This window comes from Lichenostomus cassidix, chromosome 1, assembly GCF_008360975.1.
Source record: "Lichenostomus cassidix isolate B80296 chromosome 1, HeHo_3.0, whole genome shotgun sequence".
In the NCBI taxonomy this organism is placed as follows: Eukaryota; Metazoa; Chordata; class Aves; order Passeriformes; family Meliphagidae; genus Lichenostomus; species Lichenostomus cassidix.
Genome location: NC_139479.1, coordinates 3,033,847 through 3,170,163, shown reverse-complemented (window position 1 = coordinate 3,170,163; position 136,317 = coordinate 3,033,847). Strand labels below are relative to the sequence as shown.

Here is a 136,317-nt window from a genome sequence, read left to right as displayed (position 1 = left end):
ACCAGGCACTTTAGCACAGCCTGTTCTGTCCCACTGAGTTAAATCTCTCCTTTTAGCAATGGTTAGTTTGCTGAGAGGAGTGTGAGGCATGGAAAGGAAAGGAGACATAAAGTATGCTAGAGAAAGAAATGATCCTGTTCAGCATCTAAAGACCTAAGATGATGAATAGGCGCAGCTAATTTGGCTGAATCTTTTTTAATGATAGTCTTTGTAATTTTTTATGTTAAAAATGATAAAATGGAGGCGGAAATAAAAGCAACTCCCTGCCGACTGATGGAAAAGGATGACCCCTCACTTTTAACAGGAATAAATGCCTAGCTCCCTTTCCTTCATCTTTCTTCTACAATGTCTGTGTTACCAATAATAACACCTCATTTAGCTATTTCCTATGGGCTTGTGGTGACATTTCAGTTTAATAGTTGATGACTTTTCTGAGGCCCTTGCCCACCTTCTATCCTTGCTAGAAAGCACTCTCTCTGAGGCAGTCTCTTTATTTGAGGTATTATTAAGAGAAGGTTCTTGCAAAGGTCAGCATAACTCTAAAATAGATTCACGAGCACAAAAGAGAAGTGGTTCTCTGTCCTGGCTCACTGTGGTGCCATTTTATTCAGAGTTTTCCATGGTGGTACTTGCAAAGCACCATCAGAAGGTGAGCCTGGAAGGTCTGGGCTCTCAGGGATCTCTCTGCAGACCATGAAAGGACAAGTTTCCCCTGAGGTAATTTTAGGATATTACTGACCATCCTGATTTGTGCCTTGCCAGAGCATCTCCCACTCCCTCCCCCTCCCTCTCCTTTAACTTTCTGCTCAGGTGAGTGGAAGAAAAGAACCCAAAGCTATTTTGTGGTCCTTGTGGATACACCCCTGAGGACTGACACAGAAACCTTTCTCCTAAGAGATTAAAGTCTTCTATGGATGGCACTGGAGGAGGGTGAGAACAAGACCAAGCTGTGGGATCCCCCAACTCCAACCTCAGAGGCTTCATGTCTGGTACTGTGCTGCTTCTACAGCTTTTTTCTACTTATGTTACCTCTTTAAAATGCAAGTGAGGTCACATGGAGCTTGTTTAACACTTGCTGCTGCACAGAAATTAAAAATTTCGTGTTACCTGGGACTAGGGAAAGAGCAGAGTTTGGTTTAATGCATTCTTGGGTAGTGGGTTTGTCCCTGTGCAACTCTAGTGCCCTGAAGCATAAGGGGGTCCAACATTTTTGCTGGTACACCAGGATTTGGCCAGAACAAATCAGTGCTCCCTCAAATGAGCAGAAAGAAAATAATTTTGAGTCAATTAGGAGGAGTTCAGGCCCTCCAGTGGCCTTGGCAGCATGATGGAGCACTGGCTATGGACTTAATGGACAAATTAGCTCTGATCTGCTGTAAAAAGCAGGAGTAGTTCTGGATTTACATTTTTTTTCATGCATTTTATTTGTGTGAATAATAAGTAGGTTCATTTATATAAATTACTCGAAGGAGTTTGTGAAGGTCAGAGGAATCTAATCCCAGGTTCTCTTAAATATTTAGTTTATCATCTCTTTGTATTTAAAGTTGCAGAAGCTGAAACTTTAATGATGTTATGCAACTGTAAACAGATGAGTTCACCTGATATTGAGGAAGGAAAGGGTGTTAAATAACATAGCTCTTACCCAGGAAAGTCCAACAACTTGCTGGCTTATTTTACAGAGTGCATAGCCATTTTTCTGAGCAGTTATCTACCTCGTTTCGTGTTTCAATGGAATTCAAAACAATTCATAGAAGCAAAGAACAGTTTAAGTAAAAAAAGGATTTCTGGAGGTCATCAGGTTCCCCAGCGCAGTGGAACAGCAATGAAATACTGAATACAGAACAGGAAACATCATTCAACTGTTTAACATAAATTTCTGGACACCAAATACAAGGGACTCCGACCTAAAGCCTGGAATTTTTTTGTTTGTGTTGTGTATTAGTTTTGTCAATAACACATTGTCAGATCGCCAGGTGAAATTAGGTATGTGACTATCTTTTTATACAAATTTCAGGGGAGCAAAGAGGGTTTTTGTGTGAACTCAGTCCAGTTCCAATCTGTAGCAGAATTTCTGTATTTGCAGGAGTTTCAGCAGCCCTAACACACACTCTCAGGGTTTCTGCTGCCATCTGATCAGGAGTTGTTCCTTGGTTGGAGAATCAACCTATGGAGTTACTTTGAAGTACACCCAAATTTTTGGGAGGCAGAAAACCTTTGAATCCAGGGCCTGAGGGCAAGGGCTGCTAAATGCTGGACCTGTCTTACCCTGGTGCAGGAGGAAAACTTGCCAGTCCTGCCCTAGCCTGTATGGGTGCCTCAGGATCCTTAATGACATCTGAAGCTTTACTTCCTAATGGGATTTGCTGTTGTTGTTTGTTCTGGAGAGCTCAGTGTGATGAGCACTGATCAGGGCAAAGACTGAGAAGTAGGTGAAGGCCTACTGTATACACATCCTCACTAATACCTCATTAAGCAGGATGGTTAATTACTCTCAGTGCTGCATCTATGAAGAGTTTGCTACTTATCAGCTTAGACCACATTTAAATCTGGGATGAAAAAGCAGTGATAAATACTGTGACTAACCTTTGCAATATGTGGTGTTCAGAGGGAAAAGGCTCATGATTAGTGCAAAACTGGGTGATTTGACTCTCAGGAGAGCTGCTGGCACAACAGGCCAGTATTTAGTCTCAGTCTTCTTCAACGTAGTGTCTTTCAAGAAAACAGTTTCAAATGAATGAGGTTTGGTTTACAACAAGAGAGCTGATATGTCAGCCAGCTTCTTGCTGCTGCTGCTGAAATGTGTCCTTCCCTCCTGTCCACATTCTCCTTCCTCCCTCACTGCTGCAAAATTCTGGACTATGACGAAGAGCATTGTCAGAATATGTTTCTTGCAATTTTCTATTAATGTCAAGCAAAGAAATGTGCAAGTACATAAACACCCCAACAAAAGTCCATTTCCATATTAGATGTTAATTCCCCCTGTTCCATTGCACACGTTTCTAATTTAAAGGAGGACATGACTGATGCCTGGAGAACAAAGTAACCACTGTGTCCTTTGGAGGCTTTGTGTTATAATTTATCTTAGCCATAAGGTAAATTAAAATTGTACTGTTCCAGTACCTGAAGGGAGCTTACAAGAAATATGGAGAGAGATTATTTACAAGGTCCTGGAGTGACAAGAATGGCTTCAAACTGACAGAGAGCAGGTTTAGATTGGATATTAGGAAAAAGATCTTTATTGTGAGGGTGGTGAGGCCCTAGCACAGGTTTCCCAGAGAAGCTGTGGCTACCCCACCCCTGGAAGTGTCCAAGGCCAGGTTGAACAGGGCTTGGAGCAACCTGGGGTAGAGGAAGGTGTCCCTGCCCATGGAAGGGGTTGACACTGGATGATCTTTAAGGTTCCTTCCAACCCAAACCATTCTGTGATTCTCTGATCCTACTGAGAATCGTCATGCCCTGCACACTGAAATGCCACTTCTTACCCAGGGGATGGATGCATTAATTGGTTAATGAAATTGAAAGCATGATAAGGGATTTATTACTTAAATTGCTGATTATGCCAATTGACCTTTTACTTAGATCTTTAGGCCTTCATAAAATCTTCTTGCTCCCTGACAGGGGAAAAAAGCAACAACCCTGTGCTAGCAATTCTGTTCATCTGACAACTGTGGCTGAGAAGCAGAAAACACAGCAAATGGAGCAAACTGAGTTCAGTGAACTCTTACCTATGGAGTCTCCAACATAGCATCAACTCAGGCAGTGTGAGCTGAGCACTTGGCACTCTGCACCTGCGGCAGCAAAAGCAGCCACAGCCTGGCACTTCCATGGGAATTGTTGCAATTAAAGGCTGTTTTGCTGACGTTTTGAATTGCCTAGGTCACTGCCCCACAAGGGTGGCCCTGGAAGGTAAACACACAGAGCATGGGAGGTGCTGTCCCCTGTCACTCACTCACCCACGGTGAACTTCCATTGTTAAGCAGCTCCAGAGGGCACAAAGGACACAGGTGCTGCTTGGCAAATCTTGCTCAGTGGCAAAATTAACAAACACAAGCCAAGGAGTGATTTAAGTGTTGTAATGTGGGTAACCATAGCTTGTGGCTCTTCTTACAGTTTCCATTTCAAAGCACCATCAGTGCCTTCCTAATCCTCTGACATTAATTGTATCCACCTCTGCCCTACCAAAAGGGATTAGCAGTTGGAATCAAGGAAACCAAGGCTTTGTAACTTATTAGCTGTAAGCTGCTGAGTGTAGCAGTATAGCAAAAGAAAGAAAAGCTCCCTGTTTTGGTGGATGATCCTCCCAATATGCATTAGAAAGTCTTCATTAATTATTTCTGATTGGGTTCATTGAAATAATTGAATCCCATCTGCAATGCAGGGCAAAATTTGTCAGCAGCCTGGCCAGTGAGGGAAAAGGGATATAGATTTCTTTCCTTATTTCTTCTGCAGTGCCATGTGGCTGCTCACAGAGCTTGACAGCCAGCTGAGGAGTCAAGGCACCTGCTCTGAGGCATTTGGGTTCCTGATTAAACAAGTAAAGCTCTGAAAGTCGACAACAAATTGAGGGCAGAGGGGGAGAAAAGAAGCATCTGCAAAGAAGGGTGAGAAAGAAAACTTTTCTGGAGGGAAATAAAACATTATTGGCAGTAGTGCTGCACAGTTCAGCAGTGGCTTTGTCGCAGCAGGAAAGGTGTTGCAGTGAAAAGGTTTCTGAACACTGAAGCAATTTTTTTTGGGCATCTGCTTGGGGGCAGCACTGCAGGGTGACAGAGCTGAGTGGCCTCTGCATTGACACACTCAGGTCACTCAGTGAAAACACACTGATGAAGACAAAAGGCTCATTTCCCTCTTCCCTGTACGACCCCTGGGTTCACTGTTATGTGGCAAAGGGAGCTTTGTCCCCTGAAAAAGCCAGCCCAGCCTGTCCCTCTGGGTAAAGGATGCTCCCACCTGTGCCTTGGGAGTGATGCTGTGGTTGTTTCAGAAGGAGCCCCTGGGGCAGGGACACCAAGGACCACAAACAGAATCACAGAGCATCATTTGGGTTGGAAAAGCCTCTCAGATCACTGAGTGCAGCTTTTGCCTGAACATCATCATCTCAACCAGACCACAGCACTGAGTGCCATGTCCAGTCATTTCTAGAACACCTCCAGAGATGGTGATTCCCCTTCCCTGAGCAGCCCATTCTGATGCTTGACCACCTTTCCATGAAGAAATTCTTCCTGATGTCCAGCCTGAACCTCCCCTGGCACAGCTTGAGGTCATTTCATGTTTTCCAATTGCCTGGGAGAAGGGAGCAACCCCCACCTTGCTACAACCTCCTGTCAGGGCGTTGTAGAGAGTGCTGCTGTGCCTCACTGCCTGGTGGAAGGGTTGCACTTAAATCTGGAAGTAACTCTGTCCCAGAATGGATGGGGGTTACTCATCATAATGTGCATCCAGGGGAAGCTACAGAAAGTGCATTAACCACCAGGTTTTTGTTGTCTGTAAAAACAACTTTAAAAATCTATCTCCAAAACAATCGTTCTTACAACCTGAGGAATCCCTACAGCTCTTTTCCAGGAAACAGAGCTTCTCAGCAGCTGAGAAGGGTCTGGCAGCAGCACATGGTGTTCAGATCCCACCAGGCAGGCACCACAAGCCCAGATGACCACACAGGTCCAGAGGGGACAGCAGGTTCAAGGTTCAGCCAACCCAGAATGTGCCAGGGCTGGGCAGGGGCTGGAAACCCAAGATCCCTGCCAGGGACTGAGCAGAAGCCTTGGCTGAGGATTCTCACTGCTCCTTCTCCCAGCTCAGCTGCTCTCACAGCAGTGTGAGAGATTGTTACACAGCATCACCTCACACACCAGAGCAAACCTTTGGATGTGCAGGGTGGAATTCCCTGCAGAGGAGGATTCCAGGGAAAGGTGGCTGCAGAGGCTGCTGGCATTCCCAGGGCCCTGAGAAGCTGCTGCTGAATGCTCCCAAAATTGCGTATACAGCAGCTAAGGCATTTCATTAGGTCCCTGAAGATCTCAGCTCTCAGGTATCAGCTCAGAGCAGTGGAAATATGTGTGTCCCACAGCCACCTCCTCCCTTAGCTTGTACTTTCCAGCCCTTGCACCTCCCAGCCTTCCATCCTCTTTAGTACCTGATGCTTGTAAACACTTTTAGTACACTCAGCTAACCTTTAAACGTTAGGGAAAAAAAGTAAAATACGAAAGCCTTGGAAAGAATGCATTTATTTGTAACTCTGGATGGTCCTATTGCATAAGAGAGGTATTTTAGTTTTAAAATAGACTCAACCCCACTGAGAGCAGCAAAGGTTTTGCATGAGCAAAGGGAACAGAATTTTGACTTGTCATTTAATACAAAGTTATAAAATGTCTTCAACTTCGATTGCACAACAGAATATAGAATGTCACAGTTCTCTTCAGGATCTCAAGGGAAAGGTAATCATGGAATCACAGAACAGTTTGGAAGGCACTGTAAAGATCACGTCTTTCCACCCCCCTGCCATGGCAGGGACACCTTCCACTATCCCAGGTTACTCCAAACCCCATCCAGCCTGGCCTTGGACACTGCCAGGGATCCAGGGGCAGCCACAGCTTCTCTGGGCAACCTGTGCCAGGGCCTCTCCACCCTCACAGGGAGGGGTAACTAATCAATAATTAGTATGAGTAGCAAGCAACACAACAGAATCCATGATGTAACCATCATAGATAATTTTAGGGGGAAATGTTTAATTATTTTCTTTTAAACTGTGCAGCAGTTTCAGTTGTTCTTCCAAGTCCTTTGCTCCCTTCCCCCCAGCACAGCAGTGTGAGCACTCCTGGTGAGCAGCAATCCCATCCCAGGCACTGTGTTTGTCCCTTGCTCTGGCAATGGATAAAAGGAGGAGGGGAAAGTAACTTCCTCTGCCAGCTCAGATGCCTCTCCAAGGAATTGTGATGGCTCGGCACAGACACTGCGTCCCTTTTTGCTACCTTTTAGTTTTCATTTTGCAAATGGAGATGATGAAACAGTGATCAAATTTAAAGTGTTTTCTAAACTCAGGCAGCCTCAGAGGGTTTGGCTGATAACCTTAGATCTTCATGGGGATGTTTTTAGAGGATCAGGGAACAGACTTGCAAATTTCCAAGATGAAGAAATCCACAAAAGTTGCAGCTAAATTTGCTGGCATTTTAACAGAATAGCCTCTGTTTTAGAAACATAGGATCACAAAATGGTTTGGGTTGGAAGAGACCTTAAAGATCATCCAGTGCCACCTCCTGCCATGAGCAGGGACACTTCCCACTGTCCCAGGCTGCTCCAAGCCGCAATGTCCAACCTGGCCTTGGACACTGCCAGGGATCCAGGGGCAGCCACAGCTTCTCTGGGCACCTTGTGCCAGGGTTTTGCATAGTTTGAGTGTGTCTAACTCCTTTATACTGAAAAATAGCACAACGTAATGCTGATTTTCAAGTAGGAATTGATTTCCCAAAACAACTCAGTTTGGTTCAGCAATCAGGAAGATCAGGTTTCTGCCTAGGTGATGCCACAATGCAAGAGAAGCACTGAGGCAAACCTAAGGGGAGCAGTTCCTCAAGGGCGTGTCTGTCAGTCGGGTGACACCCAAATGAAACCCTGTGGCATGGGAGAGTCTCAGCATGTGGCAGATTGCAGCTCCATGTGGATCCCTGCTCTGCCAGGAAAGGAAAACCCAGCTTGGCAGCCTCTCTGGAGGAGTGTCAGCTGTGGGGCAGCAGGGCTGAGCCACAAATCTCCTTCATCCTTCCACAGGAGGTGTGAAATTGGTGCTGTTTGCAGGGGAGAGACCCAGGGGGCAAGAAAACATGGCCCAAGTGAGAGCTGAGCCCACAGCATCAGTGTCTGCTAGGAAGGTCACTGGGATTAAGGGAATCAATAGCACAGATGAGCTGATCCAAGGTCACAGCAATCCCTGGGCCCTCTTGATGGGAAGCTGATGAGTGGGAGGCGGGGCTGAGATGGATCTGGTTGACTTCTCTAATAAAAACCTCTCAGTGTTGTTTTCCCTCAATTTTGGCATTCTTCCCCCAAAACAAAACCAAACAGAGTGTTTTGCTGGAAGATGATTTTTTTTTTTAAAAAAGCACTTTGTGTAAACCTCATTTGAGGGAGTGATCATAGCACAGGAGAAAATAAACAATATAAATAACATCTGTGTGACACGAGCTCTGCTATCAGAGCTAATGCCAAATGATGCTGGGAGCTCCCAAACATTGATTCTCTGAGCTGGAAAGGAGTAGCCTATTGCAATATTCCTCTGAGCCTACAAATATGCATCATTTAAATAACTACTTGTGCTAATCTGGCATTAATAATCCACAATTTCTAGGATAATGGGAAGGAGTTGATACCAACCTGCACCTCCCAAAGAACAGAGAGCAGGGTGAGGAATGGGCAAGAGAAAATTGAATTTTCAGGGCAGAAGGGCAGGAGTTGCACACAGAGCTACAAACTGCAGCAATGCAGAACATTCCTGTCAAATCCCACCTTCACAACAACATGGAGAACTTTCCTGCTGGCTGAGGAGGTTTGGTGCAGACATGTTAATGCAGACCTGATTTTGCTTCCATTCCTTTCTCTTTTTTTCCCCCCAGCAGTTCAGGAAGGTCAGCTGAGGTGTACACAGTGTCCTCCTGAAGTCCTGGTATAATGGGATGATGGGAAAACACAGCCACCAGTGTGTGTTTTCTTGGATCAACTGGTATTGCTGGAAATATCAGGCAAACTGTCAGGTATGCAAAGCCCTTATTCAGGTCTGAAATAGAAGCAGCAATTTTCTGAGCGAAATACAAGCTGAGAACAAATGCTCCCATGTTAATTAGGTATGTATCAATTAGGCCTTTGTTTAAAGGAAATGTATTTGGGAGCTGTGGAGAAGAAAGGATGGGAAAGAGGGCGGAAAATGAGAGACAGAGCAAGTTGAAGTTAAATGAAGCTGCTTGTCACCTGGGGGGAGGAACAGGCAGGTAGTTTATAGCCTGGGGAACAAGAGTCAATCGTGGTGAGTGGGAGGAGAGTAATCATAAAAGTCACATCTGCTGAGAGCTTGCTCCTCCATATCAAGTGGCTTAATGAATTTCAATGCTCAGCCTCATCTTTAGGAGGGGTTTTGGAGGCTGCTGGGAAGAAAAGTACTGAGATGCCAAAGGTGTTTTGGGAGAAATGTTCTCTCCTTGGCAGCTGAGGTTGGTTGGGTTTTATTATAACTTGAAAATGTGAGCCTGCTTTGGTCTGTCCTGATTGTTCAGTTTTGTTTACAGTTACCATGAGGCCAAAGGATTGATTTCATGGTGTTGTTGGGAGTGTGGCTGTGGGATTTAGAGAAACTCAGGGAGAGGGAGAGTTGGGGATGAGCCTCATTTCCCCACTTCAGATGGGAAAGATATATTTGGGTGGAGAGTGAGGGGTAATAAATGAGTTATCTCTCACCCTTTAGGGAAACAATACTCTGGTTTTCCATGAGCTTCTGCTGGGGAATTTGGTAAAAAGCTGTGGTTTTGCTGCCTCATGCATAATCCTCTTGAGGAAAGGGATGGTGAGCCCTGCAACCAAAAAGCTATTCCCAGCTATGTCACTGGGAGGCCCAAACACTCAAAAATGCTGCATTTTAGGTTAGCAGCACCACATATCGTGCATTCTACCAAATAAATATTGAAAATAGAAGCTCTGTTCAATCAGATCAGCGAGAAACCAAATGTTCAGTCAATATTGTGAGTACTCTTCAGTAGGAGTTCATCTGTTGATTCCACTCAGCCCACACAAACCTGAGGTGCATTTTGTGGTAACAAGAAACCTTCAGACGAAGCCAGAGTTATTTTTAAGTGGCTTTGGATTAAAGGTAGCCTGAATTTTCTGCGAAATACAAAACTGGTGAGAGAAGTTTAGGAAACATTACTGTGGCATGAAATACTGTTTATCTTCGATGCATTTTTTTCTCTGCATATACAAGCACGGAATTCAAATTAGAACATTTTGTAAGGAAACATGGAAGGGTTTTATATTATCAAACTGTGCACAGTCTGTGAGCAGTAAAAAGCTGGATACTTCTAGATTACTAAAACGTCCCTCAAGTCATAATTATAAATCAATATGCATGTGTACAAAAGATTGGTGTCTCCATAAAGTGCCTGAAATTCAATATTTTTAGTCTACTGTGCCTTCTGAAAGTGCCTGCATATTTTATATTCCCTGTGAGCTGCAAATTGTCTCTGTATTTTATGTATTGTTATTTGTGGAGCTCTATTTGCAAACATAAGTAACAGCTAGTACTGGAGATGAAATACAGGCTGTACAACATGCCTGAAGAAAACAAATCTGCAAGGAAATAAATGCCCCCAACCATAAATCCCAAGGACACGATGAGAATTTTTTAGCCTCATGCCAACGCTGTTCAGAGTGTTCCATAGCTGTGTGGGATTCTTGTAGCTGGCAGGAAGGGAAAGGAGCTCCAGACTCTGTTAATGTGAATTTTTCCATGGCTGTTTGGGCAAAAAGGCTTTGTTTGTTTGAGCTGTGAAAGGTGCAGGCTGTGGGGTGTTCATTCCTCCCACTGCTGGGGGAAGTCCATGGGTATTTATTTCCCCACTGCCAGGTGGTCCCTGAGCACCTTGGAGCATTTTCCAGGTCCAAGGCAGGAAGATGACCTGTCTGGGATGTCCCTGATGTCTGGCTGAGGCAGCTTGGAGGTGTCAGCAGGGGAGTGGCTCCCACGTGGTTCCCAGGTTTGCAGCCTCACTTAGGATCCTAAAACAGTTTGGGTTGGAAGGGATCTTAAAGATCATCCAGTGCCCCCCTGTCATGGCAGGGACACCTTCCACTGTCCCAGGTTGCTCCAAGTCCCAATGTCCAACCTGGCCTTGGACACCTCCAGGGATCCAGGGGCAGCCACAGCTTCTCTGGGAAACCTGTGCCAAGTGCCTCACCACCTTCACACAATTTCTTCCCAATATCCCATCTAACCCTACTTTCTGTCAGTCTGAAGCCATTCCCCCTTGTCCTCTCATCACAGTTCCTGACAAAGCATCCCTTCCCAGATTCCTTGCAGCCCCTCTGCAGATACTGCAAGGCTGCTCTGAGGTCTCCAACCTTCTCTTCCCAGATTATTCATTCATCAGGAGTGCCAGGAAGTGCTTTTTCCCAGCCACAGCCTGCAGACCAGTTTTGGGAGCACTTCTGGTGCCCTCTGAAGAGCCTCAAGCACAGTGGGAATCTCAGTGGGGACTCCCCAGCACCGAAATCACCTTGTTGCTGTCACAGTCTCAAATTTGTATCCTTTGACTCATGGCACCAACAGAGAAATGTGTTTGATTCATGTGGAAGGATACAGATTAAGTGGAGAAAAACGTTTTCTTCAGTTCTAGGTTGGCTGCTTTACTAGGACACCAAATAATATCAAAACTACCCTTGAAAACAAGGGCTTGGAGCTAAACAGAGGGGTACAGCTTGATCCCTTTGCAAAATACATTCCAATGAATCAATATTTTCTGCTGGGAAACCACTGTCTTCATACAGTTTACAGGTTTTTTTTTACTTTTCTGACAGCCAGGAGGCCTTGTTAACAATGCACATGCACAGAAAGCTCACAAAAACAAAAAGTGGTTTTTACCCCCCAAGTCACAGGCTGGTGTCACCCTGGGCCTCCCTCTCCCATGCAATGCACATTCCTCTAATAAAGTGGATTTTTGTTTGTGTCTAGGTTGCATTCAGCTACAGTGGTAACAAGGAGATGTCAGCAATAGGAATATTTGTATCAGAGTAAGGTAGATGTTTCTCCGGGTGCATGTTTATTTCAAAGAAAATAAGGATATTTTCAAGGACAATTTCAAGACACACCACAATGTAAATTGCTTATATTTTGGTCTGTATAACACTATAAAATCCATTTCAAAGCTGCTCCTTCAGCAAACAAGACAGAAAGGCTGTAGATGGTCAGAATTTGAAACAGCTTTGTGTACAAACAGCACGTGGCAGACCCTGCCTTTGTTGTGACAGACTGACTGAAAATACCACCAGCAGTGCAGAATCTGCCACGAGTTAAGGAGATGCCAAATGCTAAACGTACAAAAAACTCCTCCTTCCTGAGCTCAGGTTTCAAATTTCTTCGTTTTGTTGCATAGAGTATCTCTGGAAGTGATTCCAAGCAGTGGCTTCTTTCAAGAGCACCTGAGTTGGTTCGTACTGAAGATTAACATGGGACACACTGAATAATTCAGAGTTCTTTGAGTGGGCAGAAAGAAGAGTACACTGAAAATAACTTGTTTTCCTGGAAGAATTTTGCCTTTTTGTAAAAGAAAAAGATAAAATAGTAAGCTTGGACTTTTTATTATGAAATATAACATTTCAGACAAAACATTTCATCAATTTTAGATAGGGTTCATGTGCTGGATCTGCTCTGCTGAGAAGTTGCCTTGTTAAAGTGCATTTCCCATGGTCATTATCAACTCTATCCCTGAGGAAAAAACACTGATTAAACTGAATTCCAGCAGCCACCATTGCTGTGACACAACTCAGCCCACAAAAAAGAGACGTAAAACATTCAAGCAACAACTCTTCAAAGTCAAGAGTTTCAAATCTACATTTTTCAGCTCAAGATTTTTGAACTTCAGTTTGTTTGGTTTCTTTTAAAGGAATTTTTTGGCACATGGCTGATTGGGTTTTAAAATGGAACATCGGATTTTAGGCAAATACCTCATATAAAATTATGTACTGAAATGGAGAAAATTCATTTCTGATCCAAAGATAGCTTTGTTAGAAATTTTGAAGCAGCCCTCATGAAAACTTCCTTTGATTTCATTACAGAATGGGAATAGAAAAATGTTGATCTGTAAGCTCAAGATGATCAGCTGTTCATAAAATACATTAAAAAGCATAGACATTGTATTAACCATTATTATTATTATTAACCAGTTTTTCTGAAATAATAAATATCTTGCATTTCCAGTCCTTGATCTTGCTGTAACATAACATTCCTGCCTGACAGGAGTTTTGCTGATTTCTTTGGGACTCAAAACACAGATTCTTCTTCCACAGTCCCATCAAACTCATTGTCTTGGGAGTTAAGACTCCTCATTTATGTCATTTATGTCCATTATTTTGCTGAGCTATTGCATGCTGCATTACAAAGGCTGCCAGTTTATTTCATTGCACGAGAGAAAAAGAAAAATAACTTAAACTGAGAAAACTGGTTTTAACTTTTCTCTCTTGCAGGAAGGCATCCAAAAGTGTAAAAATGCAACTGATAGAGACATCTCTTGGAGAAGCACATCCTACACGAGTGTCACATTCCTGATTTTCTTTGGGCTGATCGGATAATCAGTACGTCTTGGAGGTCTCACCTAGGGGAGAGTAAAACCAGTTAGAGAACTAAAAGAAAGCCTAGAAAAGCATTCCCATGAGAGGTCTCAGGAGGTTACCTGCCAACCCCTCACCCCAGAGCATTACAGCAAAATGGAATCCATCATCAGCAACCCACTCAAAATTTGAACACAAAGGAAAGCATGAGAAGCAGAACAAAACAAAAGCTTCACATGCAACACGCTGCTGGCAGTTCTGGGAATTAATTATCTCCTCTTATGCTACCTGAGAACTTCTTGTGGCCTCTGCAGTCTGAATTCTCTTAAGCAAAATGTGGTGTTGGGTGTTTGTCCTCTGGTTCTCTTAAAGAATATACCTGTTAAGCTGCAAAAAACCGGAACATTTGCTTTCCAAATCCATGAGAAATCACAGCAATCAGCACACCAGCATCTCACGTGGCTGAAAGATCACTCTCAACATCTCGGTGTTTATTCAAGGCAGGCTGTTTTTAAACTTCCCATCACTGGCAGGATTCCACTTCCACTGACTGCAGCCTGTTCTCAAACTGCCCCGGTGGGATCAGAGCAGGGCAAAAGCTTTTCCTCATCTGAAACAAGTGCAGTGCATCTCCAGTCCTAATTACTTCTGTGCTTTAGCAAAATAGCATTGGAGAGGAAAAGACAAGGAAAAATTCACTCTCAAACGCATCTAAGTAACATAAACTTTGGAATTTTTAAATGTAGTAGCAAAACCTCCTCCCTGCAATTCCTCACCTGGTCAGAAGCCCTTGGAAATGAATGGAAATGTCACTGGTTTTCCCAGTGACATCTTTTGTCAAGCCAAACGTGGTTCTCTAGCTACTGACCAACCTTCCTGAGGTTTGTTTCTGGAGCATTAATCATGTACAGTCTGTATTGCTCTGGTATTCTTCCAGTATTAAACATCTTCAATAATGCATTTGGTACATATACATTATTGAATAACTCATGGAGGCAAATGTTAGATAACAAATGTGGACAACATGTCCCTGGTATTTAATGAGTCCCAGCACCACAAGGAAAACTGTGGGATAAATTTAACTATCCTAGAAACATTTCACAAGACAGCTGCCTTCTGTTTTAAACACAACTTTCTTTCTCCTCCCTCCCATCCCTTCTTACTTCTAGAACATGCTGCTGTTTTCTAAATTTACCCTTCTTTACTGTTTGTTTTTGCAGAGAGGAGAGGTGCTTTGGGAAGGAACAGGATTGCCTGGCTCTGCTCAAGGACCTTTTCCAAGATCCTTCTGCTGCATTTCATTTCTTGCAGTTCAGCCCAAAGACGTCAGTGGCACTGAGCAGAGAAGCTCTCTTCTGCCTCTCCCCTCAAAATAACAAATTTACAAATAGAATGGGGAAAAAAATCTGAAAAAAGCCAAAGACAAGTGTTATATTTGTGGAAAGCCAATACTCCAAGATATTGTGGGCTGTGAGAATAAAGGATACTGAATTAATAGCATACTGAGTAACCAGAAAGTTTCAGACAGGATCCAAGAGCACCCTGTCTCTAAAACTCCCTGGAATAGGTCATGTTTTGAATCCCATGTTTAGCAAAATACTGGGGTGAGAATATTTCCCAGAACTTGCTGCAGAAAAGTATTCTATTGCATCCAGATCTGCTAAAGGAAAAGAGACATTAATCAGAGAGCTCATCCAGCAGTGTTGTGGAAAGAGGCAGTTTTGGGGCATTTGGAGGCAATGCTACAGATTTAGGGATTGGGATTGTGCCCCTGTGCTCAGGTGAGAGCTCACCTGCAGAGCTGCTCCAGCCCTGGGGCTCAGCACAGCAAGGAGCTGGAGCTGCTGGAGAGAGTGCAGAGGAGGCAGCAGGATGAGCAGAGGGATGGAGCAGCTCTGCTGGGAGGAAAGGCTGGCAGAGCTGGGATTGTTCAGCCTGGAGAGGAGAAGCTTTGGGGTGACCTCATTGTGGCCTTTTGGTGCCTGAAGGAGCTGCAGGAAGCATGGAGAGAGACAATTGCCAAGGGCTGCAGGGACAGGACACAGGGAATGGCTGCAAAGTGCCAGAGGGCAGGGAGAGATGGGATCTTGGGAATTAGGAATTGTTCCCTGGCAGGGTGGGGAGGCCCTGGGATGGAATTCCCAGAGAAGCTGTGGCTGCCCCTGGATCCCTGGCAGTGTCCAAGGCCAGGTTGGACACTGAGGCTTGGAGCAGCCTGGGACAGTGGAAGGTGTCCCTGCCGTGGCAGGGGGTGGAGCTGGATGATTTTTAAGGTCCCTTCCAACCCAAACCATTCCAAGATTCTCTGATCTAGGTTTGCACATAACTCTGAGCAGCAGAGCCAGAGGAGAAGCACCAGCTGCATCCAGGCAGGCCTGTGAGAGCACTGGTGAAAGTGTAACCCCATCAGGCCCCTTCTCCTTTCAAAATGTCATCTTCAAGAGTGAGCCATCCAGCCCCTGTCCTGTCATGACACTTCTCACCACCAAAGGAGGAACTGAGCAGATTTTTTCTCCCAGGATGGGGATGATGTCCATGAGTGTTCACCTCTGCCCTCCTGCATCTCTCACAGTTTTTTGCTTTAGAGTTATTTCTATGTCATGCTTACTGTGCTCTGGTATCAATTAATGAATAATTTCATGAATTTCAATCAACTCATGCTGTGTGCTGGCCCATTTTCTGGGAAGCTTTCTCTGAAGCAGCAGAGCCTTCTTGAGGCTACACTTCACTTGAAAGGGGGGCTGCTGGCTGCTGGTCAGTAACCTAAAACTCATTTTCTGATGCTATGGAAGATCTCCTACAACACGTTACAAATAATAATGCAGAGGAGCAGGACCAAAAACAACCATTTCATATTTATACCCTGATCTGCTGCAGCTGCTGGAGCCTCTGCTTGGTTTAGATTTCAAAGTTGTTTCCTCTTCAGATTAATTCAGTGCTCTACCAGTCCTGTCCATCCTAGTCTGAGGAAAAATGGCTTCATAATTCATTACATCCTACAGATTGAAGGGGAAAAGCCCATCTCTGGTGGTTTGCTGCACAGCATAACATCACAGGAGCAAATTTCCGAAGTGGTTCCCCCATCAGGAAGGATAGGAAGGAAGGATATTTTTCTATAACATAGAAACACTTATAGAAAACACAGAACATAATATAGAAAAAATTTCTTTTCTATAGTTTTGAATCTCTTTGTACTGTCAGCTTGGCATCTAGTTAACCATAGATATCTGACAGTCACATGCTTCAAAGCCTGCCTGTTGACTTATGATCTGCCCTGGCTGCCTTTTCACAGGGATTACTATAAAAGGATTATTACACTGGGAAAAGCTTCGCAGAGTTTGTTGGTTTGGTTGGGAAAACAGATGCAGCACAGATCTTTTCATCTCTTCCAGCTCTTCAACCAGACAAAAGGAGAGCTAGCAACACATGGATGAGTCAGAAGGTAAACTGAGTGTGTATCAGCTGGTTTTGGGGGTGAATCCTTCAGTGGTGTTTTGAATGCTGATCTTCAGTCAATGAAAGGAGGATTTCTGCACTTACAAGCATGTTTCAGTCATCTCTGCCATCCATGTGATAGCAGTGATGGGAATGATGAGCACACATCTGGCACTGTGAAGCAGGACTCTGATCTCAACACTGATTTGACAGATGGCAGCTCCTCAGACACTGATGCTGTGCAAGTGTGATAAACTGAAGGCTTGGTATTAGCCAGCCAGAACAATTCAAGTCTAACTGCATCAGAACAAACTGCTGACATTAATGTGGTAGGAGTTCTCCCAAATGTGTCTGCATGCATCACACACTGGGCCAGCAAAAAAACAGACCAAAGAATCAGGGAGGCACAGCTTTCTGCTTCTGAAGGTTATTTCCCCCTCCCTGCCCTCAGTTTTTAATTTTCATTCCAAATTCAATTCATGTGCAGGAAAAAACCCACCCCAAAAGTTCTGGATACCCTCAAAATAACTTGGATACACTATTACTTCAAGTAGCAAACCAGTTCCATCCTATCAACTTTTTGGACACTCAGCACATTTCCCTGCCCATCAATACAGCCTGGAAATTTCTCCTTGTTTCTTCATGGGTTAATCCCACCCATATGCCTTCACTTCTCCCCTCCTTCCACAGACATTTAGAAAAATACTGTGAACTGCACCTGCCATTTCTATATCTGTTCTGTATCATCAATATTTATTGCTCTCTTAATCAAGAGATGCTAACCAATGGATATCCTAACATGACATATCTGCAGTACATTTCATCAGCAGGAGTAAAATTATTTGCTTTCATTGATTTATATTTCTATTTATTGACCTTTTAATTCAATTTTGATAGCTTAATTTTTCTTCCCAACAACCCTCAGAGTCAGAGCAGTTCTATACGGGGCAATAAATGGAGCTGCAATTCATCATTCATTTCCTTCTCAGTATAAAACCACAACCACAACTAAATAATATTTTCAGTTTATAGAGTGTCATTTGGAGTAGTTAAGAAGAAAAATAGATCCTTCCCCATTAAGGGAGCCATGACTCACTCTGCATTGGAAAGGAGGAGTGAGGCTGTGGAAGCTTCCTGGAGCTGAGCTGAAGTCACAGCAGGGATGAATCCGGCCCATTGTAAATGAGCATTCACACCCTGATTTATCACTGACACATTTATGGCATATTAAATGGACTAATTACGAAGCTTATCCAGGAGATTGTCCAATCCTGCAAGTTGCTCAGTCCTTAGAGCTCCTTCTGTGGGAAACAGAGTTCCTTGGAGGTGGCACTTGGCAGAACTGGCCCTATGGCCCTTGCCAGGCACAGCTGTCTGGGCCCCAAAATCTGCCAAATCCAGGTCAGGGGATCCCCCTCACTGCATTTGGGTCCTGGAAGGAACACTCAGAGTCAGGGAATGAGGAACTGCTCCCCAGGTGGGATGTTGGTACCTAAAACCCATTTGTCTGGCAGCTCAGCCCCAGAACAGAGAGCAAGGATTACACTCCTCCCATCCCTGACAGGATCTACATTTGCAATTAAACAGAAGCCTGCCTCTCTGCTCTCAATTCCACCTTTTCTCAGTTAATATAATCATGAATGAAGACCTTCCAGCACCTCTGACTGATGCTTCTGGCCTCCTTGTTCAGTAGCTGGTAATTTTTTCCTCAGTTCCATAATTTCCTTCGTTACTCATCATTTTTCAAATGTCTCACACACCTTTGATTTTCCTCCCTTGTTCTTTGCCAAACCTTTTGTTCAGGTTGTGAATTGATCAGTGCAATTACTGGACAGCATTTATCTTCTCTGAGTGTTTTGCATTAGTTTCTGATTCAAAGAGTTTGAATGGCCAAAAGCTGACAGAAGTGTTTTTCTGTTGTCACCCTTTACAGTGACACACAGCAGGGATTTCAGGTTTGTACCTGGCTGGGTCCATGGGCAAGGAATTCTGAGGATGCAAAACCTGTGGTATGAAGTCTCCTTCAACCTCCCAAATAATTTAAAATTGTAGCTTTTTTACATATGGAACAGAAGGGATGAAATTTGAAGCCATTACCCTCAGAGACACAGGAATAGATAAGGTTTTGGGTCTTCAGTCTGCAATTTTTCCATCAGTAGATGGACTTCCTGCTCCTCAGGGAGGACTTGGATTTTCCTTCTTTCTTCTTGACCTCTATAGAAGCACTGCAAGGACTTTTGCTCTTTTTTTCTGGTTATCCAGGGAGAGAGAAGCAATTTGTTGGAGGCCACCCCTTCATGACCTCCTTCACTGTGGAAAAAATTCTCAGGACAACTTCTCGTCCTCCTGTTTCTCTTTTTTTTTTTACCCCCTATTTCTTACTAAAAAGTCTTGAAGAATAAAGATGAAAAGTCTTTGGGAATGTTTCCAGTATTTAGGCAGGGAAAGCCAAGTGAGAAACACAACTTTTTGGGTTTAAAAGATGCATTGGCAGGAAGGCAGGTGGTTTCTGAAGAAATTGTTTGATTCAGCACTAGCCAGCAAACAGCTAAATGAGTTAACATCTGATTTCTCCTACTTGACAAGAAATACCATGAAAGAGAACTACAATGGTTATCAGGCAATCTATTGGCATCAGTGGGGATTGAACTTTATCAGAATATATCCAGGAACACTTTTTGTGACAAAACCTCCATTATACAGCTAACAGGGAAGGTTGTGAATGTAAAAGAAAACCACTTTTTGTCTGGGAAATGTTTTACTATGCTTGCATATATTGCTGTAAAATTAAATCATGGTCTGCAAATCCACAATTTCAGGTAAACCTTCAGCAGCCTTTTATCAGCTCCTGCATTACACAAGATGGGACCATCACAATATACTGAGAAGCTCTGTTTAAACAGAAGTTTGTCTTCACCAAGCTGTTTTTAGATTGCTAAATATTCCTCTAACATATGGCAAATAGTTATAAATAATTTTCACCTCTGGATTATCTCTTGGTATTTTTCAACCATGTGTGTGCAGCTGTTGATGCAGGTAGAAGTCACTATAACAGAGTTTTTATATTGTCCAGGGTCAACTAGTTGAAAAAATATAAATATTTCAATTTTTTGCCATGTGCCTTTGATAGATTCAAAGTTTCCCTGACCACTAGAACCTCCTGGGCCATCTAACCCAGAGTCTGATGTGGAGGCTGCACCTTTCATGTTCCACTTTGAATCAGGCCCAGGAACACAATCTCCTGATGGTCCCACCTCACATTATTGTTCTCACTGTGAACTGCCTGAGAATACCCAAATTTGATGCCTTTCAGATGTCACTGAATGCCTTAATTCCTCCCCAGTGCACAACCAGTGTCCATGAACCATCAGTGACAGCAGCCAGTCACTGGGAAAGAGACAAATTAATCACAGAATCACCAAATCCCAGAGTCAAGGTTGGCAGAGACCTTTATCCAGTCCCATCATCAACCCAACACCACCATCATCACCCCTAAACCATGTTCCCAAGTGCCACATCCAGATCTTGTGAATGTCTGCTCACAAGCATTCCAAACACTGTCTGAAAGTGTTGTTTGGGGCTGTAGATCCACACTGAAGCCTCCACTGTTTTGCAGACTTTTCATCTTTGCTTGAATAGTATTTTGTTTGACAAGTAATTAATGTCAAACATCATAACTACCAGGCACAAATGCATCAGTGTCATTGCTGTTATTTTTTACTGGTATTATGTGATCATTGTTTTAATTGTTGATTGAGTGCTTCCTAAATTTCATTGTGTGCCAAAAGAAGTTGACACACTCTGCTATGATTTATGTGCAATGTCATCCCCAAGACAGATTTCTGCATTGTGCATGTTGAAGCAGCTCTTCAGAAATAAATGAGTTATCACTGTGTTGAGGAGTGAACTCAGTACCACATCATTGCCACTTTCTCAAGAGAATATTGGCAAAAACCATCCTGGAGGTGCTAAATGGGTTTTACTAAAATATGGCATAAATTAAGATTCACACTGGTGTTGTGCCAGAACTGAGAGAGAGCAGCACCAGCCTTCAGAACGGCTGAAGAGAATGGAATCAGTGGAGGAATAAACACTGAGCTCTACTTTGGTGACATTTTAGCCACATGGAAAAGGAGCAAAGCTCCAGGGGCACTGGGTGTTGGGTGTTGGGTGTGTGCTTTCCCTGCCAGCTGAGATACCAAAGGTTTCCAAGATCAATATAAAGTTCCTGACTGAAGCAACTTCTGCAGTGTGGAAGAGCAATTGGAAAACAGAGTAAAGAAATTATCCAGAGAAAATGCACATTTATTTGCTCTTTCTGCACTGGATTTTCTTTGCAAAGGAACCTCAAACCTCACAGTGCCTCGATCTTATATCCACGTCTTGTATCATTCAGTCTGAAGGAAAATACAGTCAAGAATGCTGAAGGGACATTCCACTTACCCAGCTACAGCTGTAACTGACTGTTAATTGTCTACCTCCACCCAAAATCTATGTGGTGTTATAGCAAAATACACACTGTATGAAAATGAAAAAAAAGTCGAGATATTCAAGATATCAGCATTACCTTTGGTACAGAACTGATGCGCAAATTGTCATCAGGGCCAGCAAACTTTGAAACCATTGGGGGAAGAGAGGCAAGTCCTGCAATGAAAACATTAAAAATTACTGTTATTCAGTGTCCACCATGGCATGAACCACAAGGCATTCAAGAATGGCTAAATAAGATTTAATATTGTGAGCCAAACCCTGGCTCACTGTATTTTTTTGGGCTAATATGGCCACGTTTTTGTATTGAAGAAGTTTGCAGGGGTGGCTTTTGTCACTGTGGGGTGACACCAGGAGCTGCCCCCATGTCAGTCACAGGAGCTCCTGGTAGCTCCAGGACAGTCCTGCAGCTGGACAAAGCTGAGCCCATCAGAAACATGGGTGGCAACTCTGTGATAAAACATTTAAGAAAAGATCAAAAAAAATCCAGCACAGGTAAAAAACGGTAAAAAAACCTGGGAAAGAGGAGAGAGAAAGTGTGAGTGACACGGTCCTGGGGACACCCACATCAGTGAAGAAGGGAGGTGATCAGCTAAGCTCAACTATGCACACAAACAAATGTGAAAGGAGTCCATCTAGGGCTTGGTGGGATCAAATTTGTCCAAGTTCACTTAATTTTCCTTTTAAGTTTTATAACTCCTTCATTTTATAATACCGCATACTCTGGAAATCTTTCCACTGTACTTATTTCTTCACCACTTATTTGTCAGAGAGGAAAGGATGTGTGCCTGGATTATAGACTCTGCACAATAATTTGATGTCATTAAGTGTTTGATTAAATGTTTTGAGAATAACGCGGTTATAAATGCAAGTGGTGGGTAACGATTTGGTGGAGATTTACATTTGCTTTTGAAGAGTCTTTGTGCTTAAGGACAAGAATTTATAATGCCTTAGTCATTTATCAGTAAAATAATAGTTCACTAACTGCCTTTATTCTCTCCTTCTTTTCTTTTTTTTTTTTTTTGTGTTGGTAGTGGTGGATTTTCTTTTGTTTTCACAGACCAACTGCAAAATATTGCCTAAATTGCTGCCTGTATGAAAATCCAGTCCTCCCACATCTGGCCCCAGAAGACAATTGGAAGAACAAAGGCATTAAAAAAAAGCAAACCCAGGACTAAATCTAAATTCAATTGCAAAGAACTCGGATGTTTTCTCAATATTTTTGGAGGATCTTGCTCTAAAAAATCCAAAATCTTCTGGAGAGGTCCAGGCCAAGCACAAGTCCTTCATTAAATATTGTGAAACCTCCTAATTTTAATTGCTTGACCAAAAGGCCCATGTTGAGAAGCAATCTGACAACAAGTGATTCACCAGCTTAGACTCACTTGGGCTTTGTTCTGTGTTCCACAATTCCTCTGGAATGTATCCCAGATTTTCACTACCACTCCTCTGCCTGTCATCCAAATCGCCATCCTTTTTCTTCTCAGCTGAAACTTTCCTAGAAAACAAAATGTTGCCATTAGAAATTCATTATGATGGGAGAACTCTTGGGTAGCAGACTAGTGAGGAAAAAGTGCATGTCTTACTTCCCAAAAAAATAGGTGCAAAATATATCAGGACCTCCCAGGCAATTTGCTGGCAATAATCTTGTCCCATATAAGTATTGCCTGTGGAATTCTTATAAAACTGTAAGTTTCCATCAGCTGCAATATCAGAAAGCACAAAAATAAAGCAACCTTCAAAGAGTGAAGTCTCTGTACCAGATCTTAGGTTTTGCAGAAAATTAATTTTGATCTTTGATTCAGAATTGCACAATTTATTTAGGGGCCCAATAATGGAACACCAGCCAGGTCACTTATGACAGCTCATCATTTTGCTGCCCAGCTGCAAAAACAAAGCATGTCATCTCACATCCCCACAGTCAGCTCCCAGGTGATTCATCTGTACTCTCTGAAGTTAATCTTTCACTTTGAAATTGGCTTTACAGGTGAGAGAAATTCCTTGGTTAAAGTTATACATATCTGCATTAGCAGAATGCTGCCCTCACAGCTGCACAGGGAGAGAATGGTGCTTTTTTACCCAAAACTCTGATGCTAGAAGAGATGCTACTACTGATCTATTGCTACCATGGACCAGAACAGTCCCAGGTTCGCCTCTGCCTAGGTCTGAAGTGTGGCAAGAACAAATCCACTATGGCCACCCAAGAATTTTTAGGGGGAAGGGGGTAATGTGGTGTTGGTGATGTTTGTGGAAACTGCTGCATGTCCTTGTTCAAAAGCTGGTGTCAGGCTGTGCTCCCAGGGAACAGGGACAGGACAAGAGGAAATGGCCTCAGGCTGTGCCAGGGGAGGCTCAGGTTGGACACCAGGAGGAATTTCTTCATGGAGAGGGTTGTTTAACATTGACAGGGGCTGCCCAGGGAGGTTTGCAGTCCCCATCCCTGCAGGTGTCCAAGGAAGGCCTGGCTGTGGCACTCAGTGCTCTGGGCTGGGGACAAGGTGGCCATTGGGCACAGCTGGGACTCCATGACCTTGAAGATCTTTTCTAACCTCAATGACTCTGTGATTCCATGATTCTCCTTTTATTATGTTTAGTAGGACTCACTTTGCAGAGCTTCAGAAGGGTGTTATTAATGCACACACAAATCTGGTGAGTCAGCTATCAACTCTGGGGCTTTTTTAGGAGATAAACTGGTTAGATACCACTGAGAGCCCTGCCGTGGTTGCTAGAAGACAAAACCAATTGTTTAGGGCTGCCACCCCCACATGTTACATGACACTGTGCTGTCTATTTTATCTGATCCTTAGATCCCAACAAACTCAGTGGAGTAGCCAAATAAAGAGCAGCTATGAAAAAAAAAAGGTGTGGGAGGTATAGGAAGATAGCCAGCCAAGTTAAAAATAAAGGTGGGAAATAAAGCAATGTATGTTTGGTCTCACTACTTCTTTGCTACTACAGCAATGGAGCTTCCAAAATCTGGACAAGCATCGTTCTTTTTACTGCAGGAGGTTCCCCCCAAGGAAAAAAACCCTAAGCCTACAAAATCTGTGATTGTTAAGAATCCTTGTGATTTCAGGGTTATTGTTTAGACATGCTAAAACTCTGAAGAGCTGTCAACACTGAGTCTCCAAGTCCAATCTGAGCCTCAGAGCCTGAACGCATCCCAGTTTTCTTAACTTTAAAATGCAAGCAAGGATTGTGAAGTCAGTGGGACAGCTCATGTTGAAAGTTAATGGAGAAATAGTAACTTTAATGTACTGAGAGCTAAGAACACACATTCTGCCATGAAGGTAGAATTGTGTCTGCCCAAACCAGATGCAAAAACAAAGAGAGAAAGTAGCAAAGTTATCCAGGTTGTCTGAAAGGAAGCACTGTGCAGAGCCACATCAGCAAGGAAGGGTCCTGGGAAGGACATGGACCCAGCTGTTCCAGAGCCCACTGCTGGGCAGATGCTTCCCTGCATGCTCAGCTGGTTTTACCTTAGTAGGATCAAACCTTGTGGAAGTTTTTGGGATCCTGAGCCAAGTCAGAATCCAAGCAATCCCTGCTGATTTAGTCCTGCCCTATTTAAATAACTGTGCTTGGCAAAATGATGGATTTGGCCCCACAAACTAAGAAATCCACATGGAAGTTTGCATGCATGGCTTGGAATAATAAGCATCATTTCCTCCAGAGAAAACAGAGGGTATCTAATTTCCTTATTTTGTTTCCTATCAATAAAGTGCTCCACAAATGGAAATCTGTCATCAGACCTCCACAAAACTTCCCCACAAGAGGCTGTTAATGAAACCGGGAATTACTGACGTGCCAGGCAATGGGGTGGAACATTTTGTAAACTCATTAAGGGATGGGGAGTTAAAAGCCCCACAAGCGTAGGCAGAGGATGAATTTACAGTGCTGCCTAAATAGAAATAATAATAAAAATAACCCCACTGCCATGGCTGCCACAGGTGCTGATAAAAAAGATCTTAATGCTGAGAGCCACCAGTTATTGATTTCTAAAGTTTTCCAGCTCAGTGCAATAATGGACCAACAGCTTTGTACTCGAGCACAGCTGAGTACAAATCACACACAATCACCAGATGATGATGCCCAACAATGGGGCACCTTTATTATTTTTCTGTAGAATCACAGAATGGCTTGGCTTGGAAGGCACTTTAAAGCTCACCTGGTACCTAAAATTTTACCTGCCACGGGGGTCTCTACCTCCCACTATCCCAGGTTGCTCCAAAGGACACTCCCGTGGATGGGGAATCCACAACATCACTGGGCAACCTGCCTCACCACCCTCACAGGGAAGCATTTTTCCCTCATATGCAATCTAAACCTGCCCTCTAAACCCTTTTTTTACCAGTTTATCCAGCCCTCCAAGAGCCGGGGAGCCTGGAATCTGCCTGCCCCGCTGCGGGGCTCGCCCGCTCCCAGCGCCAGCCCGCTCCCGGTGTGGCAGTGACATCCTGTGGCGGCGGCGGCAATCGCCCGGCGGGCTCTGGTGGCCAGCCATCCTCCCCTGCCTTCCCCGGGACACCTGGGGCACAGCCAGGCCCGAGGGACTCTATTTCCTTCAGGCAAAGAGCATCTGCTTTGTCACCTCTGCGCTGGATCAATCAGCGAAGCGGCGCTTGGGGTTTTGATGGGGTTTAGATGGGGTTTTGAGCATTGTGGGATGAGAATTCCCAGCCTGCTGCGAGCTCTGGCGCTCACCCTTCATCCCGACGGTCAGTCCCCTTCCCTGGATGCTGTCCCCACGAGCTCACAGAGCCAGGCAGCACCGAGAGCTCGGGGATGAAGGATGCTGGGATAAGGAAGCTGGCACCTCCCCCCTGCCACCCTGCAGCAGCCTCCAAGAGTCCCGTGGATGTGAAAAGTTCTCCCACATGGTCTGACTTACCTTATTTCAGTTTGATAGTTAGATCCTGAGAAAGGAAAAAAAAAAAAAAAAAGTGTTTAAAATGCAAGAAACTGAAATTTAAAGCTTCTTTAAGTTCTCTTAGAGCATGCCTGGTGTTCCAGCTAGCTCAGGAGCATCTCTCCACCCTGCTTACAAAACTGAGCAGCCCTGCAGAGCAGCTTACACAAAAATTTGAATTAGGCACACCACACTGCAAATATTCCTCAATAAAGAACCTCTAAACGTCTTTGAAAGTGAATGTACTCTCAAAAAAGCATGACCCCCTGGTGGTTAATGTGTAAAGGCTGACACTGATTGCTCTGGAATCAATTTATGAGAGAAGCAGGATGGTGAGATTAAGGAGCATCTTAAACAGGTCATAGCTAAGAGCAGGATTTGTCTGCTCACACTTCTGCTTACAGATCTCTGTACAGCACCAGAGCTGACACAAGTAGGAGGTTTATGTCTAATCAAAGACACTTTTGAATGTACAGACCAACTGGGAAGTTCCACTCACCTCTCCTCTTCAGGCAGCAGCGCACAGCAACCACAATAATAACGATCAGGAGAACAATACCAAGAAATGAAAGCACAACTGCAAGTACAATAACCCACGTGTTCCTGTTGTCTTCACTGTACTCATTTTCTGTTAAATTAAATGGAGAAACATTGAACTGTTGGAGCCTCAAAACATCCTTTTCAGCATATTTACCTTTTCTGTGAGATGCTGTTAAGTGCTTGGTGAATATTTAACAAGGAGTCTGTGTTTTCCAAATGGCAGACTCTGTATTTATGGATGATGCCCAAGAATTTAAAATATTCTCTGATTCTTTACTGCCGTTGTAACTTTTCCCACTGCTACTTTTCCTCTGAAAAAGCCAGGGTTGCAATCTTCCAATTTAATTTTATTTTATAAATATGCTGGGCCTCCCAGAGTCCTTTGGAGACATTTGGGGAAAGGTGTTAAGGTTTAATTTAGAAGTCTATAGTGCAGATATTAAGTGTCTTGCCTGGCTGCTCTTGTCAGTGTAGAGCAAAAACATATTTTGGGTTACAATTAATTTGACCAAAAAGGTGTATGTGTCCCTTTTAATAAGCTGAACCGTTCTGAAAAAATGTCCATTTCTCCCCACAAACCACAGCAATAGTCATGGCTAATTAGTACAGTTGGTGATCTCTAGCCTGGAAATATAATTTTCTACTCAATTCTGTCTTGGGATTTCTCTCAGTGGCTTCAACAAGTGTTTGATTTTGGGATGTGCTTGGTGAGACACCTGTTATTAAAGAGCACAACCTGTGAAGAACACACAGTCACTGACCCATCATCTCTACCAGCGTCCTCACATTTAACTTACTCCTTCATCTTTGTTGTAATCCACAGGGTTAAATGAGGGCATTTAAGGATAATTCAGTGTCTTGCTGAAATTGGTTGTTATGACCAAACAGGGCTCCCACATGCACAGAACTTAAAAATATCTTTCATTTAGAAAGATAGAATAAAATCATGGAATGGTTTGGGTTGGAAGGAACCTCAAAGATCATCTCAATCCTACCCCTGCCATGGGCAGAGACACCTTCCACTGTCCCAGGCTGCTCCAAGCCTCATCCAGCCTGGCCTTGGACACTTCCAAGGATGGGGAATATTTCTCAGGTTGCTGGATGCAGCCCCTAAACATTTTTGGCAGCCATTTAGAAACTATCTTCCAATCCAAATTACAGGTGTGAGACACATCCAAATTTGACACAGCTCTGTTCTATGGGTTTATGATTGTCTTTGCCTCATTAGAGGTCCCAGTTAACACCTCCATGGCCACACTTGGCTGACAGGCTCTGGGAAAGGTGCCACAGGAATGAGGGTGACTGGGAGATGATCCAGACAATTATCCTGATGTGGGAACCAGATTTACCTGTGGGAGAAAATAAACTAAACCCTTTCTATCTACACATTTTCCTGGGTGCCTGTTTGAGGTTTGCAGGTTTCAGAGTGCAAAGGTTCAGTATCAGAGCCTCCTACAAAGCTTGAACATCTGCCAGGAATCTGCATTCTCCAAAGCTCAGGTCATTACCATTAAGCAATTTGTTCCAGTCTTCTCTAATCCTAATGCTCAATCAGCATGCTTTGAATTTCTTCTATTAGAAAAAAAACAAGCACTCAGTAATCCAAAAATTTGTAGCAAAATAATAATAATAAAAAAAAGGTAGTAAATCCTGTAGGCTACCATCAGTTGTGATCATAATTGCTGATAAACTTGTTCATAGTACTTTTATCTAGAAGTACTGCAACAGATATCTACATTTTATCACATTTTGCTCCATGAAGATGCCACGAGGATTTCAAGATAACTAAAATATGAAAGACAGCTATTTAGCCAGAGGGGAAAGCTTAACCTTACTGAGAAGGGAGGAGCTAAAGACACCTGCCCAGGCCCATTCCTCCAGGCTGGCTGCCACAGCGAGGTATTTCACTCCCTGTCAGGGACAGGTTGTGTGCCAAAAGATCTACGGAGCTGAAAGGACAGGGTGGAACACAAACACTGCCAGCACTTCTGCATTTCTGTGTCTCTGCAGTTCTGGAGGATGCAGACAGAAACTGGAGCTGGGTGTGAATGAGGAGCTGCCAGGTGAACACACAAGCAGGGCTGCAAGGGAGGGGCATTAAGCCCATCAGGAAATCCAAACCAAGGTCCATGAAGTGTTTGGTGTGGACAAAGGCACTTCCTCATTCCACAAGGCACATCCTCTGCTGCTGTCCCAACCCCTGGCTCCTCCCAAAGTTGTCCAAACATTTACTTTGATGAAGTGTCTGCAGAAAAGGGAATTTCCCCTGGCAGGTGCTGGTGATCAGGGAGGAATGAGAGACTGGGAAAACCTGCATGAGGCTTCTTGGGCACTTCAGAGCTTTCTGGACAACTTCAAAAGCAAAGGAATTCCAGGGTTATGGGACATTCCCTGTCCTTATCTTCTGCAGGTCCAAAGCCATGTGAACTCAATGCTGAAGCCAAAGACAGTTTATTTTCCCTAACCCCCAGATTAGGGACTTCACTATGGATCCTATTTCCCAGTGACAGCTCTGTGAATGCATCTCCTGGGATAACTCTGTAGGAGTTCCCAAATTTCAAGCTCAGCCAAACACCACTGTGAGCAAAGCAACTCTGCAGGAAGAGTGAGTGACAAAAAATGCATCAGTTTGTATGGAGAGAGTAACACACAGGTGCAGGAAGGTAGGACATTCCCTGACCAGGAGCTGGTTGGGGAGAGGGCTCAGATTTTTAGTAATTCTTGTATTGCTTGAGAGGAGCACAGAGGAATTTGATTCCCCAAGCTTTTAAGTGAAGGGGGAAATTGATATTTCAGTAGTTTTGGGAAGGATTTCCTACATGTTTGAAGCTGGTTGTGTTGCTTCCCAACAGCTAGCTTGAGGAACCTGTATATGAAAAGTGGGACAAGCTCTGAGATTTTGAGTGTGATATACACATTATATACCATAAATGCCATGCTTTTATTTCATTCTGATCATTTAAAGACTTCATATTCTCCTATCCTGTCAAATTTTGAGTGCCTGCTTCTGCACAATGGTATTTCCAAAAAGAAATGAATGATGGTCCTGTACAATCACTAATTATACACTAATAGTGCTCCATGACATCTGTTTTTCTCCTCTTCTGATTTGCAGTGAGTAGCTATGGAAACCTCACAAATGAGTAGGCAGGGGAATTTATTAATTTCCTCAGGATAGTCCTGTTTTGCTTAGTCAGTAATTAAGATCAATATGACTACAAAAGGTCATTTTAAGAATGGTAAAATGACCTTTTTTCAACTGCATTACTAAGCAAGCACTTCTGAAAAAGCCTTGCTAGTAATGATTCATCCTCAAAACAAAGGGCACAGCTACTCAATCTTCTCAGTTGTTTATGTGTCAAAATGTCTGTACCAAACCCCTCATTGGTATCCTGTAAGGATGTTTTGTGTGTGCCAAGTTCACCCATTGCAGAAGAATCAGTTCATCAAGAGAAGCTCTTGGCATGATTACAACCTTAGCAAAAATATTTAGAGTTACTAAAGGCCTTGCTAACTGCTCTGGAGAGATCTGCACGACAGCCAGGCTTGGATTAAAGCAACTTTGAATTTCCTTAACTAAAAGCAACCTAATGCACTGTGCAAAAAATCCCACATATGCTACTACAGAATTACTTCTGGGTTGGGTGCAGAAACTGGGAGGGATTTCTTCCAAGTCAGTGGTAAAACCGGTAATGGATATTATGGAGAACAAATTCACATGAGGGTTTGGCTTTGAGTAAATGAGCTCTAAGAAATATGGCAGGCATGGTATTTAAAACTTAAATTCCCTAGGTGTTTTCTTGGTCAAGGAGCAAAGACTGGTTACCCTAGCAATGAATCCACAGGAGTCAGAGGCAGATGTTCTGTTTTGTTTGTCTTGCTCAGTCTTACAGTGACTTTGTGGTTATTAGATTTGCACCAGTGCATTTAACCCATATATCAAGCTGTGGCTACTGGGTCGAAATTCTATCACCTGTGCACATTTCATAGGATTTGATTTGCAAATGAAAGGCATTTTAAAACAAAACAAACCAGAACAAAACACACAGCTCTGAGTACAGACAGTACAGTACAGGCAAAGTACAACAAACATTCACTTACCCACAGCAGAGTTGTCAAAAATAAGAGTTACAGTTGCATTCTGAGGGTTGGGGAGTGCTTCTATGTCAGCTAAACAAGTCAAAACCTCAGTGTCCGTCGGAGTCACAGTTAAGGTGCTCAGGGCATTGTGGAGGCCATTAGATCCTGGGCTTTGCTGGTTAATATAGCTTGATTTATCAATGAAAGAGTCATTTGTCATCCAGGTAATGTCTGGAGCTGGAGCCCATCCTAAGGCTTCGCAAACAATCTCAATTGTTTGGTTCTCTTTTACTGTTAAGGTGCTATTTTTGATGAATAAAGTTCCATTAACTGTGGGAGGGAAAAGATGTTTTGTTCCTTCAGAATGTTTCGCTGCATTGCTTTCCTGCTGGTAGTTTTAAATCTTATCTCGCTACCCAGAAATAGCTATGCCTTGAGATATGGAGTGGAAAACAACCATTATTACCACAGATACACCATGTGCATGATAGAAACATGCAGTTTTTTCAACTACATGGGCCCATTAGCCAAAGTGTCTAAAGCACAAATCTTGACTTTCAGGACCTTTCCATGAAAAAGCAGGAAATTGTACTTTTTTAGCCATCTTGACATATTTCCAGCTGAAGGACAACATAACGAAATAACAGTGTTTCTCTCTAACTTTAAAATATGCTCAGGTCATATAAGAAAAGGTTTACAGGTAGGTGATGAGATGTTATCACTGAACTAAGCAACTCCTTGACAAATGGATAGTGCCTGGTGGTGAGATCCTGCTTTCTGGCTGCAGTCTGATAAGGAATAAGAGATGAAACAGGAAAAAACAGGGACACTTTTAAACATTTGCTATTGGTACTCCGAGTGTGACTCTAAAACCTGCTTGGACAGTAAAATTAAGACGAGGAGGACAGGAGGCAAAGGGTGGTAAATGAGAGCATGTACTCCTTCCCAGGGATAATTTAAACAATTCCTCAGAGGATTGCTTTAAGTGCAGCACAATACAACAGCTTTTTGTTGGTGGCTATACACACCTTGAACAGAGAGGAAGGCAAAGTTGTTCTCGCTGGGCTGCTGGATGCTGCACTCGACTCTCCCAGAGTCATTCAGCTGGGTGTTGTGGATGATGAGCTCCGAGGTGAACTCATCACCACTGGTGTAGTTGTGGGAAGTGAAGCGGTCTGTGGTTTCAACAGAGCCCTGGGAGTTGAGGACAGTGAGGACAGGGCTTCCCTTGGACAGCCAGATGAGAACTTTCCACCCCGCAGACACCGTGCAGTTAAACCGCGCCTCTGAGCCAGCCAGCACTGTGGCATTGGCAGGGCCTTTGGTGATGGAGTAACAAAAGCCCAGACCTGCAAGGGAACAAAAATCATTCTATGAATACACACACAACACCAACAGAGGTGGTTGTATAGTGTAAAGCATCTTAACCAGTTTGGAGATGGAGATGTGCAATCTAATCTTTCAGCTCCAGCTTAGATTAAGTGGTTTTCTTTTAAAATGCATTTAATTATTCTGTCTCTTCTCATCTCACTCCAAAATCACCTGTCTCTCTTCATTAATTCACTGACTACCAACTTGCTGACAGAAAACAATTTCCACTTTTAAACAAGAAAACACATGAATTGTCTAGACTTTAAACGATTGAAGGCATATGCAACCGGTGCCTTTTCCATATCCTGGATTGCCTCTGATTTTTTGCAGCCCCATCATTAATCCTTCTATGCTCTTTCTCCTATTCCTCAAGCATTCATCACACACATTGTGATGTGTTTCTTCTAAACCCTTTCTCAGGCTGTCTGTTAACCAGAGGTGCTGGTTAGTTTTAATTCCCAGAAAGATGGTGTGAATTTTGGCTACTCTTTTCCAGAATTGAAAGCTCCTAACAAAGTCATTTTGTTTTTGTTTCCTCCTCATGGACCCAGGGCCTCATCCAGGAATATACTGAGTCCAAGGATGGACATTCCACAAGCTCCAGGCAGACCAAACAGTCCTGCCAGGGGGATCTGCCTCACCACTGAGCTTGTTACCACATCCTGGGGAAGATTCCTGCTGAGGGAGCACCAGGACTGCCAGTGGCACCCCAGTGCTACCAGCTGAACTCTCCATGACGACAGCAATTAGACACTACAGTCCCTGGCAGTCTAATTAAAACCCCATGCCTGCAAATTTGGCCTGAGAAGAAGAGTTCAATTACCTTCCAGGAGAAAGGAAGCCTGAAATGGTCATCACTCCCTTGCTAAATGGAGCAATTTTTAAAGGTTTTGTTCACACCAAGTTTTTTAAGTAGTTTATTCATTAATGGATTCACTATAAATTATTGGAAAAAAACCATTTTTCTTTTAGTCAACAGCTGACATGAGTAGGGCAGAACAAGCTGTATTATTTCCCTCAACAGAGGTGTTTGATGGTTGTATAAATGGAACCAGAGCCCAGTCTCAGTGATGACAGTGCAACCTCAGTGAATTGCACCCAAGATGAAGAGTCTGGAATCTCATTGCTCCATTGTCAAGACCTTTTTGCAATTCCCAGCCCACATTTACCCTGTATATCCAACCAGGTTTGTGCCAGGAATTGTTCTTTCGTATAAATAGCTCCTCTCTTTCCTCCCACCCACTGCAAGCACTTACAAACTTCTTTGTTTTGCAGGATTGTACAAACCTCACTCTCCCTGGTTCATTGTGTGGCTCACTCTGAGTCCTCTCATGTTTACAAAAACCTTTACAAAAATTTTCCACCTCCCTGGGTTATGCATGCACCTCTGCCATGCACCTCAGTCTCCAAAGTATATCTGTGTGTGAGCAACAACACATTAAAGGAAAAGCAAATTTTACCTATTCTGATAATTAATAGAGCCAGATAAGATTAAGTAAATCATATTCCTGTTCAGATTAAAATTTACCTGCTCTGCCCTTCTTAATGCAAACTGTTCTCTGCGCACTTAGAATTTATTTCCATGCCTGTGCAAACACTTACTTTTTCAAGAGGCCGTGGTTTGCCAGAGCTTTGAAGAAATGATGCAACTTCCAGGACGGTGCTTGCTGTTAATTAATCATTGAAATTTATTCCTGAACAGGAATAATCAGTGATCATTTGCTCTAAAAATAATTGGCTAATGTTACTTTTGCTTTCTTCTGACATTCAGGGCAGTATAGGCAGGTAGGTATGAGTTAATAATTTATCTATCATAATTATTTTTTATCAGTCCATAGGTAGGGTAGGATCTACATTTTCTTCCACCAACTATGTCTGCTGGAGCAATAAATGGACTTTCCCTGAATGCTGTCCCATAGGGAACAAGTCCCTAAGCCCTGCATGGGGATAATTTGGGAGGCAGAAGGAGTGAGGAATGGGACACAACCTTACCTCCATTTAGATCCCAGCCCAAGCACAACCAATAAAGGAGTTTCATCAGCTTTCTCCACCTGTCACCTGAATAGTTTTGGTGATTTTACCTTTGCCTCTTTATCTTCTTGCTTTTATTGTTGATTCTGCACGTGGAGTCCTGAACCAACAGTGTGTTCCATTGTCCAACCCGTGCACAAACACTGATAAAGCCACTTGTGTGGGTCAAAGAGGACATTCATGGCACAAATGGGATCTAAACTCAGTTTCTGTGCCTAAACCCAGTGCTGGCAGTCCTTTTGCTAGACCTTGCTTCACTCACTGGGGAGAAAATTTTAGTGCTGGTTTCATTTACATCCTGCTTCAAAAATACCTTGCAGATGGTTGCTTTTAAACAAATTAAGGCCTCGGGCTAGATTTTCATTGCACTTTACAGGAATTACATTTTCAGCTCCTAACAGCTGGTTTAGCATCTGCTTCCCCACACACAAGCAGGGAGACATCCCACCCAGGCTAACACCATCCTTGCAGCAGGGAAATGTTGGGGCTGTCTCCCTGATTACCCCTTCCCTTTTGAAGAGCAAAGCTGAGTGAGGACACCCTCTTTGAGGCACATCACTAAATGTTTACAGAGCAGTCACCGGTGGTGAAAATTTGCTTAAATTAAGTGCTTATGGTGTCCCAGCTGCTCAGTCCCTCCCAGCAGCACGCAGAGCACAAACCAACTCCTCTATGAGCTGGTTTTTTCCTTCCTCTGTCACACAAATTCACTGTCACATCCTCGAAGGTTGTGGAGAAATGAAAATGCCTCTTGTGCAGGATGATGCCTGCACTGAGGGAGCCTCATTTGCCAGAGAACCGCCCTTGCTCTTTGTCAACAATGTTTTTTCTTCCACGCTTGAATTAACTCCAAAGGACCACTCTTCCATGCTGGAGTTTTCAACAAGAAGGGCATTGAGATGTGGTTACCTTCTCTTCCTTCCCTCCTGTTGGTTCTGTCTTTCCTCTTTTATAAGTGACCTATTTGGATGCAGTACAGCGAAGGACAGGATGGGCTTATCCTTTTGCCATAATGATTCCTCTCTTTTTTTCAGCCTCATTATCGTATTTCAAAATAATCTCCCCCTCTATATCATATTGCCCTTCCACAAACACTGCTTTTCATCCTTCAGTTTTTGCATCTGATGTGTGTCTTCTTCCCTTCCCTCTCTGCTCTCTCTGTTTGAATTTCTAAGTCTTTCTCCTTCCAGTCTCTTTGAAATTCCTTTTTCTTTTCACTTTCTCTTTAATCTCCTGCTTGCCCCACCTTGCGTTCTGCCTTCCCTGCTTCACCACTGGCTCACTGCTCCAACCACAGCTCTGCAATGAACTGTTAAACAGACAACAGAAAATAAATAAACAAATAAACAGCTCAAGTTTATTTCAAAACCCAACAGCCCTGCAGCTGAGCTTTTCGAAAACCAAAGTAGGTTAGAGCTTGTCAAAGCCTGCAGAGAGGGACTGGCTCGTTCTCTTGTGTTAACAAGATTTTTTAAATGCTTACAGGATGTTTCTGTCAAGTAATACCAGACTCCTGATGCTCAGAGACACTTATTTCCTCCCACCTGCACAGAACCTCTCCACAGCCCCCAGGCGTGTCTTCCTCTCCCCTCTTACTCACTGTTTGACAGAAGGTCCTGGTAGGACTTCCCAGTGCCCAAAAATAAGAGATCCAGGGACTTCCTGAGACAATAATTGCATCTGCACCTATGGATCTGCACTCCCTGATATTTGTTTCTAGGTTTTTTTAAGCTGTTTATAATTTGGGATCCTCCACACCCAGTGACCATGAGCTTTACTATTTAATTACAGTCTGTGAAGACAAGTACAGTCTTTGGTTCACCTTAAATTTTCTTTCTGATACTCTTACTTGTTACCACAAATTCTTTTTGTTACGACAAATTGTGAATAACCATCTCACCATTCACTTTGATATAATTCATTATTTTAATGTATCTTTAGTATTATTCTTTTTCACAAGCAGGAAAATATCAGTGTCTAATGAAGCCTCCTCATCCTTCCATCCTAGCCAAGAGAAGCTGTGGATTTCCCATCCCTGGAAATGTTCAAGGCTGGATGGAGCATTGAGGAGCCTTATCTAGTGGCAGGTGTGGCAGGGAGGGTGGAACTGGAAGATTTTTTAAGTCTTTTCCAAACCAAGCCATCCCATAATTCTTTGATTCTCTACCTTTGATCAGCTCTGTCATGCTTTGTAGCTTTCTTAAACCTACGATGTCCTTTTTGTAAAGAAAGGGTTAACAAAATATCCAATATCCAAGATAAAACCTATCTATGGATTTACATAATGCCAGGTTTCATTTTATCTGCCTTGCTGAAGACATTAAATGGTGAAGTTTTCTCTCATTTTCAGCAATTTACTCTTTCCAAGACATCTATTCTTTTCCCCACTAGACATTTCAATTAAGAGATGCTTTGCACTGAATGCTTTCTGTGCCTTTATTACTTACTCATCTGCCACCATGACATTTCCTGGCAAATCCTCCTAGTCCCTTTTTTGGATTTGGCTGCCCTAAGTAATTCTGCACCACTTGCAAAGTCTGCCACCTCACAGTTCCCTCCTCTTCACCAGGTTGTTTCAGAGCTTGCTGAATACCACACATCCCTGTGCAGCTCCACTGGGAACAGCACTGCTCAGAAAACTCCCTGTTTATTCCTGCACTGTGTTTCCTTTCACAAACTAGTAATCCATGACAATACCTTTCCTCTCATCCCACTGCAGCTCGTTCCTGTCAGAGCCTGTTAAAACTCCAGCTAGACTATAATTAAAAAGAAACAATCAGCCCTGTCTCCATTACCCAACTAGTCACTTAATATTCACTTTTCCTCTAAAGCTTTGTCACCAGTACACTTTTAATCTGAACTGACTTTGAAATTCAGGCATGTGAAATGTGAATTGGTGTAAACCAGCAATGTGGTATTTTGCACTTATATCTGGAAGTAAAAACCAGCTGCTGATATTGAGTTCTCTACAGATGCACTCTCAAAAGCAATCCCAAACAGGAGGAAAAGGAAACATGGAAAAGGAGAAACTGGAAGTGAAAAAGGGCAGCCTCTCCACCCACACAGTGCTCAGGTCTTCACACTGAAGCCACTCTAAGGCATCAGATCATTCAGGCTTGAAATGCAAATGTCCCCCTTTCAAACAGTTTAAATAATCCCACTCTGGGGCTGACTGCTCAGCCTGAACTCATCAGCAAAGCCCATTTACACCACACTAAAATTAGTTCCCATAGTTTGTGCATGGTGGCTCATTTCACGGGTCATGAACGTGTCCTACCTGGCAGTGAGGCAGTCAGGATGAGGGGAAGCAAAATGGATTTCTGGAAGCTCTCCATTGGAGCATTCTCTCCTGGTCCCTGAGGCAGGAAGCCACCGGTGGTCACTGCATCCTTGAGAAGAAGCTGAAGGACAGAACTTATCGAGAAACTCAGGAACAAGCTGCTGCTTTGGGTCTGGTGACAAAGGTGACTTTGTGTGACCTGTATCACCAACAAGGGGAAAAGATTAAATGAGGCAGGCTTTGGAAGCAGAGCATAATCTTTTCCCAAGCAACTGTTTCAAAAGGCACAGAGGAACTTTCTTCAGCAGAGAAACCTCCTTCTGCAGACCTTGCATCCCTCAGTCCCTCCTGGCTGGCACAACACTCCTGCTTCAGGACTGACAGGGCCAGGGGAGCTCCAGCTGCATCATTAAAGTTACTTGTGAACAACTGGGAAAAAGAATTTTCTGAGCTGCTGCATTTGTGAGGATGAGAAACATCAAACTTCCTCCCAGCTCCCCAGACTGAGCCCTCACAAAGGTTTATAGTGCAAAGAAGGTCCCCAGAGTTATTCCTCAGAACCTGAAAGTGCCTCTTATACCCCATAATAAACCACCAGCAGCTCTCCACTGTGGTCAGAAATAATAGACAGAGCCTGGGTGTGAGACATCACCTTACTTCCGTATTTTCTGCTTTTTCAGTGTTTGTGATTCACCTGTGAGATATTATTCTACTCCCCCTCAAAATATGTGGGAGAGGCTTTGACTGTGCCTGGTTTACACACTCCTCATCTGGGCACCAGAAACTTGCCTTTCTGAAAGGGACAAGGGCCAGAGGATGTGGTTTTGTGGCCAGACCATACTTCTTGTCAGGAAAATGTTTCTGATTCCAGGGGTGCTCTTTGTGGCAGCACTGTGCAGGGTGTAAAAACTGGTGTCCCTCAGAGGCTCTCTGTTTCCTGCTCAGCTGTAGCACCAGGCTGTGCCAGAGCTCTGTTCCTGCTCAGAATCTGGCAGGCTCAGCTGGCATCTTAGTCTGCATTTTCCCGTTTTTCAAGCTTTCAGTTTACCTCGGGAACCTACAGGACAGCCCTGTCAACTAATCAAAAAGCCAAACCTGTGGGCTGATTTCTTCAGCTGTTCAATCAGAGGCTGGGTTGGGTTTTCCTAGTACATTTTGAAAGATTTTGGGTGTTTTTACCTCCACATTTGATTTGTGGAGGAGTCCCCAGCAGGCAGGTGGGGAGGGAGGGTCGCTGTGCACAGCCTGGAGGGATTTCTCATTGCTCTGTCACTGTGACAGCTCTCAGCACACACCAATCAGTCAGGATTACAGGAGCTGGTATCATCTGTCATTCATACAAACTGAAAAAGCCCGAGTAAAGCAGGAAACCAATCCAAAACACAGGGCTGGGTCCTTTTCCAGGAAGCTGTGACACCAAGCAGGATTTCCAGCCAGAACAGCAGCTTTCATACCTCCACTTACAAATCCAGCTGCACCAAAGCAATCTGAGCTGGGGAAAGTTTTATACAGTGAAGAATAAACCGGCGAGAATCTCACACCAAATCCAGGACAAAACTCAGCGAACAGCCTGGGGTGAAGTAGAGCAAGACAGGAAAGGGAGTGATCTATAATACTTTGTTTCAATATAGACTTTTAAAGGGCCAGGAAATACTATCCGATCCCCAGATGAAACAGGATACTTTGGCCGAGGATGAATTAAATGCCTGGGGTTTGCTCTGTGCTGTTTTCCCCCGCTCTGCAGGTGCAGGAGGTGACTCACATTGCCAGGGCTGCTCTGAGCCTCCCTCCCTCATCCCTGACACAGGTGAGGCGATAAAAACAACCAAAATATCGCCCCAGAGGTTTGGCAGCTGGACCCACAGAGGGGCTGGGATGCTTTGGGCACCCCACAGGTGACACCGACCCCAAACGCCACCAAACAGCAGGAGATGGGAATCACAAACCACCCCTGCCACCCCAAGGCAAGCTTCCTGCTGAGGCAGGAGCAGGGAGAAGGCTTCAATTCCTTCCAGCCCCCAGCTCCATCTGCTGGGAAGCAAATCAAGACTCTAGCGGGGTTTACCTGGATCACATCCCTGGCGCTGAGATGTTTCCCACGGTTATCCCTCTGCCCACAGCTCCGGCTCGCTGCCCACCGGGAGGCTGGAGGTGTTCCGAGCGAGATCCTGGGCAGCCCTCACCTGCTGTCCCAAGGAAATGTCCCTCAGGTGTCCGGCCGCTGTCGCTGAGGGCAGAGAGGCTGCTCTGAGGTGTCGCTGAGGTGTCGGGCTGCTGTCGCTGAGGGACACTGCTCCCAGCTGTCCCTGAGGGCAGGGAGGCTGCTCCGAGCCTCCCTCAGGTGTCCGGCCGCTGTCGCTGAGGGCGGGGAGGCTGTTCGAGCTGTCCCTGAGGTGTCGGGCCGCTGTCGCTGAGGGCAGGGACGCTGCTCTGAGGTGTCCCTCAGCCGCAGGCCGTGCCTGTCCCTGTCCCGTGACACACGATGGCCTCTCCTTCCCTCCTTCCCTCCGCCCCACGCTGCTGTCGCCTGTCAATGTTTAACCAGGCCCTGGGGAGGAAGTGAGGCACGGCGGTGACACACGGGAGAGAACCTCACGCCATGCCATGGCGATCCTGAGCTGCACGGCCCGGGCGGGACACGGGGACGGCGGGGGGACAGGGGACTGTGCCGCCAGGTGTGTGACACAGGTGAGAGCCATGGCACCCAGAACGGGTATGCTCTCCTGCAGTGACACTGGTGAGTGTGATGGTGTCAATTTCTCCCTCTTATACTGACACAGGTGAGTGCAGTGCTGCCAATTTCCCCTTGTTACATAGCACAGGAGAGTGTGGTGGTGCCTGGTAGTGATTTCTCCAATTATAATGACACAAGTGAGTGCACTGCTGCCGATTTCCCCTGGTACAATAGCACAGGTGGGTGTGATGGTGCCAATTGCCCCTGTCACAATGACACAGGTGAGTGTGATGGTGCCTGGAACAGATGTCCCCTCTTAAAGTGACACAGGTGAGTGTGATGGTGTCAATTTCTCCCTCTTATACTGACACAGGTGAGTGCAGTGCTGCCGATTTCCCCTGTTACAATAACACAGGTGGGTATGATGGTGCCATTTGCCCCGTTACAATGACATAGGTGAGTGTGATGGTGCCTGACACTGATTTCCCCCCATTACAATGACACTGGTGAATGTGATGGTGTGGATTTTACCTGTTTCAATGACGCAGGTGAGTGCAGTGGTGCCAGTTTTCCCCGTTATATAACACAGGTGAGTATGATGGTGCCTGGTACTGATTTCTCCTGTTAAAATGTCACAGGTGAGTGTGGTGGTGTGGATTTCCCCTGTTGTAATGACACAGGTGAGTGCAATGCTGCCAATTTCCCCTATTATATAACACAGGTGAGTGTGATGGTGCCTGGCTCTGATTTCCCCTCTTTTAATGACATATGTTAGTGTGATGGTGTGAATTTCCCATGTTATAATGACATAGGTGAGTGTAGCCATGCCTGTTTCCCCTGTTCTATAACACAGGTGAGTGTGATGGTGCCTGACACTGATTTCTCCTGTTATGTAACACAGGTGAGTGCAACAGTGCCTGGCACTGATTTCCCTGTTACAATGACACAGGTCAGTGTGATGGTGCCTGGAACAGATGTCCCCTCCTACAATGACACAGGTGAGTGCAGTGCTGCCAATTTCTGCCTGTTACAATGACACTGATGTCCCTGTTACAATGACACAGGTGAGTGTGATGGTGCCTGGAGTACATCCCACTGTTAAATGTTTCAGGCAAGGTGGCAGAAGTGTCTGTGCCAGCCATGGCCTTGCCAATGGGCACTGTCACCCACAGCCAGGGTCCATCAGCAGCCTCCAACAGGGTGAGAAGCTGAACTAGGGAGCAGCCAGGGTGCCCAGTTTGCAGCTGAAGGAGATGGGGCAGGGCTGGAGACAAGGCTTTGTAAAACCTGTAGAGTAAAACATATAATGTAAATCATTTTCATGTGAAACTGAGGGGCCCATCCAGGGCACAAGGCCGTGGGCAGGGATGGAGCAGGCTGTGGCATCACTGGGGAGAGTGACAGAGTCACAGAATCGCTTAGGCTGGAAAAGATCTCTGAGATCATCAAGTCCAACCTTTGACCAAACACTGCCTTGTCAACCAGACTGGAGCACTGAGTGCCACGTCCAATCTTTCCTAGAATGCCTCCAGGGATGGCGACTCCACCTCCCTGGGAGTGCTTTCCAGTGTTAATCATCCTTTCTGAGAAGAGCTTCCTCCTGATGGCCCCAGGAGACTGAGGGAGTTGTGTTCGCTCCATGCTGCCTCGTGAGACATTCTTACAGCTTTTGTCTTTCTCCAAGAACTGCATCCTGCATTTTATGTCATTGTTGGTCAGTGACATGAACTGATGTCACACATCAGGAGATTTTTGTGATAAGTCTGTCTGCCAGGAAGCTTAAATTGTAAAGAAGGGGTGTACAACTTCCTAAACTGTGTTTCCTACTAAGCACAGTAACAGTAGCAAGTAGAAATTAATGCCACAATGACTCCAGATGGAAAAGTTCCGTTCAGCACAGGGAAATGAAACATTCTCTTTGGAGAACTGTGATGAATTTCCATGAAGAAATTTCAAAAGTTTTGCTTTATTAGGAAAAATATCACCCTGACTTGTTAAAAGAAATACCTATGAAACATGCAGGAAGAGGATTTTGACCAGTTGTAATTTTTTGTTACTATTTCCTTGATTTTACAAACACCTTTTTTTAAGTCTAAAATCTCACATTCTTGTTCCAACAACTTAAATAATATTATTCGTCAAATACCTTCCATGTAGGTGTGTCTGAATAAAGCAAGAGGAAAAAAAGGGATGAATAACATCTAATGAGCACATTCTATCTCTGGTTGCCCCAGCAGAAAAAGTGCAGAAGGTCAAAATTAATTTTCAGCATGAATTAATGAAGATAACCCTTCATAAAAATGCTTTGAAAAGGAAAATAGTAGCTTTTAAAACTTTTACAAAGCTATCATTTGGCACTACTGAGAAGAGATTGGCTCTGTCATCTCTCTAATTGCTCTTCAGGTAGACTTAAGCTGCTCTTAGGTTCATGCCTATCCCTTCAGTGTAGAGAGGACCAAAACATTTGTGTTGGAAAAGAACAGCATGTGCATTGATATTTTATTAATTATTTATTACTACCCGTGTTGGTTCCTTCTTTCCTTTGGCTTTCCTAATGAACCATGAGGCTGGGATGAGTAAAAACTGTGGCGAGGATGGGATTGGGATAAGATGTGACACAACTTGGTGAAATGCCCAAGTCCCTGAGCACTGAGGACAACATGCATGTCTAAGGTCACCCATGCTCATGATGTTCACAAGATCACGTCCTAAGTTTGCCACTCTGATTTAAATGGAAAATCATCTTGGTCACTTTGTGAATCACCAGCCTGCATACCAGGCAGAACCCCACCTCCCACTCCAGCTTTCCCAGACTCTTCTTTCCAATTTTTCCTTTTTCTTCTGCCGGTGAGTAGAAGGATTTTCACCCTTTTTTTCCTCCCCAACCCTTCCAAACCCGTTTCTGGATGGTGTGTACACTGTGAACTCCTAAGCAACCCCCCACATTTTTTGTTCTGGGGTGTGTGAGGCTGGAACATATGTCTGCACAGCTTGCTGAGCAATCCCACACAAGGAGCTCTGAGGGAAATGGACTTCCTGGGATTTGCTTGGTAAAACCTTCTGTCATTGCCGTTGGGGCCAAAAGTGTAATTTCTTTTTCCCTTGCAGGAGAATGGGACAAATTGTCTTGGTGGGAATGGTTTCAGACTGAAAGAAAGTTGGTTTGGATTGGATATTGGGAATTAGGAATTGTTCCCTGGCAGGGTGGGGAGGCCCTGGGATGGAATTCCCAGAGAAGCTGTGGCTGCCCCTGGATCCCTGGCAGTGTCCAAGGCCAGGCTGGACATTGGGGCTTGGAGCAGCCTGGGACAGTGGAAGGTGTCCCTGCCATGGCTGGGAGTTGGAACAAAATGATCTTCAAGGCTCCTTCCAACCCAGCCATTGTATGATTCTGTGATAGAAAATGAACAGCATTTAGGGACCTTCATTTATAGAATCTCCCAGCCCTACAGTTCTGTGCTGTATTTTGGCTTATTTAGCTGAGTCCAAGAAAATATCATCAGATGGTGTGAGCACTAAAACAATACAGAAGTTCTACTTATTCATTAAAGCTGATTTGAGGTCAGTGCTAGAAACAGGAAAAAAAATCTTCATTTTTTCATGAAAATGAGCTTGAAAGAGGGTTTGACCATTACAAGGATTTTGAGAAATGGCTCTCTGTTAAAGAAATAAATGTTCCTTTCTCTCATGAAAAGCAGAATTGAAACACCTAGAAAAGACAAAGGCAGGAGATGAGATGCCCTAGTGACTGAATTTGCTGTCTCTCTCTTGCTGCCTACAGGAATCAGGCCAAAGAGATGCTAAGCCATAACTTTTCCAAGTCTTCCTCTGGGTTTTGTTGTTTTTTCCCTCTTTCTATGCTCTTACTCCTTTCCTCTACCATTTCCCAAAATTTTTGGTGCTCTGCAAGGCATGCTTCTCATTCAAAACAGATTTTATTATTAGCTGTAGAAGTCTGTGTGAGACAGAGACCCTTCTCTGTCTCTAACAGGCTTTTATAAATCTTTTCATTAGTCACATTTTTCCTTAGTCAGAAGCTTAGAGGAAAAGCTCAGGAAATAACAGGGTTTGGCCATTTCCTTTTCATGTTACGTTTGTGAACATTGAGATGTATTTTCCCCCATTGTCTCCCTCCTTATTTTGACTCCAGAGCAGTCTGAAAGTCTGGGCTGGACTGGATTTTCTGGGCTGCAAAAGTAACTTAGACCATTCCCGCCAAGCTGCTTCCCACTGATCTGAGAATCCTGCTTTATCTCCTTCCAGGGAAGTCAGGTAACCTTTGCCTTGATCTAAAGATTCATGAAATCAAGCTACCATGAATCTAGGCCTGGATAAATTCTCAAAAACCTTGTAACTCCAAAACAACTCATCTGATTTTTAATTTTTTTTCCTTGTTGATTATAATAAAGCCATAGCTCTGTGCAGAATTGCTGGGGGCCCTTAATGAGGGAAGCTTTGGACATAATCTTCTTCCAGACTTTCACACCCAGGAGGCCACAGGATTAAACACTATTTTGGCACCAATATCCTTGCAGTTTTCATTAGGCCTTAATAAATCTGCACAGCTGGAATGCAGCTCTCCCGTGCTTTCCTGCCAGCCCTCCTGGTGAACCACATTCCATGTTTCCCCTTTGGCAGGTGCATTTCTCCTCTCCAGCACTGAAACAGGTGAGCTGTAGCTGGAAAAATGAAAATGTCATCATTCAGGGAAGGTAGATTAAGAGATTCATCACACAGTCCAGGCAAGATGAAGTAAGAAAGTTTATCACAAAATGACAGTAGATGCAGCTTTGGTGCTGTCAGGAGTGTAAATCTGAGGAAGAAATTTTTAGAGCTCTTTAATACATCAGTTCCCCTGGCAACATTTTCTTTAGCTTTAGAAATGCTTTGTCTCTGGTTCAAAAAGCTTTAATTGCTCTGGTTATCCTTGGGTTTATTCTAAAGAGCTTTTCAATGCGTGATAATGCGCCAAGAAAATGGAAACATCATTCTCTACACTCATAATCACGATTACATTTTTTCATTACTGCTTAAGGTCATGTTTTTTAGACTCTTCCTGAGGCTTACATGGAAAACCAGATTCTTCTAGGAGTTCAGGCAAAGCACAAATCTATCCAGAGCTCCTTTAAAACTGGTGCTCAACTCCTCTGTCTCACAAGCACAGTAAGTCGAGCTCTGGACACATCAGATGAGCAGTGCAAAGCCTTGGCAGAGGTATTTACACACCAACACTGTGTCCAGGGCTCCAAATCCCTCAGGACTTCCCAGGAAACCTACCATGGGACTATGAAATTCAACCCTTTTTCACGCAGAATCACACAGAATTGTTAAGGTCAGAAGGAACCTCTGAAGATCATCTAATCCAACACCCCCAAGCTTTTCTCTTTTTTTCTGCTGATTTTGCAAGGGCTGCCAGCTATAAACAATGTTCATAGTAACACCTCTGAAAATAGAATATTAATGGATGTGCCCCAAGTGACCCACAGGCATGATCCAGAGTGACACTGCCTTGATGAGAAAGCGGATTGTCACCAGAACACTAGGTGTGGTATTGGAAGAGCTGTGTCCCTTTTGCATTTTCATGAAATACATCCTCATGACTGACATCTTGCTGGTCCCTTTGGGCATCAGTTAAGATCACCAAGTAGCAAAGGCAGGAGTTTTTTTGGAAATCAGTGTCTCCTCTGCACTGTATTTGTGATATCAGGTCTGTGACTCAAAGCTGCTCTTTTTCAGTAAGACACCAGAAGCCTCTGGCAGAGATGGTTTCAGATATTCAATTTCTCTTTGTGGGGCAGAATCAGTGCTGTATTTTGGCTTTCTCTTGTAGGGGAGCAGTGAATTTTATTTTGTTACTCAGGCTAGGGGAGTTGTGGCTTTTCAGACTGGAGGAAAGAAATCTCCAGTGAGATTTCACCTTTTCATTATCTGAAGGGGCTACAAGAGAGCTGGAGAGGGAGTTTTACAAGGCCTCATAGTGATAGGACAAGAGGTAATAGCTTTCAACTGAAGGAGGGTCAATTTAGACTAGATATCAGAAGTTTTTTTACAGTGAGCGTGGTGAAAAAACACAACTGGTTGCCCTAAGAGGTGATGGATGTCCCATCTTTGAAAAAATTCAAGGCCAGGCTGGACAGGGCTCTGATTGAGGTGAAAATGTCACTGCTCATGGTGGAGAGAGTTGGATTTGATGACCATTGAAGTGTCCTTTCAACTCAATCCACTCCCTGATTTCATTATTCCATTTGGCAATTCCCTTTGCAATGCTTGTGTACAAAATAAGATCCCCTAAAAGCTGAGGGAACTGATGAGTACTAAAAAAATCTCAATAATACAATAAAGACTGGCATGTTTAAAGGATAAAGTTTCCAGTCCTTTCCTCTTCCCTGTCCCACGTAGCACCTTCCTCATCAAAGCTGCTGAAGGCAGTGTTGCTCAGTTTCCAGCAGGAAACCTCCTGCCAGAGCTACACAACAGGGATAAGAGGTCCACAGCCCCAAAATGGGCTAAGGGGGAGCTGAGCACAGAGCTGCAGCACACCTGAGCTGCTCCATCCCCTCCTCACCCTGCCAGGACCCAGCAGCATCACTCCCACACCACCTCCTGCTCACAGTTCACAGCTCAGCTCACTCTGCTCTTTAATTCCCTCGCTGAAGCTTTACGAGCAGCAATACATGTAAAAGCTGCAGGTCCCTTTGTGTACTCGAGTCAAACATTTACTTACAAGTGCTGTTTCAGCAGTAATAATTAAATTAAACATGAAGGGATTAGGGCTGCCTGGAAGATCTACGAGCTGGAGGTGTAAATCGCACCACATCACTAATTTATGACTTTCTGTGCCTCCAGCTGTACAGGGGAGTTTGTAAAGTGTAATTGTGTAATTGGAAATGTAACTGTGATTCCTGAGGAGCAGGGAGCTGGTTCCAGGCCCCTGTCCTTGCACCCAAAGTCATTAATTAAACGAGGTCAGGTTGGGTCAGTAGCTGAACGCAAGGAATGTTGAGTACGTGATTCACTGGGAGAGATTCTGAGAAGGGACTTGGATTTATGTCTTTTTCCCCATAAAAATACTGCATTTTTGAATATGGGAAACATTATTTCCCAACCATTGAAATTGCCCAATTACAATTTTCAGTGAAAATGTACTTAAGTGAACTCTTTAGAAGAGCAGCCTCAAATCCACCGTATTACCAGGCTTTGGGAAAAAGTCTCTATTTGCTCAGCCGGAAGATGAGCAAATTCAAATCTGCTTTTTTTAGGGTGGATCTCCTATCTGCTGCATATGTCTAAGTCCTGTGACTATATTTGTAGATATTTCTGGGAATATATTACTGTAATGAACTAATGAATTAAAGTACACCTGCAAAAAAATAAAGAGTCCAAGCAAAATACATAAGAAATGTAAGCAAGATAAAATAAAAGATAGAGGCATTAAGGGAGAAATGTTCTCTTTATGGTTTTTAGTTCATAACTGCTTGTGTTTGGAAATCAATCTGACAGGCTTCAGTTATTTCTTCTTTCTCTTTTAAGTGATAAGAGAGAATAGCTCTGTACTTCCAGGTCCCAGCAGGACCCTGACAGCCATCCTCAGGCACACAGTGGGGCAGAAATCATTCCAGTTTGCTTCTTGTTCTTCCCAAAGGTATCAGCTGTGGTTAAATTTACCTTTTTTTTTCTTTTTCCTGATTCCCTCTCTATTCCCTAAATCATTTCTGAGGAGGGGAGAAAATTCAACAGTTTCAGATTCAGATTTTATAAGGCCAAATGCCTGGTCCTGCCTGGGGGTCACATCAACCCCTCCAACCTAAATGATTTTATGATTTTATTAATTTGAACTGGAAAAGGAACAAGCCCCCTAACTTGACTACACCCCAAAATGTTGATAATTCACAACCAGAAAAGAAAACACACACAAAACTGTGGTAGCAAAATACTTTACTAAAATATCAAACATTGACTCATCAGCTCAACACTCTCATGTGTTATGCCAATAATGCAAACATTGTCACACATTTTACATTGACATTACTTTGTCACCTGCAAAATCCAGGAGGAACAGCATTCCTGTCCCACCCCAGGAGCCCTTTTGTCCCCTTCAGCTCTGACATGAGGCAAAACTTCTGTCTCAAAAACCTACCCTGTATTTTCAGAAGTGCCTGGGAAGGTTGTGCCTCCTCAGTAAGGCTGAGTCAGAGGAGCTGTGAGACCAAATCCTTCATGCACATATTTGAAAATCCTAATTTAAACTGAGAACGCGTTAGTTGATGAATTAGAGTTGTGAAAAAAAAATTAATTAAATTTTTCTGCATCCAAAAACTGATCTTGGAAGAAATAGAGTGTGCTGAAATGCAACCAACACTGAGACACTGTCAGCTCTGCTGATTTCAGAACTCCTCCCTACTTAGAAGCAGTGGAGTAACTTTTAGATGACCTTTCTAAAGCTATTCATTAAAAAAAAATTATTTAATGATCTTCTAACCCAGAAAGCATAAAAACATTATGGTAGTGCTCTACTTCTGCAGACAAACTGCCCCCAAATTGCCTGAATTCATTTATCAGCCTATACAAAATTTAAAAAATAAGTATATGTACATTGCAGTATTCTGTTTACAGTTGTAATTATATTTCTGATCATTTTGTGATGGTGTTTCATAGGAAAATGCATATAATTTTGCAAAAGGCCACTAATACTGTTTAGATTGTTTTAAAATTCATGATCTGAGGCCTCGGCTGCAAAAGCTAATTTAATTTAGCTGACACATATAAACTCATTAGCACAGTGGTTTTGTTTAAACAAATGGATTTGCCTTACATGCAATCATCTGCTTTTTCTTAAACTGCCTTTTCCAGCAGGATAACTTTATATTTTAAGTAATAAATTGTGCAATTAATATATTCTTATTCAAAGCAGCCTAGGGAGCAGGAGATGGTTTGGTCTGGAGAAAAGGAGGTTCAGGGGGGACCTCATTGCTCTCCACAACTCCCTGACAGGAGGTTGTGGTGAGATGAAAGTCTGTTTTTTCTCCTGAGTAAAAAGCAACAGGACAAGAGGAAATGGCTTCAAGTTGTACCTGGGGAGGTGTAGATTGGATATAGGAAAAATTTCTTCACAGAAAGGGTGATCAAGCAAAGAAACAAGGAAGTGGTGGAATCACTGTCTCTGGAAGTATTCAAAAAATGTGTAAATGTGGGGCTTAGGGATGTGATTTTGGGGTTAATGTTTGCACTCGATGAACTTGGAGGTCTTTTCCAACCTAAACTATTCTATGATTCTATGAATCACAAAGTCAGTTTCTAATTTAGACAAAGAAAATCATTATATTGAGGAAAATTCTGTGCAGCAGCTCAAAGCTTTCACTTGGGAAGCCACTTTGTAAAGAGGAGAGGAACACATTCCCTGAATCCCAAACACTTCAAGCTGAGCTCATCTACTCCTCAGCAGAGCTCCAGCAGTGACAAACCAAATGCTCACAGTCAGGCCTTTAGAGGCTTCCCATTCAGTGGGGACAAAACATTCTGAAGGCATCTTGTGCATACAGGTCACTTGGAATTACAAACACATCTCCCTGCAAACAGGATCAGGATGGTTTATTCCCAACAGACATCAGCTGGGAATTTCACAGAACCACAGAATGGTTTGGCTTGGGTTGGAAGGGACCTTAAAGCTCATCCATTTCCACTCCCCTGCCATGGGCAGGGACACCTTCCACTAGGATTTAGCCCCAAAAACACAGTGGTTGAGTCTGCAAAAGTGATTAAAAGAGCAGCTCCACCTTCCCAGTTAGCAGCTGGATTTGAGTGACTGGGAACTCCTGAAGTGAAATAAAAGCCACAGCCAGGAGGTCAGAGCAGAACTTGGTCCTCAAGGGTAACTTTTCTTATGCTGATGCAAAGCCACAAACTGCTGGCACCAGAGGTGGAAGTGAGACCTACAATTGCCTGCAGGATTACTTTATTATTATATTATTATGTTTTATTTTTATATTATTATCTCTGAGAACAAGAAGAGAACAAATGAGCATCAGGCTGATGCTGCTGTCCCAGCTCACAGACCTCCACCCCTCAAGACAGGGAGATAGGAATGACCAGGAAATACTCCTTTCTGCTCACCATTTTCCCATAAATTAAAGGAGTAACCAGTTTTCACCTTGGGCACAAGGCAGTGAATGGCAAAAGATATTTCTGCATATTATGTGGAAAAAATAGTGATTAAGGAGATTTTACTTGGCGTTATCAGTCTGACCCATCACACCTGCTGAAGGCAGCAAAAGTGTTCAGAAAATAGCTGAATTTTAAGTAAAATTGAGCTATTTAAATATTTTAATTATTCAGATAAAGTATTAGAAGTTTATTAAAGAAGGTTAAAATGAAGAAGATTATTCTTCTGACAAAAAAATTATTTCTTTCATCATCATTGGTCAAGAGTAAGTGCATGAGCTCTGGTTACTCTACACCAGAGGAAAATAAATAATATATTATTACCATTATTAAACACTTTTCAGGATTTTTCTGCTGAAAATATTTATCCTGCTCTTCAGAAACAGGCAAGTAAAAAGAGATACTTGGGAAATCCCCAAGAAGGATTTGAAAAGAAAGAAAGAAGAATCTTCCTTTTCACAAAAAAGAAAAGAAACAATAAAAATAAATAACACCAAAACAATAAAAACTATTTTCCTGTCTTCCTTCCATGCTTTTACCACCTTCAGTGTATGAAAAAAACATTTCACACACACATTACAGGCACTCCATGCTGATAAGACCAACCTTGCCTTTTCCTGCAGGAAAATCAAACATGAGCATTGCATAGGGAGGATTTATGGACTCCTTCCTCAGAGCCCAGAAGTATTTTTCACAGCATCTGCTGTAAAAACCCCACTCCTTATCTCTGAAACCTCTAATCATCCCAGAGAATTCATGTGTTTTTGCTTGGGAATGAAATAAGAAATAGGGCTCCCAGCCTGAATGATTACTTGAGCACATTTCCCCACTAGGTCTTGTTCAAAAGAGAAAAATCCTCCCATCTTCTCCCTCATAGTTTCTCATAGGGAAAAAATTTCTAAATCACTGTAAGTGACTCTAGTTTTGTAAGTGATTCTAGATTAGCCTTGGCAAATCATTCACAGTAGCTTTCAGGCAATCAAAGTGAGACACAAATATAAAAGGTGTCTCCAGGGTTTAATAGGAAGAGCAGGACACCCTCCACTGAGCCCACCATGGGTTATTTCCAGCAGGAAGCACACGAGGAAACAGATGCAGCAGCCTTTACACATCCACCAGATGACCTGCAGAGCCCAAGGTTGTCCCAAGAGCATCGCATGGGCAAATTCTACCACCTCTGCAAAAAAACCTGGTGTAGACTGAAGGAGGGATCTGTGCCAGGCTGCAGCTCAGCCCACACAGAGCTGGCTGCAAGGGCAAGGCTGCAGCTTCCTGTGCCAGGAGGGAGCATCCTGACAGCTCCAAAAACCACTCCTGAAACGCCTGCACAGATGGGTGCAGTGATTTATCAAGGGAGACCGAGAAGATTTTATTCTCTGAACAGAAGTGCTCTGTTTGGCACTGCAGAAATGTTCCCAGGTCTCCAGCAGCAAGATTGGAATGCAGGTTTGCAGGCCTGAATGTTTCAGGAAAAAAAATAAAAATAATTGTAACTTACTGTAAAATTGTAATACAATTGTAAAATAATTGTAGTTACTGTAAATGTAAATAATTGTAGAGAAGGGATGCACAGAGGTGGGAGTGAATGGGAGAGAATGAGGTTTGCATGTTCTTGGGCAGAAATAGAGAATTTTTTCACAGAAAGGGTGGTTCAGCTTTGGAAGGGAATGCCCAGGGAGGTGTTCAAGGAATGACTGGATGTGGCACTCAGTGCTCTGGTTTAGTTACAAGGTGGTGTTTGGTCAAAGGTTGGACTCAATGATCTTGCAGATCTTTTCCAACCTTAACAATTCTCTGATTCTATGATGAAAACGACCATTGCAAAAATCTTTATGGGATGGAGCTGGAGTTAACTGGGAGTTTGCTGGAGTCAGGAGCAGCCCAGTAAAGGATTTCAGTTTGTTCAGTGGAGCAGGGAAAGTGCTAGAGAACTCCTCCATTACTTCCTGCCACTAAGTGATTCCAGTAGCTCAGCTGCTCAGGTGGTTTAATTTCATGGCACATCACGATTTTCTTAAAGCGAGGAACAGAGAATCTGATCCTTTCCGGGAAAAACGTCTGCTCCGAGTGGAGCTCCTCCAGCCGAATTTTTAACTTGGCAAGGCACAGTCCAATGAACACATCCTCCAGTTTAATGAATGGAACACTCTCAGAAATGTTGTAGATCTGACTGGCTACATCACTGGATAAAACATATCCAGTCCCAGAACAAAAGGGCGGGTAGGTCTTTCCTGGATACTCCTCCCTGCTCACATACCACTTACTCCCTTTTGTCCTTATGGGGAACTCGTGCAGTTTTAAAAAGCCTGTGAAGAACCCAGTGGTCCTCTTTTTCCTCAGAAGCAGCTCAGTGAGGTAAAAAACATTGACAAACACGTCTGTGTCGGTTTTCATCACAAAGCTGGACTGGGAACAAAACCTGTGGATCCACTCGATTCCCATCATGGTCTTCAGAGTCAGGTTGTAATAGGTGTCTGTGAAGTTCTTCTGGATGATGTCCCTGTGCCTCTGGCTCTCTGCAGCGATGTCAGCCTGCTGCTTGGGATCCCCAGTGCTTCCCAGGAGGAAAAACGTCACCAGGAGCTTCCCAGCCACCGTCCTCTCCTTGCCCCAGGTGTGCCGGATGGCCATCCTGGCATCCCCGTGCTGGAAGGAGGATGCCACAAGCAGGACAAGGAAAGGAGGGGTTTTGTGACAATCGATGTCAGGGAGCTGTGAGAAGTTCCCTTCGAGCCTCCTGAAGGTCTCCGTGGGGAAGATGAAATCCTGGCTGTCCTCACAGAACACACAGAACTCGGTGCAGCTGTAAAGCACCCAGAAGCTGGCACTGCTGAGCCCCACCAGGCAGACAAACAGCCTCAACTTGCTGAAATCTGTCTGAAAGGAACAATGAGGAACAATAAATAACAACAGCAACATCCATTAAAATAATCTCTGGTTCCTCCTCTCGGTGCTGTGCTCCCCACTCCCTGCACAGGGATTTAAAGCCAGGTCAGCTTCAATTGAAAGCTGCCTGGTTGAGGACACTCAGCCACCTGCATTTCTCCTCCTGTCACCCCCATGAAATGTTCTGCTGGCAGATTCACCCTTGGGCTTAACTCAAATCTGCCCCCAAGGCACTGTGTCCTCAGAAATCCATACAAGCCTGTCCACTGGCACTGGGTGACCCAGGCTGATGCTGCAAACCTCCTCCCCATTTTCAGCCTCTCCCAAACCAAGTTTAGACCCACCAGGGCTCTCACGAGCCACAGAAGGAGTGGATTGCATGCCCGTGTCAGAGGGCAGAGAATAACAATGATTTTTTTGGTTTATTGTTTTAAATACCATGTTTCTCCATCTGTGCCTGTGTCCCAGAGCCAGCAGGTGTCCAACAGGCAGACCCAGCCAGGTTCCTCTCATCTTCATCACCTTGGTGTCCTCTGGGGCTCTTGCACCAACCCAGAACCTGCTCCTGATCCTTTTGCTGGAAGAGCCATGAGTCACATTTTTGAAGTTGGGTCAGCTGCTCTGGAAAAAAAAAAAAACCCAAAACAAAACCCAGCAGTGGGTTACATTATTTGGGATGGTTCAGCTTGTGCAGAGTTTGAGTGACTCACTAGGACATGCTGAGGTGAAAAGGAGTTGACCTATTCCCCTCTCCTTTTTAAGGGAAAACGATGCAAACACTAACAACAATGTTCACTTGTTTATGCTAGTAACAGATTCAGGAGCTGCACCTCTGCTTATAAATCTAATATAAATTTTGAGTGAGAGAAAAACCCCAGATCCTTACAGTGCCAAAAATATTACACATTTCCATAAATAAACCAGGTGAGAAGAGTTTAATGCTTCAGTTGCTCATTCCCACAGATCCACCAACTACTATTTTTAGAGCACTGGGATGGGGCAATTTTTACTGGGGGGAAAGGCATCTCCTCCCACTTTCCCCCTTCTTAACAAAGAATCATGTCTGTGTCCCCAATTAAAAACAGAGCAAACCCAGTTAACAATCCCCAGAGCTGCAGATTTCATGGGAACTTGATCTCTGCCTTCTGACCAGCAATGTTCTGGGCAGACTCCCCCCAAATCATGTTAGTGCCTTCCTTTGGCTCAAATTCCCCTTTCCAGGTAATCAAAGGTTTTGCATTGCAGGTTTTCAGTTCATTTGAAAGTCCAGCCAGGTGTCCCTGGAACCAAACCCAGCTCATCTTACCCATAAGAATGGTCCTATTAACCTCAGTCAGAATTCTCAAAAGCATGAAATAAGTAGAACTGGAGTCTTGGTTTACTGGAATTCCTCCCACAGTGAAACACATTTTTGCAATGATTCACTAATGAATTTTGAAAATATTTCAAAAGTTCACATTTCTTCTGGCACTTATATTTAAATTAACTTTATCCTTAAATAGAGTCTTCCTCAGATTTGTTTTTTCCTTGCATGTGGAGCTCACAGTAGTCTTGTAATTAACTTTAAAACTGCTTTAGTTAAATACTTATGTACAATTGTATGAGATTATACATATGCAGATATAGATATGTATATACAAAAGATTATACAAAAATCTGCTCTGCATCTGCTCTCACATTCTCCAGTGGCCTGGGAGGAAGCACATGAATATCCTGAACTGTGTTTTTGGGAGAGGATGGTGTTCTGAGGCTGCCAGAGGAGGTGCACAGGAGGTTTGCTGCTGTCACCATCTCTCAGGAGACTGAGGCTTTGTCACAGGAATTCCAGAGCATGTACAAACCAAATAGTGAACTCAGGAAACAATTGAGAGCAGCATTCTGTTCAATCCCATTAAAACCTTTTCACAAATATCCAAGAGCAAGATGCCATAGCACACAACAACCATTTTACAAGATTTCAGTAGAATCAGACTAATAAGACATGACACATTATTTATATTTTGTTCCCAGGTTGGGCCACTGGTAACAGATCTGAAAAACTTTAAAAAGTCCTTGTTTTGGCCAGCTGGGAGAGCAGCCTCCCACCTTTACCATTCTCCCTTTCCAGAGCCAGATTTTCTTCCTCTTTCAGCCCATGTGTGAAGCAGCACATCTTGTACACACATTTAAACACACAAACACACACAGCTGGGCAATGCAAATGTTTGCAAATGCACCTAAATTGTAAACCAGATTTTATGGGGTTTGCAAGTGGCTCACATGGCCATGAATCCTCTCCCAGCAGGTTCCTGGGTAGGGATCAAGGGGTAGGCAGTGGCACCTTCCACTACCCCAGGTTGCTCCAAGCCCCATCCAAACTGGAATTTACTGAGAGAACTCCAAGGGAAAGGGGTGACAGACACACAACCTGCTGCCTCTTGCCAAGGCCATTATTCTTCTAAAACCATCCATGGAATTCTTGTGTTCAGGTGAACAGGGAGAATTCTGAACACTAAAACCATTTTATATTAACTCAAGCAGGTCAGTTCCTGAAATTTCCCCATCAGGGAGTTAAATCACTCTGGTATTGTCTCCTTACCCCTGGGTTGCTGACCTCCCCCACCTCCCATCCCCATTTTGCATCAAAACAAAATTTTCTGGTTTTATATAAAGCTGTTTTGCATGACGTTATGTTATTCTCAGTCAGAAATCATAGTTTTTAATTATCTCCAAGCTTTTCCATCTCCTGTAGTTCCAACTGCTAAATATTTTATGAAGGGCAATGCCAAAAAATTGCCTGTTTTATGTCCTGGAGACTTTTCCTAAAGTGTCTGGTGCTTCATGGCTCTGTGCAGATCCAAATGTGGATTTCTGGAATGGAATCCTGGGACCCAAACAACGTGGGAGTCTGCAGCCTCCTCTCCCACTCACCCAAAATAAACACCTGAAAAATGTCTCTGCTCTCCCTCAGCAGCTTGAGGGGTGATGAAAATTTTTATTCTCCTTGTTATTTGTCACATTTCCCTCTTCTTCTTGAGATTGTCTCTTTTAGGCAAGTCTCAGTATTCCATTTTCCAAGCACAAAGTGTTCCAACAACTCTAACATTGCACTCTAATGCTAACAAGTAAATGCACTGCAGTGATTACAGTGAGTGCCACAAATGCATTTTGCAGCAGTCTCAGATTTGGTAGCCATTAATTAAGCCAATCTCATAACAGGGTTTTATTCTTTCTACCACTCTTCTACTGCTTTTTCTATTGATTTTTGTCTGTTGGACTTGCAACCCATCCCTGATGGAAGGACAACATTCTTGTCCCATAATAGCACATTTTTCCTTAAGGCCATGGGGTTCTGTAGAGCTTTATTCTTTCCAACACTATTTCAGAACATATCCAGCAATTAATTATGTTTCACATTTTAGCAACTTTAAATTTTCACAGGGATTTTCATGACTAATCCCTTGGCGAAATTCTAAAGGTGTTTTTGGCAAACAAAAATTTTGGTTCACTGTTAAGATACATCATACAGATTTGAGCAATACTTCAGCTACAAGGTTATTCATTCTTTTCCCTCAGTTTTATTCTGGCTGGGGACAGTAATTTTGGTTTAATAATATAATTCATCCTTTTTAACTTTCCACTGGCTTGTGGCTGGCATGGAGTGAGTAAATCCCACTGAATTCCCAAGAACTTGCTAATTTGTCCCACTATTCCTGTTATAAAATATGCCCCTTCTGTCTGATCACATTCCTAGAGGAACTCCAAAACATGGAATTCTTTGATTTAGCAACATTTTCACTACTTTTTTTGCCATGTTGGTGCTTCAGGTCACCCAGAAAAGGTGTCCACTAAAAGTAAAAGATATTTACAGCTCTCTTTGCATGGAAGTTATGTAAAGTCAATTTGCCAATAATCTCCAGGTGAGTTACCAGATTTGATAGCCTCTATCACTACTTTATTTTCTCAGGAACTATTACTTGTCCAGTAGGGCTGACTGCCCATCCACTGGGGTGAAATTTAGAATATAATGCTTCAATTAACTGATAATTTTTTGCACTGTATTCTGGTTTAATATCTGTTGTGGAAGTATGACATGGATGCCTTTTTCTGCAGCTTCTTCAGCCGCCCTGTTGGCCAAAATTAATTATATTAATTTTTATATTTTGGCCCTATTTTGTTTTTCTGGTGTGTTCTGCAGTGCATTATTGCAACTTCAGCTGGTTTCTTTAATCTTTACAATTAACATTTTTGCCTGGCAAAATTGGAGTTCTCCAATAACCTGTACCTTAAAATGTTCTTAATGTTGGGTAAAAAACCTGCTCAATGTTTTCATTTTAAAGGATATTGGTTTTGCCTTACCAGGCCTGTGTCTGATTTTAGTTTGATTCTCACAGGTTTTGCTCTTTTTGATTTTCCAGGAATCTCTCAAGCCTACACAATGGGGATTACTGTATCCTTCATTTTCTTTGGGATAGGCTCAGATTGGGAAATCAGTTCCTGGAACATAAAAATTGAAGTTTCCACATATTTAAACTCATCTCTTTCTTGGTTTTTGTGTAGTTTTATTCTAATATCATCTGAGGACTGTCCTGTGAAAAGAGGAACCAGGCGACTTTTACCTTCCTCCCAAACGTTTTCTTATCTTTAGTGGTTTATTATCTATGCCTGCAGTTAACCTTTTCAGTCCTCTGTGCACAGGACTTTACAGCTAAATTTTAACTTTCTTTTTTCCCCTCTACAATCTAAATGCTGGTAGCTGTTCCACCAAAATATTAGAAAACCAGGTTTCAAAATCTCCATTTTAAAATGCCAGAATACTAAGCGCTAAAATACCAAAGCAACTCATATTTAAAATATTAAAATACTAAATTTCAAAATAGTAAGTTGCAAAATACGAAAGCAACCTAGTTTCAAAATATTAAAATACCAAGTTCTAAAGTAACTCAGTGTCAAAACAGTAGAATACCAAGCTCCAAAATAATTCTGTTTCAAAATACCAGAACATCAAGCTTCAAAATATCAAAATAACCCAGCTTCAAGATACTAAATTCTAAAATACCCAATTCCAAATTAAATTCTAAAATACCTGTTTTCTGACATCTTATATGGGCAGGATTCCCAAACCCAAAAGAATGCCTTAATGTCACAATGGGATCCTACCTGTGTCCCAGATGAATTTGGGGGAATCTGTGATTTTCTCCTGAAAAATTCCAGTGGTGGAATGCAGAGACATCCCTGGATTTAGGATCTGTCTGTTCACACTTTAGGGTCTGTCTGTGCACATTTTAGGGTCTGTCTGTGCACACTTTAGGGTCTCTCTGTTCACACCACTGACCCTTGTGGAATTTCTCCCTCTTTCACAGGCCATGGTAACTCCCTGACAAAACCTAATTACTCCATCAAAATTAAGCTGGCGTCTCCTGTAGGTCTGTTAATGAGTGTAATTATCTGAGCAGCACACAGAGATCAGGGCTGTGTGCCATATAAGTTCAGGAAAAGCAGAGAGAGGGAAGTAGGTCTGCAGTCCCCCAGAGGAACAGGTTGGAAATATCAATTTCTAGAAGTAGAGTTTTCTGAACTTTTTCTGGGGCAAAGCTCCAGTCGGGCTGCAGAGTTCAGGGGATGGTTGTGATGTCTTTGCACTGAGGGCACACAGATCAGCCAGGGAAAAACCCAAACCACAAATTACCAAAGTGCTTTCAACCATCTGCAGGAGTCCCTGCTTTGCAAAGAGACCCAAACAGCTGCAGACCCAAAACCAGAGACACAAAAGTGTAACCAGGAGCTACAAATCCTGCACAGTTATTAAAGCCAGCAGACTTATTCTCATTTTCCTTCCCTAATCACTGAATGTAACATGTGCCCTGGTATAAGGACTAGCAGTAGCTGCTAACTCCCCATTTTCCTTGGAATAAAGCCCCTAAATTGCTTTTTCATAAGCTCAGCGTAACACAGAGGAGGATTAAGCACACACAGATAATAAGAAAATGTCAAGAACAGCGGGGAACACTTATTTTTTCCCTAAATGCAGGCTCTTCAGAGGAGCAGGGCCAGTTTGGAGCTCTCCAAAATGACACCTCTGGCCATGCAATGGTTCAGCAGTGGCTGGGCTATCGTTTTCATGGGAAGACACATGGTGTCCCACCCTGCATGAGCTCAGAAGGCAGGGAGGGATGACCAGGGGGCTCTGGCTCAGCACGTTATTGCTGTCCCTCCATCCTGGAGCAGCACACTGCCTGGCACCTTCCCTGTCAGGAGCAGCAGCACCTGCCCAGGTACCACACAGGGCTGCCCAAAACAGGGGTGGTGAAGCTCTGCTGGAGATAAAGGGCTGTAGGGGGACAGGCAGCCCTGCTGCACCCCCAGGAGTCCTGGGGGAGCCTCCCAAGCCAGGGGTGCGTTTTCCAGCTGGAAGAACTTCCCATGGACAGCCACCAAGGTGAGGAGGCTGAACCTCTCCCTCCTAGCACCTTAAAATGCTGCTTTTCAAAGGGAGGTTTTTAGGGCAATGTGTGTTAGTGGTGTCCTCACCCAAACTGGCAGGCAAAAAGGGTGGAAACCCCAAAAAAGTACAGGATGAGGGAAAAACTTTTTGTGCTGCCCTTACTGAACCTTTTCCCCTCTGCTGCCTCTCACCAGCCTCTGCTATCAGGATTGTGTCTCCTTATCAGTCCATCAGCAAGACAGAGCAAGTTTCTGTTACACACACACCAATTTCTGTCATTTAAGTTATCACTGAGTTGCTGGGCTCATTATTTACAGCCAAATCCTCTCCCTTTCTTTTTCTTTCTTTATTTTTTTCCCTTTTTTTTGCGGGGGGGGGGGGTTGTTGTTGTTTTGTTGTTGTTTGTTTGTTTGTTTGTTTTGGGGTTTTTTGGTTGGTTGGTTGGTTTTTTGTCTCAATTATTTTCATCTCTTTGGTTTTTCTCTCATTTTTTCTGCAGTGCTGCTGGGGTTTGGGGATGGATCTCCCAGTGATGAGATGTTCATGGAGAAGAAAGGAGCTCTGAGGGTTGGTTTTTTTATTTTAAACTTTCCACGCTCAAAATGAGTCCCTTGCTCTCCAGAAAGGCCAGGGAGTGTTTTGTGTTTTATGTTTTCTGTTTTATGGCCAGGGAGTGGTTCTGTCACAGACCCAGGGCAGTTCCTAAGCCATCAATTAGACAAGAGATAGAAAAGGAGCATTGCTGTTATGGATTTGCAAATCCTACTGCGTTGCCTGGCTTATGTTCTCTCATTATGTTACTAATACCCATTTAGCTGATTGACCCTCTGACTCCAACAGCAGATTGAATTTTCTTTGTAAAACGTTGGGCTGGTTTTTTATTTACCACTTTGGGTTTTAATAAGGGAAGAATTACAAATAATTAAAAGAAAAGAAGATGTGGAGTAAAAACGAGTCAAGTTATGAGTTTTGTAGAGAAAAAAAATAAGAGTGAGATGTTAAATTCTAGATTAATGTGAGCCAAATGAAATACATAAATGATGTGATATCTACAGATATATGCACACAACTTTGTCAACTTAAGGGCATGGCCAGCATGGCCTAAACACTGCTGCAGATATAACAAGCAAAGAAACAGTTCTTTCACAGCAATCAAAGAAAAACCATGATTTAAAAAAAAAAAAAAAGAAACTTTAAAATTTAAATGGGTTAAAATTCAGTAACTGAGTAAGAGTCCCTGCAAGTTTCACTTCTGTGCCCAATCGTGCTGTGAGACAATTTCAGAAGAGCCACCTGACCCACAGAAGCTCTTTAACCTCACCTCTGCAGAGGAAAATTTGCACCATTTCCTCCTCTGAATCGCATTTCCTGTCCCACAGAGGGTGAATTACTGGTAGTTAACCACAGTCCCAGCAGATTGCACAAACACAACCCAAACAGGGCTGCTCTCCCACAGACACAGCATCAGCACAGGGGGAGCTTTGCAGGCAATATTCACCCATTATATAGCTGCATCTTAATTTTTACAAGGAAAGAACAAACATTTGTGGGCCTCATCCACTCAGAAAAGTGTTCCCAGGTCAGACACAGAAGTGTCACCTCAGGGGTGGAGATTTCCACTATTAAAACGGTTGGAATGGCCCAGACCAAGTGGCCTTGGGTTCTGCCTTTGCCCAAACCCAGATGCCTGAAGGAGAATCAAGACCATGGCATTTGTGGCACAGGAATCTTTTGAACCAGAGGATGCATCTTCCTCTTTATTAAAAAAAAAATCATCAAGAGCCATTAGCTCTTAATGCACCTTGATCTCATCCACCAAACCATGAGCACTTGCTCATAATAATTGTTTGGAAAAGCCAAAAGGCATCCTCAAGCCCAAATGCAATTTTGATCTCAAAACCAGCAAAAAGTTTGGCAGGAGGTGTAGCTGCTCTGGTGATGTCACAGGAAAGAAAGTGCTGCAACTGAGGAGTCAAAAAGAAATGTATTTCCAGGGACTTTAGCCAAGTTAAGGAAGCTTGCTTCTATTTTAAAATATCAGTTTGCTTTTCCAAGCCACCTGCAAAATTCTCTGGATGAATCCTGGCCCCAAAACACCCACAGAAATGTTCAGTTTGGGTATCTAGCAAGGCCAGATCCTTTTTCCAGGATGGAGAAAGATGCTGCAGTGGGGGCTGGAGGCTTCACATTGCAGAGCTCACACCATCAGTGCAGGGACACTGCACAGGAGCAGCCCAGCCCCGGAGCAGGTGCTCTGTGTCCTTTTTTGGAGCACATTTGGACACTTTTGGCTTAATCCACTTCCACTGGTGATGCAAACACAGCTGGCAGGCAGCCAGCCAAGGGCATCCTCTCTCCCAGGCAGGGAAAACAGCTTCTCTCCAGGGCACTCCTTGCTCTCCTGAGAGGACTTTCTCTCATCTTGGTAGTAATTTTTCTCAAACATTCAGCCTAAAAGCCTTCTCCTCCTATCTCTGTCCTCCCTTCACCTGCTGTGTACCAAACAGCCTTTTCTGAATTTCTCTCCAATGTTAATAGACTCTTTCTCTAATGCTCCCTCTATTCCTACAATACCCCCATGTTCCTTTTATCACTGATGCTAATGGGCATATTAAACTTATTTCAGAATGGCCTCATGAATCAGCAATTTCATCCCACTTGCTATACTCCAAACTCCAGATCTCACCACAGATAAGCAGTTGTCCACAATGGGATGAATCAGAGCAACCTGACCCCGTGTAAACCCGTGTGCTTCATTGTGCTAAACAGGAATAAAATCCAACTCACATCCCTCTTTTCTTCATAAACAAAGCAACAGCAACAAGGAAATTTCTTCCTTAGGCTCTTGTTGCCACTGCCAGGACTCCAAAAGTCCAGCTCTCTGAGTTAGAGAAGCACCATTCTTCAAAAATTCTACCTGTCTGTGCCCCCAAACCAAACCATTTATTGCAGCCTCATTTACAGGTAGTACTGCTTGTTGTTTTTCCTCATCTTAATGCAAAAGAGAAATAAAACTGAAAGTGGTATTTCAGATCGAATGAGGATCTTGCTCTTCTCCCTTGGAAACAGATTCAAGATACATGAAGGAAGAAGTAAAATAGCACTGAAGAGAAGTGATAATTATGCAGATTGTACAAAAAAAAAACCTCCATTCAAAATGGGGAAAATTGCCAGTAAAGATATTCCAATGTCACTGGTAAATCTTGGAGTGCTGCTCAGCCCTGATGATACCACTGGAGGATGAGGACCTGTCAGGATGAGTTTTTTCCTTATTTTAAACTGGGGGAGCACTTGGAGCAGGTGAGCCTGGTGCTCATGCTGTCCTTTGCCCTTTTGTTTCATGCTCCCTCTTGGCACAGTAATTTTTTGGTGTTTGGAACTTTATAACTCCTCCAACAGTTGAACTGAGTCTTTGCATTTCTGTGTCTGCTAAAGCAGCAGTTTGGCACTTTGGGAGGAAATTCTTCCTGGGCATCTTGGAGTTTTCTCTCTGGGCAGAGAGAGCCCAGGACAGGAACCCAAACTCCCCTCACTGCCCCGTGGAAAATGTTACCTGGGAGGGACAGTGTCCAGCTCCAGGGCTCAGGCAGAAAGCAAAGGAACACAAAAATCCAACCGTGGGGCCCTCATGCTGCCAAATCCTTCGTCAATAACTACTTGGCTTTGAAAGTGCTGATCACACACAGAAATGTTTGCAGGATCAGGTCCAGTGGCTGCTTTTTTAATTACCTACCTGTGCCTCGTGCATCTTTTTCAGCATTTTATCCAAGCTCCCAGCAGGACAGCGTGGAGAATGCTGTCCTGGCTTTGTCCTAACTGGGGCTGCCGAAATGTTTAGGGCACCCCTAAAAACCTGGCAAACGAGATTACCCACGGCCAGTTCTCACCACCGAGTCACTCTGCCCCGGGGCGATTATCACGATAGCCGTTTGACCAGGGGATGGACGCTGCAGTCCGGAGGTCACACGCACTGCTCGCCTCGGGTTGGGGACAGCGAGGTGTGCATTTTGATCCCAAGCAGGGTCACACCTGCCGCCCCCTCTCCTGTCCCTCTGCCCACCCACCGCGGCCGCCGGACAGTTTGGGAAAGTCAGAGATGCAGCTCCAAGGGCACACCCAGGGCTGAAGGGAGTCCTCTGGTCCTACCTGGAGTTCGGGGCGGGCAGAGATGCCTCCTCACCCCGGGCGCCCGCAGAGCATCCTCCGGCGGAGCGGCAGCGGCTCTTCCCGCGGGATCGCGGCTAGAGCCACCCCGGAGTGTCCCTGTCCCCCCGCAGCCCCGCCAGCCCCAGCCCGGGGCTCATCCCCGCCTGCATCTCCGGAGCCAGAAGCGAAGGAAGGCGGCGATGCGGCAGAGGTAACCCGAACTCCCCGCCTGCCGCTTCCCTCTCTCTCCCCTCCCTCCCTCTCCCCTCCCTCTCCCTCCCTTCCTCCCTCCCTCTCTCCCTCCTCCCTCTCTCTCTCCCTCCCGTAGCTAACAGACCCTCTGAACCGCTGCGGCTCCATCGGCACGGAAGGGCAGGTTAGGAGCTGGCTGCAGATGTTTTTATTTGGGATATTTCGGCTGGGAGGGGAGGCAGCGCCCTGCCAGGCGCAGCTCGGAGCTGGAAATCAGAGCAGCGCCAGCCCTTCCCGGCGCTGGGAAAGTTCGGCTGGGCGCTCCCGAAAAACAGCAACACAGCCTGGATTTGCACGGTGGGAGAGAAATTCCCCCTCTGCTGAAAAGGGTGAGGCACCCTCGGAGGGGGTTTTCCTGCTGAGGAATGGCGAGCGGAGGACAAGGGGAAAGGGGAGCAAACCTCACCCTGTGCGTCTCCGGGGTGACAGCATCCCTCGGGCTGCGCTTGTCCCCTTTCCTTGGATCCCCTGTCGCTTGACCCCTGAGCTCTCCGAGCTCGGGACAACCCTCAGCACCAGGCATTTTTAGCCCTTGCTTTAGGGCAAAGTCCCAATCCAGGCGGGACAGCCGGACCCCTTTCCAGGGCCACTTTCCACGCTTGGAGCACGTGGAGAGCTGCAGCACTTTTACCCACGCGAGCTGTCCCCGGGTGACAGCAACCGGCGACAGCTTCACACGACAACAATTACAGAAGCAAATGGCTCCGGGGGAAAGATGTTTCTCATCTAAAGGCTGCGAGATCCAGCAGAAAACTCCCAGATAAATGTTATGGATCAAGCAGCCCACTTAATAGCAAAATACCCACGGACGATCCAGGGGACTTTGAATTTCTAGCGAGAAAATATTCGCTTTGATTCGTCATTGTCATCGTTTTGAAGCAGGTTGTTACAGCGCAGCATAAAAAAACACGAGACAAATCAATCACTGCGAGCTGCTGGCAGCTCCCTTTCTCCTCCCCCTCCACTCCAAGGCTGGAGATGGAGAGATGTAGTTAAGGAGACACACCAAACACTGTTTGCTTGTTGTACTTTGCAGGAGAAATACAAGAGAGAAGAGAGGTCCAGATCCACTTCCAGATTTGCTGCAGGAAAGACTGCCCCAAAAGCTTTTTTTTAATTATTATTGAAAAAAACCCCACTCCCGGGTAGCTTTAGTTTCCTGTAATGAGGAAGAATTAGCTAAGGCACCTTGGAATGCCTGTGCCTCCCTCTGGGTGCATGAGTCTCTCCTAGGTACTCCAAGTTCCTAAAAAACCCTTTCCCTTAGTTTTGGAAAAGTGCTAACACTTCCTTTGTCACAGTCTGACCTACAAAGTCCAACAGCTACTGAACACACAAAAGCTTCTGCATGCCAATTATCTGCCCTCCACCTGGAAATGGGGCATTTTCCCATGGAAAATGGGAAATTTTCCCAAGGAAAATGGGAAAATAATGCAGGGCCTGCATCTCAGTTTGGAGACAAGTTTGGGAAGGAATGCTCGGGAATGAATGTTTCCTCTAAAGAAAAGGGTTTCAGCAATCCCTTTCTGCCAATATGAAATGAATTTTTAGTAGATGAAAGCGAGGAAAAAAAACCAAACAAACGTTTATTTGACAAACTAGATGCCCTCATGGCGTGGGAGGAAAATGAAAATATCTGTTAGGTATTGAACCATCAGAACTTTACCCCCTGCACACACAGAGCAGAACAAACAAACCCAAAATACCAGGGGAAGGGGGAAAAAACCATCTGCCACGTGGAGAGAAGGAAGAAGATGGCAGACAGCCTTTGTCTCTGGAAAAGTCCAGGCAGCAGCTCAGGAAAAGAAAACTGATGGGAAGCTGGTGAGCTCTGCTGTGATCTCCTCGCTGCAGAGAAAGATGGTGGATTTAGGGTTTTTTCTTTCGGTGGCTCAGCTTTTCCTGGGGTCTGGGCTGGGATGAGATGTCCTCATGGCTTCCCATGGATGGTCTGATTCTCTAAAACTAACAGTTCCAGAAGAAACCACAGCAGCTGCCCGTGGATTTGCTATTGCAGTCCAGAGAAAAACTTCTTGTTTCAGCTATCAAGAACCAAGCTAGCTAAAAGCAGCAAGGGCTTGAGCAAAACCTGCCAGAGCTCCCCTGGATCAGCTTAACACTACAGGAACCATTCCTGGCATGGAGCAGATGATAGGGGAGTACAGTATCAGCATAAAATCACCCCAAGACAGGCTGGGGCTCCACTCTGCCCACACTGCTGCTGAACATCCCACTGCTCACTGGCTGCCATGAGGGCAGCCCTGAAATGAGAATTATGGAATCACAGAGTGGGTTGGGTTGGAAAGAACCTTAAATCTCATCCAGTGTCACCCCTGCCATGGCAGGGACACCTTCCACTGTCCCAGGCTGCTCCAAGCCCCAATGTCCAACCTGGCCTTGGACACTGCCAGGGATCCAGGGGCAGCCACAGCTTCTCTGGCAATTCCATCCCAGGGTCTCCCCACCCTCCCAGGGGAGAATTTCTTTCCCATATCTGTTCCAACCCTGCCCTCCTGCAGCTTAAGGCCATTCCCCCTTCCCATCACTCCATGGCCTTGTGAAAAGCCCCTCTCCAGCTCTCCTGTAATCCATTAACTGAGAGGGGCTCAAAGGTCTCCCTGAAGCCTTCTCTCCTCCAGGTTGAACAATCCCAGCTCTCTCAGCCTGAATCCATGGCAGCTCTTGGATCATCCTCATGTCCCTGCTCTGGACTCACTCCAGCAGATCCACACCTTTCCCATGCTGAGGACCCACAGCTGGAAACAGCACTGCAGTGGGGCTCACAAGGGAGGGCAGAGGGGGAGAATTCCTTGCCAATTCACACAAAGCAGTTTCCACTCCCTCCAGCCAGGCCAGTCCCCTCCAGGCCACTGCTCCCAGCGAGTTTTAGCAATTTGCTTCTCCACGCCTCTCAGCCTCCCCAGCTGTCAGCAAAGCCAGGAGACTGCAGGGCACTCAGTCCCAAAGCACTCACTGCACAGCAGATCACACAGCCCAGCGCCCAGGAGGGCCACGAGGGGAGGGAAAATAAACTCTGGAATATCAAGACTTTGTGCTGGGGAGAAAAGAACCACCCAACCAGCACAATCTACTCCTCTCTGCCCCTGGTGCAGGACTGTGTTTGCTGAGTGAGTCCACCACTACCATTTCAGCACAGTAATGCACTGAAATTACTGAAAATTTTGTATTTTATGAAAAAAATACATGTGCCTGCATTTCACCAGCAGTAGATTTAAGCCAACATATATCTACATGAAGTCAGGACTCAAAAGAGTGAGTCAGGGCCTAAATCAGTGTGGCAATTGAACTAAAATAATCTAAGCCTGCTCTAAATGCACGTAGCTTTAACCTGTCACATCAAATGAAAATTATATACTTAAACTGTAATCTTCCTGTTCCCTTAGTCATCAAAAGAGGCCAGATCAAATTTTAAAAAAAAAAAAAAAAAAAGAGAGAGAGAGAGTAGATGCTGTTCAGTGGATGAGGAGGAGGTGGGGCTCATGGAGCAGGATATTAAATCATTAAAGCTGGAAAAGCCCTCCCAGCCCATGCAGTCCCAGCTGTGCCCAATGGCCACCTTGTCCCCAGCCCAGAGCACTGAGTGCCACAGCCAGGCCTTCCTGGGACACCTGCAGGGATGGGGACTGCAAACCTCCCTGGGCAGCTCCTGCCAAGGCCTGAGCACCCTTTCCATGCAGAAATTCCTGCTGCTGGCCAAGCTGAGCCTCCCCTGGCCCAGCCTGAGGCTGTTCCCTCTCCTGCTGTCCCTGTTCCCTGGAGCACAGCCTGACCCCCCGGCTGTCCCCTCCTGGCAGCAGCTGTGCAGAGCCACAAGCTTCCCCTGAGCCTCCTTTGCTCCAGCCTCAGCTCTTTCCCAGCTCCACAAGCCACTCCTCATATGACTTAAATCCAGCTTGAACCAAGAGGTGTTTCTGCCTTCCAACCCAAACTCAACCCCAAACTCAGCCCCAGCACTCCCATCCATTCCTCAAGCGGAAAACCAGCAGCCTGAATCGCTGATTGCATCAGTGGCTCTGTGTTGTCACCTCCTCTGACAAGTCTGGGTGGACATGGCCTGGCTCAGTGACAGTAAACATTTCCACACACGAGTTTGTCGGGCTGCAAACACCCACCAGAAGATGCCATTCTTTGTCTGGGGTTGAGGTTTGCTGCGATTTGTTTTTCTCACCACTATGAAAAATGTGAGTAGGAGCTCTGTCCTTGGGTTTCCCTGAGCTCATGTGTGACAGGGCAGCTGTGGGGGAAAGCACAGCAGCTCTTGCAGCTGAAGAGGGTCACTGATTTACAGGCTAACACTCCATGGAGGAATGGGATGTTTTGATGGCTTCACTGCCTGACTGCATGGGGAGTTTCAAGGATGTTCGGTTTAATGCAAAATTAAATCTAATTTTCATGTAGAAATCCAATTTTCATGTTGCGCTTTCAAGGTTTTTCTACAGGGAACCTACACGGGTTTTTTTCAGTCAGGAGGAGGAGTTTGGTTGAAATAACAGCCTCAGCCCTTCAATGGGTGCAGTTTATGTTACAGACTGCATTAACAGCAGTGCAGACTAATCTAATACGAGGAAAATTGTTACCAATAAAACCTATTTGTAAGGCAGCAAAATGGTTTCTACCCTCAGATGTACCTGAAACCAGAATGGTTTCTACCCTCAGGTTTCTGCCCTCAGGATTATAATTCTACTGATGCAGAATTGATGGGGTGTTGCCCAGAGAAGCTGTGGCTGCCCCTGGATCCCTGGCAGTGTCCAAGGCCAGGTTGGACACTGGGGCTTGGAGCAGCCTGGGACAGTGGAAGATGTCCCTGCCATGGCAGGGGGTGGAATCAAATAAATTTTAAGGTTCCTTCCAACCCAAAGTGTTCCATGATTCCATACCCACATCTCTGGCAGGCAGTGCAAGCTGTGTTGCTAAACTACACACACCAGATATCCAATACCCATGGTTTATATTCACTTATTTATATAACAGCACCTTTGCTACAGGGAAGTTGGAGCAGTGCTCACTTAATTAGATCAAAATATTTAAAATTCTACCCCAACTTGTGCAAACAAGAGGCCTAAATAGCTCTCAGCATCAGCAGGTAACGAGATAAGTGGGCAGCCAGTGTTGTGTGCTATCCCCACAGCTGACTGCTGTGCCCATCAGTGCTCCTGGGGCTGCTTCTTGTCCTACTTTAATTCCTCAGAGCACAGAAAGGTTTTTCCTGCTGACAGAATCGTGTCCAGGCAGGTTTGGAATATCTCCAGAGAAGGAGAGTCCACAGCCTCTCTGGGGAGCCTCTTGCAGTGCTTTGTTACCTCCACAGGAAGGTTTTCCTTCATATCCACATGAAACTTCAAGTTTTGCAGTTTTTGACTTGTCCTGCTGCTGGGCACCACTGAAAAGAGTCTGCCCATCCCCTTGGCACCTGCCCTTGGGATATTTGGGTCATGGAATCACAGAATGGTTTGGGTTGGAAGGGATGTTAAAGATGGTCAAGTTCAACCCTTCCCACCATGGCAGGGACACCTTCCACTGTCCCAGGCTGCTCCAACCCCAATGTCCACCCTGGCCTTGGACACTGCCAGGGATCCAGGGGCAGCCACAGCTTCTCTGGGAATTCCATCCCATCCCTCCCCACCCTCCCAGGGAACAATTCCTTCATCCCTGCTGGCCTCACGCTGGCCAGGGCTCAGAGGTTTGTCCCCAGCCGTGACCTACATAGAGCCACAGCTCCCTCCTCATCCCCCCTCTCTGAGCCATCTCAGCTGATTACATCCATGTCCTGCTCTGGTTTCCAGGAGCTCAGTCCTGTTAACTCTTCCCATCACCTCCACATCCCCTCGAGCACAACACCAGCACCTGCCAGAGCCCACTGGATGGAAGTGTGGCACTGATGCTCCCAAGTGCCACCAGACCTTCCCACATCCCTCCTTGTGCACTAGGGGGATTAGCAGTGGTGCTGTTCAGGCTTTAACTAAGGCATGTGGCTTATTTCAACAAACAGCTCAGGTTATGAAATGCTGGAGCCACTAGAAAAGTGCAGCACAACCTCCTCCTCACTACCTGGGCTGTTTGAACCTCTCCTGGAAGGAGATTTTGGCATATCTGTGTGAGGAATATTCTGGAGGGACAGGGACTGGACATAGAGGGAAGCAGTGACCCCCAGAGCCCCCCAGGACTGTCCTCTCTCCCAGCAGCACTGAGCATTGCTCTCACAGTGATGCTAATCAAATCACATGCTCCAGGGCTTCTGCCTGAAGGAATAAGGAAAGCATATTTGGGGGTTTTTTTTGTTTTCTGGCCCCTGCCCACTGCACAATTAACTGGAAGTACGTGAAGGCTTTCTTTGTGTTTGTGGTTTTTTTGCCCTGTCCCCTCATTTGGAATTAGAAAAAGAGAAAAGGAAAAGAAGAGGGGGAGGGAAATGGAAAGGGGGAAAGGGAAAAGGGAAAAAGGGAAAAAGCCAGGCAGAAGCCAGGGCCATTTTTATTACAGTGAACTCAGGACTGGTAACAACCAAACGGTTGTACTATTTTATTAAAATTGTAAACAATGCAGTAATAGGCTAACTTTGTTTTTTTAAAAGAAAGATAAAAGGGAAAAGGGAAAAAGAGGGAAAAAATGAAGGAGGAAAAAGGGAAAAAAGGAAAGGGAAAAAGGGAAAGGAAAAAGCTGAAAAGGGGAAAAGGGAAAAAGGGAAAAATGAAAGGGAGAAAGGGAAAAAAGGAAAGGGGAAAAGGGAAAGGAAAAAGGGGGAAAGGGAAAAAGGGGGAAAAGGAAAGGGAAAAAGGGAAAATGAAAGGGAAAAAGGGAAAAAAGGAAAGGGAAAAGGGAAAGGAAAAAGGGGGAAAGGGAAAAAGGGGGAAAAGGAAAGGGAAAAAGGGAAAATGAAAGGGAAAAAGGGAAAAAAGGAAAGGGGAAAAGGGAAAGGAAAAAGGGGGAAAGGGAAAAAGGGGGAAAAGGAAAGGGAAAAAGGGAAAATGAAAGGGAAAAAGGGAAAAAAGGAAAGGGGAAAAATGAAAGGGGAAAAGGGAAAGGAAAAAGGAAAAAAGGGAAGGGGGAAAAAGGGAAAAATGAAAGGTAGAAAGGGAAAAAAGGAAAGGGAAAAGGGAAAAAAGGAAAGGGAAAAGGGAAAAAAGGGGGAAAAGGAAAGGGTCAGTAGTGAGGCAGTCACAAAAATCCCATGGAAGCTCAGGGCTCACCCTGGAGCTGTGCAGGTCGGAGGATGCAGCCCAGGATTTGGGATTGTGCTGTAGGATCAGCACGGAGCAATCCATGGCTGGGACCCTGTTGGGAGCAGAGAACCTGCATCCTGCCAGGGGACAGGGCAGAGCTGACATCCCATCCCCTCCCCAAGGAAGAACAACACCCAGCAGGGATGTGATCCCCGGCAAACAATGACTGCAAAGCAGGTTGAATAAAACTCCCACTCCTTCCCTCCCAGCCTCGTCTGCCTGCAAATGTTTGCTCAGCCCTGATTGATCTGAGCACTGTTATCTGGTGCAGAGCATGAGATGGAGGTTTTGATGGAGCCTGATTGAAGTGCCAAAAAATGTTCACTCGGTTCTGGCTCTGACAAATGGATCCTTCTGAGCTGCTGAGTTTAATGTGCTTTTTTTGGGGGTTTTATTTTTTTAAATTTATTATCAGCATGTTCCTGTTCTGGGCCAGCAAGAGAGCAAAAGGCAAGGGGAAGGTATCCAAATAGCATATTTTTTGATCTGATTCAAAACAAGGGCTTGTCAAGAGAGAAATTTCAGGTCATTTGGGTTGGAACCAAGTATACCAAGGTTTCCAAATTTAAAAAAACAAAGCCCACCCTGCCCTGCAAATGTCCTGCAGAGCCCTGTGTAGAGCAGGAGGCTGGAAATCCAGCTGAGCACAAGTTAATCTGCTGCTGGGCACAGCATTGGTATAAAATGGGATGCAAAGGAAATGTGATCCAATATTACCTTCAAAAAAATTAGAAATTCAAAAAAGTTCTCATAAAAGCTCAACAGAAATGAAGGATTTTTGACATTGTTACTCTTTGAAATGTTTCCACTCCGTTTCAAGATGAATTCCAAGGAGTGAAACATGTTTTTCACAAAAGAAAAAAAAGTGATTCTGCGAACATTTATTTCTTATTCATATTATTTATATTCTCATTCTGTTTCTTAGGTCTGGAACTGATCTATAACATATTGCCATGTCAGTATCTGAAATAAAATTATAACTCTTTTACACTATTTTTTCAGGGGAAACCATGTTTATCAGTACAATTCTCCATCCACTTGCTCTACCACACTATTTTCTGTTCCCTCAGAGCATTATTTGCAGCAGTTTTGTAAATTGAGTAATACCCCTGGCTCCACAAATACTTATCCATGCCTTTTAAATATTTATACATTTAAAAATATGGGTTTTTTTTCTTTTCTGTGTTGGGTTTTTGATTGGGTTTTTGTTCAGATGGATGACAGTGGGTTTGGTCAACCACATGTCCATCTTCTCCATGATTTCCTGGGTATTTAACTCACACTTGACATCTGCTCTGTGGTCAGTTTCCAATTTTTTTTCTTTGTTGCTTGAGGAACTGTCAAGTACATGAGGCAGGGAACTCATGGATGAAGAACTCACAGGGTATGTGACTGAGATGGGAGCTGCACTGGAACCTCTGGGAGCTGCACTGCTGAAAAACCCCAAAGGTGCCACTGCTGTGTGCTCCACCTGCTGCTAAAACACAGAATCACAGAATCGTTGAGGCTGGAAAAGACCTGCAAGAACATCAAGTCCAAACTTTGGTCTCCACCTTGTCCCCAGCCCAGAGCCCTGAGTGCCACAGCCAGGCCTTCCTGGGACACCTGCAGGGATGGGGACTGCAAACCTCCCTGGGCAGCTCCTGCCAAGGCCTGAGCACCCTTTCCATGCAGAAATTCCTGCTGCTGGCCAAGCTGAGCCTCCCCTGGCCCAGCCTGAGGCTGTTCCCTCTCCTGCTGTCCCTGTTCCCTGGAGCACAGCCTGACCCCCCGGCTGTCCCCTCCTGGCAGCAGCTCTGCAGAGCCACAAGGTTCCCCTGAGCCTCCTTTGCTCCAGGCTCAGCTCTTTCCCAGCTCCCTCAGCAGTTTTCCAGCCCCTTCCCAGCTCTGTTCCTGCCCTGGACACTCTGCAGCCCCTCCAGGTCTCTCCTGCAGCACCAGAACTGGACACAGCCCTGCAGGAGCCTCTCAGTGCCCAGCACAGAGGGACAATCCCTGCCTTGCTCCTGCTGGACACACAACTCCTGATCCAGCCCAGCTGCCATTGGCCTCTTGTCCCCCTTGTCCCCCTGGCTGTGTCCAGCTGCTGTCACAGCACCCCCAGGGCTTGCCCAGCTCTCAGCCCCTCTGCCCAGCCTGCAGCTCCAGGGCTTGCTGTGACCAACATTCCCTCTCTGCAGGATGTCTGGCTGTGGAGGAGATCTCCCTCATTTCTGTACCCTGAGCTGGTGCTGGCATCCCTCACCTCTCACAAGGAGACACCCAGAGTGTATTTAAGGGTCACTCAATAAAATAAATGGTTGGTGGAGCAGACTCTGCCCAAACACCAAGCTGAACAGCCCCAGCCTTTGCTCCCTGCTCCCGCACAGAGTTCAGCTCTTCCTGCAGCCAAAGTGGCCACAGCTCATGTGTTTTACTTCAGCTCTCTTCCACTCTGCCTCACAAAATGTGATGTCCAAAGTGTGGACATTGAGGGCAGTGTCCAGATGAGTGTTTATGTATTTATTTCCAAGGGCTTGCTTGCCAGGTGACTTCACATGAATGGCATTTTTTAAACATGAAAGTTGATTCTCAAGTGAAAGAATGAGAGGAAATGGCCTCAAGTTGTGCCAGTAGAAGTTCAGTTTAGCTATTAGAAACAAACTTTTTCCCTGCCAGAGTGGTCAGGCATTGGAATGAGCTGCCCAGGGAGGTGGTGGAGTCTCTGAAGTGTTCAGGAGGTCTCTGAATGTGACATTTTGGGACATGGTTTGGGGTGATGATAATGGTTCTGAGTTAATGGGACTGGATGGTTTTGAAGGTCTTCTCCAACCTCAATGCTTCTGTGAAAAGAATATTTTTTAAAAAACAAAAAAAATTTGCATATATTACAACTTGGTCCACTTAGAAGCATTTTATCTGATCTCTGGTTTATATTCTGCCTCTCAACCACCCTTTTCTCAGGAGATCAAAATCATGACCCACCCCAGAGCAGGGTGCACTGTCCTCACCCAGCCATGGGGGTATCAGCACCTCCAACCCCTCCAGCTCCTCTTTAGTGTGAGTCAGGCCAGGAAAACTGGCTGCCCACAAGTCCAGAGCTCATTAATCTTTCATACAGGGCAGTAAAACATAGATGAGCAGTAAATGTACCTGTCCTTGTTTCCTCTTGCCCACTAAATCAAATCCCAGCTTTTAGAGATTCAGCCAGTGTTGGCCTGCAAATATTAAACCATCAAATCTTTAAGCAATTGGAGACTTTGGAGTTTTGTATTGGGTTTGTATGGCCAAGCTTTGGTAGAGAGGGCAGTGGCTACAGGAGTTAGAAGTTCCATTTTTGGCATCTTCTCAATACAGAGGATTGTTCTCAATACAAGGACTGTTCCCCAGCCCTTGCTCTTAAAGAAAGAGGGGAAATGCTTCCTTTAAAAAAAAATTCAGGCAAAATTTGATGAGCTCATTGAGCTTTGTTTTTGTGGAATTTTTCTTTTTTTTCATGAAACTCCTTTAGTGGAAATGCTTTGTACAAAAAACTCATCCAACTCACAGGAAATAACAGAAAACCTGCTGGAGTTATTGTTTTTTACCAAAGGCAGCTGTTGGGTTTTCTTTCTGCAAGTAAGCCATGTCACTGAGAAATGCTTCCAGCGATGGGGCAGCCAAAAAATTCTCTGGGAAACTTGTGCCAGGACCTCTCAAAATAAAGAATTCCTAATTCCCAAGATCCCATCTCTCCCTGCCCTCTGGCACTTTGCAGCCATTCCCTGTGTCCTGTCCCTGCAGCCCTTGGCAATTGTCTCTCTCCATGTTTCCTGCAGCTCCTTCAGGCACCAAAAGGCCACAATGAGGTCATCCCAAAGCTTCTCCTCTCCAGGCTGAACAATCCCAGCTCTGCCAGCCTTTCCTCCCAGCAGAGCTGCTCCATCCCTCTGCTCATCCTGCTGCCTCCTCTGCACTCTCTCCAGCAGCTCCAGCTCCTTGCTGTGCTGAGCCCCAGGGCCGGAGCAGCTCTGCAGGTGAGCTCTCACCTGAGCAGGACAGAAGGACAGAATCCCACAGGTGATCTCACCAAGCAAAGAAGAAGAACTTCCCGAGTTTCTGCTGTCTAAATTGGAAACGAAACCCCAGCCCGACAGGGCACCCTTCAGGAGTGTGTGACCTTCCTCTGTGGCACGTCGCTAAGCCCTGCTGCCCGCCGGGGTGAGCTCTGCTCTGTCTGTAACCCAAAGAGGCTCTGTCCCCTCCCGGGGATTATCCCGGCACAGGATTCTGAGTCCCACCCGCTGACGCCACAGGGATCGAGTGTCTGCCAGGCTCTCTGATGTGTGACTTGCAGCAGACACTTCAACAGGCCCCCCTGAAGACAGCAGGCAGGAAAATATCTGTGTTTTTAGCAGGAGTCGCTTGGGGAAGAGGTTGATGCTGAGGTTTGGAACTGTAACAGTCAGGCAAGGATCACCAAGGGTTAAAAACACACTGCTAAGAACAGGAGTGCAGAATAATTTGCTAAGGACAGTTAGCACTGGTTGAATCCACTCTTTTCAAGTGCCTCTAACACACTACAGGTATCCCCAGGTCTGTACATCCAGTATTTGCTGCCTCTCCTTCTTTACATTCCATGTTCCTCCTGACGTGTACTGTGCTGCTCTGCACCTCTGCCACAGACATATTATTTTCCCTTCCTCTGGACTAAGTTCCTTCTCCAGCTTTGTGTATTCTCTATTCCTGAATCATCCAGCATTTTTGGAATTTCATCATTCAGCATTTTTGGAATTTCATCATCCAGCATTTTTGGGAATTTCCAGACTGGAAATGTTGCTGCACTACACTGACCAAGGTCCTGTTGCCTCCTCTCAAGACCTGGATAACTGGAATGGCTTTTCCCTGACCTCTCAGTGTTAATTTAACCTTTTTGGTCAGGATTCAAACATTGCCCAGGACCTGCCCCAAAGGAGATGCCAGGGCAGTGCTCTGCTATGTGACTTGGTATTCCCTTTGCTTCTGAAAATAACTCCTTGGGATATCTACTCATCACATTCCTCTTTGCTACCTCTGCATCACATTACAGCTCCCCATGGCTTGGAGACAAACCTGTGCTCACAAACCTTCTGCCTCCTGTGCCAATCCTAGGAGGACAGAATCCCAGTTTCTATCAGAAATTCCTATTAGCCCCCAAAGCACAGGATGCTGGGACTCCAGGCCCCCAAATTTTATCTGACATCTCTGCTTTGGGATCTTTCCCTGCTTTCTGGGGTGCTGTCCTGTGTTCCTCCACTCTGGCAATGCTCCCCAACTCCCTGCCAGTTCAGACTTCTTTGGCACACATTCTGTTCTGGGCTGATGTGAAATACAGTCCCAGGAGCCACCCTTGGAGGTTTTCTCTACCCTGCTGACCTCTCCTCCTTCCCCACAGCCTTCTCCTCTCCCAGTGCTAAGGATCAGCTGGAGGTGTCCTCACCACAGCAGGGCTGGGTGACTTCCTACTCAAATTTTGGCCACCCAAGTCCTCCAAGAGCTGCTTCCTCCACCTCTTACATTTGTGTCTGGATGGGTGACACTGGCAACTCCCCCAAAACCTGCCTGAAGCTGACCAGAAGATAATTTTCTTTTTGTGATTTATCTGATTAGGAGTACATGGATATCCAACACGTTTCAACTGGGTGCAGCACTGCCCAGCATTAAAATCCAGCAATGCTCTAAAGCTTATGGAAAAGTAGTGGAGCACACAGAAAGCCAATATTCCTGCTCCATCATTGACTGCTGGGAATCACTCATGTGCAATGAGAGGCAAAAACTGTCACCTCCCTGGCCAGAGGGAAGCTGGAAGAGAATGTGCCTGTTTTATTTATTTCTGTTGAGCCTATTGAGGAGGTGCTTCACTTTTGTTAAAACAAAATATTCAAACAAACAAACAAATCCCCATGGTGAGGGGTAAGGGAAATCCATTCCAATGCTTGACAACCCTGTCCTTGAATAAATATTTTGTAATAACCAATTGAAATTTCCCTTAGTACAACTCGAGGCCAACTTCCTCCTGTCCTGTTCCTTGTTCCCTGGGGGGAAAATCTGACTCCCACCTGGCTGCACCCTCCTGTCAAGGAGTTGTGGAGAGGGAGAAGATCCCCCTGGGTTTCTCTTTGATCCACTGAGCTCCACTCTGGTGCTACACACTTAAGGAGAAAAAAAAAAAGTTTAAAAAAAAAAAGTTCTTTTAAATTTTTGCATTGTTTTCTGCCTCCAGGGTTCTTTTTCTGGGGCTACATTTTCCGGAGGGATTACACTGCTGAGAAAGGAGAGGTGCTAACAGCTTTTTTTTCCACACCTCTCAGCAAAATCCCAGCTAGCTGGCAAGAAGGCACTCTGTGTGACATCTTCCTCTACATGCACAGCCAAGTAGCCTCTGCAGTCACAGAAATATGCTCCAAACTTTTCTTCAGTGAAGTAGGAAACACTGATAAGTTCTGTTTTACTTCAAAATGTCACAGAATCACAGAATCATCAAGGTTGGAAGAGACCTTCATGGTCATCCAGTGAGCAAAAGTGAGGGAAAGGTGAACATTTCTTCTGCAGGCTGCTTAATGGGATAGTTTGGTGAGGAAAGCAGTGAAAATAAAATGTGAAGGAGAAGGTTTGATAGCTGTCAGACATCAGTGTGATGGGGGGAAAAATTTTATCCTTTTTAAAGGGGAATGGGAAACTCAGAAGCAAATAATCTTAACAAAGGAAGAAGGTGCAGTTATACTTTCATCTTTTGATTAGTGCTAGCAAAGTATCAAATCGATACTTTGATTTTATTCCCACAAATTTTCTACAATATTTTATCACTTTCATAGGGCAAGAAAGGTGCAAGGAAGTTAACTGGGTAGTCTGTGTTCAAAAAAAGGGCTTGGATGAGCTGGTATCAAAACTCAACTTCTCTTTAATCCAGTGACAGCACTATTCCTCACAAATCAAACGCCCTGAAAGAGAAAGGTACAGTGCCTCAAACAAACTGTGGTCCCTAGAGCAGTGCCAGGTGTTCTCAGAAATTCACCCTTCACTTCTCTGAGATAAAGACTCTACAATTCCGTCCTACTTTTATCCCTGGAGGTATTTAAAAGTGTCGATGTGACTCCTAAGGACATTTTTTTAGTGGTGAGGCTGGCAGTGGTTAAGTTTGTGGTTGGACTCAGTGATCTTAATGGTCTTTTCCAACATGAATGATCCCAAATTCTCAGTGACAGAAAGTCATCAGGGCATGCAGAGCCATGGCTGGTGTGTTCTGAAGCAGGAAATGTGCAGCAGGTTCTCCACACCTCATTTGGCCTTTAGAGCCCTTGATTTGTGTCACCCAACTCTGCATCTCCAGTAGCCAAGCAGTGACTTTCCCCTGAGCTAAATGGAGACAGAAACTTGTTAAGATGAGCCTCAGCTGAGATTTGTTGCTCCCTCCCTGTGCTTCTTGCTTGGAGATGATGGGAACAACAAGCATCCTTCAGGATTATTTGACACCAAACCCAAAACTCACAATCTGCTTCCTGAAGAAATAACTGTCTGGAGTTCTCAGCTTCCCAGATGATAAGTCAAGTACATTTCCAGCTTTCTGAAGTTGTCAAAGGATGCAGACAAACAGACTTACCTCCTTTAACGCTATTTTCACATTAAAGAGAAGACTGTATGGAAGTTTTATTGCTTGGAAGGTGGGTGAAGAGATGTGGTTGCTTGAAAAGTGGCACTGCTCTGGCAAAGCTACTGAACAGCTCAATTCCTCTCCAATGAATTCACTAAGAGTTTTCTTAGGAGAAAACCATTCACACAATTTGTTGGTTCAACCCATGGCCCAAGTTGCTTTCTGGACCTGCTATTCCAAACCCTTTGTTAGCAACACAGTGAAGCACCTGGTATTTATTTTCCCACAAAACAAACAACTAACTCCATCCACTTTGTTGCTTGCCATGGCACTTGAAATCACTTCTTTTACACTTCAGCAGCCTGTGAAACTTGACAATCAATCATCCTAAAGTGCCAACAGCCACATCCTATGACATATATGGATCTGTAGGAAGCATAGCTTGAAGCCTTTCTAATTTTAGCTTGTTTCAGGATACGAGAAGTTTCAAGCATCAATCATCCAAGGAAAATGCTTTACATACCAAAGTGTCACCAAAAAAAAAAAAAAAAGAGAACAGCCTGCTGGTTTGTGTGTAACTGGGGTGCACTGGAGGGATTTTGCATCCATGGATTCCTGAAGCCTGTGAAATGTCCTGTACTGGGAGCTCTGTGTTAAACCAGCTGCAGTTGCTTCTCCCAGTACAACAGGAATGATATAAAAATGCAGACAGTGTCCTTCCAAGCTCATTTAAGTCAACAGCTCGCAAATTTGTGCCACTGATTTTCATTCAGCTGTAGTTTAGAAAAGACTTAATTCTTCCCCCAGTTGCACTAAATTACTGCAGAAAGAATTAAGCTTATGTAAGCAGAATTAACATTATGGCTAAAATCACCGAGCAGCAGCCTGCCCTCAGTTTATCCATGGCATACTCACTCCTTTTCTCCTGGCAGGAAGGATGATCAATCAGCACATGCTGATCCCAAGGAATGTCCCAAACTTCTGTGCTGCTGAAGGATCTCCTGCTATCCCTTTTGCTGTTTCACCTCAGCCACAGCTGAAGACCAGGGCAGTGTGTCCTTCCCACGTGGGAGGCTTAGCATTCCTCACATTCCCTCCCAGCCTTCCCAGATTAGACCCTCTGGAGAAGATCACTGCTGTATTTCTGCCTTAACAAGGATATGCAAAGTGTGGTGGGTTTTTGTTTTGAGCCCAGAGCCTGTGGCCCTGCCTGATGTCCTGACTACACTCAGGCTTTTTGTTCTGGGGGAAAAAAAGTGCATCTCATGGTTCATCAGCCACAGGAAGCTCAGGCAGCCTGGGAATACATCAAGGCACAACTCACATTGAATTTACCACACTGCCAGAGTGATTAACAGTTTGGTGATCATATTGTCTTCCATTCTCCCCAAAGTCCAGCCTTCTGCTCAAAATCTCTGCAGTAATGTCCTGATTTGGCTGCTGGTGAGATGAGGAAAATTTTCCCCAGGAAAAGGAATCACCTGAAGGAACATATGAAATGGTAAAATCAGTGGCTCACCTAGCCTGGCATTGAGGCTTTGAAAGTGGAAATAGGCAAAGCTATTTAGTGTGCTGTATTTCATTCCTTCTTTTCTCAGCCTCCAGCAGCTATGATTCCTTGGATTAGAGATGTTGTGGACATATCCCAGGCTGTATATCCATTCATGAGCCTCCTGTTGCTAACACTGCCCAATCCCTTCCTGGACCTGTTGACATTGTCAGCTTCCATAACATCCTGTGACGACAATTCCAAGATTTCCTGACTCACTGTGTAATAACAAACTTTCTCTTTTCTCTTTCAAGCTGATCTACTGATTTCATTGTGTCTGCTAATTTTCATGAGGGTGTTGCAGGATTTTCTGACTCACTGCTCTGCATTCATCTCTACGATTTTTTGTAGCTGCCTTGGCTTCCTCTCCAAATTGAAGAGTCTCTTCAGTCTCCTCATGGAGCAGCTGTTTCATCCTCTCCAGCTGCTGTTTTCTCCATATTTCTTATATCCCCAGGTCTTACCTGAGACCAGACTGCAAACCTGTTCAAGATGTCAACACAGCCAGGCTCTATATGGCAGCAAAGCCCTGTCATCCTGCTGAGAGTGCATTTCGCTGTGTCTTGGCCACTGCTGCACCTGCAGAGCTGATGATTTTGGAAGGACATGGAGCTGCTGGAGAGAGTGCAGAGGAGGCAGCAGGATGAGCAGAGGGATGGAGCAGCTCTGCTGGGAGGAAAGGCTGGCAGAGCTGGGATTGTTCAGCCTGGAGAGGAGAAGCTTTGGGGTGACCTCATTGTGGCCTTGCAGGGCTGCAGGGACAGGACACAGGGAATGGCTGCAAGGGAGAGATGGGAGATTGGGAAGGAATTCTTTATTTTGAGAGGCCCTGGCCCAGGTTTCCCAGAGAAACTGTGGCTGCTCCATCCATGGAAATGTCCAAGGTCAGATTGGACAGAGCTCTGAGCAACCTGGGATAGTGGAAACTGGATAATCTTTATGATCCCTTCCAACCCAAACCATTCCATGATACTCTGATTCCATGATTTTGTACAGTTGACAACCACAACGATGGAGAAAACATCTGCGCTCAGAGTTAAATTAATGCTTTTGCAGACAAAGAACAGATACGACAGAAAACACATTTATTTAAACTGCTGCACAATGGGAACCTCAATCATTTTCAAATGCCAGCTGAGGGAGAAGTGACTCACATGGCTTGTGCACAGGAAGCCTCTCTGCAGTTTTCAGTGGTGAATTTCTTTTGCTCTGAAGACGTCACTGGTGTGAGTGCAGTTGGCTGCTGAGTGGCAGCAAAGCTCTTGGCAGTGTTTAGACATGGAGAGAGACATGGTTCCTGCCCTGGGGAGCTCACAGTCTAAATGGGACATGGACAAAACTATCCCAACACAGAACAATTGACTGAAATATCATCTGTCAGACATAAGATCCATTTTAACAAGCAATCAGAATACCAAATATATATATAAAGGCTACAGGTAGGACAGAGTGTGTGTTCTGATTTTGTTTACATGTTCAGAAGTCTACAGGCACAAAAGGCAGTGGTGCTTTGCTTGAGAAAGGGATTTTCTTTTCTTTGGTGGGGCAGCTCCAGCTTGGGCTTCCTGAACAAGAACAAGGAAAATTAGATTAGAGCTCAATACTTCTGTGATGTTACATATCTGAACTCTGGACAACACTGTGATGAATTAATTCCTGTGCAACAGAGGAACCTGGATTTGGGAGAGGCAGCATGAAAGAACTGATGGATTTCCTGTCCTGTTGAGGTGCTGGGAGCTCCCATCAGCATCTGGTTGGTGACATTTTTGGCAATTACCTCGGAGTCTGAGTCAGCTGGGAATTTAGTCCAGGCCAGGTTGGATAGGGCTTGGAGCAACCAGGGATAGTGGGAGGTGTGTCTGCCCATGGCAGGGGCTGGAATGGGGTGATCTTTAAGGTCCTTTCTGTGATTCTATGGATCCTGCTACTCCAAAAAAGAGCATTTTGCACTTTGTATCTGCAATCAAGATCAGTCCCATCCCACAAAGGAAAATCTGCTGGAAATTCCAGCTCTCTTGTAGGTTACAGTTTCTCCCTAGCAAGTGATTGTCTGATCTGTATTTCAGTGCAGGGCAGAAGGGACAGAGAAAAGAAAAAATTTAAACATTAAAATTAGAAAGCACCTGCTGACAGAACTAGAGCAGTGCTGAATGCTCACACACCTATACAGGCACAAATTCTGCCCCCCCAGATGCTTCCTGTTTTGAGGTTTTAAATTTGGCCTATTTACAGTAATTTTATACTGAGTCATAGTTCTTCTCAGGCTCCTCTCCCTAACCAGTATTTTAAGTTTTCAGCTAAATTTGAGAGAGGGATTCATGTGAAACATGGAGCTCCTAAAAGCTGCAGTGGAATCAGTAGCTGAATAAGAGAGAAGAGGGATAAATACTTATTCACATGAAAGAGAAGCTGCAATGAGTCTAAGAGTTAAATGTACTTTTAACTCATATATTTCATGCATGGACTCTTGACCCCTCCACAACAATAATTACAAAAGCTGCAAGTTTATGTTACTTTGTGCTTGATATTTGAATAGTTACCTGAAAACCTGTTCAAGAAATATTGTGTCATGGGGAATTGTACTAAGACTCTTCCTGCTCCTCCACCTCTTCCTTTTCTTCTCCCTCTTCCTGCTTCTCTTCTTCTTCCTTTTTTTTTGCAGAAAATAGTTGCAGTTACCATATAGGAATTGAAAGAAAAATAAACAGTCTTGAAATGCAGAGCTCTGCTTTTGCAACTGTTCTATTTCTAGTAAATGAAATATTCTTTGAGATTAAAAAAATAGAATTAATGTATAGTTTTGAACATGCCAGGGCTTTATTTTGTGGAGTTAATAGGCAAGTGCTGAAATATAAGAACCCTCTTTTTAGGGAGGTTAGAACACGTGGTTAAGCTGCAAATAGATGCTCAAGATCACAATGAGAATATGAAATATGTGTAAATATGACTAAACGTTTAGTATTTTTAATTATATACGTTCTTGGAGCAGTAAACAAGTAAAGATTCATGGCACAGGAACTAGACTCCTGAATGATCTAAAAATCATCTGGAATCAGACAACACAGCCTTGTTTCTAGTTCAAAAGTCCTCATTTCTCTCTTTTATGCAGGAGAAATGACACAAATGAAACACAAGAGCCCTTTGCTTCAATCAACAGCTGTCTGAAAGCTTGAATTTGTGTAACACAGACAACAATCTCTGCTAATTGTCTTTCTACAGTAAATGAAGCTCCACTCTGAAAAACAACTGGAAATTGCTTTGTAGGCTCCTCTGCTCCTCCTCCAGCCATCTCTTGCCCAAAGGCACTCCCATGTGTATAAATCAGCTTTATCTCTATCTGCCATCCCTTCACACACTGCAAAAGTGATGTGAATTTCTTCCTGGCATCATCAAATAACCAATCAAAGAATCCATAATTAACTCTCAGTCAGGACTGCAGGTCATATATGAGCAGCACTGACTCTTGTTTTTCCTCTCAGACTCCTCTCATCTGTGCAGGAGTCACACCTGAGTTGGTGAAGTAAAATCCTTGAATATCTGCTTGGGAATGGAGGTGTTGGGATCAGATTCCTGGTTTCAATGGATTTTCAGGGAAAAGAATCACTCCTGCAAAAGCAGAAATGTAGAAAGCCTCTGTAGATTAGAAGTTCTTATACCAAAGGAATATTTCTTCTCTGGGCCTTTTCCCCCAGGAAAGGTGCCTTTCCTTCTCTCATGAGAACTCTTTGAAACAGGGCCAGGTAAGCCCACAGACAAGGTATTATTTCAGATATTACCACCTGCCATTCAAAATTCAAGCCAATTAAGCTTTCAGGGAAAAGAAAAGTGTATTTTTCTTGCTTGCAGCATCAGTTGGTGGTGTCAGGTTGTAACTAACCAAGGCTTGATGACCCTCAGCAGCCTCCCCAGGAGCTTTAGGGGCTGGAAAACTCATCCTGGGAGGGGAAACGGAGGGATTTTGGAGAGCTCAGTGTGGAGCAGAGGAGCTCAGGGTGACCTCATTGCTCTGCACAACTCTGCCAGGAGGGGCAGGGAGGGGGTCAGGCTGTGCTGAGTGTCCCAAGGGAAAGGAGGAGAGGAAATGGCCTGAAATTGCACCAGAAGAGGTTCAGATTGCAGATTAGAAGAAAAAAAAATTTCCCTGGAAGAGTGGTCAGGCCATGGAATGAGTTTCCCAGGGACTCCCTGTCTCTGGCAGTGTTCAGGAGGAGTCTGGATGTGGCCCTTGGGGACATGGTTTGGGTGATGCTGGTGCTGCTGGGGTGGCACTGGGTGATCATGAAGGTTTGGGCAAAGCAGAAAAGTGTTTGAGGATTTGCACTGGGGTCATACAGATTCTTGTGAGGGAAATATCTCCTTTATGGGCAGAACTGCCTAAATTGTCAGAACAAATCCTTCATACTCACAACACTGCAAATGCAATCACAGCATGGTGTCAGCCAGTGATTATCCAGGATTGACTTGTCTTGGGAGTCCTTGGCAAATTTTATTGAAGGATTTGTGAAAGACAATTTCTCTTCCATTTACAGTTTTTAATGATTAAAGGCCTCTCTTTGTTCCCAGTCAATAACACCATGATATGACCAATCATTATCTCTACAGAATATGACTGTGATGTATTTACTTTCATGAATAAGAATTTACTAGCTTTTGAGTGAAGCAAAGGGACTGAAAAGGAATTAAATACACACAAACAAAAGCTGATAATATAATATCCAGGTATACTATACCCCTGTTGCTGCATGTTCTTCCTTGCCTTCCTACATTAAGAGACACAAAAGAAAATGTTGAAAAGATAAATCAGAGAAATAATATCAGAAGTACATCAGACAGGAAAAACACAGCAGAAGTTAAACACTGAATTTAGGAAAATTATGTGGAATTCACTGGATTCATTTGAAGATAATATCCTCCAAATTAACTCATAAAGCACATTCAAGCTAACTTTTATGTTGGAAAAGGGCTATAAAATCATTAAATTGAGCTCCCTTTTCCTCAGTTACTTGCAATCAAGTCTGCTTCATTGTCAAGCAAAGCTCTGGAGCTGGGATTTGTTTGCTTGTTCAGGTGGAGTTTTTGTGGGGTTTTTTTGGTAAATAGCTGGTCTGCAAAACGAAAATTAAATCAGAATGATACAGAGTCTTATACATGCTGGATATCATCACTCAGAATCTGGCTTGTGATTCTGCTAAGTGCTGTAGGCTGGAACAGATGCCTTGGCTCAACAGAGAACAAAAAATAATACAAGCTGGTTTTAGAATGTAGATTGAGCAGAAGTGATGAGAGAGATAAAAGAGAAAAAAATATAAATGTAGAAAATGAATAGAAATTAATGTTAGATCCTAGTCTGGCTATTGGGGGGAAGAGCTGATCCTACACAAAGTCCCAGAGAGAAGAGGCAAATGTCACAGTGCCACGCAGTAGGCAGAGTGGTTGATTTGAGTTTGGATGGAAAGAGTTGAGTTCAGGGAGTGATTTGCAGTGCCAGGGATTAAATATGGCCTGGGGAATTGCTGAGACAGGATACAGACTTGCATTATAATATGATTTTTGAACATGTTTCTAAAATAATTTTGCCCTGAAGGGAGCATAATCTGTACTGAAAACTGATTTAACCGGGACACCACTTAAAACATTTTCTAGCCTCCAAGCTAAAATCTGTAGTCAAAATCAGGTAGTAAAACCAGAAAATTTATCACCAGCACATGCAGTGACCAGCAGGGTCCATGTCATGTGTGCTGGAGCTCAGTCTTTTCCTCAAGAAACACAAAGGAACAGAGAAAGCAAGAAGGAAATTGCTTTGTAGGCTCCTCTGCTCCTCCTCCAGCCATCTCTTGCCCAAAGGCACTCCCATGTGTATAAATCAATTTTATCTCTATCTGCCATCCCTTCACAGACTGCAAAAGTGATGTGAATTTCTTCCTGGCATCATCCAATAACCAATCAAAGAATCCACAATTAACTCTCAGTCAGGACTGCAGGTCACATGTGAGCAGCACTGACACTTGTTTTTCCTCTCAGACTCCTCCCATCTGTGCAGGAAATCACACCTGAGATAAAGTAAAATCCTTAAATATCTGCTTGGGAATGGAGCTGTTGGGATCAGATTCCTGGTTTGAATGTTTTTTCAGAGAAAAACATTACACTAAATAATCACTCCTGCAAAAGCAGAAATGTAATACAAACCTCTGTAGACCAGAAGTTCTTATGCCAAAGGAATGTTACCTCTCTGAGCCTTTTTCCATGGTTTCCTCATGGTCATATCACCCTGAGACAAAAAGCTGGAGCTTCTGGACTCCTGCTCCACCCAGGAAGGGCAGCAGGGAGCTGGAGCTTCCACAGTGACCATTCCCTGCCATTCCTGCTGCCAGGGCACTGGAGGAATCTCCTCAGATTTGGGATCCTCCCTGCAGCCCCAGGCTGAGACACTCACATTTTGTTCTGCTATCTGTCTTGTGCTCACTGGCAAAGGCTGAGGTAACTTTACCTCGCCAAGACTCTTCTAGAATTTTTCCACAGCACTGGCATTTCTCCTGCAAAGTCACTGGAGAAAAGCTGGCTTGGTTACACCCTGCAAATGGGAGTCGTTTTTGAGATGGTTTGAAGCACTGCTAAAGAAGGCCAAAATTCCAATACTGAATTCCCACTGGCATATTAATTCAGCCACAGAACATAAAACTGCCATCTTGCAATTTTTCGTGCTGGTGATACCTGTGTCTTGTAGGACTTAACTCTGATGGCAATCTGGCAGTATTTAAGTGTATTTGCCTTCATAAAACCCTGCCCAGGTAAGGAAACGATACTTTAACTTCATTTTTTAAGCAGAAAATGAGATACAGAGACAAAAAGTAGAATTCATCTCGCTGTAGCTGCCTCAGAGTTGCTCTTCTCATCTAACCCCGTTCTGTGTGTCTGTCTGTAGTGAATGAGAGCAGCAGAATTCCTACAGAATGATTCATGCCATCCCAACAGAAGTGATAATTGGGATGAACTATAGCAAGGCGAGCAGATGCCATGGCACTGAAGCAACTTGCCCTGGGTGACACGGGAAGTGGGTGGTGGAACAGGGCAAAAAACGTTTTCTGTGCTCTCTCCTCTGCCTCTCCCTTCCCTGAAAAAACTGAAGAAGAATCTGTTTTCCACTTGGAGCTCTGAATCCTTCTGTGAGAAGTGGAGCAAGGTGCTGGTTGCACAGGAGTGGCACTGCATGATGTCACTGCAAAACCTCTCCTCCACAGCTGCTTGACACATTTGCAGATCTGTTCCAGCATTCTGCTCTCATTTGAAAAACATTACAGCAGAATGCCAGCCAGAAGGGCAAGGCACCCAGACCAGCCTGGGGATGCACTGCAGTTTTGGCTCCTCCTAAGAGCCAAAGAAAAAAGGAATTTGATGGCACTCACCTGCCAGCTGAAATTCATAGCAACATGAAAAGTGCTTGGATATCATTTTCCTTAAGGAGGAATTTAGTTCCCACTGAGGGCTGTTTCCCCTAGTCACTGTTTTGAAATTATAAATGGCACTTTCCAGTGGCTGAGATTTGCATGAGGTTGTGTAAAAGGGGCTTTTCCAGCCTAGCAGTGACTGGATCAGTCACTAGCAAAAAGGACAACGGGGAAAGGCTTACAGAGAGGTGTTTCCTCTGGAGAAACATTGCAGCTAGATGGGAAAAAAACCCCAAACTCCATTTGTTTTGGTCTTTATTAAAGAGATGATGCATTTGTGACAGATATTCCCCTGGCACCATCTGATCTCCAAACCACAGACTAGTGTGAGTGTTTGATGCAGCAGCAGCCCTGACTCCTTGGGAAGAGTCACCTGATACTGCAGCACCCAAATAAACCCATCCTTAAATGCCAAACTGAGCTGCAGTTTGAGATGTGTCACACAGACCAGGGGCAGACAGAAAGAAAACACTGCTCTGTGTTTCTGCACTGCCCAGGGAATTCTGCAAGGCCTGGGGAAGGCACTGTCAGATCTGCAGCAAACATTAACAACCAGATTTATGAGCACTGCACACTCTGGCCATTGGGAACACCAATTTCTTTTTCACACAGGCAGGACTCAGATTTCTAGTCCTAAATTATTCTCCATAACTAGACTCTGGTTCCAAATGAGCATCAGGATAAAATAAAAAGCTCATGGTAACAAGTGGCAAAAAGGCAGCAGGTGTTATTCAAGAGCAAAGTTCCCTGGAGTTTTATCTAGGTTTCACATCATCCTGATATGAAAGAAAATACATTCAAAAGACAAGCAGGACCACTTGCAGTCAGTCAGAGGGGCACACCAGGAGTGTCTGTGGTTTATGTTTCATGTGCTTAGCACAGGTAAAACCCTCAGATCACAAAGAGAAAGGAAAAATTACCTGTTGACCCTCTGCTGGTGTCTGATCAGACTGAGCCTCTTCAGGAGCTCCTTCATCTGCCTTGTCTTCTGTGTGAGCCTCAGTTTCATTCGTGGCATCAGACTTTTCCTCCTTGGAGTCAGACTTATCTTCTGTGGCATCTGATTTTTCCTCTGTGGCATCAGACTTTTCAGTCTCCTGGCAGCAAAGGAGAAGTCACTGTAAGCTTCAGGGCACATAATCAACAATTCATTTCTATAACATTCTTCAGTTTTTTTGTTTTGGGAGGTGATTTTTCTAATTTTGCTTCAGCACTCAAATGAAAATACACCCTTTTAGGGGGTATTTCTCCTGTGAAAGGAACACATGTTGACCTGATGGGGTTTGTGTGGGGAAAACATGAATTCAAGCCTTTCTCAGCATGGCAGAATCTCCAACCTTCCTGTGGAAAGCTTAATAGAAACCAATGTTCACTTTGATGGCACATTGGAGCTTCAGGGAAAAAAATCTTTTTCCACCAGCATGAATTCCAATTAAACATCCTCCAGAAGCTACAGGAAAACAGAAGTGATAAAAGATTTCACATTTAGTCTCTCAACTTTCTTGCTCAAAACCACCAGGAAACTCTTCCCACATCAGTCAATCAAGTCTATTTATTGCAGCACCATGACCAAGCACCTCCTGGGAGGTTCTTTATTTGAAGTCCTGATGTCCTTTCAGCCAGGTGGCTGTGAAAGGTCACAGTGGCTCCCACACTGTGTCAGATGAAAGGAGGCCTTGAGTGGAACAGCAGAAATAGGATGAAATGCAAGAGCATGAAGTGCAAAGTCACCTTATTTGGGACAAGCAGTTCTGGGGCAGAGATTAAAAACTGATTTTTCTTTTGCACTTTGGGGGGTTGTTAGTTAATGACCATCAAGGAAGAAAAGGATGGATGTATTTAAATAAGCATGGGGTAACTGAGCCATGGATGTAAGATGAATGTGATGTAAAAGAGGTAATAAATGTGATCCTCAGGTGTATGAGGTGAGGCAAAACCTCATCTGGATTGCTCTGCACCATTCCAGTCCCTCAGACTCAAGAAAGAGAAACTCAGACTGGAACAGGTGCAGAGGGGATACAGGAACATCTGAGGGAGTGCAGAGCCCATCTTATGAGAGGGTGACAAAAAAAGCTTCATTACTTTAATCTGTTGGAAGTGATGCTGTGAGGGGATATGATGGCACTCCAAAAATAGATCAGAGTAAACATCAGACAGGGATAGGATAAGGAAGAGCACTGAGGTAGATGCAAAATGAGTACAAATTGGCTGTAAAGAAAAATTCTAATCATCATCAGTGGGAGATTTCGGAAGGGATTTGTAGCAGAGAAGCTGAGGTCAAGGGCCTAGTGCATTACAAGGAAATTTGGCCCCTTCTGAGAGGTGATACCTGGTGTGGTTTCTGAAAATAGAGAATTGGACTCAGGGCAGGTCCTGTCCTGTGCCATCCTGAGTCCCACATGCTTTGGGAAGAGCAGTACATCCCTGGGAGGAGACAAACTCCTTCCCCATCATCGCTGTGACCAAGTCCTTACAATCCAGCCACCTGGTTGGTTTGGGGTTTGCTGCTTTTCCATAATTTCATTTGTCTCTACAGTTAAACAAAAACCCTCAGCCATATTCCCCTGTCCTTTAAATTTCACAAGTCCTCCTCCAGTGCCCCATGATGATTTCCTCAGCCAAAGCACTTATCCTGCAAAACAGGCCATGTCTGCCTGGCTTTTATCCCCAGAGCTGACTGGCTGAGTGCTGACTTAGAGATCTTTGTCCCCAGATGTGCTGTGGGACATAAAAGATGTCCTCCTGCTGACAAGCTCTGCTGGATGGGGAAAAAAATGGTAGAAAGGAGCTTAGGAATGTTAGGAAGTAGATATCACAGCAGTTTGATCTTTTTCCTGAAACTTGACTGCCTGTAGGACTTGGGGCTCTTTTGGTAATGTTCTCCTGAATCATGGAAACTCAGTTTTACATGTAAGGAACTTGCAGTGAAAAGAGAGTGGGCACAGAGGTCCCTAAGTTCTCCTTCCCGTGGAACTGGAGCAGGAGCTGATCAAGATTAAAGCTTTAAAAAGCAAACCATTTCCACCTCCCAGCAGTTTCACACTCTGTCACACAGCTGCATGAATGCTTCTGCCAGCACGTGGGGAATGCTCAGTGAGAGGAATGAGCAGCTGGGAGTGAGCAGAAGGAGCCCGAGGGAGGAGGAGGGAGAAAAGACAATTTCTTTTTCTGGCAATATCGTCTCATTTCAAGTACACATAAAACTGTGGGCTCACTGCACTCTGATGCTGGTGGCATTGTTATTAAAAACAGATCTACAAAGACATTTGTTTGGCTTGGCTTGTTGTTTACTTTGCCCCCAAAAGCTAACAAAATATTTGAAGAATAAAATATGTAGTAACACAAACATACATTTGAAATTCCCTTGTGCAACATTGTGTTAATACATGATTTCCTTAAGGAAATGATAAATTCTTATCGATACTTTCTTTGCAGAAGTTCCTCAAATGACAAAGAGAGTGCTAATGAAAATTAAATTCATAGAATCATGAAATAGTGTGGCTTGGAAGGGACCTTAAAGATCATTCAGTTCCAACATCCCTGGGCAGAGTCACCTTCCACTAGACCAGGTTGCTCAAAGCCTCATCCAACCTGGTCTTGAAATTGGTTAAATATTTATTTTCAGCACGAATATTAACATTTCATTTTAAAATCCATGCACTCAATATTTTTGGCTGATCCATAAAAAGCATAAGGACCACATAGCATCCTGATTAAAATGACCCTATTGTGTACATCCATCTCAGATGAAGCATATACTTAGACCATAAGGCAAAAAAAAGAGTTGTAGCTGAAAGAACTAGACTCTAGAAGCAGCAAGTTATCAGCCAGAACACACAACACACACACACAGAGTTCTTGTTAAATATATGAAGAACTCTGACATCCAGAATATCATGGTTACAGTGGCTCTCCATAGAAACACAGAATTTAATTTTCACCTAATTCAAAATGAAGTACCACTTCTAAAGATTGGCTGACAGGTCATTTTCTCTTTAAATAAAATGCACATACTGTAAATTTGTAATTTAAAGCAGACTTAGGCGAAGCGTTCTTCCACTAACTTCAACTCAGGTATTGATGCATTTGGGGATATCAAGATTTTGGATATTAAAATCAAGAATAGTAGGATTAAGGCTTCAAGTATGCATAATGTTTGAAAACAGACCTTCAGCTCAAGTAAATCACTGAGCTCACTGAGTCTCAAACTGAGCATAACAAACAGTGGTGCCAGCTTTAAAAAGAAATGAACCTCAACTTTTGAGACATCTCAGACTGACACACCTGACCCCAAACATAAAAACTAAACTGATTACAACTCAAATATACACACATATCCTATTGGGACATCACTGTTCAGGCCACCAATTCAAGATTAAACCAATCCAAGGATCTTTCAGAAATCTATCACTAATTTGAGTGATCTTTGGGTCAGGCTTAAGGCACAGCTGCCCTTTAATCCCAACCTGCCCTGAACCGTGTTTGGAATTAATCTAGGTTTAATCCTTCAGGTGAGAAGGTATTTGGTATTAATAGATTAAATTACTAATTAACACAAGCACTACATCTGCTGGTTCTGCCAGGAACATAAAACTGTTCTGCTCAGCCCTGTTAAATGATGTTTCAGAAAACACAACAAACCATTGTGGTGGGGAGGCAACAGGAGAGAGGATGATGTGAGCTAACTGACCCTTGCTGAAGCACCACAAATATGGACTGATTTCCTGCAAAGTCACTGAATTTTATAAGCACAATGTACCCTTAAGGCAATAGATGGACTTGGTATGATAAAACCACAGAATCAGAGAATTACAGAACGGTTTGGGTTGAAAGGGACCTTGAAGATCATCTCATTCCAACTCCCTGACATGGCAGGGACACCTTCCACTGTCCCAGGCTGCTCCAAGCCTCAGTGTCCAACCTGGCCTTGGACACTGCCAGGGATCCAGGGGCAGCCACAGCTTCTCTGGGAATTCCATCCCAGGGCCTCCCCACCCTGCCAGGGAACAATTCCTAATTCCCAAGATCCCATCTCTCCCTGCCCTCTGGCACTTTGCAGCCATTCCCTGTGTCCTGTCCCTGCAGCCCTTGGCAATTGTCTCTCTCCATGTTTCCTGCAGCTCCTTCAGGCACCAAAAGGCCACAATGAGGTCACCCCAAAGCTTCTCCTCTCCAGGCTGAACAATCCCAGCTCTGCCAGCCTTTCCTCCCAGCAGAGCTGCTCCATCCCTCTGCTCATCCTGCTGCCTCCTCTGCACTCTCTCCAGCAGCTCCAGCTCCTTCCTCTGCTGGGATCCAGGGCTAGATGCAGCACTCTAATATCTAGGATATACTGATATATAGAAACAACAGAACCAGAGAATCTGCAGAACTGAATGTGAATTTCCACTCAGCAATGCCAATGAATTTGCAATGAATTTAACTACAAGTATTTTGTTGGGAAGTTACAATTTGTTGAGGGATCCCCAACAGGTTCATCTACTTCCTCAAGGAAATTGTCCCCAAACCATCCTGGGTCAGCATCCTGTTGGACTGGGCTGTGAAACAGCATTATGGTCATTAAAGAGCTTTTCTACTCCTGGTGCAGTATGAGACAAAAATGGATGGAAAAAGAAACAGAATGTTGTACAACAAGAGTATCAACCATGTATCAGCTTCATATTAATCTTTGCCATGTCTCAGCCTGGTAAAAATCCCTGAAAGTAAATGCTTACTGCCTTGTGGTGATTCCATGCTTTATAAGTTTGCTTCTTCATTCCAGAAAAAAAGAAAATCCAAAACCCACACAATTTTTAAAGAAGGGATTAATAGGAAACCTTATCATATGTGTCATCATCATCATCTCTTCCACACCTGACTTACAATTCCAGATTTATGCTGCTGGAAATCAGTGTCACGAGCCTTGCATTGTGCTTATCTAAGGCTGAGTTGACAGAACGAGGGGGAAGCAGAGGCAGAGCAGAAGAGTTCTTTGTTTGACAAAGCACAGGCAGCCTCTCCTGCAGTGAAGATGCTGAGAAACACCTCTGCAAGGAGTGTGCACGTTTCTCTCAAACAGGAATAGATTCTGAAAGGTAGACTATATAACTTTATAAAAATTCCACTCTTTACAAGGACCTTACAGACATTCTAATTATTTGCACTCTCTGGACTGAAGCCACCACCAGGGCAGCAGTTAATCAGTGTAAACAAGACTTGCCTGCTACCAATGGCACTGACAAACAAATCTGCTCAGCAGAATGGACCAAGCATATTATTTTCAACATTTCCAAGCTTGTCACAAAGTAGAAACTGTAATAGCCTCTGCTGACAGCTGGGAACAAGTGAATTCTAAAAAACTGTTATTTCACTTTAAAGATATGACATCTACCAGGACCTTGCATGAAGGAGCAGATAATCTGCGGAGTGGGAAGGTGGAAAAACGCAATTTTCTTTATCTCACTGATTCTCCACATTTCTTTTATAATGATTATTATACATAATACCTGCAGTCCTTTAAGCCTTTCATGGCTTTGTGGATGTTAATTAAATGAATTCTCACAAGACCCCTGTGAGGTAGGCAAGTAATTTTTATTTCCCTGGGTGGGAGATGGCACAGCTAAAGCAGAAAGTTTAAATCACTCTCCTTATCACACAGGGACTCAGTGTCAAAGACATTTATAACAACTGGGGTTTTCCCCTGGGTGCCTTTTCAGCTGTGGCTCTCAAAGCACTTGGCAAAGGCTCCTTTTTTTTTTCTGTGCTTTTACAGAAGAGGATAAACAGAAACATTTACAATGGTGTTTCACTCAGAGTTGCTGTAGAGTTGGACCAAGGGCAGATCTCCTCAGTTCCTCAGTCAGGTCACCACAATGCAGCAGAATTCTCCTGTCACTCTGCCTCATCACTCTCTTGATTAATTTCTTTTGTTGGCTCACCCACGTTAAAGATGGCAACATTTTATTATCATCTAATATGATCTCAGGATAGCAGAGCTGGAATGCTCTCAGTTGTAAACCTTCAAATTAGAAGATTCTAATACAGAAAAAACACACTGATTTCTGTAAAAACAACACAAAATAAAAACAGACAACAAAACCTCTAAAATAACATGGGTGGGTTTTTTGCCAGAAATATATCAGAACATTGTCAAAATATGATGGAGAACCACGGGCAGACTTGCCAAAGGGACTTGGTGAAGTGCTGGGTGAGCTTTTTTCTCCTCCAGGCAGAGGGAGAGAGCTCTGTACCACCAGTCTGGGGTGCACATGAAGGATGGGATGGTCTGACCCCAACCCCACTGCCAGGGCCAGGAAAAACCTCTTTGACACAGTCAGGGGCAAGAGAAGGCTTCTTGTAACTAACACAACCCAGAAACTGAGTTAAGGAATCTGCATCGTTTAAAAGCTGAACATAATAAAATACTGCTTTGTGTCAACAACAACAACAAAACCATCAGCTGGAGCCATGGTAACAAGGCTGCAGTGAAAGAAGGCAAGAAAGAAGTATTTTCTAGTATTTACTGAACCAGCCACTTTTTTCCCCCCTAAGAACACTTTGCTGCTCCAACATCTAATGTATTGCTTGTCACTGCCTCTTGTGTGACATGCTGAGTCACTGCCTATGTTCATCTTTTATTAAAATCAAATAAATGATCCCCATGGAAGGATAGAAATGCATACCTTTGTGCCTGGAGGAGGAGCGAGGCCCAGGAATGAATAAATGATATTTTCTTCCTTAGCAGAGAAAAAGGATTCAAAATCCTAAGAAAGGAACAAACAAACAAGAGAGAATTGGTATCAAAAATCAAACAAAATGTACAAGAGGAAGAGACCAGCCTAGGCAAATTCTACAACAATGAGAATGACCATGCACTTGTAGAACTGTCTGCAGCATCTAAGTCCCAGGAAGAAAACACAGATAAAGGGAGTTTCACACAGGGTGGCAAAATGAATAAATGAGCAAATCTCTCCGGAGACTTACACTTTAATTATATCCCATCTATGTCAGAATCAGACAAAATTAAGTGTCTCACTTTAACGTGCCTCAGCTGTACACTCCAAGGCAAAGCCATTCCCATTTAAATGTTAAAATAAAACTTGATGTGAGTAAGGACACAAAATGGACCCTCAAAATCCTGGGCATCTTTATGACAAATAAAAGACAATAGTCAACATTATAGCACAAGTGAAATGATAAGCAGGAAACTTTATTTTAAATAAAGGCACTCTGGTTAGGAAATGATCTTATTTTCAGACCAACTTAAGAAAGGGTTTGGCTGTTCTCTCTGATATCCATATACCAACCAAAATGTCTTGTCAATATGTGAACAAAAGTTATAAATTGTTATGTTAAATGCCTGTTTTCAGTGGAAATGGAGGTGAGAAGATGAGGGATGCCTCCTATTCTGCCGTATCTCCTATTCTTCCATGCCCTTTTCCCTGGACATCTCTCCTATCAATTAATGACTTTTCCTATCACTGTTTTTCTTCCTGGGAAGTTCATGGCTCACATCTTAAAAAGGTAAAAATCAACAAGTGTTTAAGATCTCAGCAGAAACTCCAGTCAGAAGTGACTGGCCCAAAATCACCCACAGCTCTGAGACAGGGGACTGAACATGTCTGCTGAGTCCCAGCCTTGATCATGTTATCATCCTTCCTCTAATCCCAGACAACCCCAAGAATAGAAGCCTGTAAATAATAAGGTGCTGAATCATCCTTGAGGCTTGTTTGTAAAGCTGGGTTAGGACCTGAGCTGTTTTATTGAACTGTTTTAGTATTTCCAGAGGAGAAATTATTGGAAAAGGCTGGAGTGGATGGTTTAGAAGTCACCTTAATGTCAACAAGAGTGGAATCGATGACATTTCAGAGCAGTTTGGAAGAGCTTTACAGCCATGACAAATGACAGCTCATTTCACTGATTTATCTGAGGGACAGATTGGCTTTCACACAGTCAAACTCAGTGGGAACTGCTCTGTCTGGGAGAAGCCCTGGAGCACATTTTGCTGCTGCTCCAGGCTACCCATTTCTTAAACCATTTCTTTGCTGTTTTCCCATTGCTGTGGGATTCTCCTTCTCATCTACCCCAGGCAGTGTCTGCATCTGACCCAGGAATTTAGGAGCAGTGCAGCAAACAAGAAAATGAGGATTTTCTGCAATTTGAAGGGCTATGATTTGACATGGCCATGCAAACACAGGAACCTTGTGTCCTGTACACCACATATTCATAGACCAGCCTGAGCAAACCATGGCACAACCCGGTAAGAGCTGGGGAACAAAGAGAAGACAATAACAAGGAAATGTCATCAAGTGGACTTTATGTCTTTTTGAGCTTTGCTTTACTAATGGGGACTTTTTCTTGTCCACGTCTCCATTTGCTGAATGATTAAAGATAACTGTTCCCAAGGCCAGCAGTATGAAAAATCAGCAAGAACAATTTATTTCAGGTAAGCAATAATATTTTATCTGGATGAAAAGACATAAATGGGCTAAGTGGTGCCATTTGTCAAGTGGACAACAGCAGCAAATTCTTCTCCGTGTTCTGGGTAGAGCACCAGGTCAGAGCACACAGAGAGGGCATGGAAACACCATCCTTGGAGTCTCGTGGAGTTCAGATGGCCAAAGCCCCAGGCACCAAATGAACTTGAAAGCCATCCTGCTTTGAGCAGCAAGTTGGACTACAAACCTCCAGAGGTCCCTATATTTCCATATATTTGACTGCAGCAGTTACATAAATGATAGAATCATAACATGGCCTGAGTTACAAGGAAGTATAAAGCTCATCTTATTCCAGCCTGGGCAGGGACACCTTCCACTATCCAAGGTGGCTCCAAACCCCAGTGTCCAACCTGGCCTTGAACACTGCCAGGGATCCAGGGGCAGCCACAGCTTCTCTGGGCACCCTGGGCCAGGGCCTCACTATGCTCACAGCCAATAATTCCTTTCTAACATCTACGCTGAGCTTCCTCTCTTTCAGTTTGCAGCCATTCCCTGTGTCCTGTCCCTGCAGCCCTTGGCAATTGTCTCTCTCCATGTTTCCTGCAGCTCCTTCAGGCACCAAAAGGCCACAATGAGGTCACCCCAAAGCTTCTCCTCTCCAGGCTGAACAATCCCAGCTCTGCCAGCCTTTCCTCCCAGCAGAGCTGCTCCATCCCTCTGCTCATCCTGCTGCCTCCTCTGCACTCTCTCCAGCAGCTCCAGCTCCTTGCTGTGCTGAGCCCCAGGGCTGGAGCAGCTCTGCAGGTGAGCTGTCACCTGAGCACAGGGGAACAATCCCAATCCCTCAACCCTCTAGCCAATAACTGCTTTTGGTGCAGCCCAGCACAAGGCTGGTTTCTGGGCTGAAAATTCACATTCCACCATCAAATAAAATTCTTACCTAATAATTCAGAGATTTTTTTTTCTTTAAGTATGTATGTGGGTACTTTATTCTTTGGATTTCAGTTTACAGCAGATAGCAGAGATTTCAGCTTACAAAGAAAAACAGAACTTGACATTCCAGTTCTTTCCTAGTTTTCTAGGTTTTTTGTTTAGCAAAAGCAAAGACAGGAGCAACAGAGTGCTCAATATATTTAGCAAGTGCCACAGATGCAGACGTCTGTCTAGACATGAGCAAAGAAGCAGCTTAAGAAAAAGATCAAATAAGGACATAATTGCCAGCACCAATGGATTAGAATGGATACTTGAAATTGGTTCTGTAGCCAGGCATACAAAATAAATCAATTTCTAATCTATTTCTTCAAGTGGCAATACCAAAGATCTGAGAGAAAAATAAGATTTGAGCTGTTTACAAGACAGTCTTAAGCTTCTCTGACCTCGTGGAAAAGCTGCACCCAGGCAGTGTATCTTCATAAAAATCCATCCACAAGGAACCTCTGTTTAACAGTACAAGCTGAGGAGTGTCTTTGCTTGCTCATTATGTCATTCTATCCTAGCACAAAAAAGAAGGCTCCTTTCCTTTCCTTTCCTTTCCTTTCCTTTCCTTTCCTTTCCTTTCCTTTCCTTTCCTTTCCTTTCCTTTCCTTTCCTTTCCTTTCCTTTCCTTTCCTTTCCTTTCCTTTCCTTTCCTTTCCCTTCCCTTCCCTTCCCTTCCCTTCCCTTCCCTTCCCTTCCCTTCCCTCCCTTTCCCTTTCCCTTTCCCTTTCCCTTTCCCTTTCCCTTTCCCTTTCCCTTTCCCTTTCCCTTTCCTTTCCCTTTCCCTTTCCCTTTCCCTTTCCCTTTCCCTTTCCAACACTCCCTTCATTCCACTGAACTGCAGAAGAGGACATTGGACAAGGTCTCAAAGGACTATTTCTCTACGGCAGGAATCACTTCATGGTTCCTGACAGGTGTTTCTCTGATCCACTGGTAATGACCTTTAATGAGATAATGAGTCAATCTCCTGAAAACTAGTCATTTTCTGATGTCTGACTTAAACATTCTTTGCTGCATTTTTTTCTCATAAAGCTAGTCCCACCTTCAGTGGATGCAGAGCAGAATATATTTTACAAAATCCTAGATCATTCAGGTGGGAAGAAATATCAGGAGACCTCCTAAACCAACCTCCAGCTCAATGCAGGATAAAGACTGAATTCAGACCAGTAATTTGCTTTTTGCTGCAGCCTTTAAAACAGTTGAAGGTTGTCATGTCTCTCTCCAAATCCTTTTTTCTCAGGTTAAGGAAGGAAATATTTTATCTTGACTTTTTATCTCCCAAGGCCAGAGCTCCCAGGCCATTATGATGCAATGTGTACACACATGCACATGTATGAATGGGAACCAAATATTGATAGGAACAACTGATAAGACCATTGACAAGAAGGGAGATGAGGGGAAAGAGTGGTCTCAGGAAGAAGAATGGACAAAAATGAAATGTAACTGATTTGATTTTAAAAAAAAAAGTATGGTCTGGGAATGAAGAAAATAAAAACTAGCACAAAGGAGAAAGGGAGAATGTCTCACCAAAAAAAAAAAAAGGTGTAAAGACCTTGACTTGTTTAGCACAAAAAAATTAAAATTAATAGAAGATGTGATTCCCATTTATAAATACATTGGATTGGAGCTGTTGAAGCTAAAGCATGATTTGGGCATAGCAGGAAATGGTTATGAAGTGGCTGCATTTAGCCAGGCTACAAATTCAAAGGTTTTTTGGTGCCTCAAGGGTGAGGGCCTTGAAAACTCATGAGAGCAACACATTTTAAAAGGACTTCCATGAGTTTAGGACACTGAACTGGAGGCACACAAACCTTTGCAATCCTCAGGCCTATTTTTAATAAAATGGCTGAGGACAAAGGAAGTGGGACACAGGGGAAGATGTATCAGATAAACATGAAAACAATTCTAGATTTCCGAGCAATTGGCTCTGCTGGACCTGCACATGTTATACAGGGAAGCAGAATACAAATCCCCAAGTTTTTGTTGCGAACATGTCACTTGGGGACATTTTGCAGCAGTCTGCCAGCCCCTGGCCATGTTCTCAGCCCAAATTACACTCCCTGTGCAGCTCCCTCAAGGCACCTTCCCCTGGGGAGAAGGGTAAGGCTGGTGCACTGATATGGATGTCATTACCTTATTTATTTGGAAATAATGATGCTATAAATTAGTCTTTGTTATACACCCACTGGGATCATTAGCTCTGAGCTTTGAGAGTTGGATACATTAGAATTCTGGAGGCTTTTAGACTAATTGTAAATTTGATTTAGATTTTAAATCAGTAGCTGCAACACCATTCCCCGTGGAGGTGTCTTTGCAAAGGACTATTTCTTCACTTAAATTTGTTTCAAGATGTAGATTATTTGGCTTCCTGAAATAGCTTCAGACATGGAGTAAAAACTGTGTATTTATCATTTACTGTCAAGACTGACCAGCTGCAACATTTTATAAGGCAATTACTCTTTAATTCCTTATATAACATCTCCAGGGAACATCTGAAATATTTATTGCAACACTGCCACAAAACCCAGAGTTTGATATATTAAATTATACTTTTTATCAGAGCAGACTGGATGCTGAAATGCACATGAACTCCAACACACCAAGTTCTCTTTTAGGAATTCTATGAGAAAATGAAGAACCAGCTGCACTCCAATGTTCGTATTATCAACTTTTACTCTGAGAGCACTGAAGTTAATTCTGAAAACTCAGTGGCGTGTAAATCCCCTCTGTCCCAGTACAACCTTGCAGTAGTTCACACTGGATTTGTGCAGTAACTTAAAACTGGGCTCCCTGTGTGCCCTGCATTTCAGAGCACTTTGCAGGCTCATTTCAGCCATCAGATCTGAGCACTTTCCAGACTACGCATTTCCACCCAGACTATGAGAAAAAAAAGGTCTCAGATTATCTGTTTTGATTCACAGTCCTAATATTCATGCTGGCACAGTATTATCTTCCTCTGCTTTGAACAAACTGTCTCGAGAGAAACAACCTGTTACAAGCACATATGAAAATATAAAAGCATCTGATGAAAACGACAGTTTCTGTTATGAAGAGGTGGATATTGATTGAATAAGCAATATAATTTCAATAATTCAAATCCCTTACTAGAACTATCCCAGTATACAAACATTCCTATTTATTTGTATAATGTAATGGGAAAGTAAGATTCCTATTCACAGCCTCTGGTACCTCAGATATCTACTTGACGTCCTTGAAGCCCAGATAAATCTAAGCAACAAAATATCAACACTCTCCATCAAAATTAACTGAAACTTCAAGAAGTTTCTGTAGTCAGTTTTCCCTCTGTACATATTTTGCTCTTAAAACTAAATAATCTTCTGTTTTGTTGCATTTCTGTGCTTAACAAATGCTTCCTGAGAGTTCTTCTTTCACAGTGAATCTCAAATTGTTTGAAGGAGTTTGTTTGACACTTCCTACTAATGGAAAAGAGTCCCTTTCTGTGAGAAATCACTCTCTGCAGATATTTAAATTTCCAAACAGCTTCTTACCCCACAGTACCGCTCCTCGTTGAAGATCTGTGGAGGGAGGGGAATTCCATTTTGAGGCTTTTTTTCACCTGGGACATTCTCTCTCATCCATTTCCTATTGTCTTCATCTCCTGCTATGTCCATTTGCTGAAAGTCAATCTTGTTGGCCTCTAAAAAGCCCACGACTTCTTGTTGTTTCTTTTTTATCTGGGTAGGAAAGAGGAAAAACAACATTCCTTCTTTAAAAAGAAAATGGTTTTCTAAAAGCAACTGCTATGACAAGAAGAATTCAGGCAAGTTTGTCAGGTTTACATAATCACTGAGGTTGGAAAATACTCCAAGATCATCAAGTCTAACCTTTGCCAAACCCCACCTTGTCACCCAGCCCAGAGCACTGAGTGCCACATCTAGTCATTCCTTGGACACCTCCAGGGATGGAGACTCCAAACCTCCCTGGCAGCCTCTTCCAGTTCTTGACAACCCTTTCTGGGAAGAAATTCTTCCTGAAAGTTCAAGTTCCTGAAGTGGGATTCGCCACTCCAGTAGCCCTCAAACTTTTTGAAGGTGAGATTCAACACTTTCTCTCAGCACCCAGAGCACTGCAACTCCATCCCTCCCACCACACACCCACCCCACAGCTTCTTTCTCTCCTGCCTGGATTCAGTGCAAACTCCAGCTAAGAAATGAGGCTCAGCAGGAAGCCTCCTACTGTGTTCCCAGATCTGGGAGTGTGGTGTACAGATATCTACTGTGATCCTGCTTGAAATCAGTAAAGGTCTGGAAATGAACATATTTTCCTCAGCATGGAACAGCCTCCTTCTTCCTACCAAACACATGTGACATTCAGCTTTCGGTGAGCCACGTTTGTCTCTGTCTCTGTTTCTGTCTCTGTCTCTGTTCTTTATAGTTAAGTTTCACAGAACCAGAATCACAGAATAGTTGGGATTGGAAGGGATCCTCCAGTCCAACCCCCTGCCAAGGTAGGGTCACTTAGAGAAGGTGACACAGGGAAGTGTCCAGGTGGGTTTGGGATGTCTCCAGAGAGGGAGACTCCACACTCTCCCTGGGCAGCTTTTCCAGGGCTCTGCCACCCTCAGCGTAAAGTTCTTCCTCATGTGGAGGAGGAACTTCTTGTGTTTTAGCTTATGGCCACCACTCCTTGAAATATAATATATAAATATGAGTGAAGGCTCAAGAAAATCCAGCACAGCTTAACTGCTGTGCTTAAATACATCTTTCATTACAGAATGACGTTCCAGTTGAACCCCAAAGAATGTGTTACATAAAAATAAAGCTTGTTACACACAGCCTCTGTGACACCTAAAATTCACTCATGGCCCCTATTCCCTTTGATGCTCGTTCTGTACAGACCTAGCATTCAGGCATGGAGGTGATAACCCATCTGAAAATGTAACACTCACTTATAGTTCCCTACTAAAGGAATGCTACTCCTAAATAGCTTTTAAAGAACTTGCCACCAGACATAGCTAGAGTGAGGCATCAAGGTAATCTTTGTATCTTGTGATTTGAAACCATATCCTCCACGTGTCAGACATCTGAACACCTGGAATTAAAGTGACACCAAGGTGGTGTAAATCAGGGAGACAGGGAATGAGATGAGGAGTAAGTCGTGGATTATGTATTTCCATAATCTAATAAAACAGAAGAACTGAGGTAGAGTGATAGCCTATTATCTGGGAAGGATGAATGCTCATGAGTAAGGATAAAATTTCTTTTCCTTGTTCAAACAAAGAAGCATCTATCTCCACATATGCTTGCAGATAAAAAAATAACAAACAGAAAATGCTGTACGTTTTTATGACAACAACAGATGTTTATGGTGAGCTAAAAGTACATCCCTTTGAATGGAAATGCTAATCCAAAGTGGTCAAAAGCCATGTAGTTGACAGAGCTCAAAGGTGATGCTTATTTCTATTCTTATTTTCACTTTTTGATCAGGTATAACTTCATTACTGGCTATTTAGCCGCAGAGTTATCTGCAGATCACATTCAGGCAGCAGGAAGGATTGCCCAAGGGACATTCCACAGGAGAAAGTGGCAGGATAATATTTGTATAAATGGTTAATAAAATCTGCAGGGGCCAGCAGCAGGAGTAACATCACATGCTCTGACAGCCAGGGCACTCAAGTGCTGTCAGCTGCAATTCCAGGCTCAGCTTGTCCCTTTGGACACAGGCACTGCAGGAGATAGGGCTCCTGGAATAGCTGCTGCTCCAGACACACAGTGCCTCTGAGGAGATAATGGAGCCAGAGGTTCTGTGCTCCCCTGCTTAGAAAAGCTTTTAAACCTGGCTTAACAATTCCTCTGCAGCTGGAGGTTCATAATACACATGAGGGAGCACCAGGTCTGAAAGCAAAAATTAGGCGAGGGTTGTGTGAAAAATACTGAGGTAAAATAGTAAATTTAGAAAGAATTATGCTGCTTAAGGAAAAGGCCAGGAGTTTCTTACTATGACAATGACCATAAACAGAGCAGAAGATGTGCTGTGTCTTTAAGGCTCAGCATTATTGGGGTTTAGGCAAAAGCCTGAAGTGTGAAACCACAAAGCAAACCTTTGCTGTGGGTGGCACTAAGCACTGGGCAACCAAAAGAATCTCTCCAGGAAGCAGCACTCACAGAGGGAAATTTAGGATGTAACAACACAGAGGACATGCAAAGGCTTTCCCAGAATGGATGAGACTGCAGGAGCTTGTTTGTACCCTCACTTGTGCCTGATGGCATGGGAAGAATTCAAATTACTTAGGCATAGATTACTTGGAAAGTGGTGATGAGCAGGATATTATTTCAGCAATGCCATTTTTTCTTTCAGCAAAGCTTTACTTCCACCATCCCTACCTACTAGTCCCTTAAAACAAGAAAAATAAATGTTTTAAATATTATCTAGCTAGCATGTAAGAGTTACCAGAGACGTTGTGGACTTCTTAACCTCACCTCATTCCAACCCCCTGCCATGGGCAGGGACACCTTCCACTATCCCAGGTTACCCAAAGCCCGATGTCCAACCTGGCCTGGGACACTGCCAGGGATCCAGGGGCAGCCACAGTTCTATGGGAAACCTATGCCAAGGATGCAACACCCTCACAGCCAAGAATTTATTCCCAATATCCCATCTAACCCAGCCCTGCTTCAGCTTAAAGTCATTTTCACTTGTCCTGTCCCTGCAGCCCTTGGCAATTGTCTCTCTCCATGTTTCCTGCAGCTCCTTCAGGCACCAAAAGGCCACAATGAGGTCACCCCAAAGCTTCTCCTCTCCAGGCTGAACAATCCCAGCTCTGCCAGCCTTTCCTCCCAGCAGAGCTGCTCCATCCCTCTGCTCATCCTGCTGCCTCCTCTGCACTCTCTCCAGCAGCTCCAGCTCCTTGCTGTGCTGAGCCCCAGGGCTGGAGCAATTCTGGGGTCTCACCTGAGCGTGAGGGAGGAACAGAATCACTTCCCTTGCCCTACTGATTTGTACTACTTTTGATGCAGATTTGAAGGGGGCAAGTTCAGAATGTCACCAAAGCCACTGGAAATAAAAGGATTTTAGAGGTGTCATGAGCAGTAGGAAGCAAGACTGTAAGACTCCCTCCATGTAAGACATAAATACTCTTTCTCCCAAAATGTAGAATCTGGCAGGATATTACCAAATCCTAAACACTTCTGTGACTAGCAACAAAATAATTTTGTTTTTTCATTGCTTGCTCCAAGCCAAGCATTTAGTGCTTTTTAGTGCTATAAATAAGTGTCTCCACTTCTGCCTGCCTTAATGAATAGTTCAATATCAGCTAAGTCTGGAGCAGAAAGATAATAAAGCCGGAGATATTTAAAACAAATTTCTGAAGCATTGAGGGGAAAAATACAGACTGCAGACTTGCTCCAGAGCCACAGTGAATTACAGCATCTGATCCAGAATGTCACTGGGTTCACTGCATTCACTTGCACAAAGTATTTATTAACATGAAAACCACTTGCAGTGAGTAGGGTGACCATGTAGTACATAAAATAGAGATGTTTTTCATTCTTTGCCAATGATCTTCTGCTGATTTAGACCACAAGCTGGGCCCATTTTATTTTGAAATTCAAAATCAACAACATGCATTTGATGGAGATCAGGCACATAAGAGATCACCAGAGCTACTAGGACTATTTAAACTTCCAATTTAAACTGTTTAGGGATTAAATTAATTCCTCTCAGGAAAAGCTGTACACACTTGATACAAAATTTATATTTGATAGGATTTTAGTGATATATTGAGGTTTGTGGTAACTCCTTGAGTGAGTGAATTTTATTTTATACATACCAGAACTCATTAAAGGTTCATTGAAAGGATATCTTCCATCCATGCTCACCAGAAAATGTGGCAAACTGTTCCAGCTGATCACTGGGTGTTGCTTGGCATTGCAATTCAGAATCAGTAATCTGAACACATGCTGAGATTGCTACAGCTCTACCCACACCCAGCACAACAGAAAGAAGCAAATACAGAGGAATATTGCTGTGTGAAGATTCCATTCTTTTCTTCTGGATTCTCCAAAGGAGACCAAAACAGGCCAAACAGGAGCAAGAAGACTGCCCAATATACAAGTGGTAATTTATAAAACTACTTGAGCAGCAAATGCTCTATTAGATATTGCAAATTACTGAACCTAAAGTTCCCAACTTTCTCTTTTTTTTCCCTTGTATCTGAGGTTTATTATTTAAAAAAAAAAAAAAAGGAATGCTAAATGTCAATAGTAATTTTAGAGTGCCAGCCTTAGGAACAGGCTGGGTGAGAGAACTGCAAACTTCTTTAGCAGTATTCCACTTGAAACTTTAGTGAAAGACCCCTGGTTCATTTCCTACAGATGATGGTCCCATAAACGGGGTGGGTTTTGGAGCTTTTCCACTCTGGAAGCTTCTTAAAGAAACTGAGCTGGTGTCAGGGAGATGGAGATGTAGTTACAGCTCTGTGCAAGCACCAGCCAGTTTGTTTAGCCGTGTCACTGGGAGGGAGGGAGTGCCAAAGGAAAACTGAAATCTGAGCTCATCTGGGAACTGGATATAAAAGGAAACAGTCCTTTCCCGGTTCCCACCTCCCACAGACTTCCAACCTCCCTACTATTCACATGCCCTTCCCTTCAGCTGATACTCTCTGCTGACAGCCACGGCAGCAGATCTCAATGCTACAAATCATCAGTGTAGCATTTCAAGAGACACACACACCAGAAAGAAAACCAAACCAAAAAGAAAACACCAAGCAAACAAAAAAATCTCACAAATCGTCAGGAAAGGGAGAGGCTTGAGGAGGAAGTTTTTCTGCATAACTTTATTCAGCTCCAGGCTCTTTGTTAGACAGAGTCCCCCTTTTGCAGGAACAGTGTTCTAAAGCCTCTTTTAAAAACAAACACTTCATTTTCTCCTGTAAACATTCTACCTTCACTTTTGCACAAATACAATACCCACTCTTTTCTTCCTCAGTGTATATATATTGCACATACCTTCCCAAAAAGCATTAAATCTATTAAATGACATATAATTAGATGTAAATGTTCTAACTGTGGTAAAAGCTCGCAGGCAAGCCAGCCTGCACTGAAAGGAATTCTTTACATCATGAGCAGCTGTCAAGAATAAGGTGGTCAATGCAGAATAAAACTAAAGTTTATTCCTGCTAGGAATTCCAGTGGTTTTTGTCACATTCAAGCTCTTTCCTGGCATCTCCTAGGCTAATTCCCCACTCTGATCCCAGCAGTGAGAGGAGGATGTTAAATGAATCACCTACCGCTGTAGACCCCGAAGATGTGGCGACAAAGACTTTGATCACCATGCTGACAGTGATGGAAGTGAACCAGCAGAGCAGCCCTGCTCTCCACAAGTCACCACGATCCCGAGAGGAATCCAAATGCTCGGCAGCTCCTGGGCTGACCCTGGTCCTAAATGGATGCTCCCTCCCCCCGGCAATCCGGCAGCTTTGCCCTCTCCCTCTCCCCGGGGTCCCGGGTTTTCCCTCTCCATTGGCTCTTGGGTATTTTGGGACGAGGATTGGTCAGTAAGAGGAGCCATGGCAAGGGGTTTGCACCTGCCCCTGGCCTTATTGCATTAGATTGACAGGGTGGCAGCCCAAAAAAGGCAAGGGAGAGTAATGCACCAATGAGAAGGGGCTGGAGAAATATTTGGGAGAGGGGGAAGGGACAACTGAGAAGGGAGAAGGGACACGGAGCTGGCAGCTTCGTGCTGGGGGCAATCCCGAAGCTGCCGGGTTGCAGGGCACTGTCACAGCAAAGAGCTTTCCCTGACCACAGCAAGGCTTCGGAGATTTAGATGGAAATTTCAGATTATAAAAGGGGAAGGGGAGGGAGGGCAAGGGGAGCATAGATGCAGCAGTAATTATAGCAGAGATCATATTGAAATAAGCCTTGGTTACGAACGCTCTCAGCTTTAAAGAATTCAGATCATCATCTGCAGTGCAGAGCTCAGAGACTTCCCTTCCATAAATGTGTGTCAGGACACTGCCAGGCACTGAGGAGGGTCATTTGGCTGATTTGATGTATCCAGAACCTATTGCTGCATTTTCTCCTCCTTTTTGCATCACCAGTGAAAATTTCCAGGACACAGGATGTAAGTAAGAAGAAGTCCAGAACACTTGGCAAAAAAAATTCCCATTCTCCTGTGTTATCCAGGATGGTCGTTTTTCCATCTGGTTGTCGCCTTCTACCCCACAGATTGCCAAAATTCAGTAGCTTCCTGCACATAGTTGCTTAAAAAGGTCTCTGGGCATGAAAGGTATTTGAAGAATGTTAAATGGTCACAGATTATTTTCAAATTTTAAGGGCCAAGTTTGTTTCTGCTGTGAGCCACATGAGCTCAGTAAAGCTGACCCTGTGCCAGAGGTGGAACTGGACTAGGTTTTAGAAATACACGTTTCACATGATAAGACTGAATATAGCAATGTCTGATCCTGAAAACACTTAAAATGGACTGTAATACTTTATTTCCCAAATTGATTAAATAGGATCAAATACACTATTTTAGAGCAATAAAGAGTAAAAATACTGTTGAAAGGAATTTTTTGGTCTGTGTTAACAAGCATGTGAAGCTGGAAATGCAGTACTCCATGTATGGAACTGGGATCCTGAAAAATCACACTGAAAACTAAAAATAACAGTATGGATAGTTTGCACTGTTTACTGTGGCTCACCATCTGTCATTTCTTTTTACTTTTGAGAGGCAACAGGAGCTCCAGCAAAAAGCCTATTAGAAGCAGGTATTTTCAGAGTATTTTCCTGAAAAAGAACAACCACCAAAAAACAACCTGAAACAGTGAAAAACCATAAATTATTGCCTGAAGTTATGACACATGCTTATTTCTCAGTAGATTTTATATGTGAGTATAGCCTGAGAAATGCCTGGGCATTTGGGATGCAATGTTTCCAAATTATTTGGGTTTCTGTGCCCTGAAGAAGTACAAGCAGAGGATGAAGTGGTCCTGGGCTTCACAGCATACTGGTAAATGATGCTAATAATTTAGGATTGTGTGATAATGATGCTAATAACTTATCATTATAATTTCTATAATTTAGGATATGTGATAATGATGCTAATAATTTATCAGAGAATCACAAAATAAGCTGAGTTGGAAGTGACCTAGGAGGATCATCGAGTGCAACTCCTGGATCCACCAGAGTCACACCATGTCCTCGAGGCAGGAAATATTTGCACCACCAAAAGTCCAAAGTCAAATTCTGGGACAGAATTGCCAATGAATTCTCACTCGTGCTCAGCTTCATCCCTGAAATACTGAGCCACACATGGAAACACCATTCCCAAAGCCACAGCCCACCTGGGGCTGGCTGGTGAGGGCTTTTGGGTCACGATTCCCATTGTGTGCAGCCTCGAAGGAAAATATCACTTCGTTCTGAGGGGATTTTTCCCCTTTTTCAACACAAGAATGTTGAATTTAACCCCAAATTTGGAGCCTGCCAGGTGCGGCCTGTGTGCTCTGAGGGCACATCCAGGCCATGAGGGGCCAAGGCACAGCAGGACCCACCTTGGCTAATTCCCATTAAAACCCGGTGTGGTACTGAAATATGAGGGTGGAAATACACACAGAGGCTCCTCTGCAGAGTGTGGGCTGAGGGAAGAGGGAGGGAAGAGGGAGGAGAAGGGTGAGGCGCTGCTGTCAGGGTGCTGCCGCCATTTCCCACAGCGGCAGCAGCGATGGAGGCCTGTGAGGGCACTCTGTGAGGGGACAGCACACGCTGGGGTGGCAGTGAGGACAGAGTCCCACAGAGGACACGGGACAAGGTGGGATCCTTCACCTGCGGGGGACAGGGAGAGCAGAGCGGGGTGAGGGGAGGATATGGGGCTGGCTGTGGCATTGTGTGTCCAGTTTGGACACTGAGAGACTGCTAGGATATGGGGTTGGGATTGTGTGTCCAGTTGGGACACTGAGGGGTGACAGGACATGGGGCTGAATGTGGGATTGTGTGACGATCTGGGACACTGAGGGGCTGTCAGGACATGGAGTTGGCTGTGGGATAGTGTGTGCAGGAGGGACATTGAAGGGAAGTACAAGGACATGGGACTAAGTGTGGGATTGTGTGTCCAGCTGGGACACTGAGGGGTGCTAGGATGTGGGGCTGGTGTGGGATTGTGTGTCTAGGAGGGACACTGAGAGGTGACAGGACCTGAGACTGAGTGTGGGATTGTGTGTCCAGTTGGGACACTGAGGGGTGCCAGGATATGGGGATGAAGGTGGGATTTTGTGACGATCTGGGACACTGAGGGGCTGTCAGGACATGGGGTTGGCTGTGGGACTGTGTGTCCAGGTAGGACACTGAGGGACTGCTAGGATATGGGACTAAGTGTGGGATTGTGTGTCCAGCTGGGACACTGAGGGGTGACAGGATATGAGGTTCACTGTGGGATTGTGAGTTTGGGAAGGACACTAAAGTGTTCCCAGGACATGGGGTTCACTGTGGGATTGTGTGTCCAGGAGGGACATTGAGTGAGCTGCCAGGACCTTTCCATCTTTACCACAAGGATTTGGCCCTAATTATTTTATTTCTGCACATTTTAAACATAAATTCTGGAGTCTGTCCATTCCAGCCCCAGTTCAGCCACTTCCTTTTTAATTCTACTTCAGTAGCTTTCATTTAATATCTCTGTTTCTCATCCATCACCTTAAATTTTCCTTTCTTCTTTTCTATTTTATTTACTTCTCAACACCTGCTCTGGATAAGACCACACTACTCATCAAACCAAATTAAAGCAGTAGTTTTAAGTTTAATTTAAGGTGATTTGCTTTAAAGACAATTTGCCTAGAAAGTGTTGGCAGTGCCAAATCAAATTTAAACACAAATACAGATCTATCTACCAACCTGGGCTTTGCCTAATGCTCAAAATATGATTTCTCATCTCTTGTGGGTTATTGCACTGCCTCAGATTTAGCAAGACTGTGGCATTCCTCAGTATTCCATCAGGAAAAAATTGTTCATGCAAAGGAATTAAGAGTAATGAAACTGTTTTCATTCAGCCTAAAATGTTCTGTGCAATCCTGAATTAAGTTTTTTAATTTTCTTTGGGAGCTATGTCATTCCCCTCTCCCCTTTAAGAAATTTAATTTAATTTAATTTAAAATAAAATGCCAGCACAAAGCAAAAATGCCAACAAAGGAGATGGAAAGTTCTAAGGAAATAGTTGTGTATTCTGTTAGTGAAGGGTACCTGTTAAAATCCATGTGAACTAAAACATAATTTTAACGCCCCTAAAATTTCCTTTCCATGCTCATTTTAGACTCCCAAAATATACAACTTATTCTACTACTGGGTAAGATTCTTTGTCTATAAAACTATGGTCTGAGCAGTCTGTAGGGAAGGAGTGAAAAACAAGAAAAGTTTCTCCATTGCCTGTTCCAAAATCGAGTTTGAAAATTAGAACTTCCAATTTTTTTTTTATTTTGGAAAATGAGGCACCCTGTTTGAAGGGCATTAAAAGACCTTGCAGTGGAAACATCAGGGGAGAGAATAATAAACTTTTTGATAAATCACCTGAACTTTGCCTGGATCCCCAGGAGCAGCCAATGAATTTGAAGGGAGCAAAGATTAATTTCTCCACTGCTGTGCTCTTGCTATGAGGTGGATGTGACTTTGCCACTCTCAAAACCCTCTATAAGCACATATTTCCCTACTTCTCTAATTTTTTTCCTCTTCAATGCAAAAAATAAAAGCTGAATTATCACTTTGGACCCCAACATTTAAATGCTTTTGTGTTTTAATCTCACTTTAGGTTGTGTTTAGACCCTAATTCCTTTCAATAAATGTGTATTAAGACAAAACTTGCCTCTCTCTCCTCACCTGAAGTGGATTGGAACATGAAAGTAAGAAAATTGAATGGATTGGAATCCCAACAAATAATTTTCCCAAAAAATAATTATCCCAATAAGTAATTTTTTACCTGAACTACAGGATTTAAATAATTCTGCCAGGAGAATAAACTGATCTGTGCTTGTACTCTCCAGTAGCCTTAGTAAGAAAAAAAAAAGGAAAAAAAAGTGGGGAGAAAAGAAAAAAAAAAAGAAAAAAAAAGAAGCATAACAGTTATTAATAAAGAGAAAATTAGTTAGAATTATTTATTTTATGCCAAATACATTCTCTTTACAAGCTTATTAAAACAGCTTTAGGTTCTTCTATATCCTCTGCCTGTAGTGTTAACATGGCAGCTAAGGTGGGTTTTGTGCTCTTTTAAGGGATAAATTAATTTTGTAATCTGATTTGCTGCCTAATTCGTAAAAAGTATGACTGAATGATATTTTTATGACATCAAATACCATAAAATCACAGGTAGCTTAGTGATCTATTAGAAGAGACACAAGTGAACATCCTCACAGTGATGATTCCAAGAGCTTTGTCAATGAGTGACCCTGTGAAAGTCAAAGGAGGCAACACTTTAGAGACATCAGGACCTGAAGAGAAGGAAACACAGAAAAAGGACAAGACAAAAAAGGAAAAAAAAAAGAAAGATGGTCAGTGGCTCTTCGCCCAAAGTGATAAAAAAGGTAATTTGTTTTCTGGTAGCATGAGACTCTCTTAAGAAATATCATTGTTCCCTTTCTTTGGCATTTTTGTCAATAATTGGGAAGACAGGGACAACAGTTTTTCAGGGAAAGGCTATAATAAATTATGTTTCAAATATCAATAAGGGGAGGGAAGAGAGAGAGAGATTCCCTACTGGGTTATCCCACAATACTCAGTGATGCAAAAGGATAATCACCTGGGATGTGGGAGCACCTTGGCAATCTATATTCCTCACCTTTAATCCAAGGAGCTGAAAATGGCTCTCCCACATCTTGGTTTCTGACCATGCATCACCTGGCGAGTCTGAAAAAGCCTTTCATTAGGAAAATGATTCAAAATAACCCACAAAATATCCATTTTGATGAGAAAACAGACATTATTTGGCCAGTTTGTTGTATCATGTGAAATGAAGTTTGTGTGTCAGTGCAATGAGCACACAGAACAAATATGTAAATGTCCATGGAATTTGTGTCAATGTAAACAATGAGGAATCTCTCCATGTCTGCATCTTTTCCCATCTAGACCCATCCTCTCTTAAATCCTGCCAGGCCACATCCAAAAATGAGTGGAAAACCAGCAACCCTTTTCCTGCTGAGCTTCAAAATTTCATCTTGATTTACCAAAACTGCAAGATGGAAATCAGTCAAAAAAACAAGAAAAGAACCATTGATTGTCTCTGTTATAATCTCTGTTATTATATGCTGCTGTCAAGAAGCTATAATGGCATGAACCTAGCAGACCAGAAAAAATAATGACATTTTTTAAATCTAGTTAGCAAAAAATCATTATTGACCTCTATTTGTGGTGGATAATTTGTTATATGTATATATTTGTAGATGTTATATGTCATTTGGATAAAGTGTTTATTTTTGCTTGTCCATGAGTACTGGAAATGAAATGCATTTTACAGTACTTCTGACAGCTTCTGCAGGAAGGTATTTGCCCTTTTCTTTTCCATCCTCTCAGTCCATTCTGGAAAAATAAAATAGTCAGATAATGTAATTTTGCAGATATTTGTGTGACAGTATTATGTTACAGAAAATATTGGATTCAACAGAAATTCTTGAAAAGATCTGTCCTTTTAATCTGGTGGTTTTTTTAGGTCAGGACCTTGCCTGTTTTATCCATAAAATATGAGGTTATCTGTAAATGATAATAAATTTATAACTGAACTGCCATGAGAGCTGTAGTGAAATTCAATATATGCCTGAAAAAAGGGAACACACTCAGATCTACAGTCTTGACTATTTTAAAATTCTAATTCTGCTTCAGGGGAAAAAAAAAGAGACTAATTCACCCAGAATCCTGGCCATAAGGAAAGGCAAATGGGAACAACACACTGAGAAGAGCCCATTAATATATATTTTTAATTGCTATTTAGAAACCACATAGACAGCTGCACACCTGCTCTATGCAATGAGCATTTAAGGTTTTAAAATGTTATTTAATTCGAAGCTGACTTGAAAGCTGTAAAAAGAAATCCCAGCTGTAGGGATTTTCACTGTTTGCTGTTGGGGTCATGTTGGGTTTTGAGTCCTTACAGACCTGTAGATTACTCTTTGTTTAGGGTTTTTTATTGTGCACCTATTTAAGGTGAAGAATCTGATGGGTTGAACTTGGCTCATCAGATCGTGGCTACCTTAGTGAAGTGTATGATTTACAGGGAAAAAATTGATTTGCATTGATTTCCATTGATTTATTTCCAATTTTTTTTTCCATTGGCTGCTAGCTGTGGTCCACTGCAGCCACAAAAATACAGAGATATAAAATATTTAATGCATTTATCTATGAAATATTTGAATCACACAATCCTAGAGTGGTTTGGGGTTGAAAGGACCTGGAAGATCATCTTGTTCCAACCCCTGCCATGGGCAGGGAACTTTCCCCTAGACCAGGTTTTCCACTGAATGCTGGAATTTTGGGGCATTTTGTAAAGAAGCCACAATTCTGTAGTTGGATGAACAGTTTGGGAGTAGTAGTTAATGAGTAGTAGGATTTTATGTGAGAAAAAAAGGCACACAGTGATAGTCTTCTCTCAAATAATTGCTCCCTATCAATCTTCTCCCACCTCAAACAGGAGGAAGGAAATGGCCAGATGCAAAACCCCCGTATTTGAATTCCTCCTTTCTAACCCTGCCCAGCGGCGTGGTTTTCCAGGACAAAAACGCCACGGCCCAGCGAATATCATCAGCGAGGCTCCACAAAATCAAAGAGCTGAGGAACGAAATCTTTGACTTCCAAAGGAAAATAGAGGCGTCGAGCTTGGAAAACCAGGCTTTGAAAGAGCTCAACCGCCGGCAGGCGAAAGCCATCGACAGGTATAACAATGAAAAAAGTCACTTGCAGGAGCTTTTAGCGCGGCATCAGAGTGAGGCGAATGATCTGCAGAAGTGCTTGAAGATATCTCAGGCAGCCGAGAAACAAACAGCCAGGGAGCTCAAAAAGGTTGAAGCAGAGCTGAGGAGAATTAAAGGTGATTTGAAGACCTTGCTTGTGCTGTCGGAAGATAAAGATCTTGCAGAGAGGGAGGAGCTGGATCATAGGTTGTCAATCTTGAATAAAGTATTGGAAGAAAAGGAGGAGAGGATCCAGGTAATGCCTGCGTGTTATTGTATTTGTGGAATGTAGGGTCATGGAATATCCTAAATTGGGAGAGAATCACCAGGATCATTGAGCAGGAGAGGTTTTGGTGCGAGAATAGTGGAAAAATTTTGGCTGCTTCTTGTCACATGAGTGATTCTGATATAATCCTGTAACGCTGGATGCTGTTTAATCCTGCGCTCTCCTGAGTTTAAGGAAGTTTAAGAGGAGGTAATTTATCTCCTTTTAACATCTCATGTCTCTTTACTCTCACTGACCCTGACACAAAAAAGGACAGGAATACAGTTTTTAATACAAAACTGGAAGAGTGACATTTCCATTGTCCTCCAGGAATTAATTTCCATTTTCTTTGGGGTCAAGTATGCATAGAATTAAGTAAAGAGCCAGGAAAACTTGAGAGAAACTGTAAATATTAACAGCTGAATTCAGACCATCTTTTAAAAACTTTCTGTTTCCAGGAGTCCTAGTGGGCAGCTATAAAAAGCACATAGGGTTGGGTGTTCACCCTACAGTTTTAGGAATGAGAATTTCAGTGCATGACACTTTATCTGAAAATAAAGTACCCAATAAATTACCAAGTTCTCATTTTCACTAAGCCTCCTTTTCCTGCCACAGTTCATAGGTCTCTGTGAATAGAAAGCCCTGATATTTCTCAGAGATTATTGTATTTATTAATACCATCAGGAAGGTAATGGACAGACTTATTTTTAATGATTGAACACCAAACCAAAATTTTTTTTTTGTGAAATTAGGTTTTAAACCATTTTTTTCTCATTTTGAAAGTAATTTTTCACATACTTCATTATCATTTCGTGTATTGTTTACAATATAATATATAATATTAGTTAGAATATAATAACTGTTACTATGTATCATTATGAGCTCAAATCTCCTTATATTAGCACACTTATGTTTTAAATCTGTCAAGAGCTGAAATTTCTCAACTGTCACACTGAGTACATTCATATGGTCAAATCTGTCACTTTTTTCAGAGTCTGGAATTGCAGCTGAAGCTGAACAACAGCACCTTTAGTCGTCAGCTGGCAAATGAGAGTAAAAAACTTCTGGAAGCTGCGATGATCACAAAGAAATTGATCATGGAAATTAACTGTGTTCACCAAAAAATTAAGGTATTCCAGATTTTATACAGGTTTCTGTTTCTACGAGAAATTTTAGGTATTTAATGTTACCTATTTCTTTGGCTTCTTTGATATTATTTACTAATGGAATTTTTGCTTCCTGCTTGAGTCTATAGCCTACTAAAAGAGGCAAAAATGTCATATTCTGGCATTATGGCTTGTTTGGTAGAAGTAGTTCAGTAATTAATTGAAGCAGAGATTAATGCATCAGAAATTGAACAAAATTCCACACCAACATGTTACCATTTTGCCAGATCTGGGTCAGATATATTCATGCATTCAATTTAAGTGAGCTCCCTTACAGAAACAAATCAAAATGAGGCAATACTACAACCTGCAAAACTTAACAAAAAGACTTATGGAAATGCTTCAAGAGTTTGTGCAAACTACAGTTTGATTTTTAGACAAATGTTTTTGGGACAAATAGGTCCAGTTCAGCGTTTTCTGTAATGCTTGGAAGACATAAAGGAAAATTAAGTAGAAATAAATCCAAAATTGCCACGAATGGGACAGCATATGAGTTGTAATGAAGAAAAACAGTATATATTCCAGAAAACTTGGAATCCCTCATGGCTTTTTCATAATTGTGTTTATAACACAGTTAAAAACCACTTCTTTATTTATTTCTGTGTCAAGGTGATCCCACTGGGGAGCTTTCTCTTTCTAAATGGAATGAAATGTCTGTGAAAGATGTTGGTAAGGAGAGTTTTCCCAGACATTGTGAAGGGCAGGACAGGTAATTCCTGAGGATTGATGGAGGTGTGGATTTCTGCACAGGGATGTTGGTTTTCCCTCTTCCCTGTGTATGAGGTGCAGAAGTTTCCTCCTGGTACCTGGCAGTGCTATTTCCCTGTCAAAGTCTGAGCTGGATGTGCAGATCTGGGAGATGGGAATAATTATCATCTCAGGAGCACTAATATAACACTGTCCCCAAAAGCAAATTATTCTAGAGTTCTCACCTTAACACTTCTCTGAAATAGTTCTGTTTCATCTCTTTTCCTCAGTTCTCTGTGTGTCCAGGTCTCTGAATTATCTATATACATCCACAAAATCTTCTGTGGATTTACCACACAAGACATGCTTATCAACCTTATTTCTGTGCCAGAACAGAGTTTGTTCTTACACATTCATAGTTTTAGGCACCTTATTTCAGACCATTCCACTTCCGGGATAACCTGTAATTTTTCCAAGGAAACAAAGCTCTTGTTTTTTCCCACTGAAAACTGAGAGTGTTACTGAGCTCTGTCTTCTGTGTTTAAAAAAGATTTCCTTAAGGAAAGAGGAATCTTGCTAAATAAATGTCAAAATGTGCCCTCTGGAGTTCATGTCACCACCAGAGCAACAGGTTGTGAAGCAACTGAGTGCATGACAAGGGCACAGAGTAAATTAATTTTAAAAAATCAACAAAAAAGAGGAAGTAAAGGCAAAAAATATTTACTCTGGAAAAATATAAATGACAAAGCCACCACATGGGCCTGGCAAAAGGTGAAATCCCTGAGGGGTTTCACCCAGCATGGGAAAATCAAGTTGGTAAAAAGTAATCCTTAATGTCTATCAGAAGTTTATTAGAGTTCATTTCTCCTTAGGAAAAGGATCGACAACTTTACATAAAGAATATTTATGCCAATCGGATGCCAAAAGCCCTGAGGGACAGAAGTGATTGGATACCTAATGACCAAAGTATGTCTATAATCATCTTCCTTTTTTGTTTAGTTGAGTGACACTTCCACTGGTTTGGAACTGGGCGGTATATTCCAAATTAAATGTCAAAGTAATGCTTTTGTATGGGTTGAAAAGGTTTAGAAAGTTTAAAGGTTTGAATGATAGAGGAGAACAATGTAAATTAAGTTCTATCAAGAAAGAAAGAGCTCTTTAGTAAGAAGTATTTCTTTCATGTGGATGCTGAGATAGATATTGGGGAGAAATATGTATTCCATGCAGTCTTGGCTATCCAAAATTCCAAGGGCAGCTGCCTGGAGTTGGATTCAGCTGATTAAAGCCAACCAGAGCTGTTTGACATGCCCCAGTCTGCCTCAGTTACACCCAGAATTTGGGACTGAATGATGTGAACATGGACTTCCCTGGGGTGCAGCACCTCTTGAAAACACTGATCAGATATTCCTGCTCCTAAACTGAAGCAGAAATCAGGATTTCCTTCATATGGGTACTGAAGAGCACTTAGCAAACCTGTCTGCTGGAAATACTTCACATGGCCACAGAATTCCTCAAATTATGACGGCAGTACAAAACTTTATCACATTCAGTTGCTTATTTCTTCCCTCTTCATTGCCTTTGCAAACCCATTTATTCTACTGTACCCATCAGTGAACTGCAGGGAAAAGATTGCTCATTCAAGGTGCAAAATTAAGAAAAAACATATTGCTGGTTCTCATCCCAGGTCAGACACATTTTTTTAATGAAGCTCTGAATTCCAGTTTTAGTTACACCACATAACTAAGATGTTTTTAAAATTTGACTCACATATGGCCTAGTACAATATTGCTATTAAATTGTGGTATTTAAATCACTGTTTATTATTTAAATTCTTCTTTCCTGTAAGCAAGTAAGGGAGCTTAGTTGGAGAGAGACATGACATTTAGCAATTAAAATCTTCCAAGCAAAGTTGCCTGATCCTCTGGAATTTTTAGCCAATAAAGGTTTAATTCTTTGCCAGTTAAAGGATTTGGAAACCCAGAGCTGGAATCATTGAGTATTTGTTTTCCTTTTCACTCTTGACTTCAATTTTTCTTTAGCAGATTTCTAAAGAGCTGCCTCTTCAGGTCATTATTTTCTAGTCGACGTTTGCAAAAGTTTTTAGCCAGCAGGAAACTCAAGCTGAAATTCGGGGTTGGGTTTTTTAAAAGCGCTGATAAATGGCTGGAGGGAGGCTTCCTCCGGTGGTCAGAAAGCTCTGAGCACGGAACTCAAATGGATTTATTGGATGGAGCCATGAATTCCAGCAGCTCCTGCTGGGAGCGCAGCGCGGGCTGGGGGCTCACCTGGGGGGGCAGCGCCCCCTAGTCCCGATCCCGGGGAACTCTCCGCTGGTCCCGGCTGGAAAAACTGGAATTCTCTCTCCTGGAATTCTCTCTCCTGGAGTTCTATCTCCTGAAATTCTCTCTCCATTGCCCTCTCAGCATCAGAGCCACCCGGGGCACCAGCATCCCTTTCACCACCCAACTGCAAACGCTGGCAGGGCACCGTTTTTCTGCATCTCAGCCTTTGATTTCTGAGCTCAAAACTGGGAATAAGGGCGAATGTGGATGTGGGTGAGATCCCATTTTTGCTGCTGTGGTGGTAGTAACTTTCTCTGCTGCTGTACTCGTGTCAAAATTATTCCAAAAATAGAGTAAAGGAACAATATACTCATCTTTTCCATCTCATATGCAGCTATTGGTTTTGAACATCTTATTCAATCACTTTCTTGGAATCTCTTCCAAAGTCCATCAATTTTCAAACAGTATTAAGGATTTCCCATGATGAGTCGAGTTCCATGAAGATTCAAATTTAGGAAACTGAACTCTGTGGCTTCATAGCAGACCTCTTAAATTTACACTACCATGGAACCAAAAATAAGGCCCATGTGGGCTCTGGAGCATATTCACACTTGTCTGACTTTACATGTTCTATTTGAACAGGACTTAGTAGTGTACTTTTATATATATTTATGTATATAACTATGCTTAGGATGTACTGATGTGTAGATGAAAAGGCTCAGAAATCCAGGTAGCTGTTTGTGTCTAATTTCACTATTTACAGAGTGGGCAGAACAAATAATTTCTTTATTAAACAACATTAAGATACACGTTAAAAATGTTTAAATCCCAGGCCACATGTCAGTATTGTCAGTTGTCAGAGATATCTTTTGTTTATATCAACAGTTTAATTCCAGAAACTACTGTATTGCTAATGCTTGTCCTATTCAACAGGTCGGGGAGTAGACAGATCAGTACAAGCAGATAAAAAGAGTTTGAGAGAACTGCTGCTGTCACAGCACCAGGAAACAGAGAAAAATCCAATCTGGCTAAAAAAGGTGGGAAAGATCTGGATCCAAACCAAATCCCCTGTTTAAACTCTCAGCTATGGTGTATCTTATTCCCTAAATTGCAGTAATATGCCTGGATAGCCTGATCCATCATTTTAACTCCCTAGGATGTGGATTTTGCATTAATGTAATTACAGTACAGAAAAAATGTTGTGATGCAAAATAAGAATGGAACAGCAATAGAAATGACTAATCTTTTTTTATAAGTATTGCACTGACTGTGTCCTTTTAAAAGTCATCCAAACAAGCATTCCCTCATTATTTTTACCTTTAATTGCCAACTGTAGGAGAAAAAATATCCAGAAGATAAGGGTGGAAAAACTAAAGCCAAGGAAGCATGGTCAGATGCCCAGTGTAGAAAAGAAAACCAAGCAACCAAGAAAATATCATTGCCAGAAACTTCTAACAGGACACACACAGGTATGTTTAACATTTCTCTCAGAAACTCACCTGATCTTTGCAAATTACCAGAAGTCCTGGTAATTACTGTGGGTCTGACAGCCATTAAATGGCACCTGGCTGACAGGAACTAGTTCCAAATGATGTGTGAAGTGTCACTGAAATCACAGAACCGTTTGGGTTGGAAAATGCAGCTGCTGGTGGTGCTGCACTGACAGGATGTGGCATTTCCATCCTGCTCTTCTTCCAAAAGCACTGCCTGGTCAGGTTGGTAAAAATTCAGTGTTGTGTCTGTAAGAGTATAATTAACAGTTGTTAATCCACACTAATCAAACACTGGTCTCAAAGTGATAGTTGGGAATCTTCATCACAGCTGATGTGAACTTGTATTTCCATGGCTGGGAAAGGAAAAGGACTGCAAGGGCTGGAATTAACCCTGTAAAGAGATTTTTGTCTTAGCCACTGGCTGTGTTCTCATGGAAAACTTAGATGAAAGGGACTCATCTGTAAATATCTTTATTCTGAAGAAATTCTATAGAACAGAGGAAGGAAAAAGCCAGTGGTGTTCTCTCTTCCCATGTTTTCCTTCTGGAAATATTTCTGTTGTTTCCATTAAGGCTTGTAGGAAGAACAAAGGCCTGAGTGCCATCATTCCAAATAGATCACAAATGGCAGAAGACCTAAAGGTCACACAGGTGAAACAGGGGATGCCAGCTCACTTCCTGGAGCCTGTAACCTAGATGTGTTAATTCCTGAGGTTTGTACTCTGCCTTTTCAGCCTCCAGAGCCCCCCAGACAACCAAAGTCTTTGAAATGCCCTTTTAAAACTGACAGAAAACACAGATCCTCTGATGCTCCCTGTGAATCTGTGCCTGAAAATCTGGGAAATCTGAGTTTTTCTCACTGATAATAGACTTTTATTGAAGCCTTACTTGGCTTTTTTAGTTCCTGCAACTTCTGGTTTCCCCTTTAAGCTTGGATTATGTCTCATTTTGGGAGTATTCTGTGAGTCTCTCCAGAGCATAGGACCCTATTACAATTTATCCCCTGCATTACTGTCCACACATTCCTTTTCTTCCTGAAAACTGGAGCCACCTCATTTCCAGGTGAGAGAGTTGCTGTATATTCTGCTCCACACAAGCAACTCTGCTGTGAATTAAGGGAAAGGAAATCCTGCATATCTCTTAAGTTCCACTTAAAAGCCAGAAAGTGACAATTAAGAGTTCAGATCTCACCTGGTTTCTCTGTTGCATTGTGCATTACTTTTCTGGCACTGTATTTAGCCATTACTGTATATAATGGCAGCTAAATTAATTTAATTAAATTAATTCAACATCATGAAAAAAGTAAAAATAAAGCTATTAACCTGGATTCAATGCAGAATTACCTTGCTTAGATCTTGCTCCATGCTGTTGTATTTCTTATAAATGGTATTTGAAATACCATCAATACTAACTGAAGCAGTGAAATAAGGATGTGATACTTGCTCTCATTAAAGCTTCGTAACTCTTTATGTTCTTCAACCCCACAATATTTCAGAGAGCAAACTACTGCAGAAAGGATGCGATTTTTCAGACTTTATAGAAGAAATGGAAAAAGAGACAGAAGTTATTAAACAGGAGTTAAAAAATCTGATGGAAATGGAACAAAATGCTCCAAGGGACAGAGTAAAAGAGGGCAATCAAGAGGGAGATGCAGTGGAAGAAGCTGAAAAAGAAGGTGAAATACCAGATGAGCAGCAGAAAAAGAAAGCCAGGAGTGAAGGTGCAATGCCAAACAAAGTCCCCATTGGGCTGAGAAAAAAATATTTCTCAGAAACCGTTGGGAATTTGCATCACAGGCTTCACATGTCAGATCCCAAATCCAAAGCAGGCAGTCTGTGCAGCCAGAGACAGGCAGGGCAGAGCTGCAGTGATCCCACTGTGGCCAGAGGGAGAATTTCCTTTGGGGTCTATGAACCATCGTTTGTTCAAGTGCCCCGGGGCAGGCAGGACAGAGCCTGGGGAGTGCAGGGCTGCAGCCACCTGACACAGGCTGAGAAGAAAAGACACCTGATGAAAGAGCTCTTTGGGGAGGGCTGCTTGCAAGGAGACAACCCTCGGAGTTCCTGCAGCAGAGGAATGAGGGCACAGAAGTGAGGGATGCAGGATGGTGAATTCCAAATTCCGTGATGGGTTTGGAGTGGAAGCACTCAACACTCATCGTTAAAACAAACTCCTGAGAATACACAAATTATTTCTGATAGTTAAGCACATCAGCTTACAGGTTACATCAGTTTAAACTTCAGAAAATTTAAACAGTCAGATTGTTAAAAACCAAATGATTTCTCTTAGTTAACTCTGTATTAAATCTTACAAGCACTGGCAATTTCTCTACATGATGTTTCCAAAACAAGTCACAAAAGAACATTCTCTGCTTGGTGTGTGTCATGAAAATTTGTTGTATTAAGAGTTCCTGAACATTTTTACCTGTTAAAAGGTAAAAGTTAGTCCTTGTTTGGCAACTTCCAGGTTTTTGCACTGCCAAGCAGTTGGAATTTGGAAGCTGGGTGGTTGTCAGCTTGCTGACATGAGCTTTCATAAGGTTCATATTGGGTTAGGACCAACAGTGTAATAAAAGAAAACACTTTTTTAGTTCCTTCACTCCCCAAACAGCTTCCAGAATTCACCCCTAATAAAAATAATTTGCTCTTGCATTGTTTTCACGAGCATTAGAAACCTCTAAAGCCTCATTCTTTCCCTCTGTTAGAACTTATCAAAGCAGTTTGCCTGGTAACTTCCCCAGCTGACATCCAGAGATGAATGTGCAAGAGGAAAGTATTGTTTTGGAGAAGTCAGGCATAGCCAGTCCCCAAAAAGCCTTTAAAAATCCTGTGTTTAAGGTTATGTAAGCGAGGGGAGGAGGATTGTGTTTTGTTCCTCACAGTTATTCATGAAACACTTGCTAAATTGATGTGAAGTTTGGAAAAATTGGGAGTGTTCTGTTAATTTTAAAAGGCAGTAGCACTTTGAAAAACTGCAAAATTACACTGCAGAAGCTTTTAAAGATGACACATTCAGAGTTGAACCCGCTTGCAGCAACATTTCAAAGGTTTAGAAAAGTAATTTAAAAATATATTAGCCTGGCTGATTCCAACAGTATTTCCTTATGCACAGACACAGGGGGATGTTTTGGCTTGGATTTTAGTGAGTTAACACAGAGGGGTTGTTTTGACTTGGATTTTGATGAGTTTGGCATTTGTTTTGTCATTTTGGGTTTGTTTGTTTGGGGTTTTTTGGAGTTTGTGGAGTTTATTTAGGAAAACTGAAGTTAACATTAAAAAAAAAACCCGAAAACCTAAGATGGATTGAAAAGTTTTATTTCCTTAATAAAATCACAATTATACATAACGTTCAATCACAACTTTTTTTCCTTGATATTTTGCTTTCACATCGGCTGAATTCAATCCCTAATATAAAACCCCAAATTTTAAATTAAAATTTAAAAAAAAACAAAAAACCAAAAATGTAATCCATATATACACACAACATAACATGACCTTTTGAACTGGTTTCTAAAGACAGTGCTAATTTTGGAGGGATCTTTGCTTCCTGCAGAGAGGCAAAGGCCCTGGAACAGCAGAACAGATCATCCCTCTGTGGGAATTCCAGAGTGGGAAGCTAAATCAGCATCACCTCTGCAGGAACAGCACTGTCTTTATTGGCAGGAACCTGTCTTTGGCAGCTGAAGGAGCCTCTTAAGAGATAAAATCTTGATTAAACATATCTATTTTTTTAGGAGAGAGCAAGAATATTCCAATTTTAGGGTAAAAAATCACAAGGAAACTCTGTTTTGCTGTGAGCCAACCAAACCACCTCCCTCTGCCCTCTTGCACCATCCAACACAATCCCACCTTGGGCTGAAACTACCACATTTTACAGCAAAGAAACAGCAAAGCTCCCGAATTCATTCCCAATGCCAGCACATTTCCAATTTAAAACACAAATCCAACACTTTTAGGTGCTGGTGAAACAAGGCCATGACAAAACCTTATAGTTCTCCCATGAATAAACCCAAAATGAAGTTCTATGGCCAGCAATGCTGCTCTTTCATAACTGAAAGACAAACTCTGGCAAGAGAAATCAAAAGGAATCCCGACTGATATCCAAGTGGAGTAACAAGGATTGTCTCAGACCTTGTCCCATGAAAGACAACTGTCCCTTTTATTTTAAAATAATTTAAAACAGTGATAAAGCAAATGCAGTTGAGGACTCTGTGGATTACTGGGACTCCTTCAGCTGAAAGGGTGCAGCATGATAGCTACAACTTTATTGCAAACCACGAGCCAGCAGGTAATTCCCACACCTCCTGGAAAAGAGACAGAGAAACCACAACTGAGGTTGTTGGATCAATAGCCCTGAGGCATCTGGGCAGCAGAAAACAGCCTTGGAAGTGTAAAAAATGAAACTCAGAATTCATGAGGCCAACAGGAACAAAACATCTCCTTATATACATCTCCTTATCTTCAAGAGGTTGGAGATAAATCCATGCTGGTCCCAAAAAAATATGGATTGTGTTGGGAAAAAAGTACCAAATACACAAATAGGAGCTGAAGTGTGGTGAGGACACCCCACAGCTAAAACCATCTGCAATGGACCCAAGAGAAAACATGTGAAGTTAAAGGCATGGCAAGTCACTGAATGCTTTGCTTGAACCTAAATTCAGGATTTGAGAGAGGCAAAGAGTAAATTTCCTCTGGACTTTAAATCAGTTGTTTGGTAAGTACTCAGCTGTTCATAGCACACCTGTGAAGAAATTCCCTTTTGGGTGATTTTCTAATTTAAATCTTCTCCAAGGTCTGTTCAATACAGGTAAAGGCAATGCTCTGTTTGGGTGGAAATTAAAACTACAAAGTGCCCATTTCAAGAAACCAGAAGTGAGCACACAGGGAAGAGCTGCTCAAATATATGAACTCCTCCCTGGGCTCTGGGAGTCAGAGAAGCAGAGCTGCTGTTAATCCATGGATCTGGGGCTTGGGAATGTTATTTTCCTTACCTGCCACTCCTGTAGGGAAAGCCACCAGGCGCTCCAGGGGAGCCAACCATTTGCTGGGAAGCACTGTGACTGGCTCAGAGTAGTACTTCCAGATCAGAGAGATCATCAGGGCAGCCTGGAATGGACATTTTTATTAGTCTGGATAATAATAAATATCAAAGTACATTCCCAGTGCTATTTGGAAACAGTAAATACTGAATTCTAATGAAAAGGAATTGTTTCTTTAATATTTTATCTTGTTCTTCAGCAAGTTACAAATATTCTTAATTTCAGTATGATCTCAAATTCATACATAATATTAGTAGCTAGCAATGAAAACTTGGAAAATAATGACCCTGGTTCCAATCCAGCAGAGTCAAACACAGCCAAAGCACTTGTAAAATTCTGATGAACCTTTTTAGCCTTAATTTTTGCCTGCCAGGAATCCAACTCACTTTAACAGTCCCCTAAGGAAATATTCAGCTGACCACTGCCATCCTTGTTAGCAGAAAATTCTCTGGCATCAAGTCAGAACTACAGAGACAATCTGATGAGGCACTGTGGGGAAATGTGTGGCAGCTGTAGGTGGAGATTTGCATCCTCAGCAGAAGTTGTACTTTGTTTTCAAAACCAGAAATATCCTGCAGCTCCTTCAGGCCCCAAAAGGCCACAATGAGGTCACCTCAAAGCTTCTCCTCTCCAGGCTGAACAATCCCAGCTCTGCCAGCCTTTCCTCCCAGCAGAGCTGCTCCATCCCTCTGCTCATCCTGCTGCCTCCTCTGCACTCTCTCCAGCAGCTCCAGCTCCTTCCTGGAGGTGCTGGGGGAACCTTGAGTCATTGGCCAATAAACCAGGAGAGAACTGTAACACTACTGAGGATTTAAGTTGTATCCATAACAAAGTATTTGCTTACCTGCAATATGTAGAATACAATATTTATAACCCACTTTATTTTGGCTAATTGGGCAGTTCGTGCTTTCACTGTTAAAAGAAAAAAATATGACTTTCTGTTATTTATAATAATGAATTATAATTACACAAAATTAGTAATTTTTTAATATTTCACTGTTCAAGGCAGGACATTACACTGCTTAAAAATCTCTTTTCAAATTACTTTTACCTATGTTAAAAATACCCTTCTGCAATAAACTCCTAGTTCTGTGTCACACTGTAGCTTCATTCTTGACTTAAAACATGATTCAGTGATCAGCATTAGTGAGAAAAAAATAAATAATGACACAGTGAAGCCCAGGAAATTCTTGGAAAGACAAAAGCAACCGAAGGAAGGAAGGAAGGAAGGAAGGAAGGAAGGAAGGAAATAGATAATATGTGGAAGGAAAGTTTGAAGGATACTTAAAACTGAAAACACTCTTGATAGAATGTTTTCCATAAACAGAAAATGTTTTTCCTTTTGGAAAAGAGGGCAGACATGGAACTGTACCATGGGTTTTGAGCTTGTCTGTCATTTTGTTAATCTTCCTTTCCAGCCGGGCATATCTGGCAAACTCATCCATCATACTGATGGTGGCAAGCTCCTGCTTCATGGTCTGGATCTCAGTTCTCATCTCAGATTCCTGGTCTGCATCCTTCTGTAACAGTCTGGATATCTAAGAAGTAAAGAATATTATCAGTTATTGATCCAGAATTCCACTGGCTTGCTTTAATGAGTATGAAGTATGATCTCAAAAGCCTCCCATGAAAAAGGCCCTTTCACTGAGGTGCAGGAAATCCTTGGGTAACAAGGGAAGAAGCAACAAGATGAGAGGAAACAGCCTCAAGCTGGACTCAAAGATCTTGCAGGTCTTTTCCAACCGTAATGATTCTGTGATCCCATTTCTAGCTCCACCAGCCAAGTATTCCAACATTTTCCCCCTTAATTTTACTTTCCTAATTTCTTTTCTAGAGGCACCACCTGCTTGTCAGTTCATGAACTCCATTTGCTAAAGAAATGAAGGCACAAAGGACACAAAATCTTTTTCTTGCTGTTCCTTAGCAAATCCTTCCAGCTTTCCCAAGACACAAGGGATTTGTTCCCTGCAGATGCTGCTCTCAGGCCTGCAGTCAGTGAGAGCATTAACACCACTTTCAGTCGTGAACCACAGCAGAAAGCTGAGTAGAGATTTTCACAGAATCGTGGAATATCTGGAACTGGAAAGGACCCTGGGTTTGTCCCTGTCCCAGAGATCAGAGCTGTCCCTGCCCTGTAGCTTGAGAGGAGCTGCAGACCCTGGTGAGGTTTGACCTCAGTCCAGGTTTAACAAACCAAAGGCCCTCAGCTTCTCCTCACATGGCTGTTTCATCACTCATCTCTAGTAACACCAAGTTCAGCTTCCCAGATTACTGAAGATATTTTAAGTTTTAAAGGGTTTTTTCCCATTATTAAACGGTGCACACTGATCTCTGTGCCAGTGCCACAGAATAGCAGAGCAATGGGATTTCAGCATCTCTGTACACATGTGAGTTTGTCTGGCAGTCAGAGAGTTTATTTGTCCTCAATGCCATTATCCACACTTCCACAGGAATGCTTCACATCAGAACAGGGACATGCTGATTAGTATTTGAGACTTAAGGTTTATTCCTACAATGGCTGAAATCCTTAATCTCCAGATCTGCTGATGTCCTGTCTCAACAATGGGGATGTCTGTCTGTTGAAAACATGCAAGACTGAGCAAAGCTGTCCTTCACATTCCCGAAAACTGAGAAGTTGTGGCTGCTCCTGGATCCCTGGAGGTTTTCAAGGGCAGACTGGATGGGCTCTGAGCAGCCAAGCCTAGTGGAAGGTTCTCTGCCCAGGGCAGGGGGGTTGGAAGTGGATGATCTTTAAGGTCGCTTCCAGCCCAAACCATTCCATGATTCCGTGATCCATCCTAAGGGCTGGGGGCTCAGGAGCATCATCGAACACAGCGGTTCTCATCCCCCAGCATTTGCCTTCAGCGCCCGCTGTAAGCGGGACTTGGGGAGCCACCCAGCCACGGGGCTCTCCGTGTCCCACCATCTCCAGCGAGCTTCTCCTCTCCCAGGGCCGGGAGCAGGACCAGAACCTTTCCCTCACAGCCCGGGGTCAGGAAGGGACACTGAGAGCCCTGCCGAGCCGGCACCGCTCCCCCGCAGCTCCCCCATCGCTCAGCTGCCGGAGATATCCCCTCACCGCCCTGCCCGCAACGCGGGGTCCCCGCCGGCCCACAGCCCCATCCCCATCCCCATCCCCATCCCCGGCGGGCACGCTGCCGTCACTCACGATGGAGGAGCAGGAGGGCAGCAGGATCTTGAGCGCGTTGCAGAGGAACACGGCGCTGAGCACCAGCAGCCAGGCGCCGCTCTCCGCCATGGGGGCCCAGCGGCAGCGCCGGCACCCGGGCTGGGGATGCGGGCGGCGAGCGGCCCGGGCGGAGCGGCGCGCTGAGGGGACGCGGGGACATGCGCGCCACGTGACCCGCGGCGGCCAATGAGGGGGCGGTGCGCTCGGCGGGGAGGCGGCGCGCGGGCCGCGCCGATCCGGCTGGATCCTGTTGCGGTGCCGCTGGCGCTGCTGGGATGGGGAGGGGGGCGGTGGTTTCCCTGCGCAGCCAGCCCGGGGCTCGCAGGCAGCCGCAGCAGCGGGAGCAGCAGCCGCGCGGGAGCAGCCGCAGCCGCGGGTGGTCGCGGCCGGGAGCCTCGAGATGCCCAAGAGGAAGGTGAAGGCGGGCGGCGGCGAGCGGAGCCGCCGGGCGGGAACGGGCGGGGGCGTGCGGGATCGGGGCTCGGCGGGAAGCGGCCGCGCCGCGGGCTCCGGGGCGGCGGGCGGTACTGGGGATCGGCGCCCTCCCCCTGTGCCGGGCGGCTCCGCGGGCCGGGAGGGGGCCGGGGGGTGTGGGAGGCTCGGGGGGGCTCGGCGGGACTGGAGGTCCGGCAGCGGCGGCGGGAAGGGGCGGGCGGGGGGCGGCGAGAGGCCGGTCCGGTCCCGCCCCGCTCGGCTCCGCTGACGCGCCGTGTGTGTTGCAGGTGACGGTGGCGGACGGGGACGCCCCCGAGGAGGTAAGGAGCGGGCAGGGCGGCGGGGCAGGCGGGGCTGGCTCTGGCCCCGGCCCCGGCCCCGGCCCCGGCCCCGGCTTGCCTGCCCCTCACGCCCTTCTCTCTCTCTGTCTGTCCGTCTCTGTGTCTCTCTCCCGGCCCGCAGCCCAAGCGGCGATCGGCGCGGCTCTCCGCGGTAAGTGCCGAGCGGCGGGGCGCTGCCGGGATGGGCGCGGGGCTGTGCCCGGCGGGGCTCACCGAGGGCTGGCTCCCCGCCTGACTTCTTCTCTCTCCTCAGAAACCCGCGCCTGCCAAAGCAGAGCCGAAACCTAAAAAATCACCAGCAAAGGTGAGAGGGAGGGAGAGGTGGTGGTGCCTCAGGGCATCTCGCGTTGTGTCCTCGGTGCACTTTGTTGGAATGGTTTTATTCCTTGTGGGAACACTCACTTGGCTGAAGTATTGTTTTAATGTGCTTTTGCCAGTATTTACAGGTACATTCCATCACTGCGCTTGTAGATCCTTGCTAAGCTGCAGGCAGTTCATGGAAATGTGGGCACAGATCCATGCGTGGTAGATTGGGTGGAACTGCTTGACTGTCAAAGCAACTGTGCGTTAGGACATCAGGAGGAATTTCTTCACAGAAAGGCTTGTCAGGCATGGAATGAGCTGCACAGGGAGGTGGTGGAGACACCACCACTGAGAGGTGCTCAGGGAACGGCTGGATGCAGTTTGACTGCTCTGCTCTGGTTGGCAGGGTGTTGATCAGTCAAAGCTGAACTATCTTGGAGGTCTTTTCCAAACTAAATGATTCTCTGATTCTGTATGTAGGGTTGTATTTCATTGCTGTAACAAAAGAGGATAAAATACACAGACATTTTAAAGCAGTGTGTTAAGACAGGGAAGAAAAAAAATACATATTAGCCACTTAGGACCAATTGAGTTTCCACTCATGTGGTCAAGCTTTTAGGTGTTGGTGTGTGTGTAAGGTGTGGGTTTGTGTAATCTTTAAAGTTTTCAGCGTTGCCTTCACAGTGCCAATAACCGAGGTGTAAAATTGTTTAGTCTTTGGGAGAATTAAAACTGGCTGTGTGTTAGCTTGCTGCTGTTAGTGTTAAGTGTCCCTTTGTCATCATAAGCTTTTCTTTGTTAAGAGCTTCAGAGTGATTTAATTGTGGTCTTTTAGTACCTGAAGGGAGCTGACAAGAAAGATGAATAGAGACTGTTTACAAGGGATGGAGTGACAGGACAGGGGGGAATTGGCTTCACACTGACCGAGATTAGGGTTAGATTAGATATTGGGAAGGAATTGTTCCCTGGCAGGGTGGGGAGGCCCTGGGATGGAATTCCCAGAGAAGCTGTGGCTGCCCCTGGATCCCTGGCAGTGTCCAAGGCCAGGTTGGACACTGGGGCTTGGAGCAGCCTGGGAGAGTGGAAGGTGTCCCTGCCATGGCAGGGGTGGCACTGGGTGACCTTTAACATCCCTTCCTACCCACTCTGTGATTCTCTAATATCAGAAACTCTAATACGGAGCTCTGCTTTGCAGCTTCTTGATGTTTTCATTGTATTAATCCTGTTGAGCAGTTACTGATCAGGAATGCACCTTCATTCCAAGGGTTTGAGTATCAGTGTGTTCCCACTCTCAAGGCTGTAAGCTGAAAGAATTTGGGGAAGCTTTCCAATGCTACCAAGTTATAATTTCATTTTTTTAGCAGTGTCTGTGATGCATCTACACTTATTGCTGCTCATTGATGTTGACTGACGTGTGATACTGATGATTTCCTGCTTATAACTACAAACAATTAACAGACTTTTTTTTAAAATTTGATCTATAAAAAACCCTTTTTTGCATCAACTTTGTCACTTTTTAAAACTTTCCTCACAATACTTTTAACAGTTGAGTGACGTTTGCTCATTATGGAGTTACTTTGTGGGCTTTTTTAGTAAATACTAATGAAGAAAAATACATTTTGGCAATCAAAGTACAGAGGTCAGTGTGTTGTATTTATGGAATAATTTGTAAGTAGGGGATCAAGGATTGTTGGTAGCTTAGCAAATCCATCTTGGTTTTCTGTGCTTTTTATTATTTCCAGAGTTTACCTGATAGGTCATAACAATTTATTTACTGGAAATGTATTTCATTGTAGGATAAATCTGAGGACAAGAAAGCTCAGTCAAAGGGGAAGAAGGGGCCGAAAGGAAAACAGACAGAAGAGACGAACCAAGAACAGACAAAGGACAACCTGCCTGCAGAAAATGGAGAAGCTAAAGCTGAGGAGGTGAAGTTTGGAGGGCTGGGTGTGGGGTTTAGTCTGCCTTTGCTGTCACTGAGAAGCTTTTTCTTGTTACTAAAGTTTTTTGAGAAATGAAATATTTTTTTTCTTGGGCATGGAAAGAGTTTTCAGTGAAAACCCAGAGTTAAAGTGATGTGACCAAAGTTAACATTGACAGACACTGCTGGGAGAAGGGACAGGTTGGTGCAGGGACAAAATACAACAACTATTAATGAGTTGTTGTTGCTGGAGAAGTGACTGTGCCAGGTCAGCGTTGGCTGCACCACAGTGCCAAAGTGGCCCTGTGGCTGAACTTTTTGGAGTCACTGGTCAGATAACTTAAAGCATCCTCCACTCTGTCTCATTTTCCTAGAATGCAGACATAATTCAGTTAGAAATTTAGGACAAGATCTGTAGGGAGAAGCAGTGCCTCTTACTAGTGCACCTGCTAACAGCTGGATGAAACACAAGTGTGGTAACAAGCCTGGAGTTGGTCTCAGGTTCCTGTGATAGTGAATATCTCACTCATTTTCAGGAGTTCAGTGGGATATTTTGGTTTTAGGTAGATGATGGGGTTTGGTGGGCAAGGAAGGCACAGGATGGTACTTCAGTGAACAAGATGATTCATTCTGGGGTAACAATTTGTCACTGGCAAGCTTACAATGTGAAAAAATTGTCTTATGAGTTCTTCAGTTGACTCAATTTTTGGCATTATTACAGTCACACGATTCGGTCTTTTAATTTGTGCTTGTAATATTTCAGCAATTAAGCCAAATTTGGCAGCATCCTCAACTGGTGTCTCTTTAGTTCACTGGTGCAAAGATTCTGTAAATTTGCCAGGAATGGATGATGATTGCTGGAGCTCATCTTCAGGCTGGACTTGTGGTGGTGCCACCACCCAAAATTTCAGCTGTAATACACCAGAGTCTAGAAGAGGCAGAGGTAGAGTCTGTCCTGTTGGATGTTACTGTTTCCTGCTTCCAAGTCTTAAAACAGGGTTAAGATCTTTTCTAAACAGCCCATATGCAGCCATTGTAGCTGTGGAAAAGCTAAAGCTTCTCCTGTCATAAAGGCAGTAATTCCAATTAAAATCCTTTGCAGTGTGTGTTTAGTAACAAATTAACATCCTGGATGGATCCAAGGAGCCTTTTTCTAACAGCTTGATTTAGCAGGTCATGATCCAAGAGAAATCTGCAGGAATAACTCAGGGTTGTCCTGTGTGTCATTTTGTGCACTAAAATCACCCCAAACCAAGTCTGAGCCATCAAAAACTTCCTGCACTGAAGTGTTCTGGTTTTTTTTTCCCTTTCCAGACCCCAGCACCTGATGCAGCTGCAGAGAAAGAAGTGAAGTCTGAGTGACACTTGGTCCCACGTCTGTAGCTGGTGGTCCTTAAACCTTTCTTCTTGTACAATTCAGAGGAATATTTTTATCAACTATTTTGTAAATGCAAGTTTTTTAGTAGTTCTAGAGAACACATTTTTAAAAAGGAGAGAATCCCGACTCAACCCATTTTTTTACATATTTAGATACGTGTAAATGCTTTTTTTAAGTGGTAAAATCATGTACTGGTTGTCTGTTTTCTATGAAACCAGAAATTAATGGTGTGTTAATTAAAGGAGAGGGCTTTGAGGCCTTAATTAGGCCTCACGTTCCACAGACTCTGAGGGACAGTTTTCTATCCTATAAAATGGAGCATAACACAGATCAGACTTTGGAATTCATAATGATGTGTTGAGAATGTCTTAACATTTTAGTTATTTATCTTTATCTATGGTTGTACCATCAGTAGAATTGCTTATCTAATAAAACTGTTCCCTAGTGTTGGATTTCTTGCTGAGTGATGTACATCAGTGACAAAAGTTATTTTTGGTAGTTGCAGCTTTACTTTTTTCCAACAACTTTGTAGCTGTGATGCAAAAGATGGGAAACTTTTATTTTTTACCTTTAAATACTGTCTTAGTAAAAGTTTCTGCTTGGCAGATGGAACTTATGTCAATATTTGAGATACTGGAACTTCACATCTAGTTTTAAAGGACAACTTGTCTACAAAGATTGAGTGAAAAATATTTGAAATAGTGCTAGGAAAAAAGGAATTAGTTTTTAGATAAAAAAGCTTTGTGAATAAAAACAGTTGTAAAATTGTTGATAGTGTTTGTGATCACCAAACAAAAGCCAAATAAACCTTGATTATGAAAGGATGTTTCTGCAGCTCGTGCATTGACTGACAATCTAAGTGGTGTGGTTTGGATTTTTAACTGGGTCCTTTAGAGAGTTAAAAATGTACTTTTGAAGAGATGGGTGGTAATTCAGGGAGTGGAGAATTGCAGTGTTAATCTAAACTTGTGGTTTGAAAGCTGAGAGCTTTGTACTGCCTCTGTTTGCTTTAAAAAAAAAGTCAATAATTAGTGTCAGATGCCAGCGAGACAACTGTCACCTTGTCCTGGGAGGAGCCAAGATCAAACAGTAACGTTTGTTCTTTGTTTCTTTTTTTTCCCTTGCCCCAGAACTTGTTTATGCTCTTAAGTAACACCTGCAAGCCCAGTATCTACTTCCTGTACATTTTTAGTGCCTTTTCAGATTGTTGTAGTTCTAAAAAAACCCACTTTAGTTTCACCTCTAACTTGCTGTCTTAATAAATACTTTCATTTTCAGAAAGAATTTTATTATTCTTACCTCTTCAATATTTAAGCAATGTTTGACTTCTCTATAGTAAGTCTTCCAATCTTAGACCACAACCTGCTCCTGGTCCATTCCATCACAGAGCACACCTGACTTTGGCTTCAAGCTCTTGGATATTTCAAAACTGGAAATTTATGCCACTTTTTTAACTCACTTCCCCCAACAGCTCCTTCCAGGTACCGTATTTGTTGGTTTAATTGAATAGTAACACAGTGTAGCTCCATGACATTATTTACTCTCTGGTTTTGGCCAACTAAACCCATTGGTTAAATAGGCAGTAACTTTGCAGGTAAATCCCCCCCAAATAACCACTCTTCCCTGCTTTTACAGAATGCTTGTTTTTCAGGTGTTGTGCTCTGATCCTGTGCACTTTCACCATCTCCCTAACAGCTATTATCCACTGCTTAATTTATTTTAACTTCTCCGTGGTATTGCCCTGTCCTGTGGGATACCAGATACATTTGCTCTGCAGTTAAGGACTACAGAGGGAGCTGATGCAGATTTGCATCCAGTTGAACACAATCTGATTCAAAATACAACAGGAAGATAACAAAACATGTTTCTCAGAAGCTACTTTGTGGTCTTTGTATACTAGTAGCTATTGTTTGGGTTAAGGGAAAGAGAGATAAAAATATTTTACTTCAAGGTTCTAAAAATGCATTTCAAGGTACTACAGGTGGGGAATGGAATAGGGAAAGAGGAGCTTGGATTTAAAACATAACACAAGTACAGCCATTGCTGTTTCTATCATAGTTCATGCTGGACAGGGGTGAGAAAGAACTAAGAATGAAAAAAATCATAGAATGGTTTGGGTTGGAAGGGATGTTAAAGGCCATCAAGTGCCACCCCAGCCATGGCAGGGACACCTTCCAGTGTCCCAGGCTGCTCCAAGCCCCAGTGTCCAACCTGGCCTTGGACACTGCCAGGGATCCAGGGGCAGCCACAGCTTCTCTGGGCACCTCCTTCAGGTACTGGAAAGTCACCCCAGAACTTCTGTTCCCCAGGCTGACCAATCCCAACTCTCCCAGCCTTTCCTCCCAGCAGAGCTGCTCCATCCCTCTGCTCATCCTGGTGCCTCCTCCTCTGGACTCACTCCAATAGGTCAATGTCCTGGCTCCCAAATCGTGTCTCCAGAAGCCACGCTAGATATGGCACAGGGACAGGGGCAGAGCTGCTTTTTTTTCAGCAGTAATGCTATTGTCATGCAAGAGTTTGGAGCTCCAACACGGACACACCACCGATGCTCCCAGCTGCTGGCACGGGGCACACTGGGAACCACGAGGAGCACTGCACTTAGAATAACTTTATCACAAAATCATTTATATTGGAAAACACCTCTGTGATAATCAAGTCCAACCGGAGACAGATTACCACCTAGTCAACGACCAAAGGACATCCAGTCGTTCCTTAAATACCTCCGAGATGGGGACTCCAACACCTTCCCGGCA

General features: G+C 43.7%; 6 protein-coding genes across 15 annotated transcripts; 2 read left to right on the top strand and 4 right to left on the bottom strand.

The window, feature by feature from the left end:
- Nucleotides 1-12,317: 12,317 nt before the first annotated feature.
- On the bottom strand, nt 12,318-39,831 carry IGSF5 (immunoglobulin superfamily member 5). Of its 3 annotated transcripts, none has more exons than XM_085039861.1 (9): nt 39,502-39,831; nt 37,434-37,635; nt 31,783-32,103; nt 30,776-31,084; nt 26,634-26,762; nt 26,117-26,141; nt 22,611-22,723; nt 21,305-21,381; nt 12,318-13,346 (listed from the first exon to the last, which is right to left on the bottom strand). In XM_085039861.1, exons 2-9 carry the CDS (start codon nt 37,489-37,491, stop codon nt 13,278-13,280), a joined length of 1,101 nt encoding a protein of 366 aa, XP_084895987.1. In that variant the 5' UTR covers nt 37,492-37,635; nt 39,502-39,831; the 3' UTR covers nt 12,318-13,277. The 3 variants fall into 3 exon arrangements, with proteins under 3 accessions (XP_084895987.1, XP_084896062.1, XP_084896157.1); XM_085039936.1 differs by having other exon boundaries at nt 39,620-39,831; XM_085040031.1 differs by lacking the exon at nt 26,634-26,762.
- Nucleotides 39,832-48,028: 8,197 nt separating this feature from the next.
- On the bottom strand, nt 48,029-80,267 carry B3GALT5 (beta-1,3-galactosyltransferase 5). Of its 4 annotated transcripts, XM_085083620.1 has the most exons (4): nt 64,383-64,796; nt 64,062-64,293; nt 53,593-53,775; nt 48,029-53,145 (listed from the first exon to the last, which is right to left on the bottom strand). In XM_085083620.1, exons 3-4 carry the CDS (start codon nt 53,671-53,673, stop codon nt 52,192-52,194), a joined length of 1,035 nt encoding a protein of 344 aa, XP_084939746.1. In that variant the 5' UTR covers nt 53,674-53,775; nt 64,062-64,293; nt 64,383-64,796; the 3' UTR covers nt 48,029-52,191. The 4 variants fall into 4 exon arrangements, with proteins under 4 accessions (XP_084939746.1, XP_084939669.1, XP_084939603.1 ...); XM_085083543.1 differs by lacking the exons at nt 64,062-64,293; nt 64,383-64,796 and adding an exon at nt 79,721-80,267; XM_085083477.1 differs by lacking the exon at nt 64,062-64,293.
- Nucleotides 80,268-81,422: 1,155 nt separating this feature from the next.
- On the bottom strand, nt 81,423-107,636 carry SH3BGR (SH3 domain binding glutamate rich protein). Of its 3 annotated transcripts, none has more exons than XM_085083284.1 (7): nt 107,438-107,636; nt 101,700-101,885; nt 95,461-95,541; nt 88,720-88,896; nt 85,085-85,114; nt 82,895-83,002; nt 81,423-81,919 (listed from the first exon to the last, which is right to left on the bottom strand). In XM_085083284.1, exons 1-6 carry the CDS (start codon nt 107,480-107,482, stop codon nt 82,937-82,939), a joined length of 585 nt encoding a protein of 194 aa, XP_084939410.1. In that variant the 5' UTR covers nt 107,483-107,636; the 3' UTR covers nt 81,423-81,919; nt 82,895-82,936. The 3 variants fall into 3 exon arrangements, with proteins under 3 accessions (XP_084939410.1, XP_084939241.1, XP_084939326.1); XM_085083115.1 differs by having other exon boundaries at nt 82,895-82,999; nt 107,438-107,619; XM_085083200.1 differs by lacking the exon at nt 85,085-85,114 and having other exon boundaries at nt 107,438-107,619.
- A 1,986-nt stretch (nt 107,637-109,622) lies between these two features.
- Nucleotides 109,623-124,893, top strand: LCA5L (lebercilin LCA5 like). Of its 2 annotated transcripts, none has more exons than XM_085082589.1 (8): nt 109,623-109,959; nt 112,497-112,711; nt 114,826-115,322; nt 116,324-116,461; nt 118,057-118,150; nt 120,400-120,503; nt 120,803-120,935; nt 122,454-124,893. In XM_085082589.1, the coding sequence occupies exons 2-8, from the start codon at nt 112,546-112,548 to the stop codon at nt 123,050-123,052; spliced, it is 1,731 nt and encodes a 576-aa protein (XP_084938715.1). In that variant the 5' UTR covers nt 109,623-109,959; nt 112,497-112,545; the 3' UTR covers nt 123,053-124,893. The 2 variants fall into 2 exon arrangements, with proteins under 2 accessions (XP_084938715.1, XP_084938794.1); XM_085082668.1 differs by having other exon boundaries at nt 109,650-109,727.
- GET1 (guided entry of tail-anchored proteins factor 1) lies at nt 124,257-129,411 on the bottom strand. The gene is made up of 5 exons (XM_085082780.1): nt 129,166-129,411; nt 127,369-127,534; nt 126,841-126,908; nt 125,949-126,063; nt 124,257-125,261 (listed from the first exon to the last, which is right to left on the bottom strand). The coding sequence occupies exons 1-5, from the start codon at nt 129,253-129,255 to the stop codon at nt 125,188-125,190; spliced, it is 513 nt and encodes a 170-aa protein (XP_084938906.1). The 5' UTR covers nt 129,256-129,411; the 3' UTR covers nt 124,257-125,187.
- Nucleotides 129,412-129,468: 57 nt separating this feature from the next.
- HMGN1 (high mobility group nucleosome binding domain 1) lies at nt 129,469-134,388 on the top strand. 2 transcript variants are annotated; one of them, XM_085082911.1, is made up of 7 exons: nt 129,469-129,601; nt 129,909-129,941; nt 130,084-130,113; nt 130,216-130,266; nt 132,062-132,193; nt 132,750-132,821; nt 133,501-134,388. In XM_085082911.1, the coding sequence occupies exons 1-7, from the start codon at nt 129,587-129,589 to the stop codon at nt 133,546-133,548; spliced, it is 381 nt and encodes a 126-aa protein (XP_084939037.1). In that variant the 5' UTR covers nt 129,469-129,586; the 3' UTR covers nt 133,549-134,388. The 2 variants fall into 2 exon arrangements, with proteins under 2 accessions (XP_084939037.1, XP_084939111.1); XM_085082985.1 differs by lacking the exon at nt 132,750-132,821.
- The last annotated feature ends 1,929 nt before the right edge of the window (nt 134,389-136,317 follow it).

What these genes read in the sequence shown, in the direction of transcription:
- IGSF5 (XM_085039861.1), bottom strand. Translation starts at nt 37,491, where the DNA reads ATGGAGAGCTTCCAGAAATCCATTTTGCTTCCCCTCATCCTGACTGCC. An exon ending in CCTGACTGCCTCACTGCCAG is followed by an intron (nt 32,104 to 37,433) that starts GTAGGACACGTT and finishes GTTCCCTTGCAG; the next exon opens with GTCTGGGCTTTTGTTACTCC. An exon ending in AACTATCAAACTGAAATAAG is followed by an intron (nt 22,724 to 26,116) that starts GTAAGTCAGACC and finishes TTTGTTTTCTAG; the next exon opens with GAAAGTTTCAGCTGAGAAGA.
- B3GALT5 (XM_085083543.1), bottom strand. Translation starts at nt 53,673, where the DNA reads ATGAAGATGAGAGGAACCTGGCTGGGTCTGCCTGTTGGACACCTGCTG. An exon ending in GGCACAGATGGAGAAACATG is followed by an intron (nt 53,146 to 53,592) that starts GTATTTAAAACA and finishes TGTTCCTTTCAG; the next exon opens with ACAGATTTCAGCAAGTTGAG.
- SH3BGR (XM_085083284.1), bottom strand. Translation starts at nt 107,482, where the DNA reads ATGGTGATCAAAGTCTTTGTCGCCACATCTTCGGGGTCTACAGCG. An exon ending in CTCCTCCTCCAGGCACAAAG is followed by an intron (nt 88,897 to 95,460) that starts GTATGCATTTCT and finishes CTTTGCTGCCAG; the next exon opens with GAGACTGAAAAGTCTGATGC. An exon ending in AAGAACATGCAGCAACAGGG is followed by an intron (nt 83,003 to 85,084) that starts GTATAGTATACC and finishes GCAAAAAAAAAG; the next exon opens with GAAGAAGAAGAGAAGCAGGA.
- LCA5L (XM_085082589.1), top strand. Translation starts at nt 112,546, where the DNA reads ATGATTCCAAGAGCTTTGTCAATGAGTGACCCTGTGAAAGTCAAAGGA. An exon ending in AAAAGGAGGAGAGGATCCAG is followed by an intron (nt 115,323 to 116,323) that starts GTAATGCCTGCG and finishes CACTTTTTTCAG; the next exon opens with AGTCTGGAATTGCAGCTGAA. An exon ending in GTGTTCACCAAAAAATTAAG is followed by an intron (nt 116,462 to 118,056) that starts GTATTCCAGATT and finishes ATTTCTCCTTAG; the next exon opens with GAAAAGGATCGACAACTTTA.
- GET1 (XM_085082780.1), bottom strand. Translation starts at nt 129,255, where the DNA reads ATGGCGGAGAGCGGCGCCTGGCTGCTGGTGCTCAGCGCCGTGTTCCTC. An exon ending in AGACAAGCTCAAAACCCATG is followed by an intron (nt 126,909 to 127,368) that starts GTACAGTTCCAT and finishes TTCTTTTAACAG; the next exon opens with TGAAAGCACGAACTGCCCAA. An exon ending in TTGTATTCTACATATTGCAG is followed by an intron (nt 126,064 to 126,840) that starts GTAAGCAAATAC and finishes TGTCCATTCCAG; the next exon opens with GCTGCCCTGATGATCTCTCT.
- HMGN1 (XM_085082911.1), top strand. An exon ending in ACGGGGACGCCCCCGAGGAG is followed by an intron (nt 129,942 to 130,083) that starts GTAAGGAGCGGG and finishes CCCGGCCCGCAG; the next exon opens with CCCAAGCGGCGATCGGCGCG. An exon ending in GATCGGCGCGGCTCTCCGCG is followed by an intron (nt 130,114 to 130,215) that starts GTAAGTGCCGAG and finishes CTCTCTCCTCAG; the next exon opens with AAACCCGCGCCTGCCAAAGC.